Here is a 144,179-nt window from a genome sequence, read left to right on the forward strand (position 1 = left end):
GGTCTGGATCCGGGTGAATCAGTCACACAAGGCTGTTTTAAAAACACAGAAGCCCTTGAAAATTTGGGGGTGATGTTGAAACATCTCCCTGATGTTCAATATTCTGATGTGTCAGCTTTAATAAATGAGTATGTGTCTCTGTTTTCAGATACTCCCACACAGACGAAGTTAATTGATCATGATATTGATGTGGGGGACGCTAAACCCGTTCATCAGCACTATTACCGTGTTCCGTTGGAGAAAAAGCGACACCTAGAGGCTGAGGTTGAATACTTGTTGAAAAATGGGTTAGCGGAGCCTTCTTATTCCAGCTGGGCGTCTCCGTGTATTCTGGTTAGAAAAGCCAACGGCTCTCATAGATTTTGTACAGACTACAGGAAGGTAAATGCACTAACTAAGCCTGATTCCTTCCCTTTGCCACGAATCGAAGATTGCATTGACCAAGTTGGGTCTGCTACTTATGTTAGCAAATTTGATTTGCTAAAGGGTTATTGGCAGGTTCCTCTAACAGCTAGAGCCCAAGAGATCTCTGCATTTGTTACTCCGTCAGGTCTATTTTCCTATAAGGTTATGAGTTTTGGCCTGAGAAACGCTCCAGCTACGTTTCAACGATTAATGAATCGAGTTATCTCTGGCTTGGAAGGTTGTGCAGTTTACTTAGACGATGTAGTCGTCTATTGTGACACTTGGTTAGAACATCTAAGTCGGATTAGAGCTTTGTTAGATCGTCTGGTTGCGGCTAACCTCACTGTTAATTTGAGCAAATGTGAATTTGCGAAGGCCACTGTAATCTACCTTGGAAAAGTTGTAGGTCAGGGTCATGTATGTCCTGTTCGAGCTAAAGTGGCAGCAATTGATCAATTTTCTACCCCTACAACTAAAAAGGAATTAATGAGGTTTCTTGGGATGGTTGGGTTTTATAGGGGATTCTGTCAGAATTTTTCTACTGTGGCAGCTCCTCTTACCAACCTGCTTCGAGATAAAATCAAATTTGAGTGGACCTCTGTGTGTCAGAGAGCATTTGAGGATGTTAAGTCTCTTCTCACTGTGTCTCCAATTTTGGTTGCACCTAGACTGGATAAACCTTTTAAATTGCAAGTTGACGCTAGTAATGTGGGAGCTGGAGCTGTTTTACTGCAGACCTCAGAAGATGGGGTAGACTGTGTGGTGGGGTACTTCTCTAAAAAGTTTAATGCTTATCAACTTAACTATTCCGTTATTGAGAAAGAAGCATTAGCTCTAATTTGGTCACTTATCCATTTTGAGGTTTATGTGGGTTCAGGGGGAGGGCCATTGGTGGTTTTTACAGATCACAATCCTCTAACATTCCTTCATTCTTTGCAGAACCCAAACCAGCGACTCATGAGATGGTGTATCTTTCTACAAGGGTATCATCTTGATATAAGACACATCAAGGGTACAGAAAACGTGATTGCGGATGCTCTGTCACGAGTATGATGTGTTGCCACGATGTTTTCTGTTTCTCTGTTTCTCTCTCTCAAGCTTGTCTCTTAGGTGCTGAGGTCGATGAGTATTATGGTGGGAGGAGATGAGTGGATTCTGGAAGATGTTGTGACATCGTTGTTATTCGGGAGTTCTGTAGTCTAGTAACATTGTTTTGTTTATTTTTGTTTTGTGTGTGTACATCCCAGTTTAGTTATGGGGGGGGGGGGGGGGGGGGTTGTTTTTTGTTTTGGGTGGTAATCCTGAGTGGGGGTACGCTTCAGTGTTCTTCGGCAGTCCTGGTTATGGGATTGTTGAGGATGCTGAGTTCAGTGTTTAAAGTCGCCCCGAGCTCGGCAAGCCACTGAAGACTAGATAGGCTTTAGGAAGTTTGTGATGTTAGTTAGGAGGTTGGGATGTACCCTGTTGGAAGTGTTTTTGTTTTGTTTGTATGTGGGTTTATTTTTTTTAAGGGGGGGTGTGTGACGTGCCTCTAGGCCCGTCCTACTGAGGTCATTAATGTGAAACACCTGCAGAGGGTTATAAAAGGTAATGGTTCTCTGACTTGGGGTGGCTTCGGTTACCCTCTGGTTTTTTGTTAGTTTGGGTTGTTGTTTTATTTGTTTGCTTTATGTATTAGTTTTAGTTTGGGAAGTTATGTTTACAGGCCTGTGTTATTGGAACGTGTTTATTGTGTTTGTGTTAATTACGTAGCTTATTCTTTATTGTGAATAAAATCTCTTTGACTGGCTTTTGTTCTCGTTGCCTCCCTCATTTGTCGCGGCTTAGAGCCGGCCGTGACACTTGTATGTTTATTCTCTAGTTTATCTTTATATACATATTTATATGGATTAAGTGAGAAGGAGTTTGACTCACAAAAGTATGACTATCCAATTTTGTTCTACATATAACTGTATTCTAATAATTCAGTCACTGACTTTTGGTGTGTCCTATTATTTTAGACACCATCAACGGAGGGAGAGTGGCATACAATAGCCATGGATTTCGAAAGGAAGTGGCAGTTTCCACATTGCCTTGGGGCACTGGATGGAAAGCACATTTACATACAGCCTCCAAGAAAAAGTGGAAGTTTTTACCACAATTACAAGGGCAGGTTCTCTGTGCTTATGATGGCTGCAGTAGATGCGAACTACAAGTTCATCTACGCAAGTGTGGGTACCCAAGGTCGAGTTTCAGATGCCGGACTGTTTGCTCACTCTGACCTGCGCAAAGCAATGGACGAGGGCAGACTGAGCTTTCCCCCACCTGAGCCCTTGCCCGATTCTGACACAGTGATGCCCTACATGTTTGTGGGAGATGATGCATATCCATTAAGGCATGACCTAATGAAGCCATATCCATTCAGGCAGATGGAGCACAGTCAGAGGGTTTTTAACTATCGTTTGTCTAGGGCACGAAGGGTGGTAGAGAATGCATTTGGCATTCTTGCCAACCAGTTGAGAGTGTTCAGGTCGACCATTTGCTTGGAGCCAGACAAGGTGGTGAAAATAACAATGGCTTCCCTGTGCATCCACAACTTCCTCTGCGAGCGCAGGTCAGAAGCATATGCCCCTCCAGTTTTTGCAGACTGGGAGACTGCTGACCACAACATGGTTGATGGGCAATGGAGGAATCATGGTATGGGTGCTTTCCAACCGATGGAGAACACCTCACATCGCAATTATACAGCGACAGCCAAAATGCAACGCAATCTGATGCGGGACTACTTTGTCTCACCAGCAGGAAGTGTTTCTTGGCAGGATCAACACATTTAAAAAGGAACTGATGTAGAGTTATCCCAGCAAACAGCAGGTTAAAGTCAGTTTAGGACATTTTATTTTCTTGTGTGTTCAAAAATCCAGTATTAATAAAGAATATTGTTTTGTGATTATCAATTTGTAGTGTTGTTATTCAATTTATTTCAATTGCATACAAATCCAACAGTGCAGGTATGTAACAATTAAAGGCAATCTATATGTTGTAATTAAGTACCTTATACTACCTTTATTTATTAATCCACATTCATTATTCACAGAACATTATTAATATGCCTATACTAGGGCTGGGGTGATAAATAATAACATAGCTGATCGTGATAATTGTCGATTACGATAAGCACTGGGCATTTTTACTCGATATGGATTGATCTAACAGCCAATCCCACACTATTATATTTTGTGCATCGCCCAGCACTCTAAATAGGCAGCTTCTCAATGATTGTGTTTGTGGTGCACAGCAATATGTGTTGTAACAATAAGCTAAAATATACATATACGTTAAATATATATATACCGTTCCCCATATGAGTGTACATAATAAAAAACGATTGGTCTTCACGTTGTAAATAGTTGTTATTCCTTTTATTACTTGTAAGGTTTTAATTTAAATATATTATAATGTGAACGATGTGAAGGATACTGTAATTCAATCATCAACAATTTGAGCGTTGAACAGTCAATTAGGTCACTTCACTTTAGAATATAAAAGCTTTGAGAACTGGACAGCCAGCCTGTTTTAGAATTTGTGTTTTTATTTTTTTTTAAAGTATGTTTACATTAAAGAAAAAAGTAACACTATACAAACAAGTTTAAACGGCAAGTAGTGCACTACTATAATAAAACAAAATGTAATAGAACAATATTGTTTAAGATAGTAAAAATCCACAATTCACAATCCACAGGTTCATTAGAATGTCTAGTCATAGGCATGTTCGGGTTGTGTCTCCAAAAGTGATCTATGAAACCCATGACCTGAGGCATAATAAGGCAGCTGGGAATGAGACTGGGCTGTTGGTAGACCTGAATTGACAGGTTGATATGGGGTAGGTTGTCCAGGTGACGACAATGACCCGCTTCTGTCATTCTCCTGGGCGTTGTATATCATAATCATTATGCTTCTTTTTACTCGTGATAACAGAACTGGGTCTTGAATATCCCTCAATTCCAAAGCCACCTGGTTCCCAAAAGAAGTTAATGTATCCCGAGGTGTTTGTGAGTCCACTTGAGGAACCATCTGTTTCAACAAATCCAGCTTCTGCAGCTCTACAACATCCTCGGACACCCTCTTTCTTTTTTTGGGATTGTTGCTCAAACGTGGCTGTTTACCGCTATCACTTGAGGCAGTTGAAGCAGTTTCCTCCGACAATGTAAAGGCTTCTTGATTTGACGGAATTGGGGTGGACGCAGTACGTGGGGAGCTGTCCACAGATGGTGTATCAGGCCTTAGGTCTGAGAGGTCCATATCCTCTGCATCACTCTGCCCACTGAATGATGCACCAACCTGGAACAGAGAAGACGGTGATATGATTAAGAAAGAGCTGCTTCAACAACATGCACTTACATTACCCAGTTCAGCACAGTGTAAGATTTGAGTCAAGAGAGCAGAATAAAGTATTACTGTTTACTGTAGCATGTGTGAGACAGCGTGTGTATGTGTGTGGTATTGTATTTTTCAGTGATTTTTTCAGTCAGTGACTGAGCGAGTGTGCATGTTTTTGTATATGCCAAATCTGCCACTATTAACCCATTTAATCCCAAAAATATCCAAACATGTGTGTGGAGTGCGTGTGTGGCGTGCGTGTGTGGGGTGTGCGTGTGTGGGTGTGTGGCATGCGTGTGTGTGGGGTGTGTGGGTGTGTGGCATGCGTGTGTGTGGGGTGTGTGGCGTGCGTGTGTGTGGGGTGTGCGTGTGTGTGTGCAGAACAATTGTAAACTTTTAATAGTTTGTAATTTTTTAATAGTTTGTAAACAAAAACGCGTCAAGACCGCTCACGGGCATTGTTCGTTTTAATATGTATGTGTTGGTGTATGAGTGTTACAAATGGATGCTATTACAAATACATGTCTTCCTTCTGTTGACCGTTTAACTTACTGTTGTTTCGCATGGCCGGTGGACAATATATGTTTTGATGAAATCCATCACTCTAAGAAGCCACCTTTGCCTAGGAGTCAAGGGTTTGCAGCCACTCCCACTTGGTTTGGGTTTCTGCAAACGACAGTACTGCGTTCGCAGGGATACTGCCCTGGTCTTAATGTCCTCAACAGTAAACTCTACAATTAATAAAGAAAATGCATTATTCTCAGTTATGCACCACCACAAATTCATTTATTTTATTTGTCTGTTTCAAACTAAAAATGACAATTTAATCCTTCCCTGGTTTAAAGTGTCTCTCGACTGGTACAAAAGGCAGATTGGAATTAAACTTTAACTGAATATCCTCTTACTACACAATAATATATATCACAATAAACAGAATTACAGTAAAAAGATGTAATTTACATTTCAACATATAACATTTAGATAATGTAAAAATAACATTTTGCTCACCTGGCTGTTTGAGAGCGTTTGTAATTTCCGTCCACCTTTTCTCTTTCTCGGAGCGGTTATGGTACATCTCATGTCCAACATCATAAAGGCATTCATGCTCCTGCCACAGTTCGATTAAATTTTGCTCCAAATCCTGAGTCCATTGCTTTCTTGACGACATGTTGCTAATCTTTCTGTAAACTCGTCTTCCGTGTTTCTTTGAAAATCGCATATTAACCCGCATCTTTACCCAGTGACCTCAACCCATGCGTTGCTCTGATTGGCTGTAGCTCATGACATCATGACCTCAACCCATGCCTTGCTCTGATTGGCTGTAGCTCTGGATATCTAGCATGCTAGATATTTTTCTGGGCTCGGCGACGCGTCTGCGAGGCGTCAGCGAGCGTCTTTGATGCGTTGTTGGCTCTTTCATACTAACAGATTGGCGAGCGTCCATCGTCCGCTAATCCCCCGCGATTTGCACCCGATAACACCCTGACCTGTCGGCGAGCTCAACAATTTGCAAATCGGGCTTAAATCGGGCTTATAATCCTGTAGTGTGAACTAGGCTTTAGCTAGCTACGTAGCTAGCTAGTAGCAGCTAGGGCTAACAGCAAGAGCTATAACATTACGTTTGGAGAACCAAGAGAACACTTAGGTAGCCATGAATTGGTAATGTTTTTGCGCCAAAAGCAGAACGTAACTCATTTGAACTGCGCGCCACACGGACCATTTATCCGCTCGGCTCAAAGTCCAAATAGCAGCGCAAGCGCACTAGACCAGATGCATTTACTCTCTTTTTCTTGGTCACGAGATCCAGTAAGAAGTGCATGAAGTCAGCGAAGAACACAAATGTCTCAGTGATTTAAACCAATTTAAAGGCAGATGAAACAGCGCTGACAAACAGGAGAAACACAGTGCGCAACGATACAGTCAGAAAGCTTTTCCGTCTACAAATTCCCATCATTTACCATGGATTTACTGTAACATTAGCCTTGTATATTAACTGCACCATGAAATGTGGGATATACATATTGAATTGTATTATATTATTAATGTAGACAATGTATTAAAAGACTAATGGAATATAATTACAGTATTTATGTATTTAGGCTACTGTTCCCTTATCGAGTCGGTCTCTCGACATTACGTATGGGGAAATCCATTTTCCTCGAATCATGAAGTCTGATAGAATAACTCTTTTGTTTGCAAATAGCCAATGGCGGTCCCGCCATCACCTGATTGGCTGACACTGCTCAATATAGGTGACGGCGGGCGCCAAAAACCTCAGAATCTTTTTTCTTCACTCGAGTCTGTTTTCACCGTTGATGTACGCATTCAGAGCGGAGTATATTAAGGAGTTTTAATTCCCCTCTCGCGTTGCGGTGGATTATATTATGTCTCTTTGTCGCCCGTGTGGTGGACCCATCGAATCCCCGGACGCACACAACTTGTGTGCTGTGCCTGGGTCAGGACCACGCAGAGGCGGCACTCGAGGGATCGGGATGTCCCGCCTGTGAGGAGCTTCCCATCAGATCCTTCGTGCAAGGCTGGCCGTTACACGTAGCGACGACCTTGTGTCTCCTGCCTCTCCCCAGTCTGCCGCCGTCGAGCCGCGGACCGGGAGACGGCAGATATCTCCATTCGCGGGTTCTGTTGAGGCGCTGACGTCGGCCCAAGGTCCACGCCCGTGAGTTACTCTTGAGGCCATTTACCGCCCTCTTGAGGAAGCACGGGAATTATCTCGTTCGGTTACGAAGATGACGACGCCAATGGTCCGAGTCTCGGTCTGAAGGCGCCCTCGCCTCTTTGGATGCGGAGCTTATGGCCATTCTCACTGAGGCGGTGGCAGATATGGAGCTGGAGTGGACAGCGCCCAAGGAGCTGCCGTCGGAAAGGTGGCCTCGGCACGGGCCGTAAAGCTGAAGCGACCCGCCCCCCCCCCTTTTTTTCTCGGAGTTCCACGAGGATCTCACCAGATCATGGCGCTCCCCTTACTCAGCCCGAGCCCATGCACAAGGTACCCAGCAATTTTAAAAAGATACCGTCAAGCAATCTAAGATGACGCCTCATCTACTGCTGAAACGGTCTCAAGCCCCCCCCCGGCGGTGAGATCGAGATCATCTTCTGCGCAGCGCCAGCGGGACCTACAGTAGGTACTCAACCAGAATGCCTATTACCGCCGCGACTCGTGCCGCGGCAAATCCACCGCGGCAAAAATAAACTAGTCGCATTTCAAAGTCCTTCGCGAAATGACCGCCAGGTGACGCAAAGGGGCATTTAGCAAAACAGCCGCAATTGCCGCATTTTGAAACGGGCTAATGTCAATTAACAGTAAGGATGAAATAGTTGAGACTGATTGAATATGTAAAAAATAAAATAAAAATAAACAAACGAAAGAGAATAGAACAAACCATTAGAACAAAAAAATAATAATAATAAAAATATAAATAGTTTAACCTATAGGCTAACAGATTCAGTTAAATTAAACAAAAGCAAAACGTAAAGTAAAAGTAGGCTACATTTAAACAGAATATAACAAACTTTTAGAGCAGAACATTTTATGAATCAAAAGTTAAAATAGGCCTCTCTCGCAATTAGGTGCAATGACGCTAAACTATTGAGGAATGCGAGGATTGAAGAGCGCTTCTCTCGTGTGCGCGCACTGACTGCTGAACTACCGAACTTCTGGGAAATTTTCAGTGAGAAAAGTTGTGGTCGAGTGGTAGAATTTAGGTTTCAATAATTTAGATGACACGGGTTCAAATCCTGTCCAAACAGGGTAGCCTATTTATAAAATACAATTCCATGCATTTCCATTTTACACAAAGGAACAAATATTATCCAACAGATTGACTGAATTTATATCAATCTGTATAATAATTCCAATCGTAATTTCAAAAGCAGTTCTGTTAAAAAAACTGAAAAAAAAAAACTTCATGGGGTTCCATAGGCTACGTTTTTAAAAACATTGTGTAACAAGGTGCGATATGCTGGTGGGGGATTTCCCCCCAGTAATCAATGCTTTGCCTAATTCAAATAGACCATATCAAATATATATATATATATATATATATATATATATATATATATATATATATTTAAAATATGCAACATGCACGTTTAAACAACAAACAATAAAATCTGAACCGGCGCTTCTGCTCCTGTATTGAGAGATAACATGCAGCGCGTTTCAGTTACGATCCTGGTTCCAGTGGCCTTAATACATTCATGGCTTTTCAAAATGTCACAAAGCGTTTTGAGATGTTTTTGAATGAAATATTGAAGTTTATAATTAAGTGTTTTGGCACATCACGCCGAGTGGCGCTACGCATTATTCTAAAGTCGGGTTTTATTCTGGCATGTTGAAATAGAGTTCAACAAACACGGCGGCGCTTTCACTTGAATTTATTTTTTCTCATAACAGCTAAAAGAACTTTCTAGGATAGAAGCTATCCTACTCCGTAATTTTTGGTCATACAGATATATCATCTTTTAAAACAGTAAAAGGTCTACAATATGCTAACGATAAAACGTTTTCTCGCTCATGTGAGCGAACACACTGGAGAAACAAACGTTTGGGCATTTCACAGTGAGTAAATTCATGGCCGAGTAGAAGAACTTACGATTCAATCATTAAGATGACACGGGTTCAAATCCCGCACAAACATGGACTTTTGTCAATTTTATATTAGCCTATTAATGCATTTTATAACCTATTATTAATGCAGAGAGATTTGTAGTTCTAAAACTCTGTTATGCACCATATAGGCCTAGTTTTTGCTTATATTATAAAATAAAATTGCCATGCATTTCCATTTTACACTGGAACAATATCCAACAGAATGACTTAACATCTAATACCAATCGTAATTTCAAAAGCAGTTCTGTAAAAAAAAAAAAAAATATATATATATATATAGCCTATAGGCCTATATAGCCTATTTTTTGGATTCCCTACATTGAGTTTTTAAAACATGGTTTTAAGCAAGGTGCGATTTGCCAGGGGGGACGGGGATTTCCTTCTGGTCTAAACATCCCTGCTTCTGCTGAATTATTTTAACCCCCCACCCCCTTCCTCCGCAGTAATCAGTGCTAATAGGTTTAGGCTACTTCACCAATAGACCATATAAAATATATAAAATAAAGACATGCAACAGGCACGTTTAAACGACAAACAATAAAATCAAAACCAGCGTTTCAGTTACAGTAGCCTACGTTCGTGGTTCCAGTGGCCTTAATGTAGGCCCTATGCACGGCTTTTCAAAATGTCACAAAGCGTTTTGAGATTATTTTGAATGAAATTTTGAAGTTTATAATTAAGTGTTTTGGCACATCACGTCGAGTGTCGCTATTGTTCTAAAGTCGGGTTTTATTCTGGCATGTTGAATTAGTGTTCGACAACTTCGACAAACGCGGCGGCGCGTTCACTTGGATTATTTTTCTCATAACAGCTAAAATAACTTAATAGGCTACTAGTAAACTTTTATTCATATTAGGCTAACAACATTTTAGCTGTCGTCTCTGTCTCCGGGAACTGCTCGTCACAAAACTGAACCGAAAGCCACTTGCCTCAGCTCATGTTAAAGCCTTTAAATGTCTAAATATTTAATAAATGTTATCTGATTATGTAATCCATCTGAAACTGAGAGGTACAGAGGATCTACTTAAACATGTTTAACTATGTGAGCGCTTAGAAATGAGGAAAGGACAAGGCAAGGGGAAAATCTCGCTCTAATTAAATAGGCTAAATCGCCCTGAATTAAAATGTAAAAACAAATCAAATAATTTATTTGTCGAAATGTTGCGCTATTGATTCATTTAAGTTCATAATTATTCTATAAATGTTATTTAGTTTAACAGCAGCACAACGAAGCACTGTGGTTCGAGATTTATTTGAATAAAAAAGAAAAACGTATTGAAATTGAATGAATTATTTAAATTAAATATTTATTAATAAAGTTTCATGACAGAAATATCACTACATGTAGCTCACATTATTTAATTCCTTCATTATCAACACTTTAATAGCCTAATGCTAATGTCTAATAGCGGTTTAAGTGTGAATTGCGACTTCTTGTTTTAAGTCAGTCTCAGACTCAGAGAGCCTGTGGGGGTTTGGAGGGACAGTGGCTTTATCGTGCGTGCACAATAGGTGTTAATGTTCGTCTTTCATATGGAGATGTCGGATAGCCAGCCCAATGAGCAGGCAAAGGCTAAATTCTTTTAAGGATAAATCTCTCGATGTGTCCAAATGTAGGCCCTATATCTTATTTAATTATAAATATAGTGTATTTTTTGTATTTTTTGTATTTAAAGTTTTTCACACAAAATTTAAATTAAAGTGTTCAATCCAGTTGTTTCAACTGTTTTTATAAAGTTTTAGAATGTTTGAAGCAGTGTGTATGATTGTCAACAATCTGGCATTATCTAAACATTAACTGTTGACGAAACGAAGCAGATAAAGAGCTCTTTAATTCAACCTCGTTTTATTGTAAGTGAATACAACAAGGCATGCTGTGTCTTTGAAGCAACAAAGGCAAAATAATTTGTTATAGGTTTTTTTTTTTTTGGAGGGAGACAAAATAAACTTTGCTAAAAAGAGATCCAGCGCAAGAGAGAGGCAAAGAAAAACGCATGTTCTTAATTTATGTCGTTTTTGTCGTTTTGTACTGTTTTAATTGTTTAATTAAGCTGCACTTTCTTTGGCAATACAAATTTAAAATGTTGCAAGAACAAGATTCTGTGTTTCTTATTTTGCATCGCAAAGGAAATAAACTCTAAACTCAATGCAACCAGCTGTTTTAAACAAATAAACTGTCCCACTTTATTTAAACCTTAAAAATGTGCGATGGGGTTTCAAACTTAATTAATTTTAGTGTTCTTTTACATTTTCATTTGTTTTTATATTGAAAGCAATACTATTTAGTTAGTCTGTTATTTTGTGTAGCCAAGTCAACAAAATCAGTCTTTTCTGATTTGTTCAATTTATGGATCTGTTTTGAAAAATTTCTTCCGTTGCTATGGCGGGTATCACTGTCTATCACCTCAATTTCGTGAATGATTCACAAAACAATAATTTAGCAGATTAAAGACAAGCTTCATTATTTTCATTTTCTGACGCGATCAGCTAATCTTCCCTCATCAGTTTTGTCGTGCAGCGGCTCTACTGGAATGTAGCAAATTTATGTTGTAATGTGCCATTGATAATTTAAACAAAACTCTTGACTTTACATAAGTAAACAGTTAATGAACTCAACTCGCGAATAAACAGTTACCTATTTAAGCATCAAGAATGGTAAAACATAAACGAATTCGGCCAACAGCAAATTAGCTCCATTGAGATTCGATCTCAGATCGTCTGAAGCATAGTGAGGCTCATGTCGTTGCGTTAGCCGCTGAGCTATCGTCTGAACGCTGTTAAATAGTGTATTATGCTCTTCCAACCCCTCATTGATAGCCTAATATGTTTCGGTTGCAATGTTTTATGTTGAAATGTTTTCACTATTTATTCAATTTAATTTCAGTAGGCCTATTGTGATTATGAATTCGTTTAACTACAAGTTTCACTTGAAATCATCTGTTACCAGCTTACAATCGCTCTGAATGAGCAGCGGCAGATTACGCAATAGAGAGAATAAACTGACACTTTTCAAAGGCTGTAATTGTAGCGCCTCTTAGCGGTAAAAGGCAACAAATACACACCAGAATTTTACCTGAAAAAAGTAAAAGTATTATTCTGGTTGAGTACCCACTGTAACAGACGCGCGTCCCCGAGCGCGGCAGAACGTCGCGAGCCAGAGCCTCCCTTCCGCCAGAGACAGTTCAGGAAGTCAAAAAAAAAAAAAAAAAAAAACAGCGCTCCTGATGTGCGTGTCAGGGAGGAAAGAGCGCGGGACGTGTTCGTCGGACCCGTGCGAAGAGGGCGTGTTCCCGCCCAGAGTTCGACGAGAATGTGTTGTTTCTGAAACCGCTGTGTTCTGTTTCAATAACAAAGTACATTACATGTCTCAGCAAAAGAGCTTCTCTCCCCAACATTATACCCGCCTCATAGGCGAAGCCTCTCCCTCGGGAGACGCATCGCAGAGCGGAAGCTCGGGGAAACCCGAGGAGATGGCTATCTATGCCCTGCTGGAAAAACCAGCATAGACCAGCATAATTTCCATGCTGGTCTATGCTGGTTCCATGCTGGTTTATGCTGGTTTAGCTGGTGGACCAGCAAGACAATGCTGGTCTACCAGCATGGTCTTGCTGGTGATGCTGGTCAACCAGCAAGGTCTAATTATAATGATGCTGGTCTACCAGCATGGTCTTGCTGGTGATGCTGGTCTACCAGCAAGGTCTTGCTGGTGATGCTGGTCTACCAGCAAGGTCTCATTAATGATGCTGGTCTAGCAGCATGGTCTTGCTGGTCTACCAGCATGGTCTTGCTGGTGATGCTGGTCAACCAGCAAGGTCTCATTAATGATGCTGGTCTACCAGCATGGTCTTGTTGGTGATGCTGGTCTACCAGCATGGTCTTGTGTGATATACTTTAGCTCATTATTTTGTACACATTTATGCAGCCAGTACTTACACGGTCCATTTAATAAGTTACTTGTTTAAAGTACTGAAAAAGAAGACAGTTAAATAGAAATTAGGCTTGCAATGTCAAGAAGTTCTTTAAGGGCAGTACATAAATACTTGGCCAACACATACCACTATTTTTCTTATACAAATTCATTACAATAAATAAACTAAAGATTCTTGAACATTAACATCTGTTCGAAATAAGTTTATTATTGCAACAGAATATTTGCACGTTACATTCACATTTATAGGAACTATTTGATACCATTACTACCATGACAATATATACAGTGCATTCAGTATTCACATGAATAAATTAGAATGCTTAAAGGAGAACTCCGGGGAATTTTTAATTCTTATATAAAATTCTTACAATTTTCAATAAGTTCTCCTTTAATCGCCCTTAATACTTGATGTTTGAGATGAATACATGTTTCTTTAACCAATGTTCCTACAAGAATCCGGTGTCACTGTATTGTGGAGGATGTTTAATCAAAAATTACATTGCAGTAACTTTATAAACCAGTTTGTTGGAGAAATAATGACCCTTGAAAGACCACCTCATCTGTCAAACATGGTGATTATAGTTTCAGCATGGAAGTTCACTGTTCCTTAGACCTTAGGGATCAGTATTGTCACATAATAATCTAAATGTATAGGCCTAGGTCCACTCACTAGCCCAGTGGTCACCAATCTCTGTTTGATAGTAATGATAAGCCCTGTCTGTTTTTTCTTTTCTGTTTTTTTCAGGGCTTGGTCAAGGTCACTTTATTTGTTTAGCACGTTTAAAACAGCCACTCGGCTGACCAAAGTGCTTTACAGTGCGTTGGCTGAACAACCAGATACAAATAAATAAATAAATGTATATAAATAGTACCTACATAGCAACACACAACAGAAACAGCAAAGCTGAGAAGAATCATTAAAACAGGAGTAGCAAGGCAGTATCAGACTCAAATATAAAATAGTCGAACAGAAATGTCGAAGCAGTATCAGACTCACATATAAAAACCACTTCCTGTTATCACATGACCCAAGTTCACATTTAGGCCGTCTAATGACACCTTAACCAGTTCCATTCATGGAAAGGTCTTCGCACTCAAGGCAAGAAATCATATTAAACAGAAAGGGCTTATATCATCACCACCAACAACTAACAGAATGACCATCTATGATTAAGACTAGTCTCTCTCATATGCATTTGGAAAGTCGCAAATGTACGTCTGATCACCCATTTTTAAAACCATGCATTTCTGCTCTAACCGGTCTACTGAAATCAGACACACTGGCGAAAAAAGGCTTCCACTTACAAGTCGGATATGTGAGACAAACCCATAACCTTGTGATAAAGGAAAGAAGGTATTTGTATAAAGCTTTTTGAAAAGGAGAGCAATTTCTGTACCCCCTTCTGAAGGAAAGGATACAATATTCTGGATTTCTCCATAAACACCATCACTCATCTTTGCAAAAAAGTCTTTGCGTCTCTTACTTAGGCTATAGCTTTTGCTGGTATAAACTAGTCCTTTATGCACCATTCTCCTGTGCACTACCATTTCGTCTGGTGTATGTTTCTGTGCAGAAATGAAGGCTCTTTTTTCAGCATCAGTAGTCTCTGTCACTCTGCCACTATCCAGAACAGTTGTGTCTTGACATTTTGTGAAACTCTTTACTCTTCGGTCATTTGTCATTTCCAAACAGAACTCCTTAACTTGCTCACTAACTGCATACCTTGTGGTAAAGAGTGGTATTGCTCTGTGCAATAGGAATTTGTTCACAATCTGCAGAGCTACACACTTTGTTCCATGCACTAGTTTCAACAGACCACCATTTGCATTTTCAAACACAAATGCTGAGTGTGCCCAGAGTGGCCCCCACAATTTCACTGATTTTGCAAGGTGAGTTAGCAGGTGTACATTAAATGTCATAGATGTCTCGCCATACAGCAACTGAAACCTTGCCACAAACTCAAAAAGCATGTTATCTGCTTTGTTGACTTCTTGGAAGGTAATCTTCTCATTCAGAAGTAGAAATACTGCTGATACCAGAAGGCCTAGGTGCTTCACATAACGTGGTTGAAGTACACCATTCAGGACTGGCAAGCTGTAAAACAGGAGCCATGCTCGCCACTCTGAGGCTTTCCAGTACTTGCATTCTGCAAGGGGTCTGGGTAGTCGTGTTATCAGGTGTGGTGGCTTTATGTCCTTGATCCTGTTTTCTAGCACCCTCATAGTGTTGGGACTCCCAGTGTAATAGGGTTGATCACTGTTGTTCAAAAGAAGCTCTGTGAGCTGTCTAATGACACCCAGTAAGACAGCATGCATATAGTCTGGAACAAAGCCCCACACTATATCAAAATAGGGCATGTTTATGAGTGGTGATGGACCTTTCACTCCTCTGACACTTCTGTTTTGTGCTACTGCTTGCTCCATATCTGCCAGCATTTTCTTCGCTTCTCTGTCAGGATATTCTGTGTCAGTCACAGTGTACTTCACCTGTTTCTCTACTAGAGTACCAGGATGTAAACAGAAGCCACAACCAAAGTACCCATTAAACTGTGTGGTGTTTTGCATGGCTGGTCTTGCCTTTGAGTCTACACAACAACATAACCCAACAATTTTGCTGTGCACACACGTTCCATTTTTTCTCCAAGACATACCTCTGGATGCCAGTGTTTTGGCCTGATCAACAAAGGGTCTGAGAAAAATAGACATAACTGGCTCTTGAGTACCAAACCAAAGACCTGCAAGCACTACATTCTGAAATCTCATTTTGGGAGGGAGCTCGTTTAAATGCAGGTGTATGGGCCATATAGAAAATCTGGAAGACTTGTACACAGGCGAGCCATCAGAATTGAAATTATATGACAAATTGTTTGGATCTGACAGAATTCCACCAGGTCTGGACAAGTTTCGATACATTTCACCATCATATATGTCTGAGATAACATGCTCATTATGTGGCCTTTGGTGTCTGTAGCTCATGCTGTTTTGAATCTGAGGATTTTCAAGCAGCGTCTGGATTTGAGGTGCAATTGGTATGTTGATAAAAAAGCTTGCACTGTTCAAGGAACTGATTTCAATTGAAGCACTACAGATTGCACACTGTGCAATGTTTTTGTCTTGTATGTCTTCTTTTGTGCCAATGTATACTTTACAGGTTTTGCAGTAGAAGTGGAACTCCACAATGTCGGAGTTGTTTTTAAAGACCTTATTGAACAAATATTTTGATCTGGGTAACACCTCTTTGCCAAACAGAGTATTTATGAGCTGTAATAAGTCATGAAGTTGTGTCCCTGTTATATTATGTCTGGCTGCATGACTCATCACCATGAGCAGTGCCTCAGCCTTTGTCGTTGTACCTGCTGACATTAGTACTGAATCCATGTCTGTATCAAAACCTATCTGTCTGAATGGATCATCTTCTGGAATATCTGGAATTTCCGAATCAACTTCAGAAACACTGCCTTCAGATGATGAATCACAACTAAACTGCTGGGCCATGTCACTTGGTTGCAGCTCAGATGTAAGCAGAAAGTGACCAGATGAAGACATCTACAAAAAATTTAAAGAGAAAACATTCCTGAGTGCATGTGTCTTCATACAATGACAGTAAATTAAGAAATGTATGACTGACCAGTAGGGCTGTGCGATATGACGGTATATAGCATTTGACGTAGAGCCCAAACGATTATTTGGCCGTCCGATATTATTGGCCAATCTGAACTCATTTCATTTAAATCGGTATTGGGGTTTATAACAGCCAATTAATGACAATGGTGGAGGATACATTTTGATAGACTAGATTGTAGATTTAATTCTGAAACAGTGTGGAAGTTCTAGCAAACAGTCCTATCATTTCTCCCTAATTCATCGCTTCTAAATACTCTTTAACATCGCTTACATTTGCTAAATTAGATTACCCACAAATCTAGCTAACGCCATGTTTGTCAGTGGAAGAGTGATGACCTTACTAAGCAGTTAAACTATAGCGTTAACTTATTCTTTATTCCATAAACCTGATGCAAATAAATATCATGAGTTACAGAAATTCCAACAGTAACTCATGATATTTTATTAATTGAGGAAGGTAGGTAAAGGTAAACTGTGGTGAGGGGGGCGTGGTTCAGCGCGGTCTGTAACGGGAGAGAGAGAAAGGAGACAAGCGGTACGTAAGTAGGTCAAGTGCAAATGACGAACACCGGTGTCTTATTGCAGTAATTGGCGTGGAGAGACAGGATATAAGCCGCAGACGAGAGAGAGAGGTGGACTAGGTTTGGTACGTCAGAGGTGGAGAGAGTGATCGGAGAAAGTGAAAAGGTGTTGTTGTTGCTGTAGCGCGGCTACAGTGCAAGCGCTGTGTGCGTGCGCCTTTTGTTTATTATTGTTTTGAGTAATAAAAGCACGAGTCTCAGTCATGCCGACCCTGACTTCATCACATAAACTTCTGTAAGATGCTATGTGTCTGAATTTTCTTTTCTCATGCTCTCCATACTTGTGCATGTTATATGTGGCACAGTAATATTGTGTAGTTGAAAAACGTTCAATTATCTGTGCTCCTAAATTTTGGACTGTGCTCCTAGATTTTTTTTATTAGGAGCACTAGTGCTCCTAATAAAAAAAAGTTACCGTAGAGCCCTGTTATCAGGATATGTATTGTTATCGGGGTATGAAATAGGATATGACATTTTGGTCATATTGTACAGCCCTACTGACCGCTGTCACAGAACGGGTTGTGCCCTGCCCTGACCTCAAGATTTGCGCAGCTTGAACCTGGTCTAACTTCACTTTCATTTTCTCCACAGTTGGCAGCAAGAGGCAGTACCTGAAAGCACAAAGAAACATTTTGAAAAAGAATTCAACAAAACATGCACCAAACAGCAAATGGGTGTTTTAAAATGAAGGCTCACAAAAGCAGGATTAAGCTGTTTAATGAACTAACTATATGATCAGACTAATTCAAGCTTGATTTAAAAGGGTACCTGGTGGAGTTTTTGACAAATAATTGTGATATGGAATATTTTTATGAGTGGGACCTGTTTTCTTTGTGTTATTTACATGCATGAGGATGCACATGCCTCTGCTCTCTGGTAGACCGTACATGTATTTTGTCCACCATAACAATCCAGTTTAAAGGAGACATATCATGCTTTTAAATCGTTCCTTTTTACATATAAATCGTACATTTGTGGTCTATATAAAGCAGAACTGCAATGCTTGGGTCTGAATTCCTTATTATTATAGCTCCACAGGCCCCTTTTCTACCCCTTTTCTGATGTGCGTCTGAGAGCAACTCGTTTTGGTGTGTTCTCTTTAAATGCAAATGAGACACTTCATACCCCGCCCCCTCTGCAGGTTGCAGAAGTGACACTAGGTTAAACTCCACCCCGTTCGGCCACTTTTGTAGTTTGATAGCAGAGATCCGATTATCTAGCGGCACAGAAACTTTTGGACATCCAAGATTTGAGTCAACACAGAAAACTTTTCATCATTGGATAGTTTTTCCGTTTTATTAAAGTGTTGTTTTATGTCAGCTTAATACCCGGAACGCTTTTCAGAAAAGATAAGGCAACTTATTTAGCACAATTCACACGGTAATTCAGAAAACAATATCTCCGAATGCTCCACATTAAACTTTGGCCTTTGGCGTATCGATTTATTTTTATTAATATGTGCTAGGGAGAGAAAGCAAGACAGCGTCCAGTTTGGAGACGGTGAAGTCTTGTTTACACTTTCGCCTGGCTCCGAAGAGAGAGAGTGCGCGCGCGTGCGACCGAGTCTCGCTCTCTGCTCGTTCTTTCAGTTAAACACACGCCTTGTCACGCGCAGCAGTTCATCTACATTACTCACCGATCAAATAAGATTTTGGCGGGACAAAAAACAAACAAATTCAATGCAGGAAAAACCCTGTTGTTGCTGAAGTAGTTAACCTTGAAGTGCTTCGCGTTCGCGCACACAGAAATGACTTTACCTACAGATGTGGGTACATTTCCGTAAAAAATAAAACTCAACCAGGCACTCACCAGCCCGCGCTCTACAGTCCGGCGCGAGGTTCACCCTCGCCCGCATCCACCTAATCTGTCATTTATTTTTGTTTTGATAATAAATGAAGCCAGCCTCCAAAAGTGATTAATCTGTCCTGTGATTTTTTTCTCTCTCTCACACATCACTGTCCAGACACGAACTTATATGTTGGTTGTCTTTACATTATAATAATATTTCATATAATCTAGATATGGAATAAATAGCATTCAATACAAAATGAATATGTCTCATATATTGAAATCAAGTTTTATGTGATAAAATATTTGCTTTGTTGTGCATTAGAACCACAGTCATATATTACAAAATAATTTATTGAAGCATCCAGATACTTCACCACGTGACAGCAGCAAGCAGCTAGGCTCCTGATTGGTTAACGCGGCGCGAATTGACGCAGAAGTTCAGATTTTTCAACTCGGGCGGCAGACGCGAATTCGCGTCAAACGCGTGAATGCACAAATAGCACTAACTAAATCATTCGCGCGTAACGCGCTTAACGCGCCAGACGCTCAATTCGCGCCATTCGCGCGAACTTGACGCGCGAATGAGGCGTATTCGCGTCTACCGCGCCGCGCTCTACGCCTCATTCGCGCCGCAGGAATTATTTACGCGCGTAACGCGTCTTTGCATTGACTTAACATTGAAATCACTCGCGCCTGACGCGCTATTCGCGTCCGGTGTGAACGCACCATTACATCCAAATGTCCTCTTTTCAGTCTTGCACAGGGAAATGTAACTCTGCTCTTAGGCTCTAAGTACACTTGCGTTTTGACATTCTAAAATTAAAAAGGACATAATAATTAACAGACATATTCATGAATATGATGTTGAATTTACATAGTAATTACATTACTAAAATCTATGCCTCATACAGCCCTTAAATAAAATAAGCCATTAATAAATCATATTATTCAGGTAACATTGTTGGAAATGTTTTCTAATCCTTTAATTGACTGTCTGTATTAATTGAACTATTTATATTAGTTTACCAGCAATTTGCCAACTAGATGACTTGGATTACTGCACTAAAAGGTATGACTCTGCCAGATTATTTTGTACAACTAATGCAGCCTCAATTCAACAGTTCTGTAATAAATCTTCCTCCATGAAGATTATAAGACTGCTTTATACTGCTATTGTTGAAACTGCTTTAGAGAGTTGTTGATTCAACATTATAATCATTGTGGAACTGTGTTGTGTTATACAGACGTGTTTAATAAACCCTTTAACTTTATCATTCTATAGTGGGAGCTAAGATACACTATACAGACTGTACGGTAGTCTGTAACCAAGGCAACAGTGCATCTCGCGCTTCCCGCCGTTAGAGTTAAATTCGCTCGTGAGGTAACCGTTAACTTTACTTGACATTTTACAGACAACTTCACTCAACAAATCTACTTTAAACTATAAAATAGAATAAAAAATTAAATATGTTCGCCTATGTGAAATATATAGAGGACGGGTGTAAAGAAATCGTCCCCATGTCCTACATTAAGGACTTTGACCTTAACGTTAGTGACCTCACTAAAACTTACTGGGTGCGCTGGCAAGAGAAGTTTTTCAAAGGACAAATATTGTTCCTAAAGGGTGAGTCGTAATTTATCTCCAATAGTTCATCAATAACATAAATGTCTGTTACGCACCCTTAGACAAAAGGTCTTTAAAGGGGCAACATTGAGGTCGTGACCAGAAGATGGTGTATTTAAGGTGGCAAGAGACGACACAACAAAGTATTATGAAAGAAAATAAAGTACGGTTTATTGTACTTGAAGTGTAAATGCAAAAGATGGACAATAATAATAATGATGATAAATATATTTGTGGACACCAAGAAAATAAACAAAATATAAACAGATTGAGAGTTCAAAAAAATAAACAACCCAAGAGAATAAGGACATAAATAGTGACGCCAAATAAAAGAAAGAAACAAAACAAACTCCGACTATCTAGTCCCAACCTCTTACTAACTAATAACAAAAAGAAAAGAAAAGACAGTAATCTTCAGCGCCTAAGCGCCCTCTCTAGCTGTTCTAACTAATAACAAAACATCCATGGGTGGCGTTCACTTCCCTACCTGGGGTTTGTATACATCGAGTTTGCTAAGTGTTGCTTTGTGTACGTCACGTGACATATTACCTGTCCGAATTTCTCTTGGTAACCTCAAAACACGCCATCATGGCAGAACACATTACTCTTAGCAATCTCAGAACACGCCGTCATGGCAAAACACATTACACTTGGTAATCTCAAAACACGCCGTCATGGCAGAACACATTACACTAGGTAATCTCAAAACACGCCGTCATGGCAGAAAGAAAAAACAACAGGACAATATCTGTAACGGAAAATAAACACAAAGGCGGCAAGCAAAGCGACAGAAAAGAAAGCAAGCCGACATGCGTTCCTCTCCCGCTTCCCTTTAAACTCGAGTGTTGAACTTGATAGGCGGCGGGAAGGAGATGACGTCACGATGTAATGATGATTGACATCTCTCCCAGCCAACAGCAGATGAGTGAGGACGCACACCTAAGAAGGTGATAGCAGAGAAAGAGAAACCAAAAGAAAACACATACGCGGAACCACAGGGACGTAACAATGTCCAACTTGGAAATACTTTAACTTTAATATACTTACTAACGTGTATTAACTGGGATGCGAGTATTGGCTAACGCGCTAGCAAAGCTAGTAACGTTAAGCGCTTAGGACAGAGGACGCAATGCTACCGGTGTTAGTATTGCATGACAGAATATAACGTTATAGCAGGTGCTTTCAAGTACTTACATTCAGTAGTGATGTGCGGATCGATACTAAAGTATCGATATTTACGATCCCAACGTCTCCTGCTCTAGTATCGATTCTCATATAAAAGATCGATATTTAAACTCGGTAATTTGGAGTGAGTGTTTATGTTATCATAAGTAACTTGCTGTCAGCAGAAAAGTCTAATTATATCCGGTTAGGGGAAGGAACTACTTCTCCTTCCGCCGGTCAGTCAGTTGTGTGTGTGTGTGTGTGCACTGCGGCTCTGTTACGGAGCCGGCCGGCCGCTGCAGCTTTCCCGCTACGAACTGTGTGTGCAGACTGCAGACAGAGTGACAATGGCTGACCGCAAAAGGAGTCATGTCTGGCTGTATTTTAGCTGTACAGACAGCAGTGACGCTATGTGTGATGTGTGTGGAAAGACAGTGAAATACAGTGGTAACACTACAAACCTCGCTAAACATTTGAGGTTAAATCATAAGAGTGAATATGATGATATAATGAAGCGGCGGTCTGAGGAGGAGGTCCAGGGTGAGAAGACGCAAGGTGCTAGGGCAAGACAGACTTCAATCAGTGAGTCATTTGGCCGCAGCGGGAGAAGTTATCCAGGTACAGAGAGATAGCGTGATAGTCGCATTATCACTGACTGTGGGAAAGTTATTCACGTCTGTTAAGGCTTTAGTTTTTTAATGTTAAAGAGTTCCCCGGAATCCCAGCATTTTTACAACAAGCTAACAGAAAGCAGTTTGTTCAAATAGAAAATACTAGTGAAACATGAAGTAAGCAAACAAATGCAACAAATATCCTAATGAAACAAATGCAACAAATGAGTAGCTTTCCCGAGATCAGTGCTAAGAGTGTATTGAGAGAGGCTGCATATAGCCCATAGTTAAAACTAATAGAATTTTTAGAGGGATATCTTTCATCCCCCTGGCCATCATACTGTACAACAACTCATAGTCATGGCAGGGAGGACAATAGACAAAATAACAATTTCTACCTCCTTCTGTACTCTTTACTTCCATCTACACTCCATTTGCACTGCTTACTGTGAGTACTATGTTATAAGTTAATTTGATTTTTAATATAGGTTTAATGTATGTTTCATATGCTACTGGATACTTAGATCTATCTATCTATCTATCTATCTATCTCTATCTATCTATCTATCTATCTATCTATCTATCTATCTATCTATCTATCTATCTATCTATCTATCTATCTATCTATCGCATACAGTGCAGTGCAGTGTGGCTCCATCAGTCAGTTTGCCCTGTGTATCTGTGTTGTTTGTAGATGATTCTCCAAGAGCAGCAGCACTCACAAGGAGCCTGGGAGAGATGCTTGTGAGGGACCTCCAGCCTATGTCTGTAGTAGAAGATGAGGGATTCCAGGCATTTGTTAAAGCTCTTGACCCAAGATACAAACTCCCTAGCAGAAAGAAAATGACTGAAACATATCTTGTTAATATGTTTGATGAGTGCAAAGACAAAGTAAGAGCAACTTTGCAAAATGCTCCAAGTGTTGTACTTACCACTGATATGTGGACTTCAGTGTCCACAGAGGCGTACTTGACTGTCACATGTCATGTAATTGAGAATTGGCAAACTAAAGATTTTGTTTTGGAAACGGCGATTTTCCATGGACAGCATACTGCTGATAATATAAGCTCAGAACTTAAACGAATAACAGATGAATGGTGCCTAACTGATAAGGTGATGGCAGTTGTGACAGACAACGGGGCAAATATGGTGGCTGCAGTACACAAGGCTGGGTGGAGGCATTATCCTTGTTTTGCCCACACTCTGAATTTAGTTGTAAAGGACAGTCTAAAAGCTGTCCCTGAAGTGGTGCAGATCCTGGGAAAATGCAGCGCAATTGTGTCATTTTTTCACCATAGCACTAAGGCCACAGAGAAGCTTAGGGCTGTTCAACAGCAGATGCAAATAGCAGAACATAAGTTGATCCAGTCTGTAGAAACCCGCTGGAATTCAGTTTTCTACATGCTGGACAGGCTGAATGAACAACATGAAGCTGTGACCACAGTCCTCTGTCTTCTAGGCAGGAGTGAATTGTGCATTAATGTGGGAGAATTATCACTCATCACTCAAACTGTTGATGCACTGAGGCCCTATGAGGAAATGACAAGGGAGGTATCATCAGAAAAATATGTTTCAGTCTCCAAAGTGATTCCTCTCGTGTCTCTTCTCCAAAGAGCCTGTAAGCATCAGGGCAGCTCTGTTGCCACACAGCTGGCACAGCAATGCCAGCGTAGATTTGCAGGCATTGAGACCAATCACTCTCTAGCTGCTAGTACATTTCTGGATGCTAGGTTTAAACACCTTGGATTTCAAGACAAAAACAATGCTGAGGGAATGAAAAAACGACTTTCCTCTGAGCTGAAGGAAGTCTACCAGACAGTAGAGTACACTCCCACTCCAACTCCAAGCTCTGCATTGGCACCTAGTTCTAGCCCTGCCTCAGTGCCTAGCTCCCAGAGTCCTGCACTTGCCTCAGACTCAGCTGCAACAAAAGTAGGGTTATGGGCAGATTTTGACACGCAAGTTGCGTCTTCCCAACATCACCGGTCAGCTACCACAGACGTATTAATTGAAATGCGTCGTTACTCAGAGGAAAAACTGATTCCCAGAGACAAGGATCCACTTGTCTGGTGGCAAGAGCATCATCAAACCTTCCCAGGCTTAAGCAAACTTGCTGTAAAGTACTTGGGAATTGTTGCTACTTCTACCTGCAGAGCGGATGTTTTCAAAGGCAGGGGAGGTAGTGAGCAAAAAACCTAACAGACTCAAGGGGAAAACTGTAAACATGCTCTTATTCCTAAACAAAAACCTGTGAATAAGGACAGGCTTATTCAGAACAGGCTCAGGTTTAACATTTTCTGGGGAGCCTATTTTTAGTTAACTGTTTTCTGTTTTCACGGGTGTTAACTGTTTAACTGTTTAGTTAACTTGTTAACTGTGAGTTACTGTTTTCACGGGTGCCTGATTTACATGTGTTGTAAAGAACAACAAAAAGTGGATGTGGTATATTTTGTGACAAAACAAGTGTTTCCAAAGGCAGGAGGGGGGAGGGGGGTAGTTAGCAAAGAAACGGAGCAGACTCAAGGGGAAAACTGTAAACATGTTTTATTACTTAACAAAACCCTGTGAATAAGGACAGGTTTCAGAACAGGCTCAGGTTTAACATTTTCAGGGGAGCCTAATTTACTTTTTTGTAAACATGGTTTTGTAAAAAAAAAATTGAGGTACTGGTTTTCAAGGGTGCCTGATTTACATGTGTTGTAAAGAACAGCAAAAAGTGGATATGGAATATTTTGTGACAAGGTTAAGAGACCATTTTTTTTAGTTGTGTGTAATTTTCAACCTGTTTTACAAGTCTCTGAGATTTTCTTTGTAATTAAATAATATGAGAGTAGTTTCTTGTCTTGTCATTATGCAGCTATAATTTGGAATTGGTAAGCCTACAGCCTACTTTTTTACTTTACTTTAAACTAGTTGTCACATCACACTACAAATAAAATACGTAAAAAGTATTGGTATTGGCATCGGTATCGGCAATACCAGCCTTGGTATTACTTGGTATCGGATCGAATAGGAATTAAGTGGTATCGCACATCACTAACATTCAGTGTTATTAACATTCCAGAGTCCAGAGAAGAGATCGAGGAGGAACTGGCCAAGGGTAAGCGGGTCCGTGTGAGACTTCTGAAGGAGACCACGCCTCCACGGTCGCGCTCTGAGGCGGAGGACGCCAAAGCAACACATGTAAAGTTGATATTGCTGTTTTATTTCCGATGTTAGCTAACTTAATAGTTGTGTAAAATGGTTAAATTAATGTTATTGGCTGCTGCTGATCTGCTCCCGTTTTTCCTGTTAACTGTAATTACAGCTATTGCCAACTGTAATTACAGCTATTGCCATCTTGTGGCACTTGAATGTAACTACAGGGCATGTACTACATTAATCATGTATGTACTGCAATGTATTTTTGTGTCTCTGCTATTTTTCAGGTTATCAAATTATCACCATTATCAAGTGATAATATTAGGCTCCAATCATTAATCTATTCAATAATCATATAGGGTAATTGCTTTTACAATGCTTTGTTTGTTTTGTTTGGATGGGAGTCTTGCAATACACTGAGGTGCTTTTTCCTAATTATGCTTTTATCCATGTTATCCATGTAGACAAATCAGAAAAAAGCTGCAGAAGAGGCCAAACAAAATAATCTCTTAACCTTGCTAAAAGAGAGAAAAATTAGAAGAAAACAGTCTCCACTCTGCCCAACTCCAAGCAAGATAATGAGAGCTCATACCCTGTCTGACTCATTGTCAGAAGAGGATGATGATGATGATGATGGTGGTGGGGTTGTACCAGAAAAACTTTTTGAGGAGGCTAAAAAGAAGCAACAGCTCTACATAAAAAAAATAAACAATATGTCCCTGCAACTGCAGGAAACTAAAAACAAGTTAGTGGTTTTTGAATATATGTGTTCTGACAAGAGAATTGATCTTTAGCCCAATGTTTGATTTAATCTGCTTGTCAGATATATATAGAAAGATATAGATATATATAGATTTTTTTTTCTTTTTTCTTATAATGTCAGCTAATCATGACATACATGTCCATCTATTATAGGTTAGAGGAGCAGGAGAAACTCAGAACAGAAATTGAGGCAGAGAATAAAGAACTACGTTCTCTAAACATGCAATTGCAGCAACAATTGCTGAAGGCACTGAAATCCTCATCAACAGCAAAGTGCAGTGGTAAGGAGGAGACCCCCCCCCCCCCCCCCCCCTCCCCTCCCCCTGTCATGTTTTCCATCATCTGTCATATTTGTGATATGTTTGTTTTCTTTCTAACTGTCAAAGACCCTGGAGCCCCAAGCCCAAAGGAGACCTTACAAAGTAAGGATATACGTGTGTGTGTGTGTGTGTGTGTGTTTGTGTGTGTGTATATATATATATATATATATATATATATATATATATATATCACTCACAGTCACAGATATATTTACCAAACTATAGGCCCTGATGCAAGAGGGTAAATATACATATTGAATACATTGACATTATTTTGTATATAGTTGCAGAGTCTGGCTGTTTGAATGAGGTGGAACCCTCTGTATCTTCAGAAGGAGATGAGGTACAGCATCTCCCCTTACGAAAAAGAAGCATACTTCAAGTTCATTTTATAAAGTATACTTAAGTATATTTTTGAGAAGTATATAAAATGTAGACTGAAAGTATATTTTCTTATTTTTAGTTTAAAAGAAGTATACTAATGGAACACTTGAATAAACTTATTTTTCGTAAGGGTCGTCATCTGTGTGCATGGATTAATATAAGAACCCCTAACTACAGTACACTTAAAATACATTTTGTATACATTTGTACAATCTAGTACCTTGATTATTTTTGTTTTTAATTTTGTCAGATTCATTTGGGGGGAGATGTTCGAGTGCGCAGAGAGGCCTGGTCAAGGATTCAAAACAGCACGCGGGATTCCTTATTTGTGAAGGAGTTGGCAGTGGCAATCTGGGGCACTAAGACTCTGGCGGAAAGGAGTCTCACAGGGAAGGAATGCCCCACAACCAAAACCAGCAGGCAGCCCTTAACCCCCCAGAAACTTCAGACATTAAAAGGTAGCAGTAGCCACAAGGTCATTGTGGGATGCCAAGTACTGGGTTATGGAGTAATACATTTTTATTTGTTCTGGTGCGACACAAGCATCACTATTTATCTGTTCATTTCTTTTCAGTCGGCTTCAAGGAGTGGCTTGACAAAAAGAATGTGGAGGAGACAGAGTCGCAGGCCAGATGGATAAAGGCCGGACGGTTTATTACAGAAAAAATAATGGACATTAACAGACTAAAAAAAAAACTTTAAAATTTGACTCTGTGGTTCCATTTGAGACAAAAATGAGTCGACTGCTTTGTGCTTTACACATTTGTCCTTGTCAACAGTAACCTGCTAACAGTTGCCTACCTTTTCAGATAGATTAGTACATGTTGATGTGTATGCTCTGTTTATATCGTTCTGTTCTGTCATCATTACTGTATTGATCCTACTTTTTCAGGTAAATTACTAAATGTTGATGTGTATGTTCTTTGTTTATGTTGATTTGTTCTGTCGACCTGAGTGTTGTTTTTTGTTAAATAATTGTTATTATTGTTAATGTTTACTTGTTATTATTAAATGAACTTGTTACATGTATTAATTTAAGCTTGTATTTTCATGATTTTCATCATACCAAAATTCAATGTAGCTGTCCAGCATTCCATCCTGGTGAACAGGCTACCATCCTTAACATCTATTACTGTTGACCTGCATAGTTTCCAATGTTTATAACCAGCATCCAATGTTGGTGCTGGTGTGACCAGCATGGGATGCATTTAATAAATGCATACAGCTTGCATACCAGCACACCAGCATCCCATGCTGGTGACCAGCATACCAGCATCCCATGCTGGTGACCAGCATACCAGCATCCCATGCTGGTGACCAGCATACCAGCATCCCATGCTGGTCACCAGCATACCAGCATCTCATGCTGGTCACCAGCATACCAGCATCCCATGCTGGTCACCAGCATACCAGCACCAAAACACAACATATGCTGGTCTTGCTGGTAGCTGGTCTATGCTGGTTTTTCCAGCAGGGTGTCCCCGTGCATGATGCCGCGGACGAGCTATACCATTTCATATAGCAGTCAATGCTTCCCCGGTGGCTGGCGCCCAGCCCCCGCCCCAGCATTCATTGCCCTGTATGGCGATTCTGATTACTACACAGTGTGTATTCACAGTTGTTGCGCGATGCAACTGACGCTGTGTTACGTACACACCACACTGTTATGTGTAAGGATTTATGCCATTATATATTGCCCTGTGTCCTTCAGTGCAATGGCTATTCTGATTACTACACCGTAAGTATTCACAGTTGTTGCGCGATGTAACTGACGCTGCGTTACGTACTCACTACACACTGTTGTGTGTAATGATTTATGCCATATATTGCCCTGTGTCCTTCAGTGCAATGGCTATTCTGGTTACTACGCAGTACGTATTCACAGTTGTTGCGCGATGCAAGTGACACTGTGTTTATGTACACACTGCACACTATATGAATTTGCCGTTGTATATTGCCCTGTATCCTTCAGTGCAATGGCTATTCTGATTACTACGCAGTACGTATTTACAGTTGTCGTGCGATGCAACTGACGCTGTACACACTGCACACTGATATGTGTAATGATTTATGCCTTATATATTGCCCTGTGTCATTCAGTGCAAATGGCTATTCTGATTACTACGTATTCACAGTTGGTGCGCGATGCATCTGACGCTGTGTTACATACACACCGCACTCTGTTATGTGTAATGATTTATGCCATTATATATTGCCCTGTGTCATTCAGTGCAAATGGCTATCCTGATTACTAAGCAGTGCGTATTCATAGTTGTCGTGCGATGCAACTGACGCTGTGTTTGTGCACACTACACACTGATATGTGTTATGATCTATGCCGTCATATTTTGCCCTATCCTTCAGTGCAAATGGCTATTCTGATCACTACGTTTTCACAATTGTTGTACGATGCAACTGACGCTGTGTACACACAACGCACTGATATGTGTAACTATTACGCTGCTATATATTGCCCTGTATCCTTCAGTGCAACTGGCTACTCTTTTACTGTGTAGTCACAGTTGTTGCGCGATGCCACAGACGCTGTGTTATGTACATTGATATGTGTCTATGATTTATGCCGTTATATATTGCCCTGTATCCTCAGTGCAACCGGCTATTCTGATTAACTACGCATTCACAGTCGATGTCGCTATGCCACTGATGCTGTGTTATGTGCATTGATATGTGCCTATGATTTATGCCGTTATATATTGCCCTGTATCCTCAGTGCAACCGGCTATTCTGATTAAATACGCATTCACAGTCGATGTCGCTATGCCACTGATGCTGTGTTATGTACATTGATATGCGTCTATGATTTATGCCATTATATATTGCCCTGCATCCATGCAACCGGCTATTCTGATTAACTACGTATTCACAGTCGATGTCGCTATGCCTCTGACGCTGTGTTTTTTGTACACAAAAATGTAACTATGCTTGTGCATAGTCTCAGTCGTCGCTACGGCGACTTGCGTCGCATCTGTGTAGATATTGAAGCGTTATGCTGTTATGCTGCCCTTCAATGTAATGGACCATTGTGTACGCATATTCATGCAGTTTCCAGACTGATCTCATGAAATGGCGTATGTATGACACGCCAATTCGTATTTTCATTTTTGGCGTGCTATCAACACGCATAATCGCTTTTCAGCGTGTTTATCAACGCCTTTGACTTAACGTTATATTACTGTATTATGTATATATAAATATATGACCTACCCCAACCCCGTCCCTAAACCTACCCGTCACTGGGGTTAATACCATTTATGAGTGTTCTCCTACCATCCTAGGAAAATAAATATCGCTCCACAGATGTAGATATAGATTTTGCTTCGTTTCGCTCGGACATTTAACGGCGTACACATACACGCGGAATCACTCGGACATTTAATGGCGTAGACATACACGCAAAAGATTTCGGCGTGGACATACACGCGGATAGCTCAAAATGCGTATAGATAACACGCCACTTGAATTGAAAGTGGCGTGTATGTTTACGCAAAGTCATGATGTCATGTTGCAGTTTCGGTCGCTTCAGCGACTTGAGCTGCATTATACACACAGATGTTTAAAATGTGCACACTGATGTGTTATGCTGTTATGTTGCCCTCTATCATTCAGTGCAACAACCAGCTATCCTATCTAACTGCATATTCAGTTTGTTGCTACAGCGACTACACTGCACTTATGTACGTATAAGGACGCATAGCTGCCAACTCTCACGCATTGGCCGTGAGACACCCGCATTTGATTGGTTTCACACGCTCACACGCCACACTCCCGATTTCTCACGCTGAAGTGTCAACCCGGGCGGTCAAATGGCTGGAAGATGAGTTTATCTATATATCTACCTGTTGAGCCACTCGTGATCGACTAGTTATACCGCAAATTCGTTAAAAATCTCCCGTTATCTTGAGCGAGCGTGCATGCGAGACAGAGATTGTGCTCCAAACCGCGTAGAGCGAGCGAGAGACCTTGCGCGAGCGAGACCCCCCCCCCCCCCCGTCAACAAATCTCACGCCGAGCAAAACTCAAAAGTTGGCAGGTATGAGGACGTGTGTTGCTATTTTGTTCTTTGTTGCTATTTTGTTGCTATTTTGTGCTATTGTGTTGCTACTCTGTTTCTTCAGTGCAAAACTAGCTATCTTAATCTACCGTGCATACTCACAGTTTCTGGATGTATGTACGTACACGGATGTGCAATTTACCATGTGTTATGCTGTAATGCTGCCCCGTTTCCGTGCAGCTAGCCATCCTGATCGAACTGTACATCTCAGTTTCTGTCTCTACACAGTTTTGTCGCTACGGCGGCTTATGCTGCGTTATGTACATGCATGGATGCGCTACAGCGACCGATGCTGTTACGTACATGTGCTATGCTGTTATGTTGCCCCGTTTCCTTCAGTGCAACTGGCTATTCTGTGCTAACTCGTCTACTCACAGTTGTAGCTACGGCTATGTGTTTGTTGTTTACTGAGGTGCTATGCTATTATGGGGCTATTATCTACTGCGTATATTCATCAGAGCCCAGGTGGTTACAATTCCAGCATTTTGCCCGGATGAGGTCAGTGTTTCAGAGTCTCAGAAGTACGCTTTGTGCCCCATGCGTGCACTGCGTGCTTATGTGAACAGAACTAGCCAGTTTCGAACTTCAGAGCAGCTCTTCGTCTGCTACGCGGGTGCTAAGAGGCGGCGCGCTGTCGAAACGGAGGCTATCTCACTGGATAGTGGAGGCTGTGCACTGGCTGGCTTATGCTTCCCGGGAAGCCGTTTCCCTATAGGGGTGCACGCCCACTCCACTATGAGTTTGGCGTCATCATGGGCGTGGGCGAAAGGCATGTCTATTCAAGACATTTGTTTCGCGGCAGGTTGGTCGTCTCGTAATACCTTCGCGAGATTCTATAACTTAAATATCCCTTCATTCGCACCACATGTCTGTCAGTGCAGGGAGAGAAAGCTGAGCTGTCGTTGGACTAGGCTAGACTGCCCCGATGGCGCGCGCTCTAGCCACGGTTCGACTAGTCGTCAGACAGTGCGAGTTATTATTAGCATAGCTATCATGTTCACTATATTGTGCCCTTTGTTATGCCCGCATTCATAGCCGGCAGTATTTTCCTAAGCACCAATCACTTTGCTGCAATCTCCCTCCATTCAGTTCAGCGTGCTTAGCTTGATGGGAGGGGCCTTTGTTGGTGCAGATGCCGAGTTGGCTCTGTGCCAATAGATGTTTCAACCAGGTCCGGTGTCTGTTCCTGAGAGCTGGGCGGGGTTTCTCCCACGCGGCAGGGGTTTTATTGTTCCCCATACGTAATGTCGAGAGACCGACTCGATAAGGGAACGTCTCTGGTTACTCATGTAACCGTAGTTCCCTGAGAGGAGGGAACGAGACATTACGTAACCTGCCGCGTGGGAGGGACTCTCAGTCTCCTTACTCTCGTTCAGCTAAGATTCTGAGGTTTTTGGCGCCCGCCGTCACCTATATTGAGCAGTGTCAGCCAATCAGGTGATGGCGGGACCGCCATTGGCTATTTGCAAGCAAAAGAGTTATTCTATCAGACTTCATGATTCGAGGAAAATGGATTTCCCCATACGTAATGTCTCGTTCCCTCCTCTCAGGGAACTACGGTTACGTGAGTAACCAGAGACGTTTTCCATTCAAATACCATATAAACCATAAAGTTACATTTTCCCATGATAGTGAGGTGCTATAGGCTATGCCTGGTTTTATCTATGGTTATCATGATCTAAATGCATGATACTGGATGACCAATGGTAAATTTTAATAAAACTCAAACAGCCAGAATATTACATTTAACTAAATAAAAATAAGGTCGTTACTTTTTTTTAACAGATGTTTTTGTTAATGAACATACATTTAACATAGTAAATCTGCATCTAACTCAAGATAACACTACTGTCAACTACTGTCAAATATGCGTTTCGAGACAAAACGTAAAATTAATATTGCAGCCTGCGCTTCAAACTGTGATGAACAGTCAGAATATTACATTTAACTAAATAAAAATAAGGACGTTACTTTTTTAAACAGATGTTTTTGTTAATGAACATAAATTTAACATAGTAAATCTGCATCTAACTCAAGATAACACTACTGTCAACTTACTGTCAAATATGCGTTTCGAGACAAAACGTAATATTAATATTGCAGCCTGCGCTGCAAACTGTGCTGAAGATACATGCCATCAAGTTAGGCAACACAAACCTGTTTCAAGACTTAAAACAATATCCCCCATTAGCACATGCAGAAACTAAGAAATTAATTTTCCAATAAGATATTTATTTTGTTAAGGAAGAATGACAAATGATTGAATGTTCTAACTCAGATTTTTGAAATATTCACCTGTTTGGCAAGTGTTTGTCATGATATGTTCTGACAATATCTCACACATGTAATCTTTTATTTTACTATGCTCTGACTTTATTTTACTATGCTCTAGGAGCAAAACAGGACAATCCTTTGAGCCCCGATTTTGTGGCCAGTCTTTTTGCACACACCTCGGCGAGGGAGAGGGATAAGCAACATTATGCCTGCAAAAAGTTTCAGCAGACTCAGCTGATGAAGCGCAAGATACGCGAGACCTGCAGCAGTCTTGCTGACCCTTCAACCACCGATGTGGGTGACGTGGAGGAGCATGAGGTCACTACTTCCACTGACCACAACTACACAAAAGACACAGGCCCTGGCATCATAGAACCATGCGTGAATCTATCCTGCCAGGCTACGATGTCAGCACTGGGAAGTGAGTGTGCACGGCTCCGAGACGAGGTCCGTGAGTTAAGGGCCAGGGCAGAGTAGCGGTCCTTGAATGAGGAGGCATTCAGGGATAATGACACCATGGTGTTGGAACTCACAGGTCTTCCATCCTTCGCCAAATTAATTGTTTTGTTTAATATTCTATCAGAATTTCTTAAAGTTGGACAACCAATCACCCCATTCCAATGTATGATCCTAACATTGAGACTGAGGCTTAATGTGCCGCTTTACTTTTTTGCTTACTTTTTTGGAATATCTAAGTCAACTGTCGTCAGAGTGTTCAAAAGCGCATTAGATTTAATGTATTTCAGATTATCAGATCTAATCTTATGACCACCAAAAGAACAAATTAAAAATAGTCTCCCGATGTGTTTCAGAAATAACTTTAAGAACTGCACCTCCATCATTGATTGTTTCGAAATATTTATAGAAAAGCCAAGTGATGTCGTGCACAGACATACTCACAGTACAAGCACCACAACACTGCAAAATACCTGATCTCAATAACACCACAAGGTGTTATATCTTATGTGTCAAAAGGATAGGGTGGTCGCACAAGTGACAACCACATAACGGAAAATTGTGGCTTTCTTGATAAATTGTCACCAGGAGATGTCATTCTAGCTGATAGAGGCTTCAATGTGAAATAGACAGTGGGTCTGTATTGTGCTCAATTGAAAATACCAGCGTTTACCAAAGGCAAGCAACAGATGCATCCACTGGAGCTAGAGGCAACAAGGGGACTCGCAGCCGCCAGGATCCACGTGGAGCGAGTCATTGGCCTGGTGAGGAATACGTACACTATTCTTCAGACCAACATCCCTCTGTCCCTCTGCCAAGCCGGCGCGCAAGGACAGCTCTCCTTTGACAAAATGGTAACAGTTTGCTGTGCTCTTTGTAACATTTGGCCATCTGTCGTCCCTACAGAGTAGAGAGGTGATACAATTGCTTTCCTTGTAAATTTTACTGTATATAGTATCTCTTTAGTATTTGCGTGGACTCTGAACTACAACTACACTACATGCAATTATTAATCATTTGTTTATTGTCCATTTGTGGATGTATGGATCAAATGTATTTGTTACATGACTACAAACACATGCACACAATACAACATACAATATATACAATTACAAAAAAAGAATGTAATATATCAATTAATTCATTGTAGGGTATCTGGACTGTGTCAGTTGGGACTCATTTAATTCTACAATGTAAAAAGCTTTTAACATTTGACTCGCGTCTAGTAATTCACCAGCGAGCGCCAGAAAGTCTGTTCCTAATGGCGTTCATTGACACCTTTATGGCAGGCAAATGTGTACACCACACACACACACACACACACACATACACGGACTCTCTATGAAACTTCCCCCACAAATGAAGTCAACACTGGCAGAACGCGATGTTCTGTTACAAGACTGATGAATTTTACGACCCAACGGAATTTCCAGAGAGTGTGACTCTTTCTTAATTCTTGCTGAGAAGAATACTATACCATACCATACTATGGTCAACCAGAATCGTATGTGTGGCATATTTGGTCTCTATAACCTGGTATTTTGAAGATCGAAATGACTGTGTACATGATATGTCGATAACAACAACATGGCAAGCTACCAGCTGTTAGCCACTTAGCTAGCTAACAACTCGCTACCTAGTCAGAGCAAACTACCACCAAAATCATACATTTGAATATTTTTTTATAATACCTACATTTCCCATGATTAAATATAAATCCTTGGTCGCCAGGTGCCGCACTTTTATGTCTTTTACCCATCCAGCCACAGCATATTGATATGCATCGGTACTCTTGAAACCCTTCAAGCGATCCCCACTGTATGGGGAGGGGTTATGCACAAGATATATATATATATATATATATATTAGTGCTGGGCAAGTTAACGCGTTATTATCGCGTTAACGCATTTATTAATTAATGCCGACAATTTTTTTATCGCGCGTTAACGCAGTTTTTTTTTTTTTATTATTTTGAAAGTCCGTTGCTCACTGGCTCTGAATACACATAGGCCTACAGTCAAACCATGGATCACAGGAGGGGTGGGATGTTGGTCAGCCAGCAAATAACCCACCCAAACAAACAGTGCAAGGCTTTGGCAGGTTCTCTCAGGTGAACAGAAAGGGAGACAGCGCTCCGCGAGTGAATGACAGGCGCTCTATGGATAGTAACCATGGCAAAGGCTTCTGTGCGCTACGCAGCTGTAGCCTTTTTAACTTAAATTAAAATTATACATAACGTTACCTGATAGGCCTGCGTTTAGTTTAGCGGGGATGCTCTGCCATGTGAATTCCCTTCTGTTGATGTCCTGATAACTATTTAGATTCTGGAAACTCACAAACAGTGAGCCGAGGATCAGTCTCTCTTCCAATGATTTGTGCTGCGCGTCGAGTACAAAAAGTTAGACAATTCAACTTCGGCAACGCGCGGGTGCGTGCGTGAGGCGAGCATGACCGCAACAGTTTCACAGGAACGCACCCGCTTGTCGCTGCACCTGTGCTCGACAACTTCACCTCACTCTAGGCTGATTTATACTTCTGCGTCGGACCTACGCCGGAGCCTCTACGCTATAGACTAAGCATTGGTTTTCATTTATATATCTGCGTCGTTTTCCGCGTTGACGCGCAATTACACATGCAGAGGGAGAGTGTGAAACCCGGGGAGCGGTTCTAGCAATCACAGCGCTTGCGGTACGCGTAGAATTGACGTTACATTTTTGGAGAGATGCACGTCAGGGTACGCGCGCTACACAGCTACGGCGTGAGTTCGACGCAGAAGTATAAATTGGGCTTTACCTCTGTTTAATGTAATCTTACGTGGGAAACTATGGCATGCCATGACCAAACCTAAGCTGCTATCAGAGAAGTAATGTTGGTCGACTTATATCTGTAGTAGTGATCATGACCCTTTGACTACATAGACTGTTTCTGCTGCTCCCTGATACAAGATACCTGTTCAGAAAAAAAACAAACAAGAAAACTGGACTCGTTTTAACAAGCTAGATAAAAGGTAATGCCCTGGCAGTGGCAAATAGCTTTGTTTAAATATTTGATTTGATTACATTAATGTTTAAGCTGAGATTTACAAGAAATATTTTATTGATACTGTGTAAAGGGAATACTGCTGGTATAAAAGCACCTTATTTGTTTAAAGTTTTTGCAAACCACATGTTATTGCACTTTTGTAGCAGTACATTTAAATCAAAAGTGCGCAATACACTACTTTAGAATTCATTATTTAATTTTGGGGCGGCAGTGGCTCAGTGGTTCATGTAGGTTGTCTACAAACCAGAAGGTTGGTGGTTCAATCCCCGGTTCCACCTGACCAAGTGTCGAGGTGTCCATGAGTAAGACACCTAACCCCAGCTGCTCCTGACGAGCTGGATGGCGCCTTGCATGGCTGCTGTCGCCCGTCGGTGTATGAATGAGTGAGTGAATGGGTGAATGTGAGGCAAATTGTAAAGCGCTTTGGTGGCCATTGGGTCTGTGAAAGCGCTATATAAATGGAGTCCATTTACCATTTAATCACAAGAAAATCATGCGATTAATCGCGATTAAATTTTTTAATCGTTGCCCAGCACTAATATATATATATCATGGAAGGCAAATGGGCAAGTCTGAGGCAGATAATAATGGACAAAAGAAAACTGGGGGTAACAAAAAAGGATCGGAGCCAAAAATGTACATTTTCTCCAGGTATCTCTGTCTCTCTCTCTCATTCAAATGGGCAGTTTGGGCGGCCATACCGGGCGATATCACAGCAATATATGAGTGTGCTGCGCCACCTGAAGGAGAGCTTTTAAAACTTTGAGAGATATGTTTTACGTGGTTGAATATTTATACCTTTTAACGTTGATGCAGTTTAGAACAGAAACTTGAACAATTTGTTGCTTAATGTGCATCTGACATCACATTATTTTCCTCTGCTGATTTATGTTCTGTGGTTGACAAATCTGGCAGCTTCTTTTACATTTTCGTTTAGACTTACTAGTGTGTTGTCTTTGCATATTAGGCAGCATATTAGCCTTAGACATGCTCATTTTATTGAATGTAGAAAAAATTAAACCATGGCAGTTTTAAATTACAAACCAAGCACTCTATTTCAATGGCTACTTTTCAGGTTTATTGTTTTCTTAAATGATTTAAATGTGTTGACAAAGGACATTTTGTGATGACCTGATTATTTCTGTCTTATAATATGTCAGAAAGCAATGCATCATCAAGGCTGTGATGTAGATGTTGATGAAAGCCTTTTACCCTTGCACAGTTAACCATATGCAGTGCACCAATCCATATGATGCACATTGCACACATAATTTGGGTGATATGAATGTAAGATGATTGCAGAAGTGACACTGATCTGTGTTTTTGTTTATTCTTTTTAAAGAAATGGCAAAGCAGATTTCGAAAACAAATCCAGTGTGGCAGCATTTTACGCAGCCTACTCCAGGTAAGGCTCGCTGCAACACCTGCAATATATTGGTGAGCATGGGAGCTGAAAAGGCAAAGACGGAAAATACTTCAAAGACTTCACCACCTTGAGGCCTATAATGAAGCACAAAAAGAAAAGGATGATCGAGCAGCAGCTTCTACTTCTGCAGCAAGTTCAACACAGTCTAATCTAGTGCAGATGTTTGATGCCCAAAGGAAATGGGGTAATTCTGACACCAGGTCCAAAAAAGTTGATCTTGCCATAGTTGAGATGATTCCCACAGACAATCATCCATTTACAGTTGTCTGATGGTGTTGATTTTAAAAGGTTGGTGGCATTGCTGGAGCCCAGATACTCCCTCAAAACAGAAAAGTACTATCGCACTGACCTCTTTAAAGATGTTCACACAAAAGTAGAAAACAAAATCAAGGAGCTGGTCACGTTATAAAATGCAGACCCTCATTTGGCATTTACAACGTATTGTTGGTCTGGTGACACAGAATCCCCAATGAGCCTGACCTCTCATTTCATTGACAGTGACTGGGAAAGGAAACAAATTGTCCTCAATGTCAGAGCCATGCATGGCTCTCACACAGCTGAATATATCAGCGAGGTGTTCCTCAGTCTGCTGAGGCATTTGGACATCGACACAGAGAGAGTCGTGCTTGTGCTTCGCGATAGCGGCGCCAATATGATTAAAGGAATGAGGCTCACCGAAGTACCAGATCTCAGCTGCAGTGCTCACACACTTTAGCTGGTGGTAAATGACCTGATGGACATTGATGCAAAATTTAAGTCTTCTGCTACCCATTTTAACCATTCGATACTGGCCAAACAGCGTTTTAAGGACATTCAAAAAGAACTTGACCTCCCCCAGCACAGAATAATCCAGTCGGTGCCAACACGCTGGAACTCCACTCTTTACATGTTGGAGAGCATGCTGGAGCAGAAACGGGCACTTACTGTATATGCAAGGGAACATGGAAAGATCAGATCAGTGGACTCTTGTGGGCAATTTGATTGACACACTGACCCCTTTTGAACAGGTAACACTGGAAATGAGCAGATCAGACTCATCAATATCGTGCATAATTCCCAGCATCACCGTCCTAAAAATGCTACTTGAAGTTGAGGGTGCAAAATCAAGGGGCATCAAAACACTCCGTGACACTATGCTGGACAGTTTAAAGGCAAGATTCGAAAAAGCAGACAAGACCAAATGCTTGGTCCTCGCAACACTGCTAGATCGTCGTTACAGCGGTCATGCCTTGGCACCAGGCACACTGAGTAATGCAAAAGACTGGATAAAGGATGAGCATGTCACTCTGTCTGAGGCTAAGAAACAGAAAAGGGCTTCCTCAGATGATCAAGGCCCGAATCCAAAACAAATAATGGTGGAGGAAGAAGAGGAGGAAGACGCTAGTCCGTCTGACATGCTTGAACAGATGTATGCCAACCTTCTGGGTGCACACGGACCAACCTCTGAGGAGACTGATGATGAGGAGGAGCAGCTTTTCACTCAGCAGCTGGATCAATACCTACGGGAGCCGTTGATCGACAGACAGACGGGCCAACCACTGGCACCACTCGCCAGAAAATTCCTGTCCACCCCCCTCCTCTGTTCCCAGTGAGAGGGTATTCAGCGAGGTCAGCCAGATAAATAAGGACAAAGAGGAATAGGCTGATGGGAGAAAATGCAGAGCATTTCTGTTTCCTCCATTATAACCTGCAGCTCCTAAACTGCGAGTATTAAGTACTGTCAGTGTGGGGGTAAAGAAGTGGGGCAATGCGCATATTATGCACAATTCTTTTTAAGTTGTTTTTTGTTCAGTATTGCTGTTTACATTTTCCTTATCTTCTTAGGAAAGCCATTTGCTCTACAAGAGATTAAGTTAAGTGCACTAAAACTTTAGGCCTAAGCATTAAACTTACTAGGTTGTCTATTAAAATAGACCCACATCATCACATTCCCTTCACCATACCTAGAGATTGGCATGGGGTACTTTCCATAAGATCATCTTTCAATGCAAATCAAACCAGCTATTAGGCTAACTGAAATAACACCATGCCAATCTCTAGGTATGGTGAAGGGAATTTGATGATGTGGGATATTTTAATTCCAAAGGCCAAGGGAACTTTATCAGGATGCATATTATCCTGGATCCATGAAATAACTGGCCTTTAAAAATAAAAATCTGCCTGACTCTATGGGAATTTAACATAGGGGGGGCCTGACTTATGCACCCTGTATTTTAAGGAAGAACATTTATTTATTTATGATACATTATTCATACACAAAGAAAATTGGTGTCCTTAAAGGTTGGATTTTTCCTCATTTTTCTAATTAAGGCATTAAGATCAATTTCCAAAAGATGATTTTTTATTCCTCTTTTTAGGCAACTTTAGCATGGGGGTAATAACTTATTCACACCACTGTTAAGTATTTAATGAAAATGTGTCTGAAACACCTGTGTATTTGGCAAATATTAAATTTATTTAACTTCAGCTGTGGTAAGATATACAAACACCACGTGAGCGGTCACTACGGGAACCAGAAAATGTCCGACTTCACGTCTCCGTTTGCAGCTTCTCCCCACCTGTACACGCCGCAACTCTCGCCGATTGGTTACATCCAGCCGCAGCCAGTGTCGAACACACACCTTTGTCTATATTGAATGTTATCTGTTGATGTTCTTGTTTTGAGTTTCATGCCTCAACATGCCTTTGTTTTATGTTTGATCTAATGAATAAATTGCATTTGGGTTCACTTCAACTTGCCTCCAGAGGATTAAATCATTACAGAATACTCGACCAACATGGACCAAGCAATTTGTCTTTTCTGCCTCAGCCAAGGTAACCGTCCAGTTGAGGATTATGTGGAGGAGTTTTGTGGGCTTTGCAATGGGGTGGATTTTGGTGATTAGGTCTTGAAAGACATGTTTCGCCATGAATCTATTTACTACCTCATGCCTGCCAATACCCCTCACTGTACTCTGATGCATTATATTGACTTTGCCCTTTTGTTGAGTGGTTCGTCATTTACTGTGGGCTTCGCGGATGAGGAACCCCGCAAACCCACAGTATCCCCTCAGCCTGAGCTTCACGTCAGTCCTGCCGAGCCTGAGCTTCACGTCAGTCCTGCCGAGCCTGAGCTTCACGTCAGTCCTGCCGAGCCAGAGACTGTTCACGTCATGCCCGCCGAGCCAGAGACTGTTCACGTCACGTCTGCCGAGCCAGAGACTGTCCACGTCACGTCGGCCGAGCCAGAGACTGTTCACGTCACGTCTGCCGAGCCAGAGACGGTTCACGTCATGCCCGCCGAGCCAGAGACTGTTTACGTCATGCCCGCCGAGCCAGAGACTGTTCACGTCATGCCTGGCGAGCCAGAGACTGTTTACGTCATGCCTGGCGAGCCAGAGACTGTTCACGTCATGCCTGGCGAGCCAAAGACTGTTTACGTCATGCCTGCCGAGCCAGAGACTGTTCACGTCATGCCCGCCGAGCCAGAGACTGTTCACGTCATGCCTGGCGAGCCAGAGACTGTTTACGTCATGCCTGGCGAGCCAGAGACTGTTTACGTCATGCCTGGCGAGCCAGAGACTGTTCACGTCATGCCTGCCGAGCCAGAGACTGTTGACGTCATGCCCGCCGAGCCAGAGACTGTTCACGTCATGCCCGCCGAGCCAGAGACTGTTCACGTCATGCCCGCCGAGCCAGAGACTGTTCACGTCATGCCAGGCGAGCCAGAGACTGTTCACGTCATGCCCGCCGAGCCAGAGACTGTTCACGTCATGCCCGCCGAGCCAGAGACTGTTCACGTTATGCCTGGCGAGCCAGAGACTGTTCACGTCATGCCTGGCGAGCCAGAGACTGTTCACGTCATGCCTGTCGAGCCAGAGACTGTTTACGTCATGCCTGGCGAGCCAGAGACTGTTCACGTCATGCCTGGCGAGCCAAAGACTGTTTACGTCATGCCTGCCGAGCCAGAGACTGTTCACGTCATGCCCGCCGAGCCAGAGACTGTTTACGTCATGCCTGCTGAGCCAGAGACTGTTCACGTCATGCCTGGCGACCCAGAGACTGTTCACGTCATGCCTGCTGAGCCAGAGACTGTTCACGTCATGCCTGGCGAGCCAGAGACTGTTCACGTCATGCCTGGCGAGCCAGAGACTGTTTACGTCATGCCTGCCGAGCCAGAGAATGTTCACGTCACGTCTGCTAGGCCAGAGACGGTTCACGTCATGTCTGCCGAGCCAGAGACTGTTCACGTCATGCCTGCAGAGCCAGAGACTGTTCACGTCATGCCCGCCGAGCCAGAGACTGTTCACGTCATGTCTGCCGAGCCAGCAACATGACATCATGACTTTGCGCAAACATACACGCCACTTTCAAGTCAAGTGGCGTGTTATCTATACGCATTTTGAGCTATCCGCGTGTATGTCCACGCCGAAATCTTTTACGTGTATGTCTACGCCATTAAATGTCCGAGTGATTCCGCGTGTATGTGTACGCCGTTAAATGTCCGAGCGAAACGAAGCAAAATCTATATCTACATCTGTGGAGCGATATTTCTTTTCCTAGGATGGTAGGAGAACACTCATAAATGGTATTAACCCCAGTGACGGGTAGGTTTAGGGACGGGGTTGGGGTAGGTCATATATCTATATATATATAATCAGTGTTGTGCTAGTTACTAAGAAATAGTAACTAGTTACAGTTACTAGTTACTTCATTCAAAAAGTAACTCAATTACTTTGTTGATTACTTGCACCAAAAAGTAATGCGTTACTGTGAAAAGTAACTTTTTAGTTACTTTTTTAAAGAAAGTTCTTTAATGTTCCCATTAATGCCCTTTTATGCGTTATGGTCTATACAAACACAAAACTGACTTAAACAGAAAGTAATTTTTAAACACTATTTTATTTAAGTCAGACCAGCACAAACTGAATATATCACAAGGATTTCTGAAATAAATAACAAAACAAGCATGTGTAAAGCTAGTGATGTGTTTGCTTTCTCAACATTGATATGTTCATGCAGCTGACAGTAATACGTTTTTACTGCATGAATGAATATTTGAGCAATACAATTGTACCTTGATCATTCTTGTTAGTTCATAGTAGGCTAATTAACTAAGGTAATAACAGATACAATAACAATTTAAACTCAATTTCAAATGTATTAAGTAAATGTTGAAATTAAAAAACTAACAATGAATGATACTTCTACAACATTTATTAACCATATTTAATGCTAAAATTGTAATCTCATTGTAAAGTGTTACCATTTTATATGATTCAAGCTTATAGAAGATGGCCATATTTAAATATCTGCAAAGGCCAGAGCATTAAAATTACATAAATGTAGACCTATATATTACATGTATAGTCTTTCACTTTATTTGCTTAAATTTTAGAACACTTGATTAGGAAACTTGATGTCGCTGCATGAACATATCAATGTAAGCAATCACGTCAGCTTTAAAAATACAACTTCGCCGGCTAATGAATGCATAACAGTGACCAGCTGGATATAAACTAATGCAAATAGATGGTAACAATTGCGACATAAAACATCTGGGTCAGGTCTGCGTGTGTTTTGGTCACATTGCTTTAATCGCTTGAGGTAAGTTAGCCGTTACTAATGTTATTCCTCTCAGACTCGACGGCAAGCTTCTGTTCTTTCTCTGTTGATGCAGCATCTAGACAAAATATTACTTTATAATGATATGGCAATGTGTACTTTAGTGTTCTGTATTCATACCGTTTCGCTGTCTGTGTTTTAAATGCGCATCTGAAGTGCTCAGCGCTCTCCGTGCAGCTTGTAATCTCCGTGCTCGCGCTGCCTCACGTGTTAACGTAAACAACTCAGCCAGTGAGTTTATGTGTCCTCTCGCTCTGTATAATGCTAGCAGTCTCTTCAGTGATCTCGTACTGTGTAACAGCGCACACTTCTCAGCCGCTCCAGCAACTAATTAATTTAAAAAAGTAACGGACAACGCACCATATGGTAACGATAACGGAGTTACTTTATTTAAAAAGTAATGCGTTACAGTATTAGTTACTGTCAAAAGTAACTGCGTTACAGTAACGCGTTACTAGTAACGCGTTACTGCCCAACACTGTATATAATACAGTAATATAACGTTAAGTCAAAGGCGTTGATAAACACGCTGAAAAGCGATTATGCGTGTTGATAGCACGCCAAAAATGGAAATACGAATTGGCGTGTAATACATACGCCATTTCATGAGATCAGTCTGGAGCCAGAGACTGTTCACGTCATGCCCGCCGAGCCAGAGACTGTTCACGTCATGCCCGCCGAGCCAGAGACTGTTCACGTCATGCCCGCCGAGCCAGAGACTGTTCACGTCATGTCTGCCGAGCCAGAGACTGTTCACGTCATGTCTGCCGAGCCAGAGACTGTTCACGTCATGCCCGCCGAGCCAGAGACTGTTCACGTCATGCCCGCCGAGCCAGAGACTGTTCACGTCATGTCTGCCGAGCCAGACTGTTCACGTCATGCACGCCGAGCCAGAGACTGTTCACGTCATGCCCGCCGAGCCAGAGACTGTTCACGTCATGTCTGCCGAGCCAGACTGTTCACGTCATGCACGCCGAGCCAGAGACTGTTCACGTCATGCACGCCGAGCCAGAGACTGTTCACGTCATGTCTGCCGAGCCAGAGACTGTTCACGTCATGTACGCCGAGCCAGAGACTGTTCACGTCATGCCCGCCGAGCCAGAGACTGTTCACGTCATGTCTGCCGAGCCAGAGACTGTTCACGTCATGTCCGCCGAGCAAGAGACTGTTCACGTCATGTCTGCCGAGCCAGAGACTGTTCACGTCATGTACGCCGAGCCAGAGACTGTTCACGTCATGCACGCCGAGCCAGAGACTGTTCACGTCATGCCCGCCGAGCCAGAGACGGTTCACGTCATGTCTGCCGAGCCAGAGACTGTTCACGTCATGCCTGCCGAGCCAGAGACTGTTCACGTCATGCACGCCGAGCCAGAGACTGTTCACGTCATGCCTGCTGAGCCAGAGACTGATCACGTCATGCCTGGCGAGCCAGAGACTGTTCACGTCATGCCTGCTGTGCCAGAGACTGTTCACGTCATGCCTGGCGACCCAGAGACTGTTCACGTCATGTCTGCCGAGCCAGAGACTGTTCACGTCATGCCTGCAAGCTTCCACGTCACAATGTGAAATATTAGCATAATGCTTGCCCAAAGGCATATGCAAAGAAAGAAGGCAAGGTTTCAGGGAATTGAAGTGTAGTCATGTCGTGGGGTTTGTGTTTGGATGCGAAAGCATTTATAAAGCCGTTCCTTAGCAGTACAACCCAAAAGTTTGCTTGTGCACAGCGCATTTTACAGAGGACAGCTTCTTGAACCTAGGAGATTACAAAGCCGACTATATATAAAGACTACTTACTGTTGGTTTTTAATAAAGACTTGGAGTACTCATTTTTCTATAAAACGCACAGAACAAAAAGTGCGTCTCACTTTACTGTGTGCTCAACAACATGTACATCTCTTCCTCTGCGTTAAACGACCAGACTACAAAAAAAATATGCTTAGAACTCCACCTAGTGGTTATATTATAAAACTTCTTAAAAGGAGAAATTCACATATGAGACAGCTTTATAACTTAAACAGCTTTAACTGAAATAGACAAGTTTAATATAACTATTCTGGTAAGAGTGTATTTTTTCCAACACCTACCACTGTCAAATGTTCTGCTCAAGTTGTGCTTGCGACTTGTTGGTTCCGATCGATCGAATCCGACTCGGGCTTGAACTGTTTCGGTAAATCCGACAACATTATTAACTGAGGGGCTTTGTAGAAATTACCACATTTCAGACAGACTGGGAATATAGAGGTCCTGCAATATTGTACAGTATGTGAAAAATATAGGGTTTTTTTTCAAACATTAAAGCACGTTAGCTATTCTATAACACCCAATAATCAATATAATTAACTTAAGAATAGCATCATATGACCCCTTTAAGTAACCAACTTTTACCGCATTTTAAAATTAAGAGTGGGTATGAAAATAAAAACACTGCAGTAAAGAGTTTGCGGATTGAAATTCAGGTTTCTTTCGGCTATAAATCTGCAGTGCACTGTTGTAGACATGCAAACAATTTTGCATGTCATTCTTTATGATTTGTAAATTCAGATCCTCTGGTCCAAAATCAGTTGTTTTTTTCATAGTGAATCTTAATTTTATAGTGCGTATAGCTCAAAAAGTTGGGACATGAAACCAGTGTGATTCTTGACATGCTAGATTTGTGAATTTTTTTCACATCAAAGCTCTTGTCCATCAACTCCTAGGTAAGTTCGCTAGTCGGGAATGTGAAAAATATACATTCTTCATAATTATTCTTGTCCATAAAATTTCCCCCTTTAATTATTGCTGTTGCTTGTGTTGTTACTGTAGTAATTATCTAACCCATTTTGTTACTTTTAAATTAACACTATGTAGTTTTCAACCTTCATAATATATTTCCAAGACCCTTGTGATGGTACATCGACTTACAATAGGTTAAATGACACGTCTGCCATAGCCTGACGTGGTCTGTATCGCTTTTACTAGCACTATGTAACTTCGGGTTTCGGGTAGTAACCGGAGCACAAAAATAACTAAAAAATTCGACTGCTTTACGGCATACGTCACTTCCCCCACCACTTCCTCAAATTGTCTGTGGCCATTGTTGATTCCAAAGCCGGTTCTGGATAAATAGCGAGCGTCCGCGTGCGACAGTAGGCGGCGGTAGGCTAAATTATTTACGACAGCGGTAATGGACAATTCCTCTTCCAACCTGTAGGGCAACCGCAGAGGAAAAGTTCCTTGGTGTTGCTTTAATGGCACAATATGTAATTTTCGTTGCTAGAGGTCGCCTTTTCAAAACAAAAACTTAGCTTGATGACGCCGTGATTTCGCGGAAAGTTGAAAGTTGTTATAATGCTACTCTGTGCGTTTGCTACTATGCGGCTACTATGAGACACTTGTTGCACACTGCAGTGAGCTACATCGATATTAGACATGGTAAAACATGGCACTCGCGGTAAATCAAGAAAACGATATTTAAACATTAAGACTAACTGTGCTGAGCTATATGACAATGATTTGTTTTCTGTCGATGAATGTATCCAAGCAGTTGCTCACCTGTCTAATAAAACACATAATATATTAAAGCAGAAATTGAGGGTAACACAGGTATGATGTCATTGATAGGCGACGGATGGAAATGGTCCATGTCCTGGTTAAAACTGCTTATTTCTCTGGATTTAAACATTCTTGGAAACATTTGGGATAATGTAAGTACACAAGTCAACAAAATATATAATATTCTAAACGTTTTTGGATATTTTAATCAAAAAATCTTACATATTGTGCAACATAGGGGGCAGAATGGTGAATTTCAAGTTTGATTGTAAAGAATGGCTCGAATTCAGTACTCATGGTGAAATATTTGTTTTAATAAAAAGTTAATCTCATTTGGTCCCTTTTCAGTGGTTTCAGTGAACCCATTAACCATTATATACTATAATGCAAGTATATAAACACTCATTCATTTTCATTCTGTAAATGACTGCATGATCTACTTGTGTATGTTTGGACATTTTTCACATTTTGATTCACAAAAAAAGATAAAGTAAAGCAAGGGCAATAATTTAGCACTTATTAATCATTGTGCTCTTATGGTCTTTTTCCTCCAATCGTATTGACTTTCCATTTAATTTTGGGCAATACTTCTTACTGTGAATCTGTGCACTTTTGGAATGGCCAAATCTCTTGCCACATTGATGGCATTGATAGGGCTTCTCTCCAGTGTGAATTCTCTCGTGTCCTCGCAGACCTCCTAACTGTTTGAAACTCTTTTCACAATACGAACACTTGTAAGGTCTTTCTCCAGTGTGGATCCTTCGGTGCACTTTTAACAGAGTGGCTGTAGTAAAAGCTTTACCACAATCAGAGCACAAATACTCTTTCACACCAGTGTGTATTTTCTGATGGTCTTTAAAACGGTCCAGCCATGAAAACGACTTTCCACAAACAGAACACAAGTAAGGCTTCTCTTTTGTGTGAACTTTCATGTGGCCCTTTAAATCTGATTCCTGAAAAAACTTCTTATCACACTGATCACAATCAAATGGCTTTTCTCCAGAGTGAATGAGCTTATGAACTCTGAGACTGTTTGACCATTTGAAACTCTTTCCACACTGATCACATGTAAATGGCTTTTCTTCAGTGTGAATTCGCATGTGAGTATTAAGGTTGCTTTTACTTAAAAAAATCTTTCCACACTGAGGGCATGTGAATGGCTCCTCACCAGTGTGACGTCTTGTGTGCATCCTAAAGCCTTTTTTACATTTCAAACTTTTTCCACATTGAAGACATGTGAAAGGTTTCTCTCCAGTGTGAACTCTTATGTGATCCTTGAGGCTTTGTTTACGTGTGACGCTCTTTCCACATTGAGGGCAGGTAAAAGACTTTTTGGCTTCTGTTCTTTGTTCTTTTACAGCATCTTGAGGTTCCTGGTTCTGATGTGTCTTCTCCGTTTCCTGTAATTCTTCAATTTTCTTGTGTAATTTCAAGTCTAAAATGAAAATATAAAACTGTCATGGATATTTTTTAGATGTAATTTTCAAATGTCACTTTTATCTGTAAATATTATTTTTAGCTTTATTTTGTTGCTTCTATAAATGTGTAATGGCCTATGATTCTAGTAAAAAAAAAAGTCATTAATAAAGAATCAAGAACGGACACCAACCACTTTGTTCCTCAGTATCTTCATCTTTTACTCTGCATGCTTCAGAAATTCTCGTATCGTCATTCTCCTCTTTAATAAACTCCATCTTTACAACGTCACAGCTCATTGTGGTATGGAGAACCAGATCTGGAAAAAAAAGTGATTAAGCTATAGATTACTCCATATTATTCACAAAAATACTGTCCTGGTAATAATATTTGAGAACAACAGATGTTCTAATTTTCGATGCTGTACAATAAAAATGATTGAACATTAATGATATCTTCAAGACAATTATGTTGGTTCGGTTCTGATTAACCTAGTCTGTGGACAAAGTCACAAAGGGTCTGGACGGACAGCCGAGTCAACTGTTTGCTGCTATGCAGCTCGGAAACAACCTGGTCAAATTCCAGTTGGATTGTGGGGCAATGTTAGCCTGGTTAAAACCAGACCATTCTCAGTTGTAACTGAGTTATGGTCTGGCAAAGCGTCATAGACAATTCATTTCCAGAGGGGCGTCACCAACGGACGTTGCGGATAGACCTAAAACCAATCAGAGCGATGAAGGAGATGACGTATGCAGAGCGGCGGAGAAACATCTCCGAGTGTTGTTCTTTACTCGGTTTTTAACTAAAAGGAAACGTTCAAATCGCTTAAAACAGACGCGATAGCTGATTCGAACGAGTGATGTTCAACGGCGGCAACCATCTTTGTAATGTAGGCTACAAAATCTGCTTCAAAATCCCAGCGCTGTCGTCATCGTGTAAAGCCAACGTTTCTGATTGGTGCCTCGATTTCGACGGATTGGAAATGGGCTTGAAAGAGATCTTTGCCAGACTAACTTTCAGAGCAAATCTAAATTTGCCGGAAGTTGTCTGGGTTTTCCCAGGCTAGGGCAATGTGTAACATTATCCCCATAAATCTTGTGAATCAAGACGTTCAAATAGAGAAAACAGACCAGGTACTTGTGATGTACAACATAAGTACACTGAAACCAGAAGGCAAATGCCAGTTGAAATTGAGAAATCCACATAGCAAAAAAACTGTACAGACTGGAATTATTGGTCATCGATGCACACCACTAATAATAATTTGTTACATTTATATACCGCTTTTCTCTGCACTCAAAGCGCTTTACATGGAAGGGGGAATCTCCTCCACCACCACCAATGTGCAGCATCCACCAGGATGATGTGACGGCAGCCATATTGCGCCAGGGGTTACACCCCTACTCTTTTTTCGAAGGACATGCTGAGATTTTTAATGACCACAAAGAGTCAGAGAGTTTAATGTCACATCCGAGCGTCTCTTCCGAAGGACGGTTCTTGTTTCAGTATAGTGTCCCCATCACTTTACTGGGGCGTTAGGACCCACACAGACCACAAGGTGAGCACCCCCTGCTGGCCTCACTAACACCTCCTCCAGCAGCAACTTAGTTTTCCCAGGAGGACTCCCATCCAGGTACAAACCAAGCTCAACCCTGCTTAGCTTCAGTGGGCAACCAGTCTTGAGCTACAAGGTGATATGGCTGTGGCAGCACTCTACAGTACCTACAGTCCAGGGCATGAAACTAATTAAAGTACATTCTGAGAATATTCTGGTGGTGGATAATGTTGTGACAAAAACAGACAGAGACAACACAGTCAGACAATGGACAATGAAATAAATTACAGGTGAGTTCACAAATGTTTTCAAAGGTGATGGTTGTCTGCCAGGTCGCTACAAGATAGAGATTGAATCTAGGGTGGAGCCAGTAAAGCTGCCTAAGCGGAGAGTCTCCAATCTCCAAGAACGAGGTATAATCACTGTAGTGCAAAGCACAGACTGAATAAGCAGTCGTTGTTGTTGTTGTAAAGAAACCCAGCAGAAAGGTTAGAATCTGCATAGACCCCAGACCATTGAACAAAACCATAAAAAATTAGTCACTTCCCTCTGCCCACAATCAAGGACATCTTGCCTGAGCTGTCAAAAGCAAGAGTATTCATGGTCTGTGATGTAAAAAAAAAAAAAAAGGTTTCTGGCATGTTTAATTGGATGACCCATCAAGTTATCTCACCACGTTTGCAACACCTTACAGGATGGTTGAAAATGCCTATGGGAATAAGCCCAGCACCTGAGGATTTTTTTTTTCTTCAGAGAATGCTGAACCGGGTTAGAAGGACTTTAGGGCTTACACATAATCGCACACGAAGTGGTGATAACAGGGGAAGGAGAAACACTGGAAATGGTGAAAAAGGACCATGATCAAAAACTGAGATTGTTTTTGGATAGATGCAGACTCAGACAAAGTGAAGTGCCATATATTGGACATCTGCTCACATTTGAAAGCTTAAAAGTGGATCCAGAGAAAGTACTGGCCAGAAATTAAATGCCAAGAGAGACTGACATGAAAGGAGTACAGAGACTTCTGGGCATGGTGAATTATCTGTTTTGCAGACATCTCTTAGATCACTGTGAAGTGTTTAGACAGCTGACACACAAGGATAGCTTGTGGGATTGGTCTGAGGTGCATGAACAGGGTTTTCGGAGTATAAAATACCTCATAACCAAGGCACCGGCACTACGTTACTGCAGCCTCAAGGAACAGTTAGTTCTACAATGTGATGCATCAGAGACCGGCCTTGGTGCAGCATTGTTGCAGGGTGGAGAACCTGTAGCTTTTGGTAGCCCTGCGTTATCACTGATTGAACAGGGTTATGCACAAATTGAATAAGAGTGCCTAGCCATGATGTACGGCATGGAGAAATTCCATCAATAAAAATATGGACAGAAAGTGATCATAGAGTCTGACCATAAGCCTCTTGAGAATATTGTCAAGAAACCATTGCTGTATGCATCCAAGAGACTCCAAAGGATGTTAATGAGACACCAGAAATATGATTTTGTCATTACCTATGTTCCAGAAAGGAGATTCTGTTCGGAGATGCAGTTAAGTGTCTCTGGAGGACACCGCACAGGAAGGATCGGTGGAAAAAGAGATGGAGAGTGTGAACATGATTCAGTACCTCCCGATATCTGATTAGAGACTAAAAGGAATTAGAGGTAAGAGACCAAAAGTTGACACACTTCAGACACCGATAAAGACTATCAGAGAAGGATGGCCAGCGAACTAAAGAAACATACCAGGGAAAGTAGTTCACTACTAAAGCCAGGATGAACTAACTGTGCAGGATGGTATTGTGTTCAAAGGTTAAAAACTGTGATACCTGATGCACTGAGAAGTGACATGATACAACGAGGTCACTCTGCACACCTTGGTATTAAAGGATGTTTGAGGAGAGCAAGAGAATGCCTCTATTGGCCAGGAATTAATGCGCAAATAAAAAGATACATTGAGAAGTGTGATCTGTGAACATTGCTGGAAATGAAACAATCATCTTTGCCCACATGAACTCCCTGAACGGCCGTGGTCTAAGGTGGGCACAGATCTGTTTGTATTCAATAATGGGGACTATCTGCTCACTGTGGATTATTTCTCAAATTTCTGGGAATCTGATTATTTACCAAATACAAAGTCTTCCACTGTGATTACAAGCTGAAAGCCCATTTTGCCAGGCAAGGCATTCCTAACATTGTGTTCACAGATAATGGGCCACGTTATATATATCAACAGAATTCCAAAAGTTCAGTAGATGTTGGGAATTTCAGCATAAAACATCATCACCTACCCACATGCAAAGTAATGGGAAGGAGGAGTCTGCTGTCAAGACAGCAAAACGTCTGATGCAGAGAGCCAAGATGTCCAGACAGGATCCATACCTGGCAATCTTAGATCATAGAAATAGGGTCTGAATGCGAGCCCTGCTCAGAGACTGTTCGGCAGGAGGGCACAAACACTCCTCCGCATACACAGCAATCTGTTGAACCCCAAAGCAGTAGAAACGAGACAAGGACTGTGAATAAATCAAAGATGACAAGAAACTTACTACAACAGACATGCAAAAGACATGAACATCCTGAAACCAGGTGATCAAGTGAGAGTACAACCAACAGTCACAAAAGGTTTGGCAGAAAGCAACAGTCCTGGAACCTGTTAACAAACACTCATTCAAGGTTGAACTGGACAGTGATGGTGTACCAAGGAGGAACAGAAGATACCTCAGACACACTGGACATCAAGCACAGTTCACAAAACAGGGACACAGCTTGCTGAGAGCACCAGACAAAGGGAGTATTGTGCTCAGTAAAATGGTGAGACAAAACCTACTGTCACTACTAGAGTGAATTAGTGTCAGACCTCAGTATTTGAAAGACTATGCTACTTCGTTAAACATGGACTGATTTTCATGGACTCTTCTTGATATAAAGACCCTAACCCTGTTATGTTATGCAGGCTGGAAAAAGACAGTTTTTAAGTCTAAAGCCTAAATTAGAAAAAAGGTGATTTTTTTCTTTTTCTTTTAATGTTCAGACATTCACTGTGTTCATATATAGATATAAAAATTCAAGGTCGTACTTGTGAAAAAAAGGGAAGGATGTAAATGTGATTGTTATGTGACTCATGTTGTAGTACGGACCCTTTTGTATGTGGCACTTTGAGAGTTGAATGCTGTTCAGTAAATGTAGAGCATATGGCATCAGTCTGAGTTATTTATTTATTTGAAAGAGAGCAGCACATATTTACATATTCATCTAAACGTCACTCTCAGCAAGGTGAGCGGCGTCGGGATGTTCGCTAATAGTATATAATTACAAAGGTATTTCCAGCTTCTTTTTACCCCCAAAAATCTTAAATCGTGAGTACATCGGGGCCTTAAAGGGATAGTTCAGCCAAAAATGAAAATTCTGTCATTAATTACTCACCCTCAAGTCATTCAAAACCCGCAAGACCTTCATTCATCCTCGGAACACAAATTTAGATATGTTTGATGAAATCCTATGGCTCAGGGGGGGCTCCATTGACAGCTATTTATCATTAGTAGGGGTGGAACGGTACATGTATTCGTATTGAACCGAAACGGTACGGGCGTCACGGTTCGGTGCACGAATTTACACGGAGAATACACGGTATAAAAATAAATAAAACTCGCGTGCAAATTAATTCATGTAATGCGGAACTACTGTTAGATACGCGGGTTCAGTGGCGTGCACGGGGGGGGGGGGGGGCACAAAAGGGCACAACCCCCTATTGTGATCATTGTAAATAATAATAATTATTATAAATATTATAATAAATAACAATACACTTACACACCCTTGCCACTAACAATAATAATACAAACAAATATTATATTAAAAAAAATTGGCGGAGAAGTGGTAGGCGGAGTTTCCTTTGCAGCACCTCGTGCGCATTTAACGGTTCTGGTAGCTACGCACTACGCAGCAGTTCGCGCGAGTCTTCAAACGAGCAGCAGGTAACGTTAAAGCTAATAAGGAAAATTACATTTATCCTACGATCATGCTACTCTAAAAGTTGCGGCAGCAAGCGAGTTATTAAAAGTATAACTCGATTACAGACGCATTCTGAGTGACAATGTTTTTCGTTTTTATCCAGGGGACTAAAAGTGCAAGGGGAATTACATCTAGTTAAATGAAATCTTAAGTCAATGTCCAACTCTAAATTGTAAGGAACTTATATCTTTGATTTCATAGTAACGCTTTACAATAAGGTTCATTTGTTCATTACGCATGTATGAACTAGCATGAACTAACCATGAGCAACACATTTGTTACTGTATCTTAGTTAATAATACAACTGTTAATTGTTTATTCATGTTATGTCACAGTCAGTGCATTAACTAATGATAACAAATACAACTTTTGATTTTAATGTTTTAGTAAATGCTGAAATTAATATTAACTAATAACCCTAACCCTAAATGCTGTAGAAGTGCAGTTCATTGTAACTAATTTAACTAATGAATCCTTACTGTAAAGTGTTACTGATTCATGATAGCTAACACTGTCTTTCATACATATAATACATACATTAAGTTTACAACATCAACAAAACTAAAAATTAGTTTTCCATAAAATTATTAATTTTAACTTCTTGATTCTCACTGTTTTGTTTGGTAAAGTAAATAATATTTAGTAATATTATCATAATTTCCCTATTTTCATTTGATGTGTTATGTATTCTAATAATTGTAAAAACATATTTTCTTAGAATGCCAAGGAAAGAAAGAATAAAATAAAAAAAAAATCAAGGAACTCTATGATGCAGCCAAAGGAAGCATCCCTCTCACAAGTTGGCTGAATAGAGAGAATAAAAATGCAGGTACTGTTAAATTAATTATTTAAAAAAATTAGTGCCCTTTTTGGTCCCTCCGCCCCTGCCCCTGAGGAGGTCTGTGCACGCCACTGCGCGGGTTCTTTAGGGACACATAATCTGTACCATCGGCTTAGCTCTGAACGCGCGTTCACTTCAAACGTTGGCTTTATACGCATGTCCTATTCGCTTTGGACTAGCGTCGAACTAGACGCGAATTGGACGCTCTATTCGCGTTTGGTGTGACCGCATAATGAACAGGCTGCGATGTCAAGATTGCAATGCTGGAGTGTGTGTGTGTGCGCGAGAGAGAGGGAGAGGCGCGGGCGCGATATAGGCGCGAGATCGAACAGTGGAAACATAAAAAACATACTCGGTCATTTTGTTCATACAGATCATTAAACCTGCAAAGTGTTTACTTATATTTGTATACACTCGCAATAAAACACAACATTGTGCTTTTGTCACACTGTAAACTCTTGTCAAACTGTAACCTACAACTGTCACCCAACCAAAATCACACACACACACACACACTGTTTTAAAAGTAAAACATATTTATCCAACTCCATTTCAAAACAGTCTGTGGATGACATCTTTTGGACATTCATCATATTGCATTGGTTTTCATTTCTTGTCCTCGGAGCACTAATCTTACATTGATTAAAAAAGAAAATCTAATGCGTTTTTAATGGTAGTATTATTTTATACATAAATCAATTATTTATAATTCAGATGAGAATAATGTTACATTGTTAATTAATAATGTTAATTAAAATTAAGGAAAACAAATATATTGATCTGAAATATAGCAAATTAATTTTAAATTAATTCAGGTACAATTACCAAACATATCGCAAGGTCTTTTTGTTTTTTTATTAATTTAATTAATAAACTAATTATATAAAACTATTGTCAGTGCACTATAAATAAACTGGTTCTATGCCTTTATTAATAAAACTTATTTAAAAAATACGATGCCTTCTGCATTTTTGTTTTGCTTTTTCCCTCCATTGTACCGAAATCATACCGAACCGTGACTTCTGTGTACCGTTCCACCCCTAATCATTAGACATTTAAGACATTGTTAAAATAGTCCATGTGACTACAGTGGTTCAACCTTAATTCTATGAAGCAATGAGAATACTTTTTGTGTGCCAAAAACCCCAAAAAACGACTTTATTCAACAATTTATTCACTTCCGTATCAGTCTCTGACGCGCGTTCACGAGACCATCCCTCGCTCATAGCAGACTGACGGTTGGAGGGGAGTAGTTAAGGATATTCAACCCAAGTCGAAGGAACGCCGTTTCAGAGTGGAAGCAAATTTTCTGAATTTGATTCAAGATTACCACAACAAACAAGTTTTTCTATGTTTTAACTTCCATGGATTCATTGTTTACCACAAGACTAGTAATGTGCACTAACCAAGTAAATAGGGTCCATTTTGGGCTTTAAAATCCCAATATTCAATTTCCAGCCATATCTTTTGAGTTTGATCTTTTATGATATCTTTAGCCTCAGCTTTACTTAAAGGGTAAGTTCACCCAAATATGAAAATTATGCCTTTCATTTGTCTATTGAACACGAAGCGAGATAACAAAATCGTAACGGTATGCAATAAAAAAAGTCGTCAAATTGTTTTATTTAGTGCTTTTCACAATACACATTTTCAATGCAGAAATCATGTTGTTAATATGTATAATATCTTCAAAATCGAGTGGTAAGGCTAACATTCTGCCTAACATTGAATGAAATGATACATGTTTGGATAAACTACAGATTAAACAATTATACAAATTATTGTTAGTTGTAGCCCCATCTATTATGAGAGAAAATAATATGCATTTAAGTCTAAAATAAGAAAGATCTGTTGCACATTATTAGGCAGAATCATGCAGTAAACAACATTGAGATACAATGATTAGCATTTTATTTCTTGCATTTCCACGTTACACTGCACCAGTGGTTCCCAACCCTGGTCCTGGAGACCCGGACACTGCACACTTTGGATGTCTTCATTATCTGGCCTTGGAGTTTGGTCTAATTAGCTTATGAGTTGAATTGTCTATGTTTGATAAGGGCGTGTGCAGTGTTGGGGAACCAGCATTGAGAAACCGTCACCTTTACAACACATGGCATTAAAAAAAAATCAGTGGAACTGATTAAAAAGCACAATAAATTACATTATTATTAATGTATCATTTTCAATCAAATTTCAGCTTTACCACACATATACTTTCATTTCAAGAGTTGTTGTTGACTGGGTGGCTCTGAGGCTCCGCCTTCTTTGTGGAAATATTCTCCGGTTCATTTCTTCTGTTCAGTCTGTCGAGGTCAGACGCGAGTAAAAACATGAATACACTGAGAGCTGCTTTATAGTAAAAACTGAAGTTGTAATACTAAATTAAACACTGACACTGTTTTTCATCTTTAATACTGTAAAGCTGCTTGATTTTAAACAAAACATTGTATAAAGTGCTATTTAAATAAACATGATCTGACTAAATTGAAGTGCTGAATTGCAGAGCTGGGGCAAACATCTACTTTTTTTTTAACAACTACATTTTTTGTGTATATGTTTATTTTGTTATTGAGAGGAAAGCGCACAGCACAGATTTATATATTCATATCGGCAGGATCAGTAGACTATATAACTCCAAAGGTATTTTTAACTTCTATTTTTTTTTACCCCTAAGTGAAGAACAAAAAATAACATCACTGCGAGTATATATGGGTTTTAAGTCACCAAGATAATTTACCATAGTAAATTGCTCTTAAATTAAGTTGCTGCACGTTTTCTGAAGATGAACTTTGCTCTTCACTTTGACAGCTTTGGACAGTGGTTGTTAACGTGAGCCAGTAGAGAGCTCTGTTGGCTGAAACTTCTCCCACACGGAAGGCAGAGGAAAGGCTTCTCTGCAGCATGTGTCCTCTCATGCTTTTTCAGGGTTCCTGACTGAGCGAAACTCTGTCCACAATGTGAGCACTTGTATGGTTTTTCTCCAGTATGGATTCTCTGGTGCTGTTTTAAGTTCCTGGCTCTAGTAAAGGCATTGCCACAGTCAGAGCATACATAGGCTTTCACACCTGCATGCATTTTCTGGTGATCTTTACAAGAGTTCAGGCGTGAAAAACTCTTTCCGCAATAACAGCAGAAGTAAGGCTTTTCTTGTGCATGAACTTTCATGTGTTTGTTAAGAATAGATGAAGAAGTAAAATTTTTATCGCACTGCTCACAGTTAAATGGCCTTTCTCCGGAGTGAGAGCGCTCGTGATCTTTGAGATTCGCTACTCTTCTGAAACTCTTTCCACACTGAGGGCATGTGAACGGCTTCTCGCCGGTGTGAATCTTCATGTGACTCTCGAGGTGTGCTTTATATGTGAAACTGTTTCCACACTGGGGACATGAGAAGGGCTTCTCTCCTGTGTGAATCATTAGGTGTCTCTTAAGATTTCCTTTTTGTGTGAAAGTCTTTCCACACTGAAGGCAGGTGGAAATAAAACTCTCTCCTGTTCTTTGAGAGGAGGACAAAAATGATTTTTTTCCATCAGGTTTCTGGTGTTGATGTTGCTCCTCCACTTCATGCAGTTCTTCGCTTTCCTCTTTTACGTCCTTTAGGTCTAAAATGGACATAATAAATTGTAAAAAAAAAAACAAAAAAAAAAAAACAAGTCAACAGCAACGAAGGTAAAACAAGTCAAAAGTGAACCACAATGCAAACGCTATGAAGTAGGGCTCTAGCAGTGACATTTTTTACCACCAGTAAATTTGTCTCTTTAATGATTTGAGGACAGTAATTTCAGTGCACATGGGCTACATTTGGGCTACACAATTAATCGAATTTCTAATCGCTGATTACGGATGCCACAATTACGTAAATCGCTCAAAGCCGCAATTAAAAAAAAAAAATGTGCGTGCTTAAGAAGTGTTTAAAGCATGTTACGTTGTGAGAGGCAAATCGCAAATTTTAATACTAGTCTGTAGGCGTGTCCTCATCAACAACCTGATTATCCACTGCCGCATGTCTATCTCATGTCATGTTAATTTCGTGAACGTGTGTTGATAAAGAAGCATCCAATTCCGACGACTTGCAACGTGTTGTTCAGAATCAAGCATTAGAACAGAAAAAGAAAAGCCAGAGACATGCCACTTCCTCAATCCTCAATACAACTATATAGGGAAAACCCTTAACGGCAAAGATGGCGGTTGTATGCACATGCCCCGCCCCTCCCGCTGGAAAGCCAATCGTCTGCTTTTAACAGTCAAGCCGGGAAACATGTAAGCCTATCATCTGGTTCCACTGACGCATGCGCACAGTTGAGGTTTGTGACAGCGGAGACGAGAACCCTTGCGCATGCGTAGTAAACGTATAACCTGTCGGGAAAAAGACCTTTTAAACCTTATTTTGGGGCAAAGTCATCAAACTTTTTCAGCGATTTTTATCATATTTTACTGCTGTTTCTATACAAGCAGTTTTTATGTACCGGTGACCAGTGAAAGTGCAGTTCTGACTCTCTGCCCATTCATTTAGATAGGAGCCTGGTCTTGTTAGTCCGAAATAGCTGCCCGAAGGCGTTGCCAAGATGGCAGCCGAGCCGAGTGGCATGACTTGCCTAAGGCCCCATCCACACTACTGCGTTTTAGTTTAGAAACGGATAATTAAAACGAATACGATCACCGTCCACACCAGCGTTTTAGCTGCGTATTAGAATTGATCTCCGTCCACATTAAAACGACTGAAAACGCGGATCACGTGACAATTTACCAACACTGGGCATGCGTGTGCCGGTGTAAACACAACTTCATTGATAAAATTATCCCACCATGCTCTGGGTTAACCCCAAACCGACGCTCCATGTACGGTCAACGCCGCCGATGCACACGGGAATTGTCACAGATCGCTCGAATAATAGCTTGACTCCGGCGCATGTAGGCAGTTATAGCGCTGTAAAATGCAGAATTTACTTGTACAACAGCTGCTAGCAAAGATATACGCCATGACTGATGACACCCAATCATAGAGCCGAGCGTGAGCCTCTACTACGTCATCGTTTCTAAAGTCCTCCGTTTTGACCCGTCTACACTAAAACGCCCTCCGGAGATTCAAAACGAAAAACGGATCGGCAGCGTTTCTAAACTTCTCCATTTTGGGTCTCCGTTTTTGCCGTTTTAGTGTGGACGGGAGGTGCAAACGTAGCAAAAAGTCTCCGTTTTTAAACGAAAACGCAGTAGTGTGGACTGGGCCTAAAAGGACTTTGGAAAAGCTCTCTCAGAAAAGATCACACTGGGAATGCGATTGCTCAAGGATTGACAGGATCACTACAGACAACGCAGCAAATATAGTGAACGCTGTTCGTTGCTATTAATAAATGGACCAGACTCCAGTGTTTTGCCACAGGCTGCACTTAGCAATTGGTGAGTAGCCTGCTATTACTTAAGAAAATGTATTTATCTTAAAAAAATGGACACATGATATTGCAATGACATAATAATTAGCTATATGTACTTGTCTAATAATATGTAGACCAGGGGTTTTCAAATCCATTCCTGGGGACAATGTTATGCAAGCACATAAATTGCAATTATAATGCATTCATTGATAGAACAGTCCAGCATTCAACAAATTCAGTATAATTTTTTTTTATACTGTAATAACGCTGTTATTTGATAAGTGAACAAACTATTAAAACTAAAATATAAATTGTACTGTTACTATCATTTGAAAATGAGTGTTCAATTGTAAATAAAATATATTTAGTAAACGTGTGCGTGTTTAGAATATTCTTTGAAAGATGGACGGATTGACCGTGCACTGCTACTGACTGTCTGCAAAAAGGTGGTTGGGTGCTTCTCCTATAGCTGGAGACGAAGAGTTGTCCGAGGCCCAGAGAGACCTCAAGTTACCTGAGCACAAGCTCAAGACTGAATGTCCAACAAGGTGGGGATCAAAACAAGCAATGATTGCCAGGGTGCTGCTGGGACAACAGAGTGCCATTTCTTGTGTTTTCTCCACGGACAAAAAAGTCAGACACCTTGTTCCCACATGACAGGATATAGAAGTACTCGAGGCAGTCAACAATCCCTTTCTCCTCTTGGTGAATTCACTGATGGTCTTTCAGGAGAGCAATATGTAAGTGTATCATATGTGAAGCCTGTTCTTCATGTGTTCAACAATAAAAAGAGGCAGAAAAAGGGAGAGAAACAGAAATCTCAAAATGCATCAAGAAGAAGATCCTGGACTACCAGAATGAGAAGTATGATGTAGTTTGCTTATTAGTCCAGCTGTAGTTTGTTTATTATGCCTGCAGGGCAACCACCCAGTAGAGCATTACAATAATCTAGCCTTGAGGTCATGAACGAATGAACTAACTGTTTCACATTTGTCATTGAAAGCATATGTCATAATTTAGATATATTTGTAAGCTGGAAAAATACTGTTTTACAGATACTAGAAACGTGACTTTCAAATGAAAGATTGGTATCAAAGAGCACACCCAGGTTCCTAACTGACGACGAAGACTTAACAGAGCAGCCATCAAGTGTTAGAATCTCTGTTTTTTTTTATTGTTTTATTAAGTAGTAGGAAATTACTAGTCATCCAGTTTTTTATATCAGCTATGCATTCCGTTAATTTTGTGAATTGGTACGTTTCGTCAGGGCGTGAAGAAATATAGAGCTGAGTATCATCAGCATAACAGTGAAAGCTAATTTCATGTTTCCTAATGATATCTCCTAAGGGTAGCATGTACAGAGTGAACAGCAACGGTCCTAGTACTGAGCCTTGTGGTACGCCATACTGAACTTGTGATCGATAAGACATATCTTCATTTACTGCTACAAACTGATAACGGTCAGATAAGTATGATTTAAACCATGCTAATGCAATTCCACTAATGCCAACATCATTTTCGAGTCCATTTAAAAGAATGTTGTGGTCAATAGTATCAAATGCAGCACTAACAGTAACACTAATAGCGAGATACAACCACGATCAGATGATAAGAGCAAATCATTTGTGACTAATGAGAGCAGTCTCCTCGCAGATATCATTTCTTTCTAAAAAGGAACACAGTTGTGAGGATACTGTCCTTTTCTAGTATCTTTGACAGAAAAGGTAGATTCGAGATCGGCCTGTAATTGAATATATCTGTAGTTTTTCTGTAGAAACTTGCTGTTTCTTTGTAATTATTTGTGAAACTTACTATTCATTTCTGAGTGAAAATGTCTACACCATTTTGTTTTCAAACTGGGGGCCGCAAGGGAGTGCTAGGGGGTCAGTGGAAAGGTTTGGAGAAAAGCAGTGTAAAAGTAAAAATAAATAAATAAAAATAATATTGAACTAACTAAATAAATGTAATACTTAGATATTCAAATAATATTTATATTAAATAATTAAATAATAAATTAATACAGTAGACCAAGACAAATTGATAAGAATAAATAAATCTTCTAATTTTATTTAACTAAATAGATAAATAAAAACATTTGAAACTTCTAAACTATACATTTTAAACTAACTAAATAAATTAATAAATAAATAAAACCTATAAAATGTTAAAAGTAGCCTAGTGTTTTAAATTCAATTAATAAGTTTAAACTTACTAAATCACTTAAAATAAAAATGTAGTAAAAAAAAAAAAAAAAAATATCTGATAGCCTAAATAATAAATAGCTACATTTGATTAAAAAAAAAGGATCACAAATATATTAATAAAACATTTACTTAATATAACAAACATAGAAACTAAATATTTTACACATTTTATATTAATTATTCCACAGTATTAATTGGGTCTTTTTAGGCAACTTAATATTTTAATAGCTACTTCGGCTAAATTTTAGGATGGGGCTCGCTCCAGGATGCTCGTGTGTGGCACCTGAAAGACTGAAAACCCCTGGTATGAATAATACTTAACCTAAAAGTAGCCAGCCCTGCTTCCTGCAGACTTCAGCTTCAACAAACACACCTGCCTGTATTTCAGCTCCAGCACCGGGGTTTGGCTGACCATGCAAACTTGTTTTGCGTTCAAAGTTTTGCCATACAAAATGCAATTCATTCATATTGGCGGAAAACTTAATGCAGCTTTAAAGGCTAAAGTAGTGGGGTTTTTAAAATGCTTCTTCTGTCATGCACGTCTGTCACGTAAATGATGTCAAACATGTGACTGTCACATTGTGAAGTAACTGCTATACAACGTTATGAGCAATATGTTTTACGTTATTGTTCCTCGGAGTCAGCAGTGATTAATGAATGAAGAATGCACCAACCTCTTTGTTCCTCGGAATCTTCATCTTTCGCTCTGCATGCTTCTGAAATTATTAGATCATAATTCTCCTCTTTAATGAACTCCATCCTTATGCAACTTTCAGCTGTTTGTTTTGAAGGGGTCTTCGTCGCGTTTCAGATGATGTGAATTTTCTGAGCAGAATGTCCTGAATAACGCTACTGCTCCACTTAAAAAAAACGTTAAATAAACCACTGTTAAAGTATAGTAGCCTATTGCGTAAAAAATTGCATTCTTACTCATTTGTCACCTAGATAAAAATACGCAATCCATCCGCATCAGCTGTCGTAAAGACCTCCTCTTCCGTGGAGCAAGGGATTGTGGTCAATATTGTAGTCCAAGAAAGCAGATTTATAGGCGTGGGAGGAAAAAACTTGAAATAATATATGACCATTTGTTCGGGTCTATTTGTGTAATTCATTGTTTTATTATTTTATTCTTATCTTATCATTTTGTCATTACTATGTGTACAGCAATCACCCAGCCTAAATACCGTATCAATTACATTATTAATAATATAGTTAATAACTTGTATTAATGTATTGTTTATTTATTATTTAACACCTATCACCACTTTTTTATTTTTGCTGTTCTGCATGTGTAATGTTTTATTTCTGCATGTATCTGGGGAACAGTTGTAGGATATTTGTCAAAATATAATGCAAACAATAACATATATTATTTAGAAATTCTGACCCATTAAAGTGTCCAAATTAAATTCAGACTAATATTCTTTGGCTCCCCTGACCTTTTTCATAACTCCGACGTTAATAATTGTGGTAACGAATCATCACACTCTGTGAATTTGTCTGAAAACCTAAAAAAAAAAAAAGTGTTTCATGTGGTCACATTTAAATTAGGTTCATTTTAATTCATATAATATCATTTTTTTTAGTTAATTTAAATTAGGTACATTAAACACCCTAAACAAAAACATTCATTTACAGTAATAAGCTTACCCGGTGACATGAGGCTATATTACATCCAGTTGACGGCTTAATTAATTAATTTGTTTGTTTCTTTGTTTGCAGAAGTATGCACACAATCACAACACAAGCATCTTCTAAAAATATGATTACAACAGCAGCGGCGCTGTCAAAGAAAAGGACATATAAGCAGAGTGATGCATCATCTATTCAGAAACATAGTCCCTTATGATTAACGGTGAGGCAAACACAGTGTCTCGGTCCCTTCTTTCAGGGAACAAGTTCATGTGAACATAACCAAGACGTCCTCTTTCACTTCAGGAAGTTCGGCGTTGGGCATGATGACCACCTGGATGCCGTCCATGAAGATGTGTTCATCTCAACCACTCAGGTCCCAGTCTGGCCTTGGTGCTGAAAGCATTCACATGTCCCAGTTTTAAGCATTTGCAGTAAATTGAATTTAAGAATTATGTATTTGAATTGCATACTAAATAGGTTTTAACATAGGCAAACTAATTAACGTATGTGATGCATATTTGTCAGTCATACATAAATGAGGTAAGGTTTCTGTAATAGTAAGCTACTGATAAAATTATAATTTTTTTGTGACACACTACCAGGTTTATATATTTGGCATAAATAAATGCAATTTTCATTGTCACATCCACCAGCTGAAGTGCCCATGATCGCCACCAGAGGGCACTCCTTCCGTCTCCTGTGCTATCTCATCATGAACTCCATCCCCCATAATCCATTGCACAGCCTCATTAGGATTTGATTTCTCTCACCTGTGGTTCATAAGCTTGTTTGTATTTGCCTAATTAAGCTGTTCTCCTTTGCTTTCGTTGCGTAGTCTTGTTAGTTACCACTGCATTTCTGAGCATCTGTATTCTCCCGTTTCCTTGGATTCTGCCTAGTTTGGAGTGTTTGAATTACTGTTGCTGTGTTCGTGTCCCAATTCGCCCACTTATACTACGCCCTGAAAGTATGTACTCTTTTTGTGAAGAAAAAGTACATACTTTTGAGTGTGTAGCAAAAGAGTAGGCAAACTTTGGGACACACTACTTCGTCATCTTTAACGGACAGCTCTGTCGTGCGCACCCTATCACCGTAAACTGCCCTGTCAATCATCTCGTCACAGTTAAAATCCTCCATTCAATCTAATATAATTTCTTACCATTTCGGAGAGAAATGAAATGAAATCACCTGCCAGTCGTGGGTCTTTCATGCGGACGTAACACTCTCCTTTGCAATTTGAATGTAATGATGCATTTAAAAGTTAATCGCTAAACGTATCTTTACAAAAGTTCACAATGCTGCTGCAGATGCAATATAATGTGGACAACATTGAATAAACAAATTTTCGTCAGGTTAGATACTGATAATTAATCACTCAAACCCCTTTATCTAAACCTCTCTACAGCCACACAACCGCCGGACCTCCATTTTTTTTTAACACTTTTCACTCGTGTTTGTAGTTCTAACCGAATCCTCGTCCAACGCGCGATGGGTTTTTGGGCAATATCAGCCGTTAGAGTGTGCATCGATCTGCACTTCGGATTCTGACCGGATATAGTAGACCATCCGGGTCTCTTTGGGACACTCATTTCTACATACTGCGATTTGGGACGTACTAATTCTACTTGCGAATACTATTTAGGACGGATAGTATGTGAATTGGGACGCAGCATGTGTGTATTTGACCATGTGTTTGTTTTTGACTACTCTTGTGGATTGTACTAAAACCATCGTTAATTTACTAACTCTTCCGACTGCTCTGTTGGACAAAATGGCAGATTCGGCGGATTATGACTGGTCAGATCACCCGTCAATCAAACTATCGTTCAGAAATACGCTTAGGCTCTCTATACAGGAGATTGAGCATGGCTCCATTGCAGCTGTTATTTATTAAACATCACTGTTTCATGCCCCATGTCCCCAATAGCTCTCAAGTTGTTTCTAGCTTACCTGCAGGGACGGACTTAACCAATAAGCGAGGTAAGCAGTCGCCTATCTCTTAGGGCCTTGCTTACCTGTAATGGTTGCAATCGCTGAAAGTTCATTCTCGAAACTGGAAGTGATCAAGACATTTCTCTGTGAGCACAATGTCACAAAAAAGACCAGTTTAGCTCTTCTGAGTATTGAGATGAATGCCCATGCTCACAACATTGACATTACAGCTGCAGTGAACAAAACACTCGGAGAGTGCAAAGAATTCATTAGAGTTTGTTGGTTTTATTGGCAGTCATAAGTTAATCTTCAAACGTTGGTATTTTAAAAATGCATAGAAAGTTCGGTAACACTTTATTTTAAGGTGCTTGTAATAAGCAGTAATTAACAGTTAATAAGACACTTATAAGACCTTATAAGATTCATATAAGATGCATATAAGCATTAACTACTTCATATAAGGGTTAATTAAAGGTCCAGGCCCTGAAGAGATCAGGGAAACTATACTCCCTCTTGGGAAGGTCAATTTTTAAGTGACTGGAAGTTTGTGTTACCATTTATGTTTGTTCGGCTGTTCTAAAAGTGCAATGTATTGATACTTGAGAAATGTATTATTTAATTTTCTTTATTTATTATCATTAGTTAATGCTTATATGCATCTTATAAGGTCTTATAAGTGTCTTATTAACTGTTAATTACTGCTTATTACAAGCACCTTAAAATAAAGTGTTACCGAAAGTTCTTCTCGAAATGTAGCATACAGCCTCTAGTTATTCCTTTAAGTTTTTCTGCTGTTCATTTGTTTTACTGTGAAGACATGGATTTTGCTTGTGTATGATGTGCGTTATACCACTGACTGTCACAAAACTAAGAGCGATTTTACCTCGATATTTTACTGTGATGAACCTTATGTTGACAATTGAAATGACATGTTTGTATGGAAATGGGAGTGATGGAGAGGGCTGATCAATGGGGGGATATTCTCACAGAAAACGGGGATAAATGGGATACAAACAAGGAAATGATTCACCATCGAGTTAGGCCCGGCACAACTAAATTTGTGACCTCTTCATCAAAAGTGTCACCTTTTGTCAGATCAAGTTTAAACATCATTTATTTGAAATATTATTTTTTGTAACAATGTAAAATACTGTCACTTTTGATCAATTTGAAGTATTCCCGCTGAAAGAATGTCTCATTACATTAAAAAATAATTACATTTCATTAGAGAATTTTAAAGGTCTATATTGTATCAAAATGCACATAGCTTGGGTTAAAGAAAATATGATTCAAATCAAACATAGAAAAGTATTAATGTCACCATGATCTTGCATAAGCCCAAAAATTATGCAAAATTATTCATACAAGCTGAACAGTAAAATTGATTTTGTAAATTGATACACATATTATGGTTGGCACAAATCATGGGCATTCCCATTGCAAGGGAAACATTAACGCGATTTAGGGTGTATTTTCTTTTACTGTGCATAGATCTGTTCATGGTTTTCGAGGATGAGTTTCTCTTGCAATACGAATGCTGTCCATGGTGTCCAGATGAATTCAGTCAAAGTCAGCAGGACTCAACATTGAAACCATATAAAATATTGATGTAACGTCACTAAGGCAGTAAATGGAAACACGCACACTCAGTCTCACTCATCACCAGTGTGTATTGGTGACAAGAGTTAGTAAGAGACATGGTCCCCACATCAAGGGTGCTAACAAATAAATGCAACATGCAATAATATTAAGACGTGGTCTCCCATGCTGTGTTAGTAACCTACACAAGTCCCCAAAAGAGGGAAATCGTACACACTTTTCAAAAGTTTTGAAGCTATGATTGCATATCTGAAACCTCATGTTTTTTACTAGTCGCCATTGTGTAATAATGATCTTTGACAGTGACAACAGAGTTCATATCTGGTTTCTATATGCCAATAAACACTCACATTAAAAACCTTATTTTGTGTTTTTTTGTGGTAGCATGAGGTATCTTTGAGAAATAAAATGTTTCAGAAATGTAATCTGTAACACTCCTCATATAAGACTAATTATTAGACAAATCTGACGTTGTGTAGAGTTTTTAGAAAAGAAAGCTAGTACACACCCAAGCTTGACTGATGTTTGCACGCTAAGTACACAAAAAATGTACTTTATCCACAAGAGTTTCTAAAGGCGAACAAGCATTAAACATTTATTCAGTTTAAGACACTTTCATCCAAAGCAACTTATACATTGTGTTACTTGAAAATCAAGCTCAGTGTGGTACTGATATACTGACAGTGTCATGTTCTACTATTTGACTGGTTAAGCTCCCGTCACCAAATGCTTCAAACTGAAAGGCACACTTAATGAAATGCGAATTTGTCACAATCCAGTTTCCAATGTTGCTCAAAACGCCACATTTTTCTTCTTCCATGGAAAACAAAAGGATTATAGAAAGAGTGGTTTAAAGGGTTAGTTCGAACGAAAGTCTTACGGGGTTACTGACAGAATTTTCATTTTGGGGTGAACTATCCCTTTAATGTACTTGACAGTCAGAATCACACGCCTATTTCAGTGTGTGGAAAAGGCTTAAATATCTCCTTTTGTGTTCAGCAGAAAGAAATCTTAAGACGTTTGGAGCAACATGCAAGGGAGACGATGATGACAGAAGTTTCATTTCTGAGTGAACCGTCCCACATCGATATACTTTTCTGCACTATTGCTACTACTGTGACACCTCTACAAACATGACACTTCACAGCGACCGACTACTCTGTACTATTTCATCACTCCAAGTAATGTATCTTAAAAAGTCTCCCACTTTGTTTGTAATGCCACGTCAGCTTCTATGGATATGTCTAGGGCTGTCACAAATGATTATTTTGGTAATTGGTCAATTATTTTGATGATTAATCGAGTAAAAAAAAAAAGAAGTGGTAAATTAAAATAGACCTTAGCAGAGACCTAAGCTTTTAAACGACTTAAAATACATCTATAATAATGAGGCAATAATGTAATAATATGGTTTTATAAAACAACAGTTAAAATACATAATATAACAATCATCTTATGTGCATTATGTACAGCCTGGTTGGTGATTGTTGTTGTTACACATATAAATTGATCAAATCCTTTAATATTTAATACTGGCCAAACAACATTTAATTCAACTGTTTACTTAAAGGTAGGGTATGGGATTTGCAAAACGGCCGGCAGATTTTGAAAATACACAACTCAAAAGGTCCTACCTTCTTTCCTCCAACGCTGGCCCTGTATGGAGGACCAACTCTACCATATTTAAAAATAAATACAGAAATAAATAAATGCTCAATAAATAAATAAGCATACAATTAATTGCCCCAAAAAATACAATAAACAAATAAATGTAGGTAGAAATTAAATTATACAGTGAGACATAAATGTATATATATCTTTTAATTAGCTTCTTTATTTACGTACCTTTGTTATAATTACCTTATTTATTTATTGTCCGTTATAATCTTCAACTTTATTTATTAATTACTTATTTTTTGAAGTATTTATTTATGTGCATGTTATAATATTTTTTGTCTGTTTTATTCTTCCTTTGAATTTTTTTACCCTATTTTTTTCTTCAATGCTATTTATTTCTGCCTGTCGTTTTTACATTTCTGTATGCATTTCTGCCTCATTATGCAAATGAGGCGGGGCTGTGTCTTAAGGGGTCAACGCCCCTCCCCTCCGCTTCCGGCTCATGGGACCTTATTTAGGAAAAAATATGTATGGTAGTCTGTCAATGGCGAGAGACAACTTTATCTTTTTATTCCGTCTGAACTGTGCCCTGAATTACACATATGATGTTTGTCAATTTAAAAGATAATTATGAAAGTCAAGAAAGTCGCAGTTTGTCATAAAACAGAAGAGTAACATTTAGTTTTATGTAAAAATCGCTCAATGAACTACATCTCCCGGGAAGCGAAACAACGAGCGAGATCCGCTGCTTGTGTGTGTGCAGTCTGGTACAAAACACTCCGGCATGACGGCGTAACGTTACGATTATAACGTAAGACTATAGAACAAATGACAGACGTTAGCTTCAGTAAAGTTAGCTTCATTCATTGAGAGAAAATGTGCGCCTTTTGGGTTTGTAGTCTTTTTAATTACGTATTTACACAGTCTTATACCTCAACAGTTTTACATCAAACTGCGACTTTCTTGACTTTAAAATGTATCTTTTAAATTGACAATCAGGGATGAGTTCCCTAATGAATATTAATGAGTCTTCCCCTACCACCCTGCAAAAAAAAAAATCGCGGCCGGTGGCATGTAGATTCGACCGATGCAGTAAAATGCTAACCAACCAATGGGCAGAGGTTGACCCCTTAAGACACAGCCCCTCCTCATTTGCATAATGAGGCAGAAATGCATACAGAAATGTAAAAACGACAGGCAGAAATAAATAGCATTGAAGAAATAAATAGGGTAAAAAAATACAAAGGAAGAATAAAACAGACAAAAATATTATAACATGCACATAAATAAATACTTAAAAAAATAAGTAATTAATAAATAAAGTTGAAGATTATAACGGACAATAAATAAATAAGGTAATTATTACAAAGGTGAATGAATAAAGAAGCTAATTAAAAGAGGTATATACATTTATGTCTCACTGTATAATTTAATTTCTACCTACATTTATTTGTTTATTGTATTTTTGGGGCAATTAATTGTATGCTTATTTATTTATTGAGCATTTATTTTTAAATATGGTAGAGTTGGTCCTCCATAGCCCTGACTCCACCCATTCGAAGGACAGGCAATCATGCAGCTGCAAAACTCAGATTGCACTTACTCTCTCTCTCTCTGTACCGGGGCGACTTGCACTTACTGTGACTGGGTCACGAGCTTTGAGTATGCGCACGAAGGGGACACGCGCGAGGGTGAGGGGGGTATGGTACGACCGTTTGATTGACGCACTGACTGTCCAATGATTCTAGGTGGTCTTGGAAATTATTGGCTGGAGTTTTTAGAGTCCTGCCCATTCCACAGATGATTAAATTGATTAATTTTCATTTCAGTGCTTCTAAAAAAATGGTCAAAAAAGAAAATCACATACCCCACCTTTAAAGCTGCAGTCCGCAGTTTTTCCTCTTTGTCGCCATCTCTGTTCGAAATCTGCAATTGCAGTCATTCGCGGAATTATCAACTTTACGTGAGTTGTACTTCGACACCGCACAGCGCGGATGTGCACAATGTTTGAGGAGACTGTGAGGCTGTCAGTCGCCGCGCCGATGTCGATACTGGCATATTCTTTTTTGAAAGTATGACCAACATAATAATTTTCATCCGGAAAATGTCATCTGAACAAGTAAGAAACATCCACTTTTGTTCTGGTTCTGACATTGCAGTAAATCGCGCTGATTAAATCTATAGATCGCTTATAAGTTATCATATCACACAAAACCGTGCAAATTATACTTTGTTCTCAAATTGTTAATGTTAACAACGTCAGCATTGCGTGACTACATGTAATGCCCTTCCGATATGTGTCCTTGTTTTCGCATGGGTCCGGTTGCAGTCTCTTTTTCTGTAAGTTAGCACTTCGAAGTCCAAACAAAGTCTTTTGCATTTCACAACGGGTGAATCTCTAGTTGTCTCTGGTGATTGTCGTTTGAACTTTTCTGGATCCGCCATCAAATTAATAAGTTTAATTATATCAAGTGCAGTGAGAAAAGGCAATAAATCTCCACCTCCAACATCCTCACTCGCAATATACCCTTACTAGCCGAGACTCCTTCTTTATGTGTACAGGTGTGACGTAATGACGCAAAGACATGCTCGAATCTCCCGCGGAAATCCACCAGTACCACTGGAGTTAAAAACATTATTACAAGCTTACCGCTTTGAATCGAGCTAAGGCAAGCAGATAGCGTTGAACACTGGCTGGTTATGTATTTGCTCAAATATGTATTTTGGATCATTTTTAACCCAAAAAAAGCTACGGACTGCAGCTTTAATCTTGGCAACTTCTTTATTATAGAAATGCTACACCCACTGTAATTTCTTGAACAGGAATATGTGGACTCGTAAAATATGCAAACTCAGAGCGAGGGTTTAAACTTCTATTTTGAAATCGCAATGAACAGTTCGCATATTTAGAAACATATTTAGGTTTAGGTTCACAAGCAAGCCAAACTCACACAGATGATGCAGAGATGGATTCTGAGCCGCTCCTCACATGTAAATGATAAAGTTCATGTGGAGCAGCATTACTGTAAGCGGAGCTGCTCTGAAACGCACGTAACCCATACACACGTGAAAATAAATAAAGCGCATATATATTAGATCTGCAGCGCCACGTCCGGTACTTTAGCGGTTACTCGACGCGAGCAAAATGCAATCAAGGACTCGAATTTAATCGAGGAATCGTGACAGCCCTAGATACAGTATTCCCATTGTGAAATCCACATTATTTAAACGTATAATACAGTAACAGATACAGTAATATATATGCCTTAATTTTTTTTATTTGATCCAGGACTGACTTTGTTAACTATTTTTAAGGATGTCAGCAGATTAAACCTCAGTGTTCTCTGGAAATATATCTCAGTCCATTGCTATTTTGGGAGTCTTTGCTTCAATTGAATGACACACTATGTAGTTGAAAGTGTCGCACCTGGGGACGAACTCTGCTCGTCTTGGGGCCTGAAGATGAACTGTGCTAGTTTGGGGCAGTTCTGCTGTTTTAAATGTCTAAGTAGATGGCTGAACTGGCTGAAGCCCCTGCCGCACGAAGGGCACTGGTACGGCTTCTCTCCGGTGTGCACCCGCTCGTGTTTCTTCAGGTTTCCAGACTCGGCGAAGCTCTTCCCACAATACGAGCACGTGTACGGCTTTTCTCCGGTATGGATTCTTTGGTGCATTTTCAGTTCGCTGGCTCTAGTAAAAGCGCTGCCACACTCGGAGCACACGTGCGCTTTCACACCGGTGTGTTTTTTCTGGTGGTCTTTAAAATAGCAGAGCCATAAAAAACTCTTCCCACAAAAAGAACACACGTACGGCCTCTCGTTGGTGTGGATTTTCAGGTGTCTTTTTAAGTGCGCCGCCAAAATGAACTTTTGACCGCACTGATCGCAGTTAAACGGCCTTTCTCCAGAGTGAGTGAGCAGGTGTGTTTTCAGACTCGTCGCGTGAGTGAAACTCCTTCCGCACTGAGTGCACGTGAAAGGCTTCTCTCCGGTGTGAATCCTGATGTGATCCGTAAGATTTGCTTTGTGCGTGAATCTTTTCCCGCACTGCTGACAAGCGAATCGCCTCTCTCCAGAGTGAATTCTCATGTGATCCTTAAGGTTTCCCTTGTGTGTGAAACTCTTTTCGCACTGAAGGCATGTGTAAGGCTTCTCTCCGGTGTGAGTCCTTATATGATCCTCAAGGTGTCCTCTTTGTTTAAAACACTTGCCACAATGAGGGCAAATGAGAGCGCTTTTCTGTGCGCAATTATTTTCAGTCTGTGAGCAACTCAAAGGTTTGTCACTAGTCATGAATGCTTGAGGTTCCTCAAACTGACATTTCTCCTCCACTTCGTTCACCTCTTGACTTTCCTCTTTCACCTCCACCAGGTCTAAAATGAACACAAAATAGGATATAAAAAAAATCAAGACATTTTTCTCGCACTCTTGGCATTGCTGCAGTGATGATGCACTTTGGTTCGCTTTTTTCCTTAAAAATGACTTTCTGATTGAAGGGATGTTACTTAAATATGGTACAATATCAACATATGTCAATTGATTTACATAAATAAATAGACCCTGCAATTACCGTAAGTTGATCAAACTGGGGACCAACCTTTTTGTCCTTCCGAGTCATCCTTTAATATTTTGAATGGTTCTGGATCACTCACGTCCCCAATCACCACTCTGACGAATTCCATCTTTTCAATGATGTGTTAAGCAGGATTGGTCGTCACACCAGAATTATTCCTGTCAGTTTGAATCCACGTGGCTTCTTCACATGTAGGATGACTGAAATATTCCCATCTCTGGGGAGCAGCTTCACTGGTATGGAGGTCCAAATCTGCTAAGTCAAATTTAAAGGGTTAGTCTAAGCTCACGACACTCCTACATCCTACGCCGGTGCGCGCACGGCCGTTAGCGGAAGCTAGTGAGGGGTGACATTTTTTTTACTAAATTAATATATAGCCTAACCTTGTATGAAAATATCATATGAAAAGTTAATGCAGGATTTAAAATGTTTTACAAGACATGATGGCACAAATGTAGTAGAAAAAGTGACAAGTTTCCTTGACCGTTTCTAAAAACGCTTTTCCCCTCCTCGTAACATATAATCACGTCACAAGAGGGAGTCGTTTGCCAGGCTCTGCGTTTGCTCACTGCAGAGTAGGTTGATATTCAGTAGGTGCGGTCGTGATTCAGTGTGTTTCCAGTAGTTATTAATTTCAATTTATCATCGTCATAAATCATTGTGTTTGAGGAGGCTGCACAAACTCCGGCCTGTCAGAACATCGAGTCCACAGGTTTCCTAACAAGATAAAGGACGGTGCTATCCCACATGTCTGGGTGCGTTTTGTGCAGGTGAAGAGACGGGACTTCACTTCTGCATCTGCTTCGAAAAACGCGGTAGTGTGTAGCTTTCACTTTAGACCGGAGGATTATCATCCAAACGTTATGATGGAGTGGTAGCACATACGGGCTTCAAAGCCTGGGTGCAAATTCAGGCACTGCACATCAAGTCATACATTGACTCACTGGGGATCTGACCTGGAATATGCGCTTTAACCCCCTGGAGCCGTATGGATACTTTTATGATGGATGGATTTGCTTTTTTGGGCTTCGAAATCTCAGTTACCATTCACTCCCATTATAAAGCTTGGAAGAGGCAGGATATTTTTAATAGAACTCTAATTGTGTTTGGCTGAAAGAATTATGTCATATACACCTAGGATGGCTTGAAGGTGAGTAAATCATGGGATAATTTTCATTTTTATATAGGAAATGTATGAAAATGATAGAGGATAAATGCTGAACGGGTGAAAATAATGTCACAATGCAAAAACTCTTAATGGTTCTAAAATTTGGCTTCAACCTAAGTAAAATATAATTTCCTATTTCGGTCTTATTTTTATTTTGAGATCCAATATGACCAGTACATGATGACAGGTTTCAGTCGTATCCAGCAAAATGCACTTCAATCATTTACTTGCAGAATAAAACTCGATTCACTTTGAAACAAAAACGGTTATAAAACTGATACATAACACTAAAGATTTCACTAGCTTTAGTGACACAGGAACACAGTACAATGACTATAAAGTGCACTGCAAGAAATAATATACGCAGCTTCTGTAATAAAATGTAGATAAAGCATAATTATATTAAACATTCCCATTCTGTCCGTTTTTACTTCATAGTTGATGTGAACAGGCCTCAAACATTACAATATTAGGCTATATTCGGCAATAATCTCCATTTGTTTCACATTACTACCGCAAAATGTCTTCAATAATAGGCTAATATCGTGTCGTCGGGAGCACTTCTGTCAAAACTTCCAACCGTATCATATAGCTTTAAACACATTTAACAACTGAAGCGCTGCAAACACAGACCTTCCCTCGGAAGAATAACAGCAAACATCCATGTTCCTGTGACGTGCCTGACGTCACCATGACGTCGTTCGGCGAAGCTAAAATAAAAGTCTCGATCATAAATAAAACTCATTCAAGCTCCAATGTGTCTTCCGTTACATCTTATTGAATTCTACTCACCTACGGACTTATTAAACGCAAAAATAAAAACTACCAGATTTTTGATGTTCTATGAGAGTTTATTTAAAGATGTGACTTAATTGTAATACTCTGCTTTTCTAATTAATTTCACATCACAACCATGGTGATATATATTTATATTTTTAAATATCTTTAGAACGTTTTGTATAGTTCCTTAAATACTAATATATTGCAGTATATATTTTGTCCATAACTAACTTCATAATAGAAAAAAACTTTTATTTTTATTTTTTATTAACAATTTATTCAAAGACTGTTGCTATGTGTGTATATGTATTAGGGGTGTTAGTGGTACACAGAAGACACGGTTTAGTAGTACACCTTGGTATTTGGGGTTCGAAACGAGTTCGGTACAACAGGAAATAGCTACAAATCCCCAATGCTAGGTTTCTTTTAATTTAAGCGGCCCTGAGGCTTCCCATTTCCAAGACACGCATATTTAATCACTGGACAGCAGTACTTAGACTTACACCACACAAAGCCAAATTATTTTGTCTCATTATAACAGCGGAAACTTAAAATACTCAGTAATTTAGGCGTAAGACTGCCACAATGTATCAGTTGTGTTTGTTAGTTTCATTTTCATGGACTCCAACTTTGTTTTCATTAGTCACATGTGTTCCTCTGTTTGGTTTTCCCACCACTCCATCTGTTTCCATGGACACTAATCCTCATCACAGCTGTTTGTGGTTTAGTTCATCACCATGTGTTTATTAGCGAAACTTGAATTTACAGGTATGTCCCTCTTTGGGTAATATATTTTCAAGATGGAGGCGCAACATGGCTGCCGCCATTCGAGCGACTCGCTCGTATGTATTTTAAATGGCAGATTCTACGCTTACGAGGATACTTGATTACATGGTGGAAGTAATTACACATGAATGAGCACATATACTTTGGAAAGAGATAAGTGTTTTTTGCTACGAATCAACACAGAATTACACAAAGAGTAGCTTTAAAGGCAAGTGACTAAGGTGTGAGTGGCTTTATGGCTGCCCAGAAAATGTTGCAGTTAGGGTCTTTGACAACGGCTGGATAAACAGTGACCTGTTCCTGGAGTGGGGTCAGATGTTTACAGAGCTGCTGCCAAAAGATGACCAAAGGCCCCATGTTCTCCTGTTGGATGGCCACAGTAGCCATGTCTATAATTTGGACTTCATACAACTGATGAAAGCCAAAAATGTGCATGTGATGGCCTATCTGCCTCACACCACACATGCCCTCCAGCCTGCTGACAAAGCACTTTTCACAAGTTTGAAACACAATTGGTATGAGGAGGGGTGGAAGTGGATAAGGAGGACGGCAGGACAGAAGCTCCCCAGAACACAGTTCTTCTCTCTGGTTCACCAGGCCTGGCAGAAGACTGCGACAGTTGAAAACGTCCATGCTGGATTCAGGGGCACAGGGATGTTTCCTGTTAACAAAGACATAATCCTTGATGATACAAACCAAGCATCACAACAGAGAGGGCTGTACTACCCACAGGAACTGAACTGGCTGTGGTAGAGGATACACCGATCTTGATTACACACGACACTGTCAGTAAGGATTTGGTGTATGAAGAAGTAATCATCACATCCCAGGAGGATATGGAGAGGTCCTTATTCCATGTTTTCACTCCTGGGCAAGACACCTCAAACCATCATGAGGAGGATGAACAACCCTCATCTTCAAAAAAATCAAAAAGGGAATAGAGCACAAAGCAAGATTAGCAAATACCCCAGCGCAGCCTGCCGAAGAGTGTGAATGACCCAAAGGCCACAGAGGGCTGGGTGTGCTGTTGTCAGTGCAATTCATGGCACCACGAGAGCTGTGGAGAGGATAATGGCATCTGTGATGAAGATGGTTATATCTGCAAAGACTGCCTTTGAAGGAAATGTAGCAAAAGCTCTAACTGGCCTGACGAGGTGTGATGTGAAGACCTACAGTAGCTACAGGAAATGTTAAAGTGTTTTTGTGTTTACTGTTAAAAATAAAATAATTTCAGCCAAAATTACCTGTGTTGTTCTCTATTTATATTGGCCCATTTTAACTGAATGTTGTGCCTCGGCTCAAGAAGGTACCAGCTGATACTCTAACTCTCATAATTTTAAAACAATTATACTTTTTCACATTTATAATATATATATATATTTAAGAGAATCATGCTAATTTATAAAAATATCATTAGATCTCATGTATAGCTTATTTCAGTGGTTCTCAACTCCAGTCCTCGGGACCCACTGCTCTGCATATTGTGTATGTCTCCCTTATTTAACACACCTGATTCAGATCCTCAGCTCGTTAGGATAGACTCTATGAACTGAACTGAGGCCCCGTCCACACTACTGCGTTTTCGTTTAAAAACGGAGAATTAAAACGAATACGATCTCCGTCCACACCAGCGTTTTATCTGCGTATTAGAATTGATCTCCGTCCACATTAAAACGCCTGAAAACGCGGATCACGTGACCATTCACCAACACTGGGCATGCGCGTGCCGGTGTAAACAGGAAACGGATTGACATGTGATGGGTGGCTGACGAATCAGGGAAGGATACGTCATGACTGATGACACCCAATCATAGAGCCGAGCGTGAGCCTCTACTACGTCATCGTTTCTAAAGTCCTCCGTTTTGTCCCGTCTTCACTAAAACGCCCTCCGGAGATTCAAAACGCAAAACGGAGCTGGTTTCTCCGTTTTAGGTCTTCGTTTTTTCCGTTTTAGTGTGGACGGGAGGTGCAAACGGAGCAAAAGGTCTCCGTTTTTAAACGAAAACGCAGTAGTGTGGACGGGGCCTGAGTGTGTCAGATAAGAGAGACATACAAAATGTGCAGAGCAGCGGGTCCCGAGGACTGGAGTTGAGAACCACTGGCTTATTTGATGGTATTATAAGTCATTTACCTAAACGTGGCCCGTTTTAGCTGACTTACACAGGAAGTAGGGGTGCTGAGGGTGAGCCACAATTAAAACAAGTGGCAATTGTCTCATGATGTCACAGCGCACACTTGTCAGTGAAGGTCAACAGTTAACACAACAAAAAAAGTCCAAATGGCGCAAAAATGCACTTCTGAAAAAAAAGGCCGAGCCTCGAGCTGGAAGATCTGTCGGAGGAGGAAGCAGACCTGCGTATCAGCAGGAGCACTTCTGAAGCGACCACCCCCACCACACCTGCCCCAGGCCCAGAAACCGTGCCAATTCAAACTGACGTTGCGGCAGTACCAGGGCAAAGTGCTAGCGTGAACGTAGTTTTGGTCGAGGCAATAACTCCACACCAACCAACCAACTTAATTTTTCCTGGAAGGCAGTTTGGCAGTGGAGAAACGTCACATCAATGAAGATAGTGTAAGGTTTGACAGCAGTTTTGTCAAGGGAGGCTTTACAAACTGGCGGAAAGCCACAAGAAAAATTCAACGAGCATGAAAAGTCTAAACTTCATTGTGATGCCATTCAAAAAAATTGCTGCTCTACAAAACACCCCAGTTACTGCCCTTTTACCTGACGCTGCCCGCCAAACTCAGGACACAGCAAGGCATGTTTTGGAGCTAATGTTCAGGTAGGTGTCCTTCCTGGGAAAAAAGGGGGTGGCTTCTTGGGGTGACAGCACCCGTGATGGCATTTTGTATGAAATGATGCTTGAACGTTAGCCTGACTAGGTCAGACTTCGTACTTCCGCTCAATTTCAGTTCGCTTCTGTACTCAGTCTGAGATAGCGACCTATCTCTCAGTTTTCCTCCGGCCTGAAAACAGCCGGCCAATCAACGAACAGAGGGCGGGCTGAGAGCCGTGACGTAGACGCTAAGCGCAGAGTATGATTGTATGTTAGGTTAGGGAAATCTAAAACGATCACGGATATGGAGATACGGGATGCAATTCGCTCTGTTGTGGAGAATATTCCCGGCATTTGCAAACTGAAGCCTAAACAAGAAGAGTGTTTGTTAAACATTTTGAATGGTGGTGATGTTTAAGTTGGAGAGAGAGGGGATTGCGTTATGTAATTGGCTTACGGGTAACCAATGATTTTATACTTCAGACAAGCGCCCCCCGCGAGAAATTCAATTATGCCATTCCAGACTCTGTCTACGAAGTAGCAGAGTTTGGTATTACCAGGCTACTTGAACGTACCTACAACCTCCCAAGAAAGAGACTGCGGATTCAGAGGAGAGATCACTGGCTCTCAGACACAATCCAAAATGAAGTCCTTCAAAAGTATACCAGCTGTGGCTCACATTTGAAAAACTGTTCATGGATTGTGTTCGTTCCTCATGGTCAAGAATAAGTATCAGTGTGATGAGTCAAAGGACCAATTCATTGGGACTAAACAGCACTGTACAGGTGATGTTTAATTCCCAAATGCTTTAATACCTCAGCAAACATATTTCAGGTGATGTTCATACGACCCCGGGAATACCAAAAATAGAAATAAACTGGGGCAATGCTTTAACCATCGATCGAGTAGTAATTTTTCATATAGCATAAGCCGCTGGATAACAGGAACTTTGACACATCACACAGAGACTTATTTCTTGACCATGAGGAACGAACACAATCTATGAACAGTTTTTCAAATGTGAGTCAAAGCTGGTATTGGGCACAACAGAGCTGGTTTAAGGAGTTGACGGTAACCCATCGTGGAACATCTTTCTTCAACAACGGCCAATACAAATCAATCTTCACTCTGCATAAGCCATTCACACAGGAGCACACCATCATCCTTCCTGACATAACTGCTCTCCCCCACATAATCCGGTGCGAGGACAGCAGCAAACAAAGTTTTCAATCCAGGATCATCCTGCTGTGCCGTCACCAGACCTACCAGAGCAGTCTCTGAGGGGTGGCAACACCAAAGCAAGCGCCCGTGCATAGTTTTTGTGGATTTATGGCCTGACATACAAATATTGTTCACAAATATTGCATTACCACAAAGTAATCATCTTTACTGTTTAAAATAAAAAATAAATAACAAAATTTCAATATCCATCATGGCACCAAGTCAAGTATACTGTCAATAACAGTACAGTAAAATAAAGAGAGAAAAAAAGTATATTATATATGCACATTTGTCCAAATTTCATTACAGTATACAGCTATAGCAATTTCTTGGTATTCTGACACAATACTATATCCCTAGGCAGTCATTTCTCAGTTCTGCAAAAATACAGTACTACACACACACCAAAAAAGGCTACAAATAAAGTTGACAATTAGAAGTTTGAGGGTGTACAACATGTGGTACTCTTTACTGTACATAAAATAGTGAAATTTCCCTTATCCATAGTGCTGGTAAAGTACTTATCTAATGGTACTGTGTACTGTAAATATATAACATACCCTGTTCATTATTCTTTCATCTCTCTCTCCAGGATGCAGAGATTTTGATTGTTGTGTCATCAGTTTCGCCACCTAATGTATACTCATTGTAAAATGTTTTGAGAAATGTCTTGTTTTGAGAACGGAATGAATGGTTTGGGAAATTGGGCCAACTGAATCAGTTATAATGTTGTAGCAATCGAGAAAAACTGCAATACGGTTAGATTCTTACCTAACTCTGCTATTAGTTTCTGTGATCAGGATCATCTTACTTATTTCATGTTATTGTTTTGTCGGATGGCAATAAAGGCCCATATGATAAAAGTGGAGAGCGCGGTCGGAGAATCAGCTCACCAAACAATTACGAAATGAATATCAGACATATACGGATGTGATTAGATTTCTCAGAAAATCTAAGCCAAGAGTTAGCCAAGCAGCAGTAATTTTACGATTCACGAACAAATGGAAAAACAATTCGTATAAGTGAACTGAGCTGTACTGTGTGTTTTTGACTCACAAAGAACCGGTTCATAAGAGTCATTTGTTAATGAAGCTGACTACACTGGGCGCGCTGAATGCGCAAGTTTATTTAAAGACGTGTTTTCTTGCCATCATTTTGCGTTATGCTGTCTTTTTTATGTCATCACATTGAAGCAACAATGCTGAAAAGCAGCACTTAAAACACTGCTTACAATTATATTTTATTCTGTGATAATTCTGGGGTGGCAAAGCTTTTTCTTAGGGTGGCAGTTGCCACCCCGGCAGATCCGCCTCGCCTCATGGCAAATGAGGCAGTCACTGAAGCTTTCTTAAAGGGTTAGTACACCCAAAAATTCTGTCATCCTTTACTCATGTCATTTCAAACCCGTAAGACTTTCATTCATCTTCGGAACACAAATGAAGATATTTTTTAATTAAATCTGAGTAATTTCTGCCCCTCCGTTGACAGCATTGGTGTTGACTAAATATTAATGGGATAGTTCATAGAGTAATACTTGACGATGTATGACGTAGGATGTAGGAGTAGAGTAAACTTTGACGCCTCTCGCGGTTTAAACAAACAGGGCTGGTCAACCGCGTTCGTCATTACGTTCTGTGTCAAGTTCAAGTGTTACTCTTTTGGCGCAAGTCGACTTGCGTACGGCTGTCTGCCGGAAGCTAGTTATTTTAGTCGATAAAGTTTTAAATATGGATATTTTTCTTACACAAACACATCACTTCAGAAGGCTTTTATTAACCCACAAGAGCCATTTCGAGCACTTTTATCTTGGATGGATGCACTTTGATGGAAAAATATACCCATTGACTCCCATTAAAGCTTGGAAGAGCCAGGACATTTTTCTTTTATATAACTCCGTTTGTATTCGTCGGAAAGATGGGTGAGTAGGATGGCTTCAGGGTGAGTAAATAATGGGCCAATTTTCATTTTTGGGTGAACTATCCCTTTAAGACGTTGCTGGTTGTGGAGAAAAACGCATCTTTTGCATTCAAAAGCAAAAGTCACTAAAAAACAGCCTCTTGAAATAGTAGCAGAAATGTGTAGAAAATCGTAACCCTAACGCGAAGCCAAGTTTGTGCCTTAGAAGCAATTATAAACCACTAAAGTTGGAAACGTTTGCCACCTGGTAGGAACAAACTCTCTTTCTCTGCAGTAATGGGCGCGCGCGTGCCGAAAGGTGGTGGGCGTGGCGACCATAGGTGATTCATCTCAGCTTAAACGCGCGACAATCGAGGTCGATCCACTAAAAAAATAAAATAATTTGGCACAGTCGATGAGCCACTGGCACGAGCTACGAACCACATTTCGACAACAAGTAAATTTACCAGTTCCAGTGAGTGTGGAGCAGTTCTCAACGCACACATGAGCTCAGTTTTCAGAGACTGTTTGGAGTTGTGGAGGATAATGCGTTTCAATACTGTCGTAATCTTGTGTTTACTAGCCGGTAAGTTGAGGAGTTTTTAATATTATTATTAATAATAATGGGATCTGGTCTAGATCCCCCCCCCCATCCCCCCCCCCCAACTGTGTTGTAAGTGTTTCAGAGTTTGGAGCAGTGTAATATTGTTACAGTTTCTTAATTTAAAGGTGTTCTTTCTCTCTGATATCCTTTTTGAAACTGTTCCCAATGTCTGTCGTTTTTAATGACATCAAACATCAGTTAACAAGCCATACTCCATCAAATTATCTTAAACCACTCATGGCTGTGTTGAAGCTTAATATTAAATAGTTAATAAAGTAATAAAAAGCAAGTTTCCTCAGCTAGGATTAAGTCAACATGATTTCATAACGCGCTGTTTGTGTTTCTGCAGGTGTGTTTGGTGCACAGACGGATAACACTGAAACAGTGTCAGTAATGGTGGGAGATTCAGTCACTCTGCACACAGATATTGGAGAAATTAAGAGAAATGATGACATTGTGTGGAAGTTTGGACCGGACAGTCCAGACACCCTGATAGCTGAAATCATCAAATGGTCCTACATGTTCTACATATATGAGAGTCAACAGGTGCCATTTAAAGACAGACTGCAACTGGATTATCAGACCGGGTCTCTGACCATTAAGAAAACTAGATCTGAACACTCCGGAGTTTATAAATTAACTATCGTCAACGGCAGAAAGACTTCCATCAGGAGATTCAGTGTTAAAGTCTACGGTGAGAAATAAATAATACGTTTTATTCTTCCTGTAGCTTGTTGGATCTCTAAGTCTCTTTTTATGAGATCATTGTTTATTGGTAACCCTGTAAGGTTCCCTTTATTAACATTAGTTTGCTAAATACATTTAAGGTGAACTAACAATGAAAACAACTTCTAAAGCATATTTTTATCTCAACATGTGACTAATGGGGTCTGATTTTTACTTCCAGCTCCTCTGCCCGTTCCCATGATCAGCAGTGCCTCTCAGAACTCCACGGCGTCGGAACGATCCTCAGGTCCAGCATGTGTCTTGACGTGTTCTGTGAAGAATGCGACACGGGCGACTCTTTCCCTGTACAGAGGCAATGATTTAGTGTCCAGCGTCAGTGGCTCTGACCTCAGCAACACACTGTCTATACCTCTGGAAATGGAGGATCTGGATGAAAACACCTACAGCTGTGTGGTGAACAACCCCTTCAGCAACCAGACGGCACTGCTTAACGCTTCAGATCTCTGCCAGCCGCCTTCAGGTATGTCAGCGCCTTCTCTTTTCTTCTGCATGACTGACTCTTCTCAGTCTCTACTGTACTTTATTGTAACTGAAAGCTTAGAGACATTTGTACTGTTGTGCACATCATTTGAAAGTTTACACTCTTAAAAATAAAGGGTTCTTTATTGGTATTGATGGTTCCATGAAGAATATTTAACATCCAAGGAACCTTCCATTCCAAAAATGGTTCTTTATAGTGGAAAAAATGTATTAGTTATTCATAATAAGAAAAAATGGTTCGTTTAAAGTCCCCCTGTTGTCAATAATTTTATCTCTTAAAACTCCTCTTTGATCACCAAAATTACATTATTAAAACTTTTTTTCCATGAAAAAAAAAAAAAATTTATGCCCTAAAATAGCCTGAGAGTGTTACTCTACACCCTTGCCTCATTTAGTGTACGCGGTTCTATGAATATGCAAATGAGCCCCGCCTCCACTCACTCACTCAGCTCAGAGATCCACTGGTTGACGATCACACGTTGATCTGATTGGTTACAAGGTCGTTTGTGACGTCAGAAACACCAGCGATTTCAAACCGTGTTTTTGAGACTGTCTTTGGTCCACTGCAGTTTTAAGGAGAAAATACTCCGCAATGCTGTCGACTTATGAATTTACACATGCTTTGTCTTAAAGCGTATTAAAAACACCACATAGACACATAAACAACATTAAAAGCTGGATTTTCACCACAGGGGGACTTTAAGAACTGTTCTATGCAGAACCAATAATGTTTCTTCTATAGCATAGCGAAAACCCCTCTTTTGAAAGCTTTATTTTTAAGAGTGTAGTTCATTTCCTCATGCTGTTCTTTTATATGATTTCTTGCCGCTCTGCAAAACAACACAAATGAAGATATTTGAAGAATGATTCAGGTGTTTTTGTCTGTACTTCTACATGTAATTCATTAGCCGTTATACACCTTATGTAGCAACACAGAAGTAAGCTGTTTTCTGAGTCATTAGTAAATAACTGGAAGGATAACGAAATGCTGTAAAATAATTCACGCTAGAAACCACTGTTTATGATTGCGTTCATGAATTAAATGAACACAACAGATTGCACTTTGCAATATCAAGCAGCACAATAGCACCTGCTGTCACATTAAGAATAAGTGCAAGAAACGTTAAAACTGTGCGCTACAAACCAGTGTGTTTATGAATATGATAATAAATTAAAATATGATTACAAATACCAGACTGTAACATCAAGCAGCGTTAGTGTTTTTGTACTGGTAAAATAACTGACCGGAAGCCTCACACATTCAACTTACAAATGGCCGAGACTGATCTTATGTTAAAAATAATGTGGAAAGTTAAACTCCATTCATTTATCTAAATCCAATGAACCGCTGAAAGATTCTTCAAACATCATCTTTTGTGTTTCGCGGAAGAAAGAAAGTTGTACGAGTACAGAACAGCATGAGGGTGAGAAAATGGCCGAATTTTCATTTGTGGGACTGATTGCATTGAGTAATACTTAGATTAATACTATTGTGGATGTTTTTTAATGTGTTTTTGACATCAAGCTGTTTATCATTTCAGACTTCAACTCGTTGTTCTACTGTCTGGTGCTCCTGCTGCTGATTCCTGTAGTTCTCACAGTGACTGTTGTGATAGTGTGTGTCTGTAGGAAACGTAGGAAAGCAGAACAAGAGAGTAAGTATTTCTCATACAGTCCGCTCAAAAGATTGAGTCGCTCACCAGTTATTTGACCAAAATACAGTAAGCAATAGGGGTGTAACGAGACCCTCATGTCACGATTCGATACACATCGCGATACGATATTAGTGCGATACTCCAAGATATGATAAAAGGTTAACAAAACAATTTACTGTTGATTAAAATGCTAAAAATGTATATTTAAAATAATGTTGGACACTTTTTACTGGTAACATTTGGCATTATCAGGACCCACAAATATTCTCCCATTGCTTTATTATACATTATATTCAACATCATATATAATAGTTTGATGTAGTACTGACACTAAAACTCTGTAAACTTTTTTATTTTATTATCTCACAGTAATTTTCATTTAGGGGTGAACTATACACAATACATATTGTTACATTTTTGTATTGCGATATATTGTTACAGCCCTAGTAAGAAAGCAATACCGGTATTATGATTTTAAATAACTTTTTTTTTTTCTATTTGAATATTTGATGTAATTTATTCCTGTGATCGAAGCTGAATTTTCATCATCATTACTCCAGTCTTCAGTGTCACATGATCCTTGAGAAATCATTATAATATGATGATTTTATGCTCAAACATTTCTGATTATTATCAATGTTTAAAACAGTTGTGCTTCTTCATATAATAATATAATTAATACATTAGTATAATTTGCTTTATTTTATATATATATACACTCACCGGCCACTTTATTAGGTACACCTGTCCAACTGCTCGTTAACACTTAATTTCTAAGCAGCCAATCACATGGCGGCAACTCAGTGCATTTAGGCATGTAGACATGGTCAAGACAATCTCCTGCAGTTCAAACCGAGCATCAGTATGGGGAAGAAAGTTGATTTGAGTGACTTTGAACGTGGCATGATTGTTGGTGCCAGAAGGGCTGGTCTGAATATTTCAGAAACTGCTAATCTACTGGGATTTTCACGCACAACCATCTCTAGGGTTTACAGAGAATGGTCCGAAAAAGAAAAAACATCCAGTGAGCGGCAGTTCTGTGGGCGGAAATGCCTTGTTGATGCCAGAGGTCAGAGGAGAATGGCCAGACTGGTTCGAGCTGATAGAAGGGCAACAGTGACTGAAATAACCACTCGTTACAACCGAGGTATGCAGCAAAGCATTTGTGAAGCCACAACACGCACAACCTTGAGGCGGATGGGCTACAACAGCAGAAGACCCCACCGGGTACCACTCATCTCCACTACAAATAGGAAAAAGAGGCTACAATTTGCAAGAGCTCACCAAAATTGAACAGTTGAAGACTGGAAAAATGTTGCCTGGTCTGATGAGTCTCGATTTCTGTTGAGACATTCAGATGTTAGAGTCAGAATTTGGCGTAAACAGAATGAGAACATGGAACCATCATGCCTTGTTACCACTGTGCAGGCTGGTGGTGGTGGTGTAATGGTGTGGGGGATGTTTTCCTGGCACACTTTAGGCCCCTTAGTGCCAATTGGGCATCGTTTAAATGCCACGGCCTACCTGAGCATTGTTTCTGACCATGTCCATCCCTTTATGGCCACCATGTACCCATCCTCTGATGGCTACTTCCACCATGTCACAAAGCTCTAATCATTTCAAATTGGTTTCTTGAACATGACAATGAGTTCACTGTACTAAAATGGCCTCCACAGTCACCAGATCTCAACCCAATAGAGCATCTTTGGGATGTGGTGGAACGGGAGATTCGCATCATGGATGTGCAGCCGACAAATCTGCGGCAACTGTGTGATGCCATCATGTCAATATGGACCAAACTCCCTGAGGAATGCTTCCAGCACCTTGTTGAATCTATGCCACGAAGAATTGAGGCAGTTCTGAAGGCAAAAGGGGGTCCAACCCGTTACTAGCATGGGGTACCTAATAAAGTGGCCGGTGAGTGTATATATATATTAGCAAAAATGTTTTGTAAAATGTTATTTTTTTAATCTTAACATTTGGTGTGTTTTACCCAGCTGATGAAACTTGCTGAAGAGAACTGTGAGGATGAAATGCAGAATGTGTGGAAAGATGTGATGGAGAGACTGTATTATTGCACACACTGAAGCTCTCTGGTTAGTGTGATGTCTATTATGTCAACATATAAGATGGAGTCCGTTCATGTGTGTTTTGTCACCATCACTCAGAATGTCCGTCCAGACATGATGAACTGGTGGTCTGATGCCGACTGACTGTTTTTTAAAAATCCTTCAGTTGATCTTAACAAATGTGCTTTCAATGCCACTCGTTGAAGAATTATAGCAGTGTGATTTGTTATATTTCAATTTTGTGATGAGAAACTTGAAGATGTTTTAATCCTCATTTAAACGCATCAACTCAATATTTTATTAAGATTCTGGCAGTTTCAATAGTTACTGTATTTCTGCCCCCTCCCCTGTTTGTCTATTAATGTATAATTCTCAGTAGCTCAGTCTATATTTATTTCCAATGTATGCTTGGATTTTTTTAAAATAAATTATATGTATAAAAAACCCCCACATTTTCAGTTTTGTCATTTGATGCAATGGTACTGTGACCTGCATGTAAGTGTGCTTCATTTTGACCTCAGCCTTTGGATTCACCAAAGCAGCCTAACTTTACAACACTTTGTAACCAGCTAAAGTCAATAAAATTCTGTTATGTGTTATTTTGATTTATCACTACTCTCTTGCCTAGCCGAATCTGTATTTGAATACATTTCAGTCATCATCTGATTTAGAAAAGAAGAAAAAAAGGTTGAGAATCTGTGGAATAAACAGATTGATTTACGTGAGGTCATCATTTTAGTCAAGGTCATTTTCTCTGTCATGATTTTCTCTGCTTGATTCTCGTTCAGATTTTGTTAACTTTTAGAGTCTACATGTGTTTGTTGCATTATGCCTTAGTACAGTAGCATAATAATGTAGTGTACAGTGTACACTTTCTGTTACAACAATTGAGCCCTATATGAGCACACATATTTGTACTGGAGCGATGGGCCACTTTGTTTCGCGGTATAAAAAAAATAAAATAATTACATTTCTTTGTGGATCTTGTTTTCTGTATTTGTAAATATGAACAATTTAATTCCATATTTGAACATTATTTTCCAACTTCTTCGCTCATTGCAGTATAGGTGGCGCTGTCGCCAGTGGGTTACGCGTCAAAAGCGGCGAAGAAGACAACAGACATGGCGATGTCCTGCACTGCACTCATGCCGGTTCGGGCACTCGTCGCTTTAAGGAGAAAAACTCTTGAAATTAATAAAGACATCTGGTCAAACTGGACTTTTGTAAGTCAGTATAGGACTAAAACAGGTGTCATCCATAAACATCGCCACTCTCCGCCGGAAACTGTTCACAAAGGTAAGATGCACGAGATCATCACGCGAAAGACTAAGGATTCTCAACGCACGCGCTTTTATTATATTTCTGACAGTGTCATTTGCGTACAGGTGGTCCTGATCTTCTCCGAGAGTTTCCTCAACCTAAGAACCTCTTGTACACCACACTGTCCAAATCCCTGGGTCTGTCCGATCTGTCCGAGTACATCCAGTACAGCTGCAGCGATGGGGAGGTCAAGGTTAGAGCCTCTCTGGGACAGTTGCTTTGACATTACAGTTATAATAAGACTGTGTCTAAAGAGCTAGAATGACCTAACTATAGCAGTTCGTTAGGGGTAATCATTCTCACTTTTCGGTTTCAAATTAGACCAATCTACATTTTATGTAACTCATTTAACCCCTTCAGACCCTGCGGCCATTGGAATGGATATCACATCGTTTTTGGTGTAAACCAAAACATTTTTATGTTTTATAACATGAGTAATGCCTGCTCACTGATTGGTCTCTGATCAACCAATCACAATGAAGATACCGCCCTCTAACTAAATCTGATTGAGCTTCAGGCATGGTTGGGTAACCAACCTTTTTATATTTTATATGCACATTTATGTTCTTGATAGCCTCATCAACTTTCGCCTATTATAAACTTAATAGCATCAAGTGATAATATTCAATGTTATTTTGAAGATATTTCAGAGTTGCAGAACAGGATTTTAAAAAAAGTTTAATGCCTGTCACAATGGACATCAGGTGTTAAAAGATATCAGCAGGAACCTCATGAGTTAGTTGTGAGCCTAGCTAAAACACAGACCTGAAATAACACTAGTTCACAAACTCTAGTTCATATTTATGGTTAAAATATGAGGATTTTATGTTGTTTCAGTTGTGATGTCCATTGTAGTGGACAAAAAACAATTTGCTCTGTGGAAATAATTCAGGTCTGAAAGTTATGAGCCGTCGTAAAAGAAAAAAAAAAACGGGGATTCGGGGAAATGTTTTAAGAAAAACAGTATATAAAAATGTAAATATTTTTTAAAATAAATAAAAAATAGATTAAAATGTACATTTGATATAAATAAATGAATAAAATAAGTGTTTGTTTAAAATAAGTTCGATATTAGTAGATCTATAAATACAAATTACAATGAATTATAAAAGTAAAAAAAAAGATTAAAATAAAATAAAATTAGATTTAGAAATAAATAAATAAATAATACACAATACAGTGCTATTGTGAGTAAAAAATGTAAACTAAATGTTTTCCACATAATATATTACACATTATTTTTTACAGTATAAATTGGGCCTTTATACATAATTTGTATGTATACGCTGCCTTTTAAATGTTAGGATGGGGGTCCCTCGCCAATGGAATGATCATATATGGGGGTCTGTGGCAGATTAGGCTGTGTTCACACTTGTAGTTCGGTTCGCTTGGTTTGTTTGGTCTGGACCAAAAAAACAAAACAACATTTAGTACTTATAGCGTTCAGATTTGCATTTTAAGACCGAACCTAAAAGGCATAGGGATGTTCACAACCTGATCGGTTTCGAGACGGAACTTACCGAGCATCCAAAACAATGCTGTGTTCTGGGCTAAATGCGCTCGTTGTGTGTGCGTAACTACATATGATGGTATTTTGACCAGCTGAGAACTCGTGAAGAGTGTAAAGGAGTCAAAACAGCGTCAGGAATCCCTCCGTCACACACACACAAACCAAGATCTGCTGCGAGGAGACGCGGTTCTGATGCCTGTGACGGGCCAACTTGCGATATGACAAGAAAAATCAGGTATGCTTTGAGCTTTCTGTCCTTTTTAGGGTCGCATCTTGTGACATCATGTCTGTTTTTTTGTTCACTTTGATGTCTTTGGTCCGTGTTGCGTTCATATTTCAGTCGAACCACACCAGAGTTCGCTTGGAAGTGGACCAAGACCCTTCTTTTCTGCATTCTCTGTTTGTTTGGTGTCACCAGGGTTCGGATGTCAGCGTTCACACTTATTCAAATGAACCGCACTAACAGAGCAGGATTCGTTTTAATCCAACCAAACATGCCAAGTGTGAACACAGCCTAAAAAATCCCTGGTCTGGACAGCTCATTCAAATAAAGAAGCATGTTTTATAGCTTATGAAACGTTACTGTGTGATGAATATTGTAATACCATTGTATTTGTTGTACACTTTCTCACAACGTCTTTCAGAGAGCAACAGTCACCCTCCAGTGGCCCGTGACGATGGAGGCGGAGGGCTTTGGGTCTCGTAAGCTGGAGGCCGAGCGTCAAGCAGCAGCTGCTGCTCTGTGTAAACTCAGAGTAAGTGTGAGATGTAGAGTCACTTCAGCACCTCCACCAGAGCAAACACTCATAGAATAGGGCACCTTGGCAAGCCTCCCGAAATGACATCCAAATTAACTTAGTTTCAGCCCGATTTTGTTTTAAATGACACTCATAGAATAAAATTAAGTTTTATCATTTAATTTTTTATAATTTTATAGTTTAATTTAGCTTGAAGTATATTTGGGCCTTAAAGGAGAAGTTCGATATTTTCCATGTAATGGCCATGAATGGGGATGCAAAAGCACAATAAACGTTTCATAAAACTAGTCAATATTACTTGTGCACTGTATTCCAAGTCTATTAAAGCCTTGTTGTTATTCCCTGATAATCTTCCCCAGTTCATGACTTTAAGTCCCCCTGTAGTCAATAATTTTATCCCTTAAAACTGACCTTTGATCACCAAAATTACACAGTTAAAGTTTTTTTTTTCTTGGAAAAAAAATCTCTTCATGCCTTCAAATAGCCTGAGAGTGTTACTCTACACCCTTGCCTCATTTAGTATACGTGGTTCTATGAATATGCAAATGAGCCCTGCCTCCACTCACTCACTCAGCTCAGAGATCCACTGGTTGACGATCACACGTTGATCTGATTGGTTACAAGGTCGTTTGTGACGTCAGAAACACCAGCGATCTTTGGTCCACTGCGGTTTTAAGCAGAAAATACTCAGCAATGCTGTCGACTAATGAGTTTACACATGGTTTGTCTTAAAGCATATTAAAAACACTACATAGATGTATAAACAACATTAAAAGCTGGATTTTCACCACAGGGGGACTTTAAGAATGGGATAATATAGTGCAAGAGTTGTATGGACTCCTCTTTTATTGTGCTTTTGCTTCATGTTTAACCCTTTAGAACCTGAAGCTAAAATAGGTGTTTTTCACACATTTTTATTCTTTGACTGTAAAATTCTAAAATAATGTGCTATCTTCATGTGCAAGGTGTCATCTTTTTCAGAAAAAGATTAGCTTTAAACAAATTACAGTTATTGACCATTATTGTGTGTGGTGAGTTTGTAAATAGAATTTAAATAGACAAAAATTTTAAAAAACGAGAATACATTTTCTGATTTTTATTTAGAAAAAAACAGAAATATCACAAACGGAAGGAACTAACACTTTAAAGTTGAAAAATGAAGTATAATACATCAGATACAAGTCTTTTTTGTGACATTGGGTTGCACAGTTTTCATTTAGGACACTTTTTTTCATACCCGCACACACACATACAAATGCGTCCATTCATAGGCACGCACACATACACATGCATACACCACATGCTAAGATATGTGAAAGAGTAACGGCCATCCGCCTCCCAAGTTTCATTAAAAATCATCCCAATCCCCTCTTCTGCTGTCTTCCACTTCTTTCGCGATGTATTTGTTAGTTTCTTTTACTATTTTATGCAATCCAAAACACTCTAACCTGACGCGCTTCGTATCTCTCTGTTCAAATCCTTCCTTCCCGCTCTGCCAGAAAGCTGCTGTCATTTGCTGACGGAATTACCGTAATAAGCCGTATATTGCCGAAAAGCGCATGTTGTCTACTGTCAGGGGCAATTTGAATGGTTTTGATAGTGCGAACGGTTGAAGAGTTACGGTACAATTAATACAGCTTGCTTGTCTGTGTCGGCGACGACACAGCCGGTTCTAAAGGGTTAAAGCTCAATCTTTGGTCCCTATTCATTGTAATTTCATGAAACGAGTATGGAAAACAGTATTAAATTCAAACTTTTTTTTTTTAAATACAGCATGGTCTCTTGCTTGCTTCTTTTTCTATATGTAGTATAGCCCATGATGAAGAGTTGCTTGCTGCAACAACACTGTTTGTAGGTTTAGTAATCCTGAAAATTGTGCATTGTGTCTTTAGGAGCTGGGAGTCCTTGGTCAAGGAAAGCAACCATCCGTTAGAGGAAAGACGAGGCCGAAAGGGAGGCCGACATCTGTCTGGGTAGATGAAGAAGAAGATGATGAGTCTCTGCCTTTCCAGAAGAAAACACGGAAGGAACGAGCCCAAGGGTAGTCTAATACTCTTCCCGAATAATCCACCTGAGTTTATCATTTCATGTTCATCATTCCAGTCATATTCAAGTATATAGATGAATGAAATGTGTAAAAAGAAAACTGCAAATGAGATTGTAGTCACCAAATCATAAAATACTTACAGGTCCAGAAATTTACATTGGAACACATCACTGACGGAATATTCGTGCAAGGATAGACACTTGTTAGTGATGTAGTAAGCAAAAGCAATGTGCCTAATTAATATGTTCTAGTGATTTTTCTGTATTTTAAAAAGTGGATGGGGCCAAGCAGTGATCCCTGAGGTATCCCATTGTGTTAGCAGATGTGCTTGAGCCCCATTTCGAGGGTAATTGTTTCTCATGGGGATGTAAGGTATTTTCAGCATTTACAGAGGCTAGTCTGGGATTTTTATTGCCATCTGATTCCAGAATGTCCGTGTTTTTCTCCCAACACACGTGTAAAAAGTCCTGGCTAAATTACATGCAAGAAGAGATCAATCCAAAAGTCTTGTTGTAAATATTTTTAACCACTGCCATGCACTGTACTAGCCTGACTTCGTCATACTCATATTCTAGTCAGAATGTGAGTCTGATACTGCTCCATAGGGCTTTGATTATGAGGCGTGTCTTAACCGAACTAGGAAAAAAACAACTCTGCACTCAATTGGATAGACCTACAACCAATCAGAGCAACGCAGTAAGTGTTTTTTTATGAGATACGCAAATTGTCAACAGAACTACACGCACGCTGGAAGTAGTAAAATAATGAGTGTTGTTTCTTTTACTTGGTCTTCCATGAGTGCGACCAAAGGAGAAACCACAACGACCACAGGGTTTTCATTGCGTCCCATCTTCTTAGTGACCATCGGAGCCAGCTGATAAAATAAACTTTTGCCGAATCCCGTAGGAAGGACGGCAAACACATCTTTCCGATCGACAAATGCCTTGATTACAGTTCTCTGTTCGTCTATTAAAATGAATGCGCTGTCGATTTCTTTTACAACAGACGCGATAGCGGAATCTATACATCTCAGTTCTCCAGCTGCAGTCATCTCTGAGGGAAACCAGTTCAACCCAAGCGCTCTTTGATAACGTGATGATTACGTAACTGCAGATCATCTGTCCATCATCGTATAAAGCCCGCCCAGGCAATTTGATTGGCCCGACTAATTCTGAACCGATCATAATTACTCAATGGATCGAGTCCAGACCGAACTTCCCGACCAAAAAATGTTGTGTGCGGGGTTTTGGCTGGCATCCAGGCTAGCACTGTACAGTGCAAATTTATTTTTACAGACGTCTTCATGAGAAACAGTTACTGTCCGAATTGGCTTTTGGTCTTTGTTCACACTGGCAGAAAGAATGCTTTGGAGATCAGATTCAGAAATCCTTCATCACGTCGTTGTCACATGAGTCCAGTTTTCCATATGCTATGGTTCAATACATTACTCTCACATAGATTTGACACATTATTTGATACATCATTGTTGTACATGTCTGTGCATTTGTTCTGATGTCCATCTGTATCTGATATTTGACGTGTTATAGGCCAATAGAAGAGGATCCGACGGTGAACGAGGCACTCTCCATGTTTCCAAAGCCGAGGGCACTTCTGGGTAGTGTCGTTCAGGTCGCCACATCATCCTGCAGAGTCAGAGTGAGTTCGAGACTGTTGTTGACCAGCACACACATCTGACAAAAAGACCAGACAAGCATGTTACAATACAGACCGCTACGCTGACAAGTCCCAGAAATCAGTTTATTGAATTAACCAGTTGTTTTGGTTTATATGCAAACCAACAGCAAAGCAAGTAAACCGTGTTTAGAAGACTCTATTAAAAAATCAAGTCATTCCCTGTTAGTGAGTAGTGACGTTAAAACTTAATAATTTGTTTACCTGAATGATTCCATTTGTTATGTGAGATGTGATGTTAAAGGGATAGTTCACTTTGAAATTAATTTTTGATATGTTTTAGCTTACCTCAAGGGCTTCCAAGATGTAGGTGTCTTTGTGTCCACAGTATTTTCAATTTTGATATTTTTAGGTCAAACCGTTATTGTCTGTCAGTCATATAATGCAGGTCTATGGTCACCACCTCAAAGAGCATGCACAGAGAAGTCCAAATTAAACATGATTTAATGACTCGTAAATGTAAGAACACATTGATGGCCTAAGACACGAAACGAGCGGTTTGTGTGAGAAAACGAACAGTATTATATCGTTTTTACCGCTTGTAACGCACAGCCAGGTCCAAGTGATCTGAGGGCGCCGGCGCTTCGGTCTTTTCCGGAAAGCGGCGGAAGTGATCTCTCGCGCATGTACGTCACTCACACAATTGATATTTTTTTTTTTTTTTTTTTTTATTGTTTTCTTTTACGACGGTTTAAACATCCCAGATAAGCGCAAATTAGTACCCTTTTAATTAGCCGTCTTACCTACAATCTCTGTTCTGTGTAAACAATGAGTGACGTACACGCGCGAGAGATCACTTCCGGCGCTTGCCGGAAAAGACCGAAGCGCCCGCGCCCTCAGATCACTTGGACGTGGCTGTGTTTACAAGAGGTAAAAATGATATAAATACTGTTCGTTTTCTCACACAAACCGCTCGTTTCGTGTCTTAGGCCATCAATGTGTTCTTACATTTACGAGTCATTAAATCATGTTTAATTTGGACTTCTCTGTGCATGCTCTTTGAGGTGGTGACCATAGACCTGCATTATATGACTGACAGACAAGAACGGTTTGACCTAAAAATAACAAAATTGAAAATACTGTGGAAACAAAGACACCTACATCTTGGATGCCCTTGAGGTAAGCTAAAACATATCAAAAATTAATTTCAAAGTGAACTATCCCTTTAAATAAGTAAGCTCTAAACAGTATTTAGACTGAACCGCTACTTTAGCAGCATGAGATGACCCATTTTTTAATTTCGTGGGCCAAGAGTTTGCGATGTATTTCTTCCTCCCCTCCCGCGAAACGCTCGCTCTGTCTGGATGCGGTTAAATCCACAGTAAGGATGCTTTCCTGTCACATGTCACACACGTGCACTTCAATAAGCCAAAGAAACGCGCTTATTTATATGCCGGCGAAATCGGTGCAGAAAATGTTGCTGCATGTGTTTGGTTCACGCTTAAGCTGTTTATTCCGATAAAGGACAATGGGTTAGCACATTTACATGACCACATGCATTGTCAGCTTAATCGGGTTAAGAACGTGCATGTAAACGCACTCATTGATTTTCTCATTCTCCTGTTTGTTTCTCCGCTCTGCCGTGTGAAGGAGCTGCTTCAGTACAGGACGACTGGTGGGACGGTGAAGACATGCGAGTTGACCTTACGCTGGCCGGAGGAGATGACCTTTACAGCTCACGGCCGGCGTAGACTGGAAGCGGAGTCTAAAGCAGCAGCACTGGCTTGTCTCCGGTTCAAGGTTGGTTTGTGTAGGACAGACACTCAGGAGATTATTGCAGAAGTTAAAGCAGCTTCAAAAAGTGGATGTGTAACAAAGTTATAGAAGTGGAAGTTTACGGTAAAGCAGGGGTTTTCAAAGTCAAAGACAGTGGGCCTCCCTTCTAACACAACATACATGATTGCATGGGTCCGATATAATGATAGTTTACTTTCACTTTAGACACAACTGGCTGTGTTTATGTGAATACTTACCAAGACGGACATTTGAGACACAAATGTGTGTATTTGACCGTTGAAGCGCAATAAGCCGTGAAAGTGAACTGAATTCAGCAGTCTTGTGCTTCGCCACAGAGAGCCGCCTGTCGGTACCGAATCCAGTTCTCTTTCACAGTTTATTGTGGTTTTCGTCAAGCACATCCCGCTCTTTCTTCTCGTTCATCTGTTTCTTTGCTGCTCTATCGTGTTTGAGCAGTCCTGCGCTGCACAGATATATTTACACACAGATAAACTATATAGAAAAACCCATTGACCAGCCCTACTCCGCGCCTCCCCTGACATGCTCTCGCGCACCACACTTGGATGTACTGAACATTTTTATTTGATTTGGTTGATTTAAATGATAAATCAAAAGCCACAAAAAGCCATAAATCAAAGCCATGTGTCTAACCATGCTGTGTTCCAAGTTTGGAGTTGGTATCACAAAAATGTTGTCGCTTAAAGGTTTTAAAGTGCCATTTCCATAGTAATACAATGTCACATTTTAATTTATTTTGTGTTTAAGAGTGCGAATTATACCTAAAATATGATGAGGAAAATAGGGAATATAAAAAGCAGGCCAACTGTCCTGCCACCACTTGACGGTTAACAGGCTTTGGAGAGTCTGCTCACGAGAGTCGTGAATCCGACTACACCGGTCGTACTTATTTGTGCGTGCCGCCGCTTCAGCGAACGCTGCTCTGTTAGAAATGTGTAAATACAAGTTATGTTAACAAACTTGTTAATCCAATGTATGAACTTCTAGTTTTCATATTTCTGAGATGGCTGAATGCAGCTTTTGAATGTCTCCTTGAACTAATAATGATAATAATATTCACCAGCTGACTGGTTTGATTCTGCCCACAGGAACTGAAGCTTCTGGACGAGCAGAACAACCCTCTGACTCACGCCAGGTACCATCAGCAGGAGGTGCGTGAAGCAGGCGAGAGGCACAGGCGACCCTGCCGTGTCGAAATACCCCAGGATCTGGAACAGAGGATTCAACAGTACCTCGCACAGGTGACATGCATGAGAACTCACTCTGGCCAATCCGGGTTTCACTTAGCGCTAGGTACATAATGGATAAACACCTCATAATTATGTACGTTCACAAATAATTTGGTTACACTTTATTTTAAGGTGACCTAGTTACATTGTATTTACTCAAACAAGTACCATATTGTTCTGAATATAAGACTGTTTTTTTTTTTTTAGAAATGCATCTGAAAAACTGTATTTTCTTATATTCAGGATCTAGACTTTTACATGTCAATAATACACGCGCAACAATCGGTGGCGTCAAATACTCGTAAAACAAGTGTGGGTAGAAATACGGTGTGTCAGGGTGTAATGTTAGAAGATCATGATCTTAAAATCAAAGAAAAGCTTACCGTCTAAGAGAAGCGTGATGTTTTCGTGGCTTGCTGACGGGACCAAACTTCCCCCGTACGTGACTTTAAAACGGCACCCAGATTTCAAAACTAATAAGATTTCACTTCTCCTGTTAATAAAATGTTGGTAGGCTACATGGTTTTCACTGAGATGGATCGCCTAATTATTATCATATTCAGGATTACAGGTTATTTTTTATAAAAGTGTTTATTTTTTAATGTGATGGTTGGTACATTTTACCGGTATTTACCATACTTTCAATACAAAAATTTAAATATGAAAAATGTGCATTATGGAAGTTATTTTCAAATAAAAGCATTTTCTTAACTTTTCCAAAAGGTACATCTTAAAAAAGGGGGGGGGTCGTCTTATAATCAGGGTTGTCTTATATTCTGAACAATACGGTACTGATTAATAATAATTAACTACATGTACTTACTATAGTCACGGTTAGGGTTAGGTTGGTGGTTAGTTACTTGTAATTATGCATATTTTACTGGTATAAATATAACAAGTACATGTAACTGTAACCTTAGAATAAAGTGTTACCAATACATTTTATTTGCCTTCATTTTTGGATATGAACTTTGGCTGCTCCATCTTTTTTTTTTTACATGTTTATTCAATTATTTTAATAATTGTGTAGCACCATAACTTTTTGATATGTTTCAGCATCCAGTGGAGGCTGAAGTTCAGAAGTTGTGGGATGAAGAGGAGCAGCTGTCAGTTCAGTCGTCTTCCATCAGCTCAGATGATGATGATGAGGACGACTTCATTAAAGATGTGATTACTAATAAGCCATACCGCACTCTGCGCCCCGAGGAGGAGGACAGTCTCAGCGACCGGCTGCTCGGCCTGTGGGCGGGGGCGGGGCCTGGGCGAGGGGTGGAGCTTCCGGTGGACTCCTACAAAGAGAGCCTGCTCGCAGCGGTGAAGTCATCACAGGTGGTCGTGATCGCTGGAGAGACGGGCTGCGGGAAGACCACGCGGATCCCACGCTTCCTGTTGGAGGGGCGCGTTAGGAGCGGAGACGGGGCCAAATGCAACATCCTGGTCACACAGCCTCGCCGCATCAGTGCCGTGTCTGTGGCGCAGCGTGTGGCGCAGGAGATGGGACCCGCCCTCCGCCAATTTGTGGGATACCAGGCAAGAACACCCAAAACATTCTGCCCTTTCAATCTGGTCCGAAATCTGTGCTTTATTTGCTTTAAGTCAAATTATCTATTTTAGAAATGCGTGTCATTGGTTTTATTATATGATACAAATGATATTATTGCACAAGTTGTGATTTGTTGACCTTGTATTTTTAATCAATGGCATAACTGGATCTTCCGGTGTAATGGAAGATCTCTCTGGTGACGTACGTAGGACTTCTCCAATCATTTAGTCTGCTTAAACCCCGCCCCCTTCTTACTGTCGACACCTCCATTTTGAAGTGTCATCTCAACATCCAATCAACAATTGGTGGATAGAACCAAGTCCCTGCCCATACTTACTTTTTCTTTTTTTCAGAAGTAGTGTTCATTTCGTTAAAGAAATCTTTCCATGACTAAACGAGACGACATCTTTAAATGATAACTGATTATATCAACATGATGCGATATCATTGACAACTCAGACGACACTAAAATGTAGTTTCAAAATCAAATAAAAAACTTGACCAAAATCACTCTTTGTTTTTGTTAAATAAAAGAGACAAAACTTTAGACTGTTTTTAACAAGCCGAGCTCATTCTAGTTGCCAGATTTCGAGAATTGAAATCCTCCAATCAGAGCTTTACTGTTAAAAGCACACGTTTTCTACCCTGTTTTACTCAATATTTCAGAGCTTTGCAGTTCAGTTGACAGCTCTGAAATGAAAGTGTTACTCAGTCGGTCTGTGTTCGGTCTCGAGCCACTTGCTCTGTGTGCTGCGATCAAACCTTCAGTGATGAACATAACTGTAATAAATCCAAACATTGATCATTGATTGTTTTTGCTGAATAACTGCATTTACTCTGTGTAATAACAATACAAAGTCTTTTTGCTGTTGTTTTAATAGAAAAACATTCATGTAATTTGGAATGATTGGATTACTAGGAATTCACTGTTTAAATTTTTGAGAAAAGTTTCTCATTTTACCAGTAGAGTATGATAAATAGCCTATAATAAATCAAGAAAATAAACCATGCATATATGTGGGTTCACATTCTCTTGATGTGCTTATAGGTGATAGCTAAAAACATTTCTATTTATTATAATTGATTATAATTTTGAGCAAAAAAAATAGTGATTATCAATCTTACCAAGTTTTCATTGACTAAAACTAGACTAAAAAGAAAAACAGGACAAGGTGGACTAAATATGATAAAAACTAAAAAGTACATTTGACAGGAATAAGACTATTGTTTTAGTATCATTGAGATCCTATTATAGTTTGTATAAATATTTTACCATATTTATTTGATATATTTTCTGTTTTCATTAGAAATTTTCTTAAAGATTTAGTAATTTTGTTTTTATTAGATTTTTTATAATATGTATATAGTTTTATTAACGTTTGTTTTAGTTGTTTTAGTACACAAGCTAAATGAGAAATGTTTCCTTGGTATCTTTTAAAAAAACAAACAAAAAAACTAGGGCTGTCAGTTAAACGCGTTATTAACGGCGTTAACGCAAACCCCAAAATTTAAATGGCGTAAATCTTTTTATCGCGCGATTAACGGCCTTTTTGGCCTAGCAAACTTTGTATTTTTTTTTTCACATGCTTTTGCGGCATGCGCGGCGCTGCGTTATGAAACCCATTCATTTCAATGACTTGCGCCGCGCGAGGACGTTTTGTTGCTTCGTCGACCAAAGCGCAAGCGGATCTAGCTAGACCGGAAACAAAACAACAGGCACGCCGCACACACTTGTTTGGGCTTGCGAGCCGGCCAAATAGTTGGTTAACGTTACGTTTTGAGTGGATGACGAGCGCGAGACGCCGAAATGGATGCCAATAAGATTCTGAATGGAAAGTTTACTTTTAAAAAGTTGCCAAATGGTTCCATTGACAAGACCAAAGTGATCTGTGTGTTTTGTCGAGTTATCATCGCAGCACGTCCAGTCTGAAATACCACTTGATGATGGCCAAGCACACACACACACACACACACACACACACAGCTGATGCGAATTCTCCGCCCCCTCGTCAATATCAGGACCTCGTCAGTATTTCTTTCACCCTTTTATTGATGGACAGTGTTACATTGCGTGAGAGATTATTTGCTCCAAGTGAGAATGTTAGTGTGAATTTGAACACAGTTTATGCCAATGTTGTTTTCAATAAAAAACATTTGCACAAAGCAAGCCGATCCACTTTTCCATGTTGATAAGAGCAGTAAAATGAGAAAAAATAATGGGACAAAAAGAAATCAAGAGACATTTAGAATAAATTACATTAACTATGACATTAATGTGATTAATCGCGGTTAAATATTTGAATCGTTTGACAGCACAAAAAAAAAAAAAAAACGTTTTATTTCAAGTAATAGTTTTTTTTTTATTTTTTATGTATGGTTTTAGTCTTAGTTAACTGTCGTAGTGTGATTGTGAATGTGACAGGAAGGCCATCCGAAGTAAAACCTGTGCTAAATCATGTGTGTGTGAAGCGGACCCTGCAAAATGAGTGGGAATAACGCTAAGAAAGAGAGAGAGAGTCTTAGTCAACAATGATCACTCTGCCTTAGAGCATATTATTTTATTATCCCATCACATTTGGGATGTAAAGTTACCTGTCCTTTTCTTGAGACTTAAACACATGTCTCTGGCTCTTCCAGGTGCGTCTCGAGTCTCGTCCTCCTGAGCGCAGCGGTGGCGCTCTGCTCTTCCTCACCGTCGGCGTCCTCCTGCGGAAACTACAGTCCAACCCCGGCCTCCAGGGCGTCAGCCACGTCGTGGTGGACGAGGTCCACGAGAGAGACGTCAACACCGACCTGCTCCTGGCCCTGCTGCACTCCGTCCTGAAGGAGAACCCAGAGCTGCGAGTGGTCCTGATGAGCGCGACCGGAGACACTCGCCGGCTGGCTCAGTATTTCGGCGGATGCCCAGTGGTGCGTGTGCCTGGATTCATGCACCCGGTGCAGGCGAGGTACCTGGAGGATGTGATGAGCGAGATGGGTCGACCGCTCCTGGAGAGGAGCAGGGAGAAGAGGAACGGGGCGGTACGTTCAGATGAAGGCTGAAACACATCATCTGGTTTGCTTGTGTGGTTCACGCTGTAAGGATTTGCTTTTATTCTTCGTCTCAAGGAAGAAAAAGACGTGGCTCCTGATCTTGATCTGGTGGCTGATGTGATTGGCCATATTCACAGGTCTGGAGAGCCAGGTAAAGAGGATTTCAAGGGGGCACAAAGCAGATGATGTGATCATCTTTGGGCCTACGGTATTTACACTTGGACACTTCATGTGTTTTGTCTGATAGAAAAATGCAGTTCATATCTGCTGCCTTTGGTGACATGAACTCTTGAAGTTGCATAGTGTGGGAATTGAAGATCGGATTCATAATCGTTTTGTGGAGACGCGTTAATGTGGCCAATTGAAAATGGAACAATTAACAAATCGAATGGATATTTGATCAGAGAAGACGCATGAAGTGTCAAGTGTAAATAGGCCCTGTATATTAACACACTAAATGCATTTACCAGTGTTAAACATTTAGTTTGAATCTGTTGACTGCACACACACACCCACACACACACACACACACACACCAGCAGTTCTCAGGAAAACCATTTTACTTAAAAGGTTATTGTTGCTATTCTTATGAAACCATATTCTCCCACTTCAAGCTCAAGTACCAGGGCCATAACCAGCATAGATGTTAGGGGACAAACAAAATAAAGTTGTAGTAACTTAATAAAATTGTCTTTAACTTTTGAAGTTGGGCGGCGGGTTTCTAGTTCCCAGCATGCTTTGCAAAGGACTGGATAAGGAGAAGAAATGTTGACATTAAGTGTTATTTTAAAATAAGTGTTGTTTTAACAATCAAACAGTTAAAAGAGTTTGGTGAAGTTTTCATGGTTACCAAAGTAGGAAGGTGAACACTATTAGCAATTAGATTTCCGCGTCAAAGTAGGCGGAGCCTCAAAGACACACCTACCTATTTATCGTCACCACGGACCAATGGCAGTTTAAAGCTGTTTATCAGCCAGAGCAAACTTTTCCACAGTTCACTTCATCAAGCTGTTTTGAACTCCTGAAACAAACTTCGTTTGGGCCTGATTTTGTTCGAAATGACGACGTCATACCAGTTCGTTCTTTGATTTGGCTTGGAATGTTTCAGGGCTTTTATTTGTCTTCTAACCTGCTGCATTGTTTTAAATTTGCCACAGTAAACTCTTTGGAATTAATAACATTTTATTTGACAGGTTATGCTGATTGAAATCACTGAATGGCCTTAAACAATTACTAAATAAACTGCAAAATATTATGTTTTCGAAAACATTTTAAGCACGGATTGCTCGCTGCAACATCTGTGTGACACTATTAGCATGTTAGGGTTCAAAGCGCCAAATGAGAGTAAAAATCGGTATTTTCCTGGTATTTATTTTTATTAATTTTGACAGTGCGTGGTTTTTCTGAGTGATATATGGCTTAGTGCGATTATCAAATTGCAACGGTTGTGATGTAATTATATAAATATATAGTCCGACACGCTGCATGTTTCAGAGTAAAGAAACGTGTTCATTTTCAGTTCACAGTAAATGCTACTCTGCATGTGCTGTGTGTTTGTCGCTTATAATTTGCATTTGGGAACGCAACACGTGCCAACCATCTTCCCAAATTCGTAATGAGAATCTTTTATAAATCTGTTGTTGTCAACAAAGAGAAGCGTTGAGGTCTCCCCGTGGTTTTATGCCAAAATAAAAGCTCAATGGTTTAAAGTTTGAAAGCAAAGAAATTAGGACAACCATAAATGTTAGTATTTTAATTTTACTGTTCTGTAAATTTAAATGAAATAATAATAAAGATAATACTAATTTTTAAAAGTAATAAGTTTATTAATACTTTGTTTTATTATAATATGTATTTTAATATATTATGATTATTAAACGCTTGATTTTTTAAAAATATACAGTACAATTATATGTATTATTGCAATAGCAAGGTATTTCTTTATTAACCCCATAAAAATATTTTTATTAATAATAATTGCAATTGACATAAATGACAAATAATATTTTTGTGATTTGCATTAGACACTAAACTTAGTCACACTATTAAACAGATGTGGTTAGAGTTTTTTCCCATTAATAATATCAATATTAATTAAAAGGGACATAAATGGCTGAGTTTCCTGAAAACAAACCACACCATTAGAAATAAAAAGGTTATATATGGAACCATAAAGGGTTCTTTCTGTCAGGCACTTCACATATAGAACCTTTTATCATAGGATAATTTTATGTATTTAGTTGTAACTGATTAATGTTGTTTTTATTCATTTAATTCAGGAATTACCAATTAAAAATGGTTAATTACCAAATAAAAAAAGTATTGTGCAATCATTAATGACATTTCTCCTTATATTGAACCTTTTGGGCATATAGAGAGTTCTTTAAAATTGAGTCAAGAACTCACTTTTTTTTTTTTCTAAGAATACACATTCGTCCATAACAGACGTTAAATGTTTGTGTCTGCTCAAGCTTTTGCTCTTCTGTCTGCTCTCTTGTATTCTGACTAACAGTGTTGTCTCTGTTCCAGGCGCTGTGTTGTGTTTCCTCCCAGGATGGCAAGACATTAAACTCGTACAGCAGAAACTGGAGGAGAGAGCGGCGTACAGATCAGGCTCACAGATGATTTTACCGTGTAAGCACACCGGCTGCAGCTTTCTCTGAGGATGACTGATACAATGCCTTCATTTGATCAAATATTGAATAATGGCAAACTCAAAAATAATGTACTTTTATATCATATTATACTTTAGCATAGGAGCTAACATTTCTTTTAATCAGCCAAGTGGACACCATTTATTGGTCAATGCAGAAAGTTTTATAATAGCCAAATCGAGCGCTTCAGTGATGATGTATTTGTATAGGTCAGCCATAAGTCATCATCATCCTGGTTCCCTTGACTAAAACCCAATAGGATTTTTCCATTGGCGTTTGGATTATTGCAGAAAATAAGGTTTAGACTACACAATATTTTTGTCACGACAGTCAAGGTGTCAGATTATGTGATTTTGACTCCTGAATTCTTTACATGTCGTCAAAGCGTAAACACACAATGGCTACCGAAGCGGCGTTACCTTAATGCTAATTTCAGTACTCGCCCGGTTGTGGAAACGCCACCGCCATCATTTCTCTTTTTTTCTCTGTCATGGTCGTCCCTCGAGGAAACATCATAAAGGCAGGAGTATTGTTCCCGTAGCTCTATGAATCTGTCCTCCAACTAGCAGCACCAATACAATCGTCTCTCTTTCGTTTCGCCGTGTTTGAAAGCTGTGTACGGAGCTTCTGTGCTCCTATTGGTCAAAGTCACAGATGTGACGGAACCCGTCGTGGAGGACTGATAAAAAGATAAAAAATGCTAGTCTTTTTGTCTGGGCATCGCAGACGTGGCATCAGTTGTCGTACACTATGACTCGCTATACGAGATGTAACGATCAATCCTTGAGTCCCGACGCCCATTACGAATACCCACGACACCCTACGAACTCGGCATAACAAAAACGTATTATTCTTACACGTTTTGTTCATCATGATAATCTTCACAAATGAACACAGCCTCTTAGCCTCTTGTTAGCAACCACCTTTTCCAAGACAAGTAAAATCTTTAAAAATATCACCAGGGAGTATTACTGATGAATAAAACATTAAAATATCTTGAGCTTGTGTTCACCACAGACCTTATTTCAGACATTTAACCAAAAACCCATAAAACAAAAACAAAAAACATTGACTTAAGAAAGACGGAACCGGAAATGTTCAAATGTAATTTTGTTTTCTAGGTTTCGGCCTACAAAAATGTTTAACTTTATTTTAAGGTGTCTTAGCTACAGTGTAATTATACATTTAAATACTGAGTGATATTAACAACATGCGGTTAGGGTTTGGTTTAGGGTTAGTTGCATGTAATCATGTATAATTTACGGTTATTATTACAGTACATGCAACGTAACAGACACTGTAAAATAGTGTTACCAAAAACGTCATCTCTACAGCACTCTATGGCTATGATATCAATCACCAATGTGTTTTTGAAAGTCTGGACAGCAAAAGAACACATGAAATCAGATTCAAACCACATTTGGAGGTGGTCACTCTTAACAAAACGATAACGTCAAAACTGGTGACAGAAATGTCGGAAGTACTCGTACGGTATTCAAACGGTGTGTCCAAAGATTTTGCCTGTGATTACAGCACAGAACACGGGACATACTAATATATATAACCTCTAGTGGTCGGCCGATATATCGCCTCAGCCGATATTCAGTGTTTTTAAAATATCAGCATTAGCCGATAAGTTTTTCTTATTGGCCGACATGTTAGAAACAGGACTTTTACTTTGACGGGTGGCACTCACATTATCTGTCTTCTTCATTAGTTTAAACTTTATGGTCTCTGTTTAACAGTCATATCTAATGTTGAACAAAGAAAATATGCAAACGGTATGCAAAAAAAAATAGCGTCTGCTTTTATTTACATTTACATGTCTGGACACACAAATCTTATTTGATCACTTGCAATTAATAGTGCGGACACTGCTTGAAAAGATCTGATTTGAGAAAAAAAAATCTGTTTTGCCTGCAGTCTTAACATAGCCATAATCGTCTGATTAATTTCCGTAGCTGTTATATGGACTGATCACTAAATCAAATCAAATGAGTGGATATCTGTCTTTGACTCCTCCCCACTCCTCTGTGTATGAAATGCATGCCAGTCATTTTGAGGACATGCTTCTCCTGTTTCTCCCGCAGTGCACTCCAGTATGGCTGTAGCGGATCAGCAAGCTGTGTTCCAGCGCCCTCCGAAGGGCCTGCGGAAGATCGTCCTGGCCACCAACATCGCTGAGACGTCCATCACCATAGACGACATCGTGCACGTGGTGGACGCCGGCTCTCAGAAAGAGCAGAACTACGACCCCAGAACAAAGGTCCTTCCCTCTGCTTTAAAGTCGGCATGAAACGGAAGTTACGATTGTCTTTGCTTTCCTGTTGTGACGTATATACGAGTGAATCTGCTTCTCAAACGATAACAAATGTGGGGCGGGGCATAATATTGTCCGTGGGGAATTGATTGGATGGTTGTGGTTTGCTATTGGCTGATCTCATGTGAGTGACAGGTTGCTCCGCCCTCGTTATCAGAGAAGCTGCAAGTTATTTTGATTAAAGATTGATGCACATGAATTTAAAACGATAATGATGAGCACGTTTATAATTAGGGGTGGGACGATACAGGTACCTCACGATTCAATTCTGTGGCGATATGTGGTCCACGATATGATAATATCACGATTCGCAATATCTACGATATTCAATATATTGGAAGAAATTTCATCAACGATATATCACGATATATGTGACTGAAAAGAAAGATTAACAATGCATGTGTACATATTGAGAATTAATATACCGTAAAACTTCCCGGGTTTTTATTTTCCCAATCGTCGAACTGCACCGGCTTGTATTCGAGACAGGCGTCTATATGAGACAGGCCTTTATAATTTAGTGTTGAGATGTTGTTCATTGAGTTTAGGCGAGTCTCTAATCTCTAAAAATCTCCAAATGCTCCACGTGAAACTGCGGTCTTCCGACCTTTTACTATCGTGTCAATTGATTTTGATTAATATGCGCGAGGGAGAGAGCAAGACAGCGCTCGTGTTGTTTGAAGACGTGAGAGTGCGCGCGCGCGCGGCCGTTGCGCTCTCTCTGCTCGTAAAACCCGAAGTGTCTCCACACTTTAGAGTGGAAACTAGCGGGTGGGTCTTTGATTCGTTTTTTATTGTTTTCCGCCATTCTTCTCGCTTCTCTCTGTTGTTGTTAGTTAACTTGTGTTCTTCACTGGCCGCTGTTTGCGCCACTTTACCCCTATTTACTCGAACAGCGCCCCCCGCAAACAGAATGGTAGATATTGGGTAGTGACAGTGACACTGACAACGGGTAAATTAATCATTTTGTGTTGTAATAAAATATCGATATTGGGCGTTAGTGTATCGATTATTTATTGCGACAGAGAGCACAACAATATATTGCAATATCGATTTTTTTTCCCACCCCTATTTATAATTAATGCAATATTCCATAAAAACCCCCCAAGATTTGTCCATTTTGATTTCAATGTGACGACTTTAAAGTTATGAGAACTGGCATAGCAGGAAAAGTAAAGCCGTTGAAAGCTGATTGTTGCTTTGTGTTCTCAGGTCTCTGGTCTGAACACGGTCTGGATTTCACAAGCAAACGTTACTCAGCGAAGAGGAAGAGCAGGCCGCTGCCAACCTGGACATGCCTACCACCTCTACCCCCGAAAACAGCTGGACAGCATGGACACGTTCCCCATCCCTGAAATCCTGCGCACCCCTCTGGAGAGCGTGGTCATACAAGCCAAGATCCACTGTCCAGACAGCAAAGTGAGGGAGCAAACCCATGTTCAAATTAGGGCTGAACGATTTTGGAAAATAATCTAATTGCGATTTTTTTTTTTTAACCAATATTGCGATTTAATATGCGATTACTTTTTAAGTTCTTTGTCTTCTGTATTATTCGACAAAGACAAGCAATAAATCATTGTATAGTAGGGATGGGAATCTTTAGGCACCTCATGATCTACTTTTTTTTCGTAATTAATATTATTAATAACAGTTAAAAACTTTGTGTAATTATACGTATTTTTAAAAATAATTATTAAAAAAACATGTTAAGAATTTTTAACGAATATAGCTTCAAAATATAAAAGCTAGTAAATAAAGAGGAAAAAAACATATTACAAGCAATAAACAAAGAGTGCTTTCAGTATTTAAAAGTAGGCCGTCTGAACATTTTCCATTCAAGAGCTGTGAGTGATTTGTCTTCTCAGTTTAGATACGATAAGCTGCATTCACACTAATGCACAGATCCCTTTTGAAATATAAGATGTGGTTTGTCCTGTTGGTTAAGATATGACTGACCGCGTTTACATTCATTTCGCGTCATAAAAGCATTTTGAGATGCCAGTACATTAACCAATGAGTCGCTCACAGCCGCATGCGCGAGTGCTCTTCACAAAGCGCGCGTAAGTATTTTAAATTGAAAGCAGCCTTCTCAGTGATTTTCATATTTTTAATATATAAGCCAACTGCATTCCAAAAGACATAAAAATGCCTTAGTAGAGCATTTGTGAGAAATTCTGGCGGGTGAAACCGCGAACTGCAAGAGTAACATCAAGCAAAGCGGCAACCAGTGCGATAAAGCCCACGAATGTCCTTGTAATTCGCTTAACTAAACCTTTCCGAACTTTATGAAAGATTATTTTTCGAGAGAGAGAGAGAGAGAGAGAGAGAGAGAGAGAATACGGCTGTTTCTAAAGCACACACAGCGTCATCACGTATCTGTTTAAAAACTAAGCTCAGACTCGATTCTGAAATTCTCTGAATATATTATACATTATATATATATATATATATATTACAACATAATATCACATAAATCAAACATAAACTGTTCTTTCCTGTATATGCCAGGCCTATATGCGTAGCGTGCCAGTTGATGCTACATCTGCAGACTGCTTTTCTCTCGCGTGTCACGTGACCAGAGTGTAATCGCAGCCTTTGCGGTTTAAAAATCGCGTTTCATCATATCGTGATATTATCGCAAATGCAATTAATCGTTCAGCCCTAGTTCAAATCTGCTTTCTGGTCACTGTTTACAGTTTGCAGAATAACGGTTTTGACCTACAGTGAAGAGGCTTCATTTTGTCAGTTCTCGACATAGTCAAGATCTGATTGGATTGAAAACATTGTCATTCTTCCTCATGCAGGCTGTGGACTTCCTGTCGCAAGTGCTCGACTCCCCAGACAGGCAGGCCGTGAAAGCTGCTGTGAAGAACCTAATGGAAATCGGTAATGGTTTTAAATGTTGCTGAAAGTAGAGCTGTCGAAGTGAACCTGTTAAATCATGCAATTAGTTCATTTTGTTGAACGGCATTTGTAGAAGACAATATTTTCAAGAGCAACAACAGTGTGACTGTCGAATTCACATACACACTCTTGATTCATACACAATCAGTAAAATATGGAGAAAATTCATTTTCCCATTCATTTTAGTTACAGCATGATCATATTTCATCTCTCAATAGACTGATATACTGTGGTGTTTCTAGATTAATGTGTTTGCATTTGGCCTTTTACAATGTGACAGTTACATTGACTTGCATTTAATTAAATTGATTTAAACCGATTTAAACACTTTAGTTCACAGCTCATTCAGGCAATAAAAAAAGATCGGCAGCAGCTGTTTGTAAATAGCAGTCAGTCGCTTTCCTCTCCACGCCCCAGCTCCTGTTATCAGACAGGTTTCTTTTGTAATGCTGTCTGCCTCAAACACACAATGGTGGGCGGAGTTGGAGCAAATATCTTCTGCCAACAATGCGGGCTTCTCGATGTAAATAGACACCCGGAAAAGATTTCCTGAGGACCACATCATATTTTTAAGGATAATGTAACAGTTTCCCTAGTAGAAATATTTTGTATAAATTAGTGTTTTTTTATTTAAAAATAAGTTTTCTTGTTTATTTCTTAATTTTTATTTATTTATTTCAAGCAAAGAGTGTAACAACAGAAAAAAAAGCACAATAATAGTAATAATAATAATAATAACTTATACACTTATGCTTGAAATGGAGTGGGGAGAAGTAAAACTATATTTACTTCATTACTTCTAACTATTACTTTTTGGTATGTATGTATTACTAATTATAATTTTTGTTTTCATTTAAAATGCAAGTTATTTTAGTACTTCAACTTTAAACAAAAATTAGACATTTTATTTAACTTAATGCCTTTATTTCAGGTTTTAGTTGTCGATAATAACCTTGCTTGAAAAGCTGAAGTGCATGTTAAAACCATGAATCCCAATGCTATAAATGATACACACACACACACACAATTCAACACCTCATCACATTTGCATAATTGTTGATCTGAACAGATGTCGTTAGCAGTACTTTTGTTGTTGTTGTTGTTGTTTTTTTGACTAAAAGATTGTATTGTCTGTTGTCAGTATTGTCAATTTGTTCTGCTGCATGGAAATTACCATCACATACAAGATAGACAAATACACAACCTCTATGGTACATTAACCTTAACACTACGTTAACTCAACCTAACTTTTCCTTTTTCTTTTTAAACTAAGCAACGTTATAGCACATGGTACAAATGAAAATTGTAATCTCTTTGACTTTGCTGAGCTGACTGACTCTCTGTCTCTCTGTCTCTCTGTCTCTCTGTCTCTCTCTCTCTCTCTCTCTCTCTCTCTCTCTCTCTCTCTCTCTCTCTCTCTCTCTCTCTCTCTCTCTCTCTCTCTCTCTCTCTCTCTCATCTCTCTCTCTCTCTCTCTCTGTCTGTGTCTGTCAGGCGTGCTGGACGGCTCGGAGAATCTGACTCCGCTGGGACAGCGCGTGGCCTGCATGTCCTGTGACCCGCGCTTGGGGAAAGTCTTGGTCCTCTCCGCTGTGTTTTCTTGCGTTCTTCCTATTTTGTCTGTGGCAGCCTGTTTGACTCGAGACCCCTTCTATAACAGCATGCAGAACCGGGCCCTCGTCTCCAAGGTCAGAGTCTGTTTGTCTGTTGTAGCATTCACAAATGTATCCGTTTTTCTGCACGAGTTCTCTTTTCTGTGCTAATATACTGCTCCTCTGTGTAGGCCAAGGCCGCCCTGAGTGGGTCCAGCTGCAGTGATTATCTGGTCTACAGTCGAGTTGTTCAGAAGTGGAAAGAGCAACAAGGCAAGGAGAATAAACAGGACTTTCTGGACAAATATACTCTGTCTGGAGCCAGTCTGCGCTTTATACATGGTGAGACATGATTCATCTACAGTTGTGCTCAAAAGTTTACACTCCCCTCGCAGAATCGGCAAAATGTTAATCATTCTCTTAAATTGGATGATCAGGGTAAATTGTACTGAAGGGCAGTACTAAATGAAAAAAAAAAGTGATCTTTAAACAAAATAAGAAAAAGTGTTCAGATCTTGTTCAAAAGTTTGCACCCCTGGCTCTTAATGCATCATCTTCCTTCTTGAGCATCAGTAGCCGCGTTTCCATTACAGATTTGCGCAAAAATTTTGCGATTTTTTTTCTAAATATCGATAAAAAACTATTGCGAAATGACGCGTTTCCATAAGCCGATGTTATGCGACTTTGGACGTTTGTAGGTTTATAGCACATGTGAATAGACGTGCAGCCACCGCACAAGACATTATTATTATTAATGGAAGGAGACGTGGTGTGTTATCCAAGCATTAATGGTAAGGAAAGACCCTAATACTGTGAACGGCACATGAGGTGTTTCTGTGTGTTTCTCCCTCATTTCTGCTCCAAGGTCTTGATTGTGGCATTTCTTTGAGGTTTAGAATCCAGTATTCCTGTAATTCTTTTTTCTTTTATGAATTTAATAAAGAACTTTGTCTCATATTCTGTCCAAACGGTCCGTGTACTTTTGCGTCCATTTATTTTTCCTTTTTTAACCCGTAGCCTAATTGAAAAACGAAAAATGAACGGTTGTTGTATTTTTAAAGCGCAAAGTTGAACAACAAATTTTCAATTTGAACTGTAGCCTACTACACACCAAATGCTGCGCAAAAAAATATAGACGAATTTTCAGATTTTTGTTTACGACTTTTTGCCCCTTTATTAAACATTTAAAATATTCACAAATTAATATGAAAAAAATGTTGATTTTACTGGTTTTCTAAGGCCAAATTAGAACCCGATGATATTTTTCCCGCAGTGCTGAATAAGAAGAGCCATGTCTCTGGAACCATAGCCTACAGAGAGGTGATTTATAGGTGATTATAGGCTAATGATAATAAATGTGTCTGAAAAAAATAACGAGGCATTTTAATTGTTTATTAATAAACTAGTGTTAGTGCCGACTGCAAACATATTTTCATCTCCACTGTAAAGCGGATGCGCCTTAAGAGAGAAATGTACCTTTCATATGGATTACATAATCAGAAGGTATTTGCTTTCGATTTGAATTTGTTCGTTTAAAAGTGGACATTTCAAGCTTTAGCTTTTAGCCTCCGTAATGCAGTGCGCCCTCCACACTTCGCACAAACCCTTGGATATATACGTCAAAATCTTGTGTTTATTTGTGATAATCTTAGCCCTGTGTTATTATGGTCTAACCTGTATTATGAATGACATTTGACGAATTGCTTTGTTCCTTTTTTGGATAAATGCGCCTTCTAAATATGTAGCCTAATAAATGTAGCCTAATAAATGTAATAGGCTATAATAATTATTATTATTATTATTTGCGTTTATAACTATTAATGACTTCACTTAAGACAGTAATATGTTTATCATAAATAATTGATGAATGTATTATTTTTATATAACCTTTTACAGTTTTGGAAAATGAGTTGTGTTATATTTCTTTTTTTGTATGAGAAGTCTTTTTTTGCTATTCTATTATAGCCTACTGAGCTTTTTTCTCCCCCCCAAAAAAAGGACTTTAAAGATAGTACCGGGCTAAATGTCGTTTTTTAGAAAATTCAAGAAATTACAAAGAACTGATATTTACAAATCTGAGAGCGTGGATTAGGATATCGTGGGTATAGGCCTACAGTTTATTAATCCGTGGGCACGATTTGTTAAACCGATCGAGGGAACAGTTTGTACTCAACCGTGAGTAGGCACGGTTTAGAAACTTGAGGGGACGGATTGCAAAACCGTCGCCACAGATTTTTTTTCATTTAGGCTATTTTATTTTTTCACAGACGCTCCATATTATCTAAATGTTCCAGGTCAAAATGAAATGCAGAAATCAAATTTCGCAAAGTTGTAGGCCTATGTCAATTAGGCCTATTTGATTTTCAATTAAATAAGCAATAGGCTATATAAGGAAAATAAGTTTGTATGTGAATATTTTTTCACCAGTCTAAAAACTAATAAAGAAGAAAGCATGTTTTTCGTTTTTCATACGAGTTAAAGGAAAAACGAATGGAGGCAATAGCCTACACGGACCCCAAACACACGCGCCTTCTAAGTCAGGTGACTGTAATTGCGCAAAAACTGTTTCCATTGCAATTGCCTGAAAAACCACCTCATGCGAGCGTAAAAACTTTTTTGCGATAAATGGGAGTTTTTGCGAAATTGACGTGTTTCCATTGAGCGTATTTTTAATTCGCAATTTCAATTTGCGCAATTTGAAGGGTAATGGAAACGCAGCTAGTGAGTGTTTGCAGCTTTCGCAATAGTTGTGTATGAATCCCTCAATTTACCCTTCGTCTGGAGTTTGATTGACAGGCGATCTGACCAATCAAAACAAGGAATCCACAATTTTGTCCAACAAGCAAACCAGACAGAAGAGTTAACGGAGTAACGTTGGTGGACTTGCTTTGGCCAATTCATTTGTCATCATGAGCATGCAGACGCATGCCGAGTCCATGCAAGGAAACATGTTTCCTCGTACTTTAATGTGACGCAAAACCAGAACATACACAAGCGTCATCTTAAACTTGGCTGTTGTTCTGTGAATCAGGGCATGTCTTGTTTTCTGCAAGAAATCAGAAAGCAACAGATATGTAGAGCAGAGTTTCCGCTAGAAAAAAATGGTGCCCATCAACATGACTGGCAGAGTTTTCGTTTTACGGACATTTTGATGATATGCCAGTCAAATATCGCCTCTTAATTAGTCAAGTTGAGGAAAACTGGAGGCAGGCTATGTAACTTAAAGTGCGTATGTCAGGTTAAATTCGTAATTATGGTTAACACAAAATAGTTAGGGGAAATACACGTTTGACAAGTTGTTGTATTGTTTTGTATGATTTTCCATACCTAAAGGCAGAATATAAGATGAAAAAGTTCGTTATTTTCAGTACTCACTTAAAACTGCTCCTCCGCCCAAACGTCTCCCAGGGCGCTGAGAAAGTGAGTTTGTGAGCTGTGTTGATAATTGTACGAGTGATAGAGCGAGAGAATTAGTGATTAGGACATTTATTTATTAGTTAGTACTATTTAAGTTAGGTAGTTAGTTAGGTATACGCAGGGCGTATTTTCACAATGGTGAATTACTGCGTTTGTGCTGGGTGATAAAACACAGTTAAAACCGGTCACAGAGTCCACTTTTTCCCCAAAAAAGCAGGTCTGTGTTCCGTGCCTGGGTCAACTTTGTTCGGACCAAACGCGCTGACTTCAGTGCTGCTTCGGTCTCCAAGACTTCGGTCAATTTGCAGCGCCCATTTCTTCGATTGCGCCCGCACCTCTCTCTCTCTCTCTCTCTCTCTCTCTCTCTCTCTCTCTTCTCTCTCTCTCTCTCTCTCTCCTCTCTCTTCTCTCTCTCTCTCTCTCTCTCTCTCTCTCTCTCTCTCTCTCTCTCTCTCTCATCTCTCTCTCTCTCTCTCTCTCTGTGTCTCTGTCTCTCTCTCTCCACTTCAGTGCTGCTTCACACACACCAACACATTCCAGCATTGCAATCTTGACATCGCAGCCTGTTCATTATAAAACGTAATCATGAACCTGGGCAGAACGAAAACATGTTTTGCTTTCAGCCAAATTTTGCCAGAAGTGTCCTAGATGAGTAAAAACCTTCACAGACATGCGTCTTTAAAGTAAATGTGCATTTTTACATTTCTTCACTGCCTTTATAAATTGTGCCGTGGCCATAAATGGTATGTTTGAAGACCAAGTGTAAAATGCTCAGTTTGATGCTGCTTTTAGTCATTTTGGAGCCATAGTAACCAAAAAAACCTTTCCTTTGTCTCTTAAACAGGCCTGATGCAACAGTTCAGTGAGAACTTGTCTGATGCTGGACTGTTGGCTCATTCTGCTGAATGTCTGCGTGTCTCGTCTCATCTGAACCAGCACAGTCAGCAGGAGCAGTACTTAAAGCAGTGCTGGTTGCTGGCCTCTATCCTAAACCTCATACAGGTACCACACACTTCCAGATACTCTATATATGCAGGACATTTACACTCACCTAAAGGATTATTAGGAACACCTGTTCAATTTCTCATTAATGCAATTATCTAATCAACCAATCACATGGCAGTTGCCTCAATGCATTTAGGGTGTGGTCCTGGTCAAGACAATCTCCTGAACTCCAAACTGAATGTCAGAATGGGAAAGAAAGGTGATTTAAGCAATTTTGAGCGTGGCATGGTTGTTGGTGCCAGACAGGCCGGTTCTGAGTATTTCACAATCTGCTCAGTTACTGGGATTTTCACGCACAACCATTTCTAGGGTTTACAAAGAATGGTGTGAAAAGGGAAAAACATCCAGTATGCGGCAGTCCTGTGGCGAAAATGCCTTGTTGATGCTAGAGGTCAGAGGAGAATGGGCCAACTGATTCAAGCTGATAGAAGAGCAACTTTGACTGAAATAACCACTCGTTACAACCGAGGTATGCAGCAAAGCATGGTGGTGGTGGTGTAATGGTGTGGGGGATGTTTTCTTGGCACACTTTAGGCCCCTTAGTGCCAATTGGGCATCGTTTAAATGCCACGGCCTACCTGAGCATTGTTTCTGACCATGTCCAGCCCTTTATGGCCACCATGTACCCATCCTCTGAAGGCTACTTCCAGCAGGATAATGCACCATGTCACAAAGCTCGAATCATTTCAAATTGGTTTTTTTGAACATGACAATGAGTTCACTGTACTAAAATGGCCCCCACAGTCACCAGATCTCAACCCAATAGAGCATCTTTGGGATGTGGTGGAACGGGAGCTTCGTGCCCTGGATGTGCATCCCACAAATCTCCATCAACTGCAAGATGCTATCCTATCAATATGGGCCAACATTTCTAAAGAATGCTTTCAGCATCTTGTTGATTCAATGCCACATAGAATTAAGGCAGTTCTGAAGGCGAAAGGTGGTCAAACACAGTATTAGTATGGTGTTCCTAATAATCCTTTAGGTGAGTGTATATGTGACATTTATTTTCTAAGATCATTTCAGACCTTTTTTTTCTTTTTCTTTTTTAAACTGATTGATGAAAAATACTGTATTAACTAAAACACTATTGCTCTAGTCAATTTTGTTTTGATGCCCGGTTTTATGTGGACAAGCCCGAAGCTTATGGTTTCACTGTGTGAATTGTATGTCCTTATAAAACAGACAAAGGATTACATATTTGTAATTACTGGTCCCAGCACAAAAAAAATAACCCCTGGCTTTCTGCATCTGGCACAATATCTGCATAGGCGCATATCTATTAATAAAATATCTGAACTTTACCAAGGTGAAAAGAGGCACAGTGACCAAAGGTGGGAGATTTCGTCCTGAAAGTCTCTGCTACCGGACGGAGAGCACCCCTGTGCTGCTGCACCGCTCCTCCGTCAACAGGTGAATATGATGTTTAGAGTCAGATAGAGAGATTAATAAATCTGCTAAATGGATGGATCGACATTGATGGTGTTTTGTTTGTATTGTTGTAATATGAATTTCTATAGGAAATTTCTTTTGAAAACATTGGGCATTACAGCAGAGATATATTCTGTAATTAATGTCCTATCCCAAATCCTGACCATTTTTCACCCACAATTTTTTAAAATTTTTTTGCTATTGTATCTGTATAATGTTCTCTTACGATTAATTTAGTAAACAGTAACGATATAGTCCGCTTGTGTGGACGCTAATGTAGTTATCGTTCCTCGTTACGTCACCACCTTGCCTGTGCTGGTGAAAATGTGCATCACAATCTTCATCGCAGATTAATTTGCCTGAGTTTAAGACGCTGTTCTGTTCAGTTGAAGTCATGTGTTGTGTGTCGTTTAGGGGAAATCAGAATCTCCCGAGTCGCTGGCTCACCTTCTTCTCTGCTATGAAATCAAATGATCAAGTGTTCATCAGAGACTCTTCGGTGGTTCATCCACTAGCGCTGTTGCTCCTCACAGACTGTGACCTCAGCGAGAGAGGTAATGAATGCCTGCCATCCCCACAGAGTTGGATCTTGGATTCTGATCATTATTCTATGGAAGATTGTTTCCGCCACGGATTAAAAAAAACAAAACAAAAACAGTAATTGCTTTTTTTCTTGCAGTTGCAAGTTTATATCTCACAATTTTAACTTTAGAACTCACATTTCCAAGTTTATTTTTAACAATTGCGTGTTAATCTCGCAATTCTGAGAAATTGTTTTTTTTTTCACATTTATTTATATAGTGCTTTTTACAATACAGATTGTTTCAAAGCAGCTTTACAGAGATAACAGAAAAATAATGCAACAAAGTTAGAAGAAAATAGCGTCACAGTCCAGCTTAAGTAAGTTCGGTGATGGTTCAATACCTATATTTCTTCATTCCGTGGCGGAAACAAGCTTCCATATTCACTTCATACTGAAATATAATGTAAGCTTTATGTATGTCAATTCAATTCTTTATGCAAATCAATTCATGTTTGCTCTGAAAAGTTGTGTATACAGTGGTAATATATATTTTTGTTTTTTTTTTAGTTCTGGGAGATCGGGTAGAGGTGGCATTACCAGGTCATACACTCATACGATGGGAGTTTTCCCTCAAGTCTGGGAGTTGCTGTGGGACCTGCGCACTTCCCTACAGGCCATGATCCACCGCAATCTTCGACCGTCTGAATGTGCATCCAGCTCGGACAGCCGGAAGGACAGTGAGCTTATTGGCTTATTAGTGGACCTTCTGAATAACACCGACTCAGAAGCTAGCAGTGATCAGGAGGACTTCAGTCTGAACTCCACAGACGACGTTAAGGCTGACAGTTTTTAATGGACACGTGGTACTGTAAATTATTTGAGAAAGATGTTTTTCCATTCCAGGCAAACAGCTGTGCATATGAAGACGGTCTGAGTAAAGACTGTGTAGTACGAATCAAACTCTCTCCTGTCAGAACACAATCATACGGGTCACGTCGGGGCATGTTGACTCAAACTGCTTGAATAGCACTAATTTAAGTAATTTATTGAAGTTAAAAGAACAGTGACATTTCTCACTAGTATACTATGTAAAACATGTTTGCACAAAGGTCTTTTCATGAAGATTAAAAGCTGAGTGTTGTAACTATGTAGAAATGTATGATGCTATAAGATTGCACCGTACCAAATTAAAAAGACCCTATACATTTTTTTTTTTTACAGTAACAAACAAGGTTTCTGTATGTCTTTGTGGAACAAGCCCAAACTTCATTACTATGAAATACATTATTTTAGGGCGCTTTCTCGGAACCTGCTGCGTTCTCGTTTAGTTAATTTTGTTCAGGCATTTATGAACACGTCAATCGCGCTCTGATCCGCACCAAAACAATCTCGCTCCGAGACAACCTGAACTAGCTGGTCTCGGCCCCGATTGCAAGCGAACGCTGGAGTGGTTCGGTTGAGGTGGGAAAGTAATCCGGACCATTGAACCAAGCGGTATCCATTCATAACGGCAAATGTGTTCTATTAAAAGCAGCGGTGTCTGATTCTGTGAGTGGGCACATTAGTTAACGCAGTTGAAAACTAAAAAGCGCCTCATGTTGTGTAATTGCTCTTCGTTGCATTGCAAGAATGCTGTCCCGACGAAGCAACTGCAGACGCTTAAACGGCATTGTATAGGCTATATTATAATGCAGGATTGAAGGCTACATTCGTATAGTAGTCTATCGACAGTTAAAAAATAAGCCACAATAAGCTTGTGGAGCGAACTTGTCCAATCATATTGATGGAAGATGTCTGCTAGAGATCTGGAAAACATCTGATAAACATCTTAAGCTGGGGCAAGCTTAACGTTAGCTGAAACATTCGAAGACTGAACTGAACACACTTACAGACAGTTTCCAATGATATCAAATTACATTTATAATCGACCTTACAGTCATTAAGTGTGTGCCTGGCTTTAGAGAGAGCAGTTTTTACATACATTCCAAACCATAAACATCTTGCGGACATCTTTTAGACGTCTATATGACAGGAGACGTCTCAGATATGTATTGCAGATGAGCAAACACTCTTGAAAATGCATCTAGCAGATGTAAATGCAGACATCAAATAGACGTTTCTGTGATGTGGTGTGCTATCAGAGTCTGACCAATAAGAGGACAGTTGTACTCGCATGTGACTTGCATAAACACATTTTGGTTTGCTTTGCAAGGTTGCCTTGTGGGTCCATCTCCCTCTCTCTCTATCTCTCCATCTCTCCATCTCCCTCTCTCTCTATCTCTCCATCTCCATCTCTCCATCTCATCTCTCCATCTCCATCTCCCCATCTCCCTCCAACTCCCTCTCTCTCCATCTCCATCTCTCCATCTCCATCTCTCCATCTCATCTCTCCATCTCCATCTCCCATCTCCCTCTCCATCTCTATCTCCCATCTCCCCATCTCCCTCCATCTCTCCATCTCCCTCTCTCTCCATCTCCATCTCTCCATCTCATCTCTCCATCTCCCCATCTCCCTCTCTCTCTCTCTCCATCTCCATCTCTCCCTCTCTCTCCATCTCCCTCTCTCTCTACTCTCCATCTCCATCTCTCCATCATCCCATCTCTCCCTCTCTCTCCATCTCCATCTCTCCATCTCTCCATCCCCATCTCTATCTCTCCATCTCTATCTCTCCTCTCCATCTCTATCTCTATCTCTCCATCTCTATCTCTCCATCTCTGTCTCTCCATCTCTATCTCTCCATCTCCCTCTCTCTCTATCTCTCCCCATCTCCATCTCCATCTCATCTCTCCTCTCCTCCCTCCATCTCTCCATCTCCATCTCTCCATCTCCACTCTCCCTCTCTCTCCATCTCTCCATCTCCATCTCTCCATCTCTATCTCCATCTCTCCATCTCTATCTCTCCATCTCTATCTCTCCTCTCCATCTCTATCTCTCCTCTCCATCTCTATCTCTCCATCTCTATCTCTATCTCTCCATCTCTATCTCTCCATCTCCATCTCTCCCTCTCTCTCCATCTCTCCATATCTCCATCTCTCCATCTCCATCTCTCCATCTCAATCTCTCCCTCTCTCTCCATCTCTCCATCTCCATCTCTCCATCTCCATCTCTCTATCTCCATCTCTCCATCTCTATCTCTCCATCTCTATCTCTCCTCTCCATCTCTATCTCTCCTCTCCATCTCTATCTCTCCATCTCCATCTCTCCCTCTCTCTCCCATCTCTCTATCTCTCCTCTCCATCTCTATATCTATCTCTCCATCTCTATCTCTCCATCTCCATCTCTATCTCTCCATCTCTATCTCTCACTCTCCATCTCTATCTCTCCACTCCATCTCTATCTCTCCATCTCTATCTCTCCATCTCCATCTCTCCCTCTCTCTCCATCTCTCCATATCTCCAACACTCCATCTCTCCATCTCCATCTCTCCATCTCCATCTCCATCTCTCCATCTCCATCTCTCCCTCTCTCTCCATCTCCATCTCCTCCTCTCCATCTCTATCTCTCCTCTCCATCTCTATCTCTCCATCTCTATCTCTCCATCTCTATCTCTCCATCTCTATCTCTATCTCTCCATCTCTATCTCTCCATCTCCATCTCTCCCTCTCTCTCCATCTCTCCATATCTCCATATCTCCATCTCTCCATCTCCATATATCCATCTCTCCCTCTCTCTCCATCTCTCCATCTCTCCATCTCCATCTCTCCATCTCCATCTCTCCCTCTCTCTCCATCTCCATCTCTCCATCTCTATCTCTCCTCTCCATCTCTATCTCTCCATCTCTATCTCTCCATCTCTATCTCTCCATCTCTATCTCTCCCTCTCTCTCCATCTCTCCATATCTCCATCTCTCCATCTCCATCTCTCCATCTCCATATCTCCATCTCTCTCTCCATCTCCATCTCTCCATCTCCATCTCTCCATCTCCATCTCTCCATCTCCATCTCTCCCTCTCTCTCCATCTCCATCTCTCCATCTCTATCTCTCCTCTCCATCTCTATCTCTCCTCTCCATCTCTATCTCTCCATCTCTATCTCTCCATCTCCATCTCTCCATCTCCATCTCTCCATCTCCATCTCTCCATCTCCATCTCTCCATCTCCATCTCTCCATCTCTCCTCTCCATCTCTATCTCTCCATCTCTATCTCTCCATCTCTATCTCGTCCATCTCTATCTCTCCATCTCTATCTCTCCATCTCTATCTCTCCATCTCTCCATCTCTATCTCTCCATCTCTATCTCTCCATCTCTCCATCTCCCTCTCTCTCCATCTCTCCATCTCCATCTCTCCATCTCCCTCTCCCTCTCTCTATCTCTCATCTCCCTCTCTCTCTATCTCTCCATCTCCATCTCTCCCTCTCTCTCCATCTCTCCATCTCCATCTATCCATCTCCATCTCTCCTCTCCATCTCTATCTCTCCTCTCTATCTCTATCTCTCCATCTCTCCATCTCTATCTCTCCATCTCTATCTCTCCATCTCTATCTCTCCATCTCTATCTCTCTCCATCTCTATCTCTCCATCTCCCTCTCTCTCCATCTCCCTCTCTCTCCATCTCCATCTCCATCTCTCCCTCTCTCTCCATCTCTATCTCTCCATCTCTATCTCTCCATCTCTATCTCTCCATCTCTATCTCTCCATCTCCCTCTCTCTCCATCTCCCTCTCTCTCCATCTCTATCTCTCCATCTCTCCATCTCCATCTCTCCCTCTCTCCATCTCCATCTCTCCCTCTCCATCTCTATCTCTCCATCTCTATCTCTCCTCTCCATCTCTATCTCTCCATCTCTATCTCTATCTCTCCATCTCTATCTCTCCATCTATCTCTCCATCTCTATCTCTCCATCTCTATCTCTCCATCTCTATCTCTCCATCTCTATCTCTCCATCTCTATCTCTCCATCTCTCCATCTCCCCATCTCCATCTCTCCATCTCCATCTCTCCCTCTCTCTCCATCTCTCCATCTCCATCTCTCCATCTCCATCTCTCCCTCTCTCTCCATCTCCATCTCTATCTCCATCTCTATCTCTCCCTCTCTCTCCATCTCTCCATATCTCCATCTCTCCATCTCTCCATCTCCATCTCTCCATCCCCATCTCTCCATCTCCATCTCTCCATCTCCATCTCTCCCTCTCTCTCTATCTATCTCTCCATCTCTCCATCTCCATCTCCATCTCTCCATCTCCGTCTCTCCATCTCTATCTCCATCCTCTCTCCATCTCTATCTCTCCATCTCTATCTCTCCATCTCCATCTCTCCCTCTCTCTTCCATCTCCATCTCTCCATCTCCATCTCTCCCTCTCTCTCCATCTCTATCTCTCCATCTCTATCTCTCCATCTCTATCTCTCCATCTCTATCTCTCCATCTCTATCTCTCTCTCTCTCTCTGTGCGCATGTGCGGGTGAGTGGGCGGAGTGAGTGTGAGCGAGCGTTTGGCTGCTGTGTGAGGTACGAGTGGTCTATACTTCTCATATCTTATTTATTTATTTATTTTTTGGTTAGTTGTTTATTGGTTTTGTTTTTTGTAGATTTAAGTTGTGAAGTAGGGAAGTGAGTGTTGTGTCAGACGGGGTGTCGGCTCCCACGTGTTGGGAGCATGGCTACCCCAGGCAGCGGCGGGAGTTTCAATCTTTGACAAGGCGTCATGGTGTAAAAATAGACTCAGGTGCTGGTGTGGAGGGATGCAGTTTAGCGGTGGGAGAAGCGGTCGGATATGAGAATATTGTATCAGCGTCCCGTATGAACAGCGCTGTTGTTGTATTTATGAAAACAGTGGATTTAGCAAATCAGTTAGTACAAAGCGGCATAGTGATTAACGGTATTTTTACACCAGTGCTTCCCTTGTCTACACCTTCTAAAAAGGTCACTTTATCGAATGTGCCACCATTTATCCCAAATGCAAGTGTTGATCGGATTGCTTGCCCGTTATGGAAAAACAGTCTCGCCTATAAAGATGATTCCGATTGGCACCAAATCTCCTCTCTTGAAACATGTAGTGTCTTTTAGGCGTTATGTTTATATGATCCTACAAGATAATATTGATGAACTGGATTTGTCCTTAAATTTTCGACACGAGGAATTTAATTACGTAATTTTTGCCACTACAAACAACATGAAGTGTTTTAATTGTGGTGAATTAGGGCATATGATCCGTGCGTGTCCAGGTAGACAGGATAAGAGTAATGAGAGACCTTTACAGGTTTTAGAAGATGGAAACATTGTAAATGTAGATCGAAATGTCGCTGCGATAGTCGCAGATGATGAGGTGCCTGGACCGAGTTCAGTGCAGATAGCGGCGCCGGCGGCTGTCACAGTGACAGTGGATGTACAGCGGGCGGATCGTTCTGAGGAGGATGAAGGAATGGTGGTCACTGTGGGTGAAGATAAGGAGGTGGAGAATAGAGACTGTGTTGCGGACACGGTAGACAAACCTTCTGTTAATCTTGAAAGTGTGATGGAGCCCGAGTTGGACGATTGTGCTTTTAAAACGCCACTGAAGCGAAGGCTAGAACAGCGTTCTTCAGATCAGAAAGCAAAAAAAGGATCGGTTCGCGATTTAAGCCAAACAGACACAGAAAGTGAAAGTGATTTTTCGGAATGCAGTGTGGAGTGCAGTTTGCCGCTAAGTGGTTTTTCGAATAGGAGTTATAGTTCGGACGACATTAAATCTTTTTTGAAGGCAACTAAGAATGTGAGAAAAGTTCGTATCGAAGAGTTTTTTCCTGATGTACTGCAGTTCATTGATAAAGCAAGAATATATAGGAGTGAAGGGTGTTTTAGTAATCAAGAAGTATATCGTCTGAAGAAAATACTTGCTAAGCTTAATGCCCAACCAGAGTCCAATAGTTGTAATGAAAAATGAAAAACACATGTATGTGGAGTTGTGTTTGTTGAGTCTAATTTGCTTTTTTCTTTCCTCATTTATGGAAGAAATATGCATTGCTTCTCTGAATATGAATGGGGCAAGAGAAGGTAAAAAGCGGTTTCGTCTTTTTGAAACAATTAGACAGAAAAAAGTGCATGTCTTATTTGCTCAAGAGACTCATAGTGATGAGATAAATGCGAGTGATTGGGCAAGAGAGTTTGATGGATTGTCTATTTTAAGTCATTTGAGTTCCACCAGTGGAGGTGTTGCTATATTATTTTCTAAGAGTTTTGTTCCTTGTTCATATCAAGTGGAAGAGATTTTAAAGGGTAGACTGCTAAAAGTCAGAGCCCAGTTCGAGAATAGTTTTTTTGTATTTATTTCTGTGTATGTTCCTACCAGAGCAATTGAAAGAATGTGTTTTTTAGATACGCTGAGTCATGTATTAGCAAATTGTAACACAGAGGATGTTTTAATTTTAGGGGGGGATTTTAATTGTACGGAGAACTTAACAGACAGGAATCATGTCGAGCCTCATATGCCATCACGAAAGAGACTCATTGAGTTGATGAAGTCTAATGAGATTGCTGATGTGTGGAAAAATTTTAATTTCAACCAAAGGCAGTATACTTGGACTCATGTTCAAGATAATCTGATATCTCTAGCGAGGTTGGATAGATTCTATGGATATAAACATCAACTTAATTTTTTTAGGGGGTGTTCTATTATCCCAGTTGGTTTTTCTGACCATAGTCTAGTAAAATGTGATGTGACAGCGGTTTCTATTAAGCCAAGAAGTGCTTATTGGCACTTGAATAATAATCTGTTATGTGATCTTTTTTTTAGAGGTATTTTTAAAGATTTTTGGATTGAATTTAGATCAAAAAAGTCTTCCTTTCAATCTGTACAGCAGTGGTGGGATTTTGCGAAAACACAAGTGAGACAGTTATGTCAATATTATACCTTTAATGCCACAAGAGAAAGAAAAGGTGCAATTGAAATGTTAGAAAAAGAATTAAAAGAATTGCAAGAACTTGCTGAAGTCACTGGAGAGTTAACTGTTATCAAGAGTTTTAAAGAGAAAAAGAATTTTTTAAATGACCTGTTAGATGTAACTGCACAAGGAGCTCTCGTCAGGTCAAGATTCCAGAATATAGAGTTAATGGATGCACCTTCTAAATTCTTCTTTAATTTAGAGAAAAAAAATGGGCAAAAAAGGTTTATACACACTTTACGTTCTGAGACTGGAGATGTGTTGTCAGATGCTTTTGAAATCAGAAACAGGGCAGTTAGTTTTTATGAAAAATTATATGAGAGTGAATTAACGCTTGATGAAATGCAGGATGAGAGTTTTTTTGAAAATCTGCCTCAAGTATCTGAAGAAGTAAATGCTGAACTTAGTAAAGCTGTCACTTTAGAGGAATTAGAAAAGGCACTTCAAAGTATGGAAGGTGGTAAAGTACCTGGAATAGATGGGCTACCAGTTGAATTTTATAGGACGTTTTGGACAGAAGTGAGCCCAGATTTATTGCAAGTAATAAATGAAAGTTTGATTAATGGACAACTACCTTTAAGTTGTAGAAGAAGTGTTCTTACATTATTGCCAAAGAAAGGTGATCTAAATGAGATAAAAAATTGGAGACCTGTGAGCTTGCTGTGTACAGATTACAAATTACTTTCCAAAGTTTTGGCGAGTAGATTAAGTGAAGTTTTAGGTCAAATTATTCATCCCGATCAGACATATTGTGTTCCAGGGAGACAAATTTTTCATAACATTTCCTTTATTAGAGATATTTTAGAGATAGGTAAAAACTTAAAACTGGACTTTGGCCTTGTGTCAATTGACCAAGAAAAAGCTTTTGACAGAGTGGAGCACTTGTATTTATGGAATGTTTTAACAGCTTTTGGTTTTAGCAATGGTTTTATTTCCTTGATTAAAGTGTTGTACAATGATGTCGAAAGTATTTTAAAAATTAATGGAAATTTGTGTGCCCCTTTCAAAGTATTTAGAGGTATCAGACAAGGCTGTGCATTGTCTGGAATGCTGTATACTTTGGCTATAGAGCCTCTCTTAAATAAATTAAGAGCACAAGTGTCTGGAGTACGTGTCCCATGCTGTACAAATGTTTTTAAGTTATCGGCATATGCTGACGACATTGTCATTCTAATTAATGGACAGAGAGATGTAAATGTGTTGTTGGAGATCTTGAAAAATTTTCAAAAAATTTCTGCCACAAAAGTAAATTGGTCCAAGAGCGAAGCAATTTTGGTTGGAAGTTGGGACAATATGGAACCAACACTTCCAGAAGGGTTATCCTGGACCAAGGAAGGCTTAAAATATTTGGGAGTGTTTTTAGGGGATGAAATGTTTATGAAAAAGAATTTTGAAGGGATTGTGGAGAAGTTTAAAGGTCGCCTTAACAAATGGAAATTTTTGCTCCCTAAAATGTCATATAAAGGTCGAGTATTGATTATAAACAATTTAATTGCATCTGCTCTATGGCATCGATTTTATTGTGTAGATCCTCCACGAGATTTATTGCCAAGATTACAATCTATTTTAGTTGATTTTTTTTGGGACAAGATGCATTGGGTGCTGAAAGCCGTTCTGTATTTACCCAAAGAAGAAGGCGGACATGGTTTAATGCATATACAGAGCAGAATAGCGGCCTTTAGGCTTCAGTTTGCCCAAAGGCTGTTGACTGGGCCAATAGACTCAAACTGGAAACATGCTGCTTGTGTTATTTTGCGAAATTTCAGAGGTCTGGACTTTGAGAGATCTTTGTTTTGGTTGAATCCGCAAAGGATGGACTTTTCTAAGTTGCCCATTTTTTATCGGAATCTGTTTAAAGTTTGGTCATTGTTTAAGGTGCAGAGACCCAGCTCTATGACCTCACTGCATTGGTTGCTAAAAGAACCGCTGGTTCATGGATCGCGCTTGGACTTGTCAAATGGAAAGACACTCCCTGCAATTTGTGATATTCTTCTTGATGCTGGAGTTTTGACGCTTGGACAATTATTTAAACTGGCTGGACTGGACTTTGAGAATGTTGATGCGGTCGTCAGACAGTTGGGGTTGAAATCGAAACGCATAACGGCCAAATTACTTGGAGAATGGAAGTCAGCACTTACGTCAGAAGAAGTTAAACTGCTGGAAGATTATACTGAAGGGTTAATTACTCCAGACTGCAATGACCCTTTTCCTGATTTGTGTCTGTTGACTGATTTCGAAGAATGTGAAGGTGTTTTTTTACAACCTAACTTGTTGATGTTAATGGGTCCTAATCCAGTGTCTGGAAAATTTTTGTACAAAAACTGTGTCAAAACTCTGAATAAGAAGTGTTTGCATAAAAGAGTTGATACGCCTTGGCGTTCTGTCCTCCATTTAGGAGAGGATGTCAAGCCGGAATGGCGAGCGTTATACAAGTCACCTTTGCCAAAAAAAGTGGGTGACTTACAGTGGAGGATTCTTCATGGAGCGATTGCCGTGAATGCACTTGTTTCAGTCATAAACCATGATACTAGCGATGAATGCCCTTTCTGTTTTCAGAAGGAGAACATATTTCATGCTTTTGTGTATTGTAACAGGCTTTTACCATTGTTTCAGGTTTTAGAGAGTTTATTTGGTTGTTTTGATGAGACTTTTTCTTTGGAAACGTTTATTTGTGGGTTTAAATACATCCGGAGATGTCGATTTTGTTGTCAATTATTGAATTTTTTGCTGGGTCTAGCAAAGAAGGCGATATATGACACTAGAAAAATAAGAATTGAACGCAATTCAAGTGTTAATTTGCAGATTGTGTTTCTTAACCTAGTAAAATCTAGAATTTTAATTGACTTTCGGTTTTATAAGGCTATGGGGGATCTTATGTCTTTTGAATTGATTTGGTGTTATAAGGGGGCTCTGTGTGAAATAATTAATGAGAGTTTACAGTTTGCACATATTTTGGAATGAGTTTTATATTTGATATATTGAATGTGTATGTTTTTTTGTACTCTTGTAGGTAGGAACTGAATGTATTAGTATTAGGTTATTTGTAATAAAAGGTGTTTAAAATTCAAAAAAATTCTCTCTCCATCTCTCCATCTCTCCATCTCCATCTCTCCATCTCTCTCCACATCTCCATCTCTCCTCTCCATCTCTATCTCTCCATCTCCATCTCTCCATCTCCATATCTCCATCTCTCCATCTCCATCTCTCTCCATCTCCATCTCTATCTCTCCATCTCTATCTCTCCATCTCTCTCTCCATCTCTATCTCTCCATCTCTATCTCTCCATCTCCATCTCTCCATCTCCATCTCTCCTCTCCATCTCTCCATCTCTCCTCTCCATCTCTATCTCTCCATCTCTATCTCTATCTCTCCATCTCTATCTCTATCTCTATCTCCATCTCTATCTCTCCTCTCCATCTCTATCTCTCCATCTCTCCTCTCCATCTCTATCTCCATCTCTATCTCTCCATCTCTATCTCCATCTCTATCTCTCATCTCTATCTCCACATCTCTATCTCCACATCTCCATCTCTCCATCTCCATCTCTCCATCTCCATCTCTCCCTCTCCATCTCCATCTCCATCTCTCCATCTCCATCTCTCCATCTCTCCCATCTCCATCTCTCCCTCTCCATCTCTCCATCTCTCCATCTCTCCATCTCCATCTCTCCATCTCCATCTCTCCATCTCTCCATCTCCATCTCTCCATCTCCATCTCCCCCTCTCCATCTCCATCTCCATCTCCATCTCTCTCCATCTCTCCATCTCTCCATCTCCATCTCTCCATCTCTCCATCTCCATCTCTCCATCTCCATCTCTCCATCTCCATCTCTCCATCTCCATCTCTCCATCTCTCCATCTCCATCTGTCCATCTCCATCTCTCCATCTCCATCTCTCCATCTCCATCTCTCCATCTCTCCATCTCCATCTCTTCATCTCCATCTCCATCTCTCCATCTCCATCTCTCCATCTCCATCTCCATCTCTCCATCTCTCCATCTCCATCTCTCCATCTCTCCATCTTTCCATCTCCATATCTCCATCTCTCCATCTCCATCTCCATCTCCATCTCTCCATCTCTCCATCTCCATCTCTCCATCTCCATATCTCCATCTCCATCTCCATCTCTCCATCTCCATCTCTCCATCTCTCCATCTCCATCTCTCCATCTCCATCTCTCCATCTCTCCATCTCCATCTCTCCATCTCCATCTCCATATCTCCATCTCCATCTCTCCATCTCCATCTCTCCATCTCTCCATCTCCATCTCTCCATCTCCATCTCCATCTCCATCTCTCCATCTTCATCTCCATCTCTTCATCTCCATCTCTCCATCTCCACATCTCCATCTCCACATCTCCATCTCCACATCTCCATCTCTCCATCTCTCATCTCCATCTCTCATCTCCACCTCCCATCTCTCCATCTCCATCTCTCCATCTCCATCTCCATCTCTCCATCTCCATCTCTCCATCTCCATCTCTCCATCTCTCCATCTCCATCTCTCCATCTCCATCTCTCCATCTCTCCATCTCCATCTCTCCATCTCCATCTCTCCATCTCCATCTCTCCATCTCCATCTCTCCATCTCCATCTCTCCATCTCTCCATCTCCATCTCCATCTCTCCATCTCCATCTCTCCATCTCCATCTCCATCTCTCCATATCTCCATCTCTCCATCTCCATCTCTCCATCTCTCCATCTCCATCTCTCTCCATCTCTCCATCTCTCCATCTCTCCATCTCTCCATCTCCATCTCTCCATCTCCATCTCTCCATCTCCATCTCTCCATCTCTTCATCTCCATCTCTCCATCTCCATCTCTCCATCTCTCCATCTCTCCATCTCCATCTCTCCATCTCCATCTCTCCATCTCCATCTCTCCATCTCCATCTCTCCATCTCTATCTCTCCATCTCCATCTCTCCATATCTCCATCTCTCCATATCTCCATCTCTCCATCTCTCCATCTCCATATCTCCATATCTCCATCTCTCCATCTCCATCTCTCCATCTCTCCATCTCTCCATCTCCATCTCTCCATCTCCATCTCCATCTCCATCTCCATCTCTCCATCTCTCCATCTCTCCATCTCCATCTCTCCATCTCTCCATCTCCATCTCTCCATCTCCATCTCTCCATCTCCATCTCTCCATCTCCATCTCTCCATCTCCATATCTCCATCTCCATCTCTCCATCTCCATCTCTCCATCTCTCCATCTCCATCTCTCCATCTCCATCTCTCCATCTCCATCTCTCCATCTCTCCATCTCCATATCTCCATATCTCCATCTCCATCTCTCCATCTCCATATCTCCATCTCTCCATCTCCATCTCTCCATCTCCCCATCTCTCCATCTCCATCTCTCCATCTCCATCTCTCCATCTCCATCTCTCCATCTCCATCTCCATCTCTCCATCTCCATCTCCATCTCCATCTCTCCATCTCTCCATCTCCATCTCTCCATCTCTCCATCTCCATATCTCCATCTCCATATCTCCATCTCCATATCTCCATCTCCATCTCTCCATCTCCATCTCTCCATCTCCATATCTCCATCTCTCCATCTCTCCATCTCCATCTCTCCATCTCCATCTCCATCTCTCCATCTCCATCTCTCCATCTCCATCTCTCCCTCTCCATCTCTCCATCTCTCCATCTCTCCATCTCTCCATCTCTCCATCTCCATATCTCCATATCTCCATCTCTCCATCTCCATCTCCATCTCCATCTCTCCATCTCCATCTCTCCATCTCTCCATCTCCATCTCCATCTCTCCATCTCTCCATCTCTCCATCTCCATCTCTCCATCTCCATCTCTCCATCTCCATATCTCCATATCTCCATATCTCCATATCTCCATCTCTCCATCTCCATCTCTCCATCTCCATATCTCCATCTCTCCATCTCTCCATCTCCATCTCCATCTCTCCATCTCCATCTCCATCTCTCCATCTCCATCTCCATATCTCCATATCTCCATCTCCATCTCTCCATCTCCATCTCCATCTCTCCCTCTCCATCTCCCCATCTCCATCTCTCCATCTCTCCATCTCTCTATCTCCATATCTCCATATCTCCATATCTCCATCTCTCCATCTCTCCATCTCCATCTCTCCATCTCTCCATATCTCCATCTCTCCATCTCTCCATCTCCATCTCTCCATCTCCATCTCTCCATCTCCATCTCTCCATCTCTCCATCTCCATCTCTCCATCTCCATCTCTCCATCTCTCCATCTCCATCTCTCCATCTCCATCTCTCCCTCTCCATCTCCCCATCTCCCCATCTCCATCTCTCCATCTCTCCATCTCCATCTCTCCATCTCTCCATCTCCATCTCTCCATCTCTCCATCTCCATCTCCATCTCTCCATCTCTCCATCTCTCCATCTCCATCTCTCCATCTCCATCTCTCCATCTCCATCTCTCCATCTCCATCTCTCCATATCTCCATCTCTCCATCTCCATCTCTCCATCTCTCCATATCTCCATATCTCCATCTCCATCTCTCCATCTCCATATCTCCATCTCTCCATATCTCCATCTCTCCATCTCTCCATCTCCATCTCTCCATCTCCATCTCTCCATCTCCATCTCTCCATCTCTCCATCTCCATCTCTCCATCTCCATCTCTCCATCTCTCCATCTCCATCTCTCCATCTCCATCTCTCCCTCTCCATCTCCCCATCTCCCCATCTCCATCTCTCCATCTCCATCTCTCCATCTCCATCTCTCCATCTCTCCATCTCCATCTCTCCATCTCTCCATCTCCATCTCTCCATCTCTCCATCTCTCCATCTCTCCATCTCCATCTCTCCATCTCCATCTCTCCATCTCCATCTCTCCATCTCCATCTCTCCATCTCCATCTCTCCATCTCTCCATATCTCCATCTCTCCATCTCCATCTCTCCATATCTCCATATCTCCATCTCCATCTCTCCATCTCCATATCTCCATATCTCCATATCTCTCCATCTCTCCATCTCCATCTCCATCTCTCCATCTCTCCATCTCCATCTCTCCATCTCCATCTCTCCATATCTCCATCTCTCCATCTCCATCTCTCCATCTCCATATCTCCATCTCTCCATCTCCATCTCTCCATCTCCATATCTCCATCTCCATATCTCCATCTCCATCTCCATCTCTCCATCTCCATATCTCCATAGCTCCATCTCCATCTCTCCATCTCTCCATCTCCATCTCTCCATCTCCATATCTCCATATCTCCATCTCTCCATCTCCATCTCTCCATCTCCATCTCCATCTCTCCATCTCTCCATCTCCATCTCTCCATCTCCATCTCTCCATCTCTCCATCTCCATCTCTCCATCTCTCCATATCTCCATATCTCCATATCTCCATCTCCATATCTCCATCTCCATCTCTCCATCTCCATCTCTCCATCTCCATATCTCCATCTCTCCATCTCCATCTCCATCTCTCCATCTCCATCTCTCCATCTCCATCTCTCCATCTCCATCTCTCCATCTCCATCTCCATCTCTCCATCTCTCCATCTCCATCTCCATCTCCATCTCTCCATCTCTCCATCTCTCCATCTCTCCATCTCTCCATCTCCATCTCTCCATCTCCATCTCTCCATCTCCATCTCTCCATCTCCATCTCTCCATCTCCATCTCTCCATCTCCATCTCTCCATCTCTCCATCTCCATCTCTCCATCTCCATCTCTCCATCTCTCCATCTCTCCATCTCTCCATCTCCATCTCTCCATCTCCATCTCTCCCTCTCCATCTCTCCCTCTCCATCTCTCCATCTCCATCTCTCCATCTCCATCTCTCCATCTCTCCATCTCTCCATCTCCATCTCTCCATCTCCATCTCTCCATCTCTCCATCTCCATCTCCATCTCTCCATCTCCATCTCTCCATCTCCATCTCCATCTCTCCATCTCCATCTCTCCATCTCCATCTCTCCATCTCCATCTCCCCATCTCTCCATCTCCATCTCCCCATCTCTCCATCTCCATCTCCCCATCTCTCCATCTCCATCTCCCCATCTCTCCATCTCTCCATCTCTCCATCTCCATCTCTCCATCTCCATCTCTCCATCTCCATCTCTCCATCTCCATCTCTCCATGTCCATCTCTCCATCTCCATCTCTCCATCTCCATCTCTCCATCTCTCCATCTCTCCATCTCCATCTCTCCATCTCCATATCTCCATCTCCATATCTCCATCTCCATCTCTCCATCTCCATCTCTCCATCTCCATCTCTCCATCTCCATATCTCCATATCTCCATCTCTCCATCTCCATCTCCATCTCTCCATCTCCATCTCTCCATCTCTCCATCTCCATCTCTCCATCTCCATCTCTCCATCTCTCCATCTCTCCATCTCCATCTCTCCATCTCCATCTCTCCATCTCTCCATCTCCATCTCTCCATCTCTCCATCTCCATCTCTCCATCTCCATCTCTCCATCTCCATCTCTCCATCTCCATCTCCATCTCTCCATCTCTCCATCTCCATCTCTCCCTCTCCATATCTCCATCTCCATCTCTCCATCTCCATATCTCCATCTCTCCATCTCTCCATCTCCATCTCTCCATCTCCATCTCTCCATCTCCATATCTCCATCTCCATCTCTCCATCTCCATCTCTCCATCTCCATCTCTCCATCTCCATCTCTCCATCTCCATCTCCATCTCTCCATCTCTCCATCTCCATCTCTCCATCTCCATCTCTCCATCTCTCCATCTCCATCTCTCCATCTCTCCATCTCCATCTCTCCATCTCCATCTCTCCATCTCCATCTCCATCTCTCCATCTCTCCATCTCCATCTCTCCATCTCTCCATCTCCATCTCTCCATCTCCATCTCTCCATCTCCATCTCCATCTCCATCTCTCCATCTCCATCTCTCCATCTCTCCATCTCCATCTCTCCCTCTCCCTCTCCATCTCCATCTCTCCCTCTCCATCTCCCCATCTCCATCTCTCCCTCTCCATCTCCCCATCTCCATCTCTCCATCTCTCCATCTCCATCTCTCCATCTCTCCATCTCCATCTCTCCATCTCTCCATCTCTCCATATCTCCATCTCTCCATCTCCATCTCCATCTCTCCATCTCCATCTCTCCATCTCCATCTCCATCTCCATCTCTCCATCTCCATCTCTCCATCTCCATCTCCATCTCCATCTCCATCTCTCCATCTCTCCATCTCTCCATCTCTCCATCTCTCCCTCTCCATCTCCATCTCTCCCTCTCCATCTCCATCTCTCCCTCTCCATCTCCCCATCTCCATCTCTCCCTCTCCATCTCCATCTCTCCCTCTCCATCTCCCCATCTCCATCTCTCCCTCTCCATCTCCCCATCTCCATCTCCATCTCTCCATCTCTCCATCTCCATCTCTCCATCTCCATCTCTCCATCTCCATCTCTCCATCTCCATCTCTCCATCTCCATCTCCATCTCTCCATCTCCATCTCTCCATCTCCATCTCTCCATCTCCATCTCTCCATCTCCATCTCTCCATCTCCATCTCTCCATCTCCATCTCTCCATCTCCATCTCTCCATCTCCATCTCTCCATCTCCATCTCTCCATCTCTCCATCTCTCCATCTCTCCATCTCCCCATCTCCATCTCTCCATCTCTCCATCTCTCCATCTCTCCATCTCTCCATCTCCATCTCTCCATCTCTCCATCTCTCCATCTCCATCTCCATCTCTCCATCTCTCCATCTCCCTCTCTCCCTCTCTCCATCTCTCCATCTCTCCCTCTCTCCATCTCTCCATCTCTCCCTCTCTCCATCTCTCCCTCTCTCCCTCTCTCCATCTCTCCATCTCCATCTCCATCTCTCCCTCTCTCCATCTCTCCATCTCTCCCTCTCCAGCTGCTGCCACGTTCTTTTAATGCCTGCAGGATTGCACCTACATGAAAATTTAAATTAGGTTGAATAACATACTGTTCTTCCAGTTTCACCTCTGATATTATAACAGTTGGGTAAGTTACTCTAAAATAGTTATTAATTACTAACTAGAAATGACATCTTCAACAGTGTAATTAGATTAATGTAATAATTTCAATCTCTAGAATGTATTGGTCTACTTATTACTAATTACTTTCTAAATCCCATATCAACCTCAACCACTTGAACAATACAAGGAGAGACAAGACACTGCACTTTAATGCTTTCAAATTAACAATTTACAATTGCATGAATTATTCTTGAATTGACCAAAGTGTGTAGAGGGAGAAGGTTACATTAAAAATATAACTTTTAAAAATGTATGTTAAAATCCACTATTGTTTTAAACAGAATTAATTGTTCTATAGTCTATGCCAGTGTTCTCAAACTCGCGGCCCGCGGGGTGATATTTTCTGGCCCCCTACTTGACATTAAAGTTTAATGTTAGTGCGGCCCGTCGTTGCGTGTGCCGCGCCTTTAAAAAAAAATTTTTTATCCCTTATGGGCTACCATAGATAGTCTCGTGACAGCTTACGGTGGGTTTGTTGTCAATAGTTGTCATAGACAACCGCGAAGTACAAACATACTGCGCCTGGAAAAAACGAGCGCGTCGCTTCAATTATGAGCTATACATGTGTAGAAAGAATTCAATAAGACGGGCAGACATGACTGCAAATATTTGTATTTCAAAAGCAATAATTGTTTTTCTAAGTATAATAAAAGGAAATGTGCCTTCCAAAAAAAACATTCAATATCATTAATGTGTTGTATAAAGAAAATAAAAAGGACATAAGCAAATATAAATATCACAAATATGTGTTATAGACAAAGAAAGTTTGTAAAATGAACTTCAACTGTCAAAAGGACAGCTCATGAAGAATCAATCGTGTACAGAAAGGAATGTTCAAATTCAGAGGAACAGTTCAGAAGAAACGTTAATAATAAATATTGAGAAGATTGGATCAGTTGTGCTCCTTTTTTGTAATACTTGAATACTGTTTTTTTGTGGAATACTTGATGCAGCCCAGCCTGACCCAGACTCTACCTCCAGCGGCCCCCAGTTAAGTTGAGTTTGAGACCCCTGGTCTATGCAGTATTTAATGCAATTACATCAGATTTTACTTTTAAATTACAGAAGAATTAAGAGTAATCCCTTTAATTGAATTACAGTATTTAGATTACTTGGTAATTAATTACACCCAACACTGTATAACAGTAATTAAAATGTAAACTTAAGCATTGACTCGAGCAACTATTTTCTCCCAAGCTGAAACAGTTCTGCTGGTGAGAAATATGCAGACCTCCGTTTGTCTGGCGCTGTTGCCATGGTGACTCATAATATCTGCGCTCCATTGATAATGGCTTTTTATAATTGTGGTGCACACGCTTAACTCAGAGTCAGTCAACTTAGAGTTGATTGAACTTACTCACTTCAGCTGTTCTGTAACCGAAAACTCAGTTTCCCATCTCAGGGTAAGTCAACTCAGAGTTCAAGTTTTAACTCAGTCTCAGGGTGCTTCTCATTTCTTATTTGTGCATCCTCGTTTCCTTTCCTCGCTTCCTTTCCTCGCGTCTCAGCTCCACCCCCTGTAGGACGGGAGGGAAGGCTGCAAGGAAAAAAAATGAGGACGGAGGAATTGAATGAAAGCTTTTTTATACATTGGAATACTTGATCACTCGAACGTCACTTCACTGCGTCATCAGCAGCGCTCAAAGGATCTGCCCTTATGTTGTTAAAGTTTGTTTATTTAAGAAATTAATAATAAATAATAATAAAGCAAGATACCTTGTTGAAATATGTGAGTTGTGTGGTTTATGTAAACTACAAAAGTAAAGTATAAATTCAAATGATTGTGACAGATGTGAAGGGGGAGGAGAATTGATACGTGCGTCATGTTTAGTCGATAAAACTCTTCCGCGAAGGGTACACCTGTGTATCCTCGCTCATAGCTCCTCTGGAAGCTCCTCACTCCTCGATCCTCGCCTCCTCGCCTCCTCGCGGTGCAATTAGAGAATTGAGATGTCCTTCAAGATGGCTGAGCGCGATCGGTTTCCGGGTCATAGGATGGAGGACGGAGGAGCGAGGAGACGAGGAGGGATATTGAGAAGCACCCTCAGAGTTGGTTGAACCTCCTTATTGAAACGGGCCCCTGGAGGGCCATACGCCTTATTCACGGCAGCGCCATCTTTGATTTTTAATGAGAATGAAAGCGAGGCTGTGAGGGATAGACATGCATCTCTTCAATGGGCTGTACTGTTATTTAATATGTTTTCGTTTTGTTCTGCTCATGAAACACTGGAAAAATATCTTTCCAAGAAATTTCAGTTGACAAAAAACTCCCGACAATATAAGCTGTGGAAAATTGTGAGTAATATAGGAGCTTTATTCAGCTTTTTACAGCGGATGCCATTGGAAACACGGTAAGTCTATCCCTCACAGCCTCACTTTCATACCTGTCATGGCGCTGCTCTGAATAAGGTCTATTGTCCTACAGAGTTTAGCTTCAACCCTTATCAAACACACCTGAACAAGCTAATCAAGGTCTTCAGGATTACTAGAAAGTTACAGGCAGGTGATTTTTTCAGGGTTGGAGCTAAACTCTGTAGGACAGAGACCGATGTTGCCCATCCCTGGTCTAGGGTTTAAGTAAAGGGGGAAAAATAATAATCCAAATGGTGAGGATATGTTGATACAGCAAAATAAAGGTTCGAGCCAATGACTTCTCCTGAGGACTGCCGATCCCCTGGGAGAACTGAAATTGATCTTCTTCTTCTTATTGCTATTTTATGGCGGTTGGCATCCAACTTATTGGTGCATTTCCGCCACCTTCTGCTCCGGAGTGTGGAACAGAAAATAGGTTTACAGACTAAATCCCCCTCTCCCACTCACACACACACCTCCTCCCATTCATTCTGCATGTTAATAATTTTAATAGTAATAACAATTATTATTACCACCATAATTACAACATCAATATTTATACTTTAACCCTCATCCATACTACCTTTATTTATATTCTATTAAAAACCCCTATTTCTCTTAAGAAAATCATAAGAATTCTAGTCTGAACCCTATCCCTACTCAATAACCCTTTTAATGTGATGTTCTGAACTCCCATCTCCCTCAGCTTATTCCTCATCATCTCTCTCTGTGCTCCATACCTACTACATCTCAAAATAATATGCTCTACAGACTCCTCTTCCTGGCATCCTTCACACAATCCAGTATTATGTTTCCCTATTAACTTAAGCGTTTTATTTAATAAGCAATGTCCCATTCTTAACCTAGAGATCACAATTTCTTGTCTCCTATTTCCACTTCCAACCCTTGTTTCTTTAACTTCCCTTTGCATTTGATATAAGTGTCTCCCTGTCCTCTCTCTATCCCACATTTCTTGCCACTTTTGATTTATTTTCTCCCATATCACACTTTTACATTTACATTTATTCATTTAGCTGACGCTTTTATCCAAAGCGACTTACAATTGCTATATTACAATTGCTATATTACAGAGGTCGCACGCCTCTGGAGCAACTAGGAGTTAAGTGTCTTGCTCAGGGACACATTGGTGTCTCACAGTGGATTCGAACCCGGGTCTCTCACACCAAAGGCACGTGTCTTATTCCACGCGGATTTTTTTATTTGCATTCATGTTTTGCTGGAACAGTCTGCAGAGACACATAAAACAGAAGACAAAACGCTCACCTGTTACTCCTTAGAATACTAATTACACTAACTCCGCCCCCATTGTGTGATTGAGGCAGACAAAAGTACTAAAGAAAAGCCACTGATAAAAAAATTTTAAAAATCAGCGGCGTGGAGAGTAACTTTTAACGCGATGACCCAAGTTCGAATCTGCCGTTTTCCAAACTCATTCTTCTCCATTTTCCCATCACACATCATCTCAGAGAAGCGTTTATTTTAGATAGAAAATATTTGAAAAGTGGGAATAAAGTATGCACGACTGCACGTATTATCTTGCATACCTAAACTCTTTCCCCGCCAAACACAGAATTTTCCGTGATTCTGTGTTTTCACTGTTATACGTTAGGGGGTGCTATGACCTCTTCTGATAGAGTGTTCTTATTGCACGTTCAGATATTCATACAACAAAATTCAACCCTTTAAGCCTTGAAGGCATTTTTAGAATTGTTTTTTGTGACATACATAAAAGTAAAGACGCTTAACTCCAAAAATATAGCAACTGCATATAGCAACAGAAACTGCTGATGAAAGACAAAAAAAGTGCACAAGGGAAATTTTACATGCAATAACTCATGAAGGAAATAAGGTAGAAGTTCCCCAACATGTGAGCAGCATCCCTCTGGCTCCGTCAGGACATCCCAATCCACCAGTTCCGTCATGGCCTCCTCTCCTGGCCACCCCATGGCTCTTCCTCTTGAGCCTTCCCGCCGCCTTATTGTCATCATCAACCTTCCCGCCACCTAGGTTTAGTTTTTGTTCTCGAAGTGAGGAAGTGTCTACTGGGAGTGTGGGTATTATGTCATGTTGAGACAGCTTAGTTTAGTTTTCTGTATTTAGTTTCTTTGTTTGTTATTTAGTCCCTGTTCATTTGTTTCCATGGTTTATAATTTTTTCATTGTTTTCTGACACCTGTTCATAGATTCTCCCTTCACTCAGTTTAGTTTTTCCAATCCTGGTCATGGAAACCCATCGCTCTGCACATTTTTGATGCCTTTTTCAACTAGATTTTTCTACTGGTCTGCTTATTTCTATAATAATGGTCATGATTCCTGGCTGGATTTAATCTTGCTTTGATTGTGTACAGATCCGGGGGTAGTAAATTAAGAACTTTTATGAAAGAACAACCATCTACTGTATACAGTATCTATAAAAGACAGATAATCTATATACAGTAGTCAACATTTGAAGTGGATCAAAAACTTTCATCAAACTTACACATGAATTTTGAACAATACCCGTTCGTGTACTAGGACAACTTTCATGAACTTTTTTTGATCTACTTCAAATGTTGACTACTGTAGTATTAGTCAATTACCTCCACCTAATGACCACGACTGGCGAGTGTGTGACCGTGAGATCCGTATGCACAGCTGGTGTGGTAATCTGAGTGACATTGGAATCCAAATGAATAAGTACAATCTAAAGTATACAATTATAATAATCAAATGTCTGAATAATTTATTAGACAATGACCAATATTCATGTAACCTCTCAGCCTAAATTTGAGGCCGATAAAGAGTTAAATTGGAACTAAATTACATTGTGCACCAAAAAGACAGAACGGGTAGCAAAACAATTGGATGCCATTGTTGGGGCAATGGATTTAAATCAAATAAAAGGGTCTATATCTCAGCTCTTTATGAATATAAGCAATGTTCTTTAAAAAAAAATTCTATTAACTTTCAAACAAATCTCATAGTCTGACATAAGCAGCTAACAAAAGCAGGTAAGATGACACTAAGAAAACTCCTTCATGAATCGCTTGTGGAATGTCTTCAGTCTTTGTAGAACATCTTCCATGGTGTCCTCATGAGTTGCCACAAAAAGCCTGAGAAACAATGGAGAATTTGGTTTTCACAGAGAATTTATAGGACACACAGAATATGCTTTCAATTAAGATGGGCTAACGTTTACAGCTTATTTGAATGTCTACTATGGTAAGCATGACTGGCTGTAATTTAGTCAGAATTAATTCATATACAATTTGGCAATTGAAAACAACGATAAAATCACACAGATAAAAAGTAATGACAAATTCACATTTTCCAGCATGATTTAGTTACGAATGTTTTGTTTAAGTTATCCATTCACATCACTCATGCAACAGTGCTAGTGCAAAAACCTGAAGTGATGGCTGTCCTTTCTTTGTCCATATTCACAGCCCGGCCTCACATGCAGACCTGTTTCTTCTAGCAAATGCAAACAATACAGCATGTCTGGTTCCATCTGTTTTTTCTACAAAGAGAAAACAACTTTAATTGTAGAAAATATGAGAACTACAGTCAGTATTGCCTAAAGAGATTTCTTCACTGCTGTGATTCTGACCAAAAAGAAAGACCAAACTCATACCTTACTGGTGATGTAGGTTATACTATATTGGCTACAGGCAAACAGATGCACTCAGAATATGAATGGCTTGCTCCATTTCTGCAAATCCGTTTTTGTGAATGAATGACTCTTTCTACCTGTTTCTTTGGTCTTCGTCAACACACGCTTGCACCACCTACTGGTAAGGCTGTCTAACAGCAGATGATGATTTTGCATCGGTACTCTATTGCTATTCCTGCAGTTCCCGGATGTGCAATGTTGAATTTTCTGTTGAATTTGAACCACCGAATGTGGAAGCAAATTTGTAAAGCGAAATATGATGGACCGAAAATTGCCTATCGAATATTATAGGCTGTATTTTAAAATTATTTTGGAAGTGAAATCTGAAGGGTGAATGTGGATTATTGAATTTTTAATAATGCAAATGTGTGTAAAATATTTTGAATTGAAATATTCACAGCTTAAATAAACGGCCATGTTGAATTTCAGCCCATAAATATGCAAGCCCTAAAAATACAATGCATTAAAATGCAAGCACGGTTAAATGCAATCATTTTATTTTTCTCGGTTTGTTCATTTCAACAAGCTTTTTTTGTTTCAACTACATTTGACATTATTTTACTTCCATATTACTCATTGTTTTCATTGTCTTATTGAAAAGTACTAAACTGTTTGTGTGTTAATAGTTCAATCAGATTGTGTTTGACTTGCAGTTGTGATTTAGAAGAAGGTAAGATTTATTTGTATAACATTTATGAGCATTCAAATGACATTTTTTCCCCTGTCATGTAGGGATGCTACTGACTTTTAGACTGAATGATGAAATAGGCTAAATGGCAGTTGTTTCCAGGATTTGAAATTGCTATTATACAGATTGGTGGTGATATTTACTGTATGTCCTCTGTAGTTACTATTATTCAACAACAGTAGTACTTTTAATTTAGTGTCATTCACAAATTGTTGTAAT

The 144,179-nt window shown here is 40.3% G+C and overlaps 6 protein-coding genes and 1 pseudogene across 9 annotated transcripts in view; 4 read left to right on the plus strand and 3 right to left on the minus strand.

The window, feature by feature from the left end:
• LOC130099387 (uncharacterized) overlaps positions 1–3,276 on the plus strand; it is a 7,980-nt gene extending 4,704 nt beyond the window's left edge. Inside the window, exon 4 of the mRNA XM_056265066.1 lies at positions 2,406–3,276. Within this exon, the coding sequence (XP_056121041.1) occupies positions 2,406–3,218 (813 nt within the window). The 3' untranslated portion in view covers positions 3,219–3,276. The remainder of the gene's footprint in view (positions 1–2,405) is intronic.
• A 35,477-nt stretch (positions 3,277–38,753) lies between these two features.
• On the plus strand, positions 38,754–40,186 carry LOC130095603 (zinc finger BED domain-containing protein 4-like; annotated as a pseudogene).
• Positions 40,187–48,022: 7,836 nt separating this feature from the next.
• Positions 48,023–63,989, minus strand: LOC130099326 (gastrula zinc finger protein XlCGF7.1-like). 3 transcript variants are annotated; one of them, XM_056264968.1, is made up of 4 exons: positions 63,800–63,989; positions 58,353–59,151; positions 49,339–49,464; positions 49,036–49,164 (listed from the first exon to the last, which is right to left on the minus strand). In XM_056264968.1, exons 1-3 carry the CDS (start codon positions 63,882–63,884, stop codon positions 49,434–49,436), a joined length of 915 nt encoding a protein of 304 aa, XP_056120943.1. In that variant the 5' UTR covers positions 63,885–63,989; the 3' UTR covers positions 49,036–49,164; positions 49,339–49,433. The 3 variants fall into 3 exon arrangements, with proteins under 3 accessions (XP_056120932.1, XP_056120923.1, XP_056120943.1); XM_056264957.1 differs by lacking the exon at positions 58,353–59,151 and having other exon boundaries at positions 48,023–49,164; XM_056264948.1 differs by lacking the exon at positions 63,800–63,989 and having other exon boundaries at positions 48,023–49,164; positions 58,353–58,561.
• Positions 63,990–73,063: 9,074 nt separating this feature from the next.
• LOC130099362 (gastrula zinc finger protein XlCGF8.2DB-like) lies at positions 73,064–74,632 on the minus strand. 2 transcript variants are annotated; one of them, XM_056265034.1, is made up of 2 exons: positions 74,505–74,632; positions 73,064–74,280 (listed from the first exon to the last, which is right to left on the minus strand). In XM_056265034.1, exons 1-2 carry the CDS (start codon positions 74,587–74,589, stop codon positions 73,313–73,315), a joined length of 1,053 nt encoding a protein of 350 aa, XP_056121009.1. In that variant the 5' UTR covers positions 74,590–74,632; the 3' UTR covers positions 73,064–73,312. The 2 variants fall into 2 exon arrangements, with proteins under 2 accessions (XP_056121009.1, XP_056121017.1); XM_056265042.1 differs by having other exon boundaries at positions 74,478–74,613.
• Positions 74,633–83,425: 8,793 nt separating this feature from the next.
• On the plus strand, positions 83,426–88,938 carry zgc:113293 (uncharacterized protein LOC550593 homolog). The gene is made up of 5 exons (XM_056266862.1): positions 83,426–83,694; positions 84,062–84,406; positions 84,620–84,919; positions 86,481–86,594; positions 88,592–88,938. Exons 1-5 carry the CDS (start codon positions 83,613–83,615, stop codon positions 88,606–88,608), a joined length of 858 nt encoding a protein of 285 aa, XP_056122837.1. The 5' UTR covers positions 83,426–83,612; the 3' UTR covers positions 88,609–88,938.
• Positions 88,939–89,752: 814 nt separating this feature from the next.
• Positions 89,753–120,601, plus strand: dhx30 (DEAH (Asp-Glu-Ala-His) box helicase 30). The gene is given in 20 exon segments (XM_056265327.1): positions 89,753–89,959; positions 90,049–90,176; positions 92,138–92,248; positions 94,144–94,292; positions 95,846–95,954; positions 97,581–97,730; positions 98,834–98,986; positions 100,031–100,504; positions 103,155–103,701; positions 106,080–106,184; positions 108,295–108,470; positions 109,737–109,943; positions 111,329–111,410; positions 112,923–113,116; positions 113,212–113,362; positions 117,282–117,439; positions 118,752–118,855; positions 119,288–119,427; positions 119,964–120,020; positions 120,023–120,601. Coding segments are annotated over 20 exon segments (3,597 nt in total). The 5' UTR covers positions 89,753–89,784; the 3' UTR covers positions 120,250–120,601.
• Positions 120,602–142,325: 21,724 nt separating this feature from the next.
• Positions 142,326–144,179, minus strand: part of LOC130099605 (alanine aminotransferase 2) — a 14,707-nt gene continuing 12,853 nt past the window's right edge. Inside the window, exons 10-11 of the mRNA XM_056265339.1 lie at positions 143,007–143,119; positions 142,326–142,712 (exon numbers count right to left, since the gene is read on the minus strand). Of these exons, the coding sequence (XP_056121314.1) occupies positions 142,622–142,712; positions 143,007–143,119 (204 nt within the window). The 3' untranslated portion in view covers positions 142,326–142,621. The remainder of the gene's footprint in view (positions 142,713–143,006; positions 143,120–144,179) is intronic.

This window comes from Rhinichthys klamathensis, unplaced genomic scaffold (genome assembly GCF_029890125.1).
Source record: "Rhinichthys klamathensis goyatoka isolate OS25496 unplaced genomic scaffold, OSU_Roscu_1.1 h1tg000011l_1, whole genome shotgun sequence".
Classification (NCBI taxonomy): Eukaryota; Metazoa; Chordata; class Actinopteri; order Cypriniformes; family Leuciscidae; genus Rhinichthys; species Rhinichthys klamathensis.

Excerpts from the sequence above, each read along its gene's own strand:
- LOC130099326 (XM_056264948.1), bottom strand. The coding sequence starts at position 58,467 with ATGAGAGGACACATGCTGCAGAGAAGCCTTTCCTCTGCCTTCCGTGTG. Across the intron at positions 49,465-58,352 it reads CACTGTCCAAAGCTGTCAAA|ATCTGGTTCTCCATACCACA; the intron begins GTGAAGAGCAAA and ends TTTTTTTTCCAG. Across the intron at positions 49,165-49,338 it reads AGATACTGAGGAACAAAGTG|ACTTGAAATTACACAAGAAA; the intron begins GTTGGTGTCCGT and ends TTTTCATTTTAG.
- LOC130099362 (XM_056265034.1), bottom strand. The coding sequence starts at position 74,589 with ATGGAATTCGTCAGAGTGGTGATTGGGGACGTGAGTGATCCAGAACCA. Across the intron at positions 74,281-74,504 it reads TGACTCGGAAGGACAAAAAG|ACCTGGTGGAGGTGAAAGAG; the intron begins GTTGGTCCCCAG and ends TGTTCATTTTAG.
- zgc:113293 (XM_056266862.1), top strand. The coding sequence starts at position 83,613 with ATGAGCTCAGTTTTCAGAGACTGTTTGGAGTTGTGGAGGATAATGCGT. Across the intron at positions 84,407-84,619 it reads ATTCAGTGTTAAAGTCTACG|CTCCTCTGCCCGTTCCCATG; the intron begins GTGAGAAATAAA and ends TTTTACTTCCAG. Across the intron at positions 84,920-86,480 it reads TCTCTGCCAGCCGCCTTCAG|ACTTCAACTCGTTGTTCTAC; the intron begins GTATGTCAGCGC and ends TTATCATTTCAG.